The sequence below is a fragment of the Centroberyx gerrardi genome, chromosome 11, assembly GCF_048128805.1.
Source record: "Centroberyx gerrardi isolate f3 chromosome 11, fCenGer3.hap1.cur.20231027, whole genome shotgun sequence".
Taxonomy (NCBI): Eukaryota; Metazoa; Chordata; class Actinopteri; order Beryciformes; family Berycidae; genus Centroberyx; species Centroberyx gerrardi.
The window spans coordinates 18,054,452-18,198,630 of NC_136007.1; the positions used below are offsets into that span (position 1 = coordinate 18,054,452).

The 144,179-nt window shown below is 39.6% G+C and overlaps 6 protein-coding genes across 13 annotated transcripts; 3 read left to right on the forward strand and 3 right to left on the reverse strand.

The window, feature by feature from the left end:
- The first annotated feature begins 799 nt into the window (after positions 1 to 799).
- fgf11b (fibroblast growth factor 11b) lies at positions 800 to 32,049 on the forward strand. Of its 5 annotated transcripts, XM_071915223.2 has the most exons (7): positions 800 to 992; positions 12,680 to 12,698; positions 14,106 to 14,134; positions 20,222 to 20,332; positions 22,053 to 22,156; positions 31,591 to 31,789; positions 31,916 to 32,049. In XM_071915223.2, exons 1-7 carry the CDS (start codon positions 800 to 802, stop codon positions 32,047 to 32,049), a joined length of 789 nt encoding a protein of 262 aa, XP_071771324.2. The 5 variants fall into 5 exon arrangements, with proteins under 5 accessions (XP_071771324.2, XP_071771325.1, XP_071771328.1 ...); XM_071915224.1 differs by lacking the exons at positions 12,680 to 12,698; positions 14,106 to 14,134; XM_071915227.1 differs by lacking the exons at positions 800 to 992; positions 12,680 to 12,698; positions 14,106 to 14,134 and adding an exon at positions 15,611 to 15,619 and having other exon boundaries at positions 20,224 to 20,332.
- Positions 32,050 to 50,546: 18,497 nt separating this feature from the next.
- Positions 50,547 to 54,874, forward strand: cldn7b (claudin 7b). Its single transcript, XM_071915236.2, has 4 exons — positions 50,547 to 51,037; positions 53,560 to 53,724; positions 53,815 to 53,899; positions 54,495 to 54,874. Exons 1-4 carry the CDS (start codon positions 50,815 to 50,817, stop codon positions 54,646 to 54,648), a joined length of 627 nt encoding a protein of 208 aa, XP_071771337.1. The 5' UTR covers positions 50,547 to 50,814; the 3' UTR covers positions 54,649 to 54,874.
- Positions 54,875 to 75,748: 20,874 nt separating this feature from the next.
- Positions 75,749 to 80,113, forward strand: LOC139924230 (T-cell leukemia homeobox protein 3-like). Its single transcript, XM_071915216.2, has 3 exons — positions 75,749 to 76,112; positions 78,389 to 78,626; positions 79,900 to 80,113. The coding sequence occupies exons 1-3, from the start codon at positions 75,749 to 75,751 to the stop codon at positions 80,111 to 80,113; spliced, it is 816 nt and encodes a 271-aa protein (XP_071771317.2).
- A 2,184-nt stretch (positions 80,114 to 82,297) lies between these two features.
- On the reverse strand, positions 82,298 to 90,078 carry npm1a (nucleophosmin 1a). Its single transcript, XM_078286797.1, has 11 exons — positions 89,930 to 90,078; positions 88,091 to 88,170; positions 87,069 to 87,188; positions 86,347 to 86,440; positions 85,582 to 85,691; positions 85,441 to 85,490; positions 85,274 to 85,337; positions 85,104 to 85,184; positions 84,793 to 84,897; positions 84,584 to 84,658; positions 82,298 to 83,763 (listed from the first exon to the last, which is right to left on the reverse strand). Exons 1-11 carry the CDS (start codon positions 89,976 to 89,978, stop codon positions 83,713 to 83,715), a joined length of 879 nt encoding a protein of 292 aa, XP_078142923.1. The 5' UTR covers positions 89,979 to 90,078; the 3' UTR covers positions 82,298 to 83,712.
- Positions 90,079 to 93,090: 3,012 nt separating this feature from the next.
- On the reverse strand, positions 93,091 to 117,880 carry kcnip1b (Kv channel interacting protein 1 b). Of its 4 annotated transcripts, none has more exons than XM_071904143.2 (8): positions 117,793 to 117,880; positions 96,046 to 96,170; positions 95,449 to 95,518; positions 95,287 to 95,357; positions 95,024 to 95,131; positions 94,830 to 94,934; positions 94,226 to 94,288; positions 93,091 to 93,138 (listed from the first exon to the last, which is right to left on the reverse strand). In XM_071904143.2, the coding sequence occupies exons 1-8, from the start codon at positions 117,878 to 117,880 to the stop codon at positions 93,091 to 93,093; spliced, it is 678 nt and encodes a 225-aa protein (XP_071760244.1). The 4 variants fall into 4 exon arrangements, with proteins under 4 accessions (XP_071760244.1, XP_071760247.1, XP_071760245.1 ...); XM_071904146.2 differs by lacking the exon at positions 117,793 to 117,880 and adding an exon at positions 102,193 to 102,201 and having other exon boundaries at positions 96,046 to 96,165; XM_071904144.2 differs by lacking the exon at positions 117,793 to 117,880 and adding an exon at positions 101,454 to 101,511.
- A 17,808-nt stretch (positions 117,881 to 135,688) lies between these two features.
- On the reverse strand, positions 135,689 to 137,137 carry hrh2b (histamine receptor H2b). The gene is made up of 2 exons (XM_071904151.2): positions 136,517 to 137,137; positions 135,689 to 136,186 (listed from the first exon to the last, which is right to left on the reverse strand). Exons 1-2 carry the CDS (start codon positions 137,135 to 137,137, stop codon positions 135,689 to 135,691), a joined length of 1,119 nt encoding a protein of 372 aa, XP_071760252.1.
- Positions 137,138 to 144,179: the final 7,042 nt, after the last annotated feature.

Below are 144,179 nucleotides of genomic sequence, written 5' to 3' on the forward strand. Positions count from 1 at the left end.
ATGCCATCGGAGGCAGAAGAGAAATCTCTCTCTGTCCATCTCTCTGCTCTGTTCCTGGCTTCATTCTTACAAGACCGTCAGTGTCCCGCCTGCTGTGCTACCTCTGGATCTAAGTCTGCTGGATTACCGCTTGGAATCACAGCTCATTATTCCTTGCTTCCACATTTAAATGGGAGGCAAAGTTGGACCTCCATGGACTACACAGATGGTGACAGCCAGCTTGATTTCTCTTGCATTTTTAATAGCTTCCTAGCGTTCAAAATGATTTCACTTTTCTTCAGTAAAAGTGTTTTTATATGTAAAATAGCCTGAGTTACTTCTCTTTGGTATTGTATATTCAAAATAGGTTAGTTATTTTGCAATATTTTGAACTTGGTTACTGAGGCACATTTTGATGTGTGGGCAAGATGAGTGGGGAAGAGGGCTAGAGATGTAGGGAATGTGTCCGTCTTTGCATTTTTAAAAGTCAGTCATTCTAACCTTGGTCATTCTTTTTTAAAACTGAGAATGTGACCGTAGCACTTTTTTGTGTACTCTGTTAGTGTCGTGATAATTTTTTTTTTCTTGTCAGAGTGGAGGCTCCACATTGGACTGCAGGTGAACTCGCATCTTCCCTTTTCCAGGGAGCCCTCAAACTAAACTCCTCTTTGTAAACCCACTTAGACCCCCGAATCCCCCTGCGGGGGCGTCTTTGAGACCTCCGTCCTACTCTGGTGTTTGAGGAAAGCAAAAGCCAAAACAAGAAAGGGGGTATTGAGAAGGAAGACACCCCCCTCCCAAAGGTGAGAGGGGGGGGAAGATGGCAGCTCTCGCCAGCTCTCTCATTAGACAGAAACGGGCGGTCAAGGACGACCAAGCCAACAGACCGGTAGCCAACAAGCGCAAGCCCTGTCCTAAGAGCAACAAGTCCCTGTGCCAGAAACAGATCCTGGTCCTGATCTCCAAAGTCCGGCTATGTGGGGGTCGAAAAGGTCGGAACGACAAAAGACCGGGTGAGTCACTGCTATCATCTTCATCTTCCTGTGCTTCTTATTTGTGCCACCAGAAATTAAGGCTGAACAAATTTATGTAGAATTTTTATGTAATCACTGAAAATAGAACAAATGATTTTTACATATTATACTTTTAATTTTGTTTAATTCAATGTAAATTTAATTCATATTCTAATATTAAATAATTGAATTTGTTATCACCTTTAAATTCAAATTTTCTATATTTTTCACTCATTTTAATTCAACGCATAATCAATGTCTCAAATTAATTTCAAAATGAGTCAAGAAATACCCTACAGGTTCATTCAGTTTAAAAAGTTGCCTGATGACTTTTTCAATTTAATTTAAAATATTCACTTCTCATTTTTTATATTTTTTCTTCTGTACAAACAACTGGGCATTTGTAAAAAGCAGTTGATCACCAGTATAATCCAAATACCCTCCAGCCAGTCAGGAGCAGGGGATTGCTCAGCATGGTAGCCAGCTTAGTATGCATGAATAACCAACCTGCATACCATACAGGCTCTGTTGTGCAATGTTGTACTACTGTAGCAACATGAAGATCTCTTGCTGGACTAACTAATGGCATCCGTTTGCTTGCCAGCCGCATGAAAGAATACAAGCAAAGCAAAGCTAGAAAGCAAAGTGCTTAGTTGGTTAGTCTGGCAGAAGATATAAATAAGTGACTATTAATTGTGATGTGACCAAGTGGCCAAAACCATGGGTGAATTTTGAAACCAATACGGAAGTGGCAGCAGGTGCAATTCTACTAATGTCCGCTAGGGTCGGCTCCAAAAAGACTATGAATCCAGCCCAACTCCATGCAAGTCAATGGGACCACAGCTCAACTTCTCACTCAAAATACAAAGCCAATAAATTTTTTCGACGAGAGGTAGCTAATTTCACTTCTTCTAATGTGTGTCCTTATGGTGATTTTCAAAATAATTGTGTCATTAATGGGATATAACGGTTATAACACAGGGTTGTTTTCCTAGTGATTGACAGGTCGCCTGTCCAGTGATCGACAGGTCGCCGATTACGGACCAATAGCAGGCGGCACTGCAGCGCTGTGGTCAACCCTCGCCTTCGCTCTGGCTGCTGCCGGCTCCAAAAAATGTCAACCTGGCGGCGATCGTAAACCCAATCTTTTGGCTTCAAAACAGCCCTTCAAAACGGCCCTTCACTCCTACGTCCATCTTTTTTACAGTCTATGGGTGTGACACATTTACTGAGTTTGACAGTTGGTAGTAATCAGTTTGGTGGTAATCAATTTCAACCAAAGAAAATGACCTTTTGACCTCTTTGATAAAACTACCAGAAGCTAGAGGTCGCCACTGCACTCAAGTTTACGGGATAAATGCAAAGTTGTAGCATAAATGAAAAACTCCATGACTTTCCATGACTTGTATGGCGTATATTACCAAAAATCTATTTAATTGTTATGTTTTATCCCTGGAGTTTGATGGAAGTTTTCTCTCTTAAGATGTTGACACTCACAGCGAGTTATATTTCTGGTGACAGTTACGAGTTGCTGTATATGCACACATCTGAAAGGGCCACCATTCAGACTCCCTTGGTACATGTTCACCAACTTGCATGAAATTCTACTGACAGCCACACTGTTTTCCAACTGGGCCATATTACAGACCTTTCGTATGTCTCGTCAAGTGTCCCTGCTGGGAATCGAACACAGGTCTCTCGATTGAGAGTCTGCAGTCTAATTCCCTGCAGCACACTTTCACCCACGTGACCAAAAGTGGTGAACAGAGCGACCGACCAACACTGTGATCCATAGATCCTAACCCTAACCTTAAAAACTTGCACGGAAAATAACAGTTTTTGTAAAATTTCACAATAGCTGAATCATGGTAGTCTTATGGTCTAAGTATATGGTTCAAACAAGGTCAGTTACATGCGTGTATCTTTTAAACTTTTCAAATTTGATGTGAAATTACAGCGCCCTCTTCAGATCCAGGGCTTGAAATTACACTTGCCAACTGACCAATGTGGGCAAAAAATGGCTGTGGCGGGTAACTGTCAGTTCTACCAGGTAAAAGTTATCTGATGTAGTTTCTGTATGAAAACAGAGCTTCCATACTGAGACTTTGATTGGTGCATTCTGTGACATAGCGCCAAAATCACTGGTCCTCTCTCTTGTCAACGTGCAACTTGTCAACAGTAAGCTGTCATTGGGTTGAGTTAAGTGAAGGGACAAGCTAGATTGATAAATTGCAACTAACATTTGGAAAAAGAAAAAAACTTTGAATGTGGCACTATGTTACTGGTGCAAACTGAAACAGAAGTATTTAAGAAGGGGAAGGAGATGAAAACAACTGAAGTTATCAGTGACCATAAGGAGGGAAGAAAAGACCACATATATTTAGTGAGAAATGGCATGCAGGTCGTGAAACAATAAGACAACATATTTTGTCAAGACTGACAGATTTATTTTGCTGTCTGGACGAGCAATCCCAAATTGGAGGCTATAAAAGATCACAAGGCTGCCAAAACCCACCTTCAGATTATGGCTACATACACACACACACGCACACACACACACACACACGCGTGCACAGATTCATTACTATCCTCCTGTCCTTCCCAAACCTATTCTTAGTTTCACTGTTTCTTCCCCTTGTATTTTAACTCTATTAATCACACACTTAGGAAATGTCAAATTGTTGATTGATTGTTCTAAGTAATACATAAAAATAAAATAAAAATAAAACGTAAAATCATGCTCTGTAATCAGCATTATCATTACAAATAAAGATGATCAAATGCATACAGTTACATTCTCTGCAATGCTTTGATGATTGTTTAAGAAACAAAAAAAGTGTTTTGGCTAGTGAGAATTCTTTGTGGCTGGTAATCCCTAGCCACAGTGGCTAGTGAGCCAAAAAGTTAATTTCAGTCAGGGTAGGGTTTGGGATGCCACCAATCAGAATCAAGTATTCAACAGAGCCGTTGTATAAGAGATGGGAAATGCGTCAAATCACAATATTGCCATGGTAACAACATTCCAGCTAATTTCTCAAGCACTTATTAAGGATTGTTTTATTAAAGAATTTTCTAGGGTGTTTAGATTTGATGAGGCCTGATTAAATCCATAGGCTACTGTAGCATGACCTTGGCTATTATTTTACACCGCACATTAATATACTGTATATTAATTCATACTATTGCCGAGATGTTCTGTTTACAGGTACAGTGCATGTTGTTAATTGAGGAATGCCTTGCCATGTTGAATTTTCTGTTTTACATGGGTCATTTTCCAAATAGGCTAGTAGTCTCATACAGTTATTTGTAGAAAACAGGCCCTTTAATATATATATTTAATGGTGAAGGCTTTTGTTTGATCTCTTGATATCTAAAACCTACATGTAATTTTTGCACAACTGTCCTGTGTTATCTTAAAATATTATGTTATTTTTGGAGAAAGAACAATGTCATTGCCTCATTTTTTTGCAGTATACTTTTTTCCTTTTGGTCTGAGTCACATAAGATGTTTAGACTATTGAATAATTGAACTCATAGCTGAGAAATGTTTTGCCTTATTCATGCACAATTAGTATGTTTAGTAGTCTTAATTTAAATTATGCATATGACAGAAATGTCACTGAACAAACATTCTTCATAAAGAGGCTACGCTTTTACGGCTGATTGGGGAAAAAACAGTGAATTTAGAGTGTTTCTCCCTCGGAGCGAAGGACTGCATCTGAGCAGATTGAACGTGAGAATGATGAGCGATGAGCGAGCGTGAGCAAAGCCTTGTGCTTGATGAGGAGTTTAATTTCATTCTGCACCACTGTGCTCACATACTGTAGGTCTACTGTGTTTCAAACAGCATTGTCATCCAAGAACTTCGAAGTCAACCCCGTGGCCGAAAGATTGATGTAGATATGCACTCTGAAAATTAAGGGTGTGCAGGGTGGGAAGCTTCAAATTTACAAACTTGATCATCCAAAAATTGTCTAATGGGTGGCAAGGCTTTTAAAGTTTTTTTTTAGCTCGTAAGTGCAGAGTTTCTGGAGCCGTTTGTGCACTTGTTCTGGGACCTCTAGTGCACTTGGACAGACAGACAGGCTGACGTCCAGATATCAGCACTGAAAGGAGGACAGACAGATAGATGGTGGGTTTCTGGGATGTGTTATAGCGAAGCAAACCACATTTAAACTTCAATACACTGCTCCCAATCTCTAATGAAATAATTTTAAGCTTTTGCCATATCCTTAGGTATCTGAAAAAAGTGTAGGACTGCATTTATTGTTACAGATGTTAAATCATTGATGCTCTTAGAATGTCAGTCAATAGTTTACTAAATCTCTTCATGCATTTTTTATTTAGTTTTTTAACATTTTATTCTTTTTTATCATTCATTATGAGCACCTCCATGTTAAGACAATACACCCACTTTTGCTACCAGAAGATTCACTAAGGACATTCAAAGTGTTCTCTGTCACAGTCGAGCTGTCACGACTACTCACTTTGAGATTTGAATTATAATCCAAGTAATTTTGCTACTGGAGCAAATACAATCGTGTTAGAGTATTTCTGTTGTAAAAGTAGGAGAATAGCATCCTACGTTGGTGGCCAAGAAAATGACTTTCTTTTTTATGTCTGTGGTCAATCCATTTCCATGGTGCAGAGGCCTCCCTGTCTAGCTAATACAACAAAATGCCCCAACTTTCAAACTTAGGAAATGTGTCATAACAGTCATAACATATTTAGCTTAATTTCTTAATTTCAGAAAGTGTAACTCAGTTACTGTGTGTCTGTCCTGAGACAATCTCTGTTCCGGCTGTAGGTTGTTTACATAACAATACCAGATGTTCCTCTGGTGCAGCTGTGTCAAGGGGTTGATTGTGGACATGAAAGAAAATGTTCAGTGCTCACATTAGACAAGTGATGCTATTTTTATTATTAAGATTTCATGAGAACATTATCAGTCTTTGCTTTTGCTTTGATATTTCATTTGCTGCTTGAGCTGTAAACCTCTGTGTGATGATGCGTTAGCTGTTTGGGTTTGTAGTGATGATCCACACATGTACTGAGGATCACTTGGGTTCCACTGTGTGTGTGTGTGTGTGTGTGTGTGTGTGTGTACACATGTGCATTCACCCATGTGTGTCCATACTTGGAGAGAGAAAGAAACTACATGTGCGTTCTTGTGGTTCTTTATTGATTTGTATACTGTGTGTCTGTATGTTTGTGTAGTATGTTTTACTAAACCAAAAGAATAGAAACCCAGGAAAAAGGGGTCACATGTGAGTTCCATTCATTGGGCATTGCTAGGGAAAGGATTATTTTGAGAGTTAGGGTTGGGGCTAATGTTACTGTTAGTCATGTAGTGGTTACATTTAAGGCTGGGGTTAGGATTAAGGGAATGGTTTGTAGTGAATGTGTTTGTAGGGCTGAGAGTCTGCAGGTTTTCATTTCAACCAAAGACCACAGCAGGTGATTTCACTGATTAGACTCACCTGGTGTAGCCTTTGGTTGGAATGAAACCTGCATACTCTCAGCCCTTCATGGCACATCGTTGCCCATCATTGCTCTTATTTCATCACAATCACTACTTGTGTCAAGTAAAGTCACAAGACTAATGACATTACTTGTCCTACTCAACTATAACATTAGTCTTATTCAGTTGCCAACTAGCTGAAAGTGCAGCTAATTTTACAGTAATTTACCATAAATTACCACTCACTGCAAGATGCTCCTTAGTCTATTCATTTTCAGCAAGTAAACTGCAAGTAGGCCTATTTGCCTTAAGCTGAAGACTCAACTCTCTCAGCTCAAGAGGGAGACACCGACCCAGCTGCTGGGGTTACATATTACCGACAAGCAAAACGTTAAATTACCCAGCGAACAAACCCAAACAACCCACAATTTTGACCTAACGTGTTTGTGCCCTTGTTTTCGTTAAGCTGATCCAACAAGACACATACCTTTCTTATTTTGGTTGATTTGTACCCTCATTTTACTTATTTTGTGCGCAAAGTATCATAATTTGCATGAACAATAATATGTTCACAATTTGCTTACTTTTGCCTAGTTTTAAACTGATTTCACTCACTTCCATTTTGCATGCTTTTTATGCAACGCAGGCGCACATTTTATAACTTGATTACCTCAAAATACATTTTTCCCTACAGGACGGCCATCCATAGGTTTTCTAAGAGCTGAGTTTCTGAGAGGAGGGGAGTTTTTGTCAGCTGTCATATTAACATCACACCAACATACACAAGCTATATTTACTACCATAAAGCAATGGGCTACTGAAATATTAGGGATGGACATAAACCCTGCCGCTTACCTGTGGTTGACACAAAGCTTCTAACACTGAATGAGAACCATGTCAAACTACAGCATCAGCCTGATTTTACCAGCCTTCCCCCTCTTCGTCATCATCCGCCTCTTCCTCACGCTCTTCCTGTCCTGCACGCTCTCTTTTAAGATGGCTGCTGGCCCGGCCAGTGAAAGAGCTCTCCCACTGTCAATGATCTGCAGTGCTGCCCCCTTTTCAGATCAATCCAGCTCATTAATGTATAGTGATTAATCAATAATCACCCTCTTAGTTTGTTCAAGGTGGAATCTGACTTGAAAAGAGAGGGATATTGAACCGCCTCTGTATCACCTTCAGTACCTTCCTCTAACTTAGACCAAATGTGCACACAATGTTGGTACATATGCACATTCTGACAGACATCCATATCCAAAGTCCAGCCAGTTCCAGATCTATGATCCAAAATAGATTAATCTATCTATGAATCCAAAAAGTAAGGATCATGTTAAGAACTATAAGACTGTTACTATTAACAGTAACGATAATAATAATCATCATCATCATCATCATCATCATACCTTCATTGTACTCGTCATACTCATAATAATCATAATCACAATCATAATCCTAATCATATTACTTTATAGCACTTTTGTTAGCAAAGTTATATATCACCAGCTATTATTAAGGCAAAACTGGTACAGCAGGCTCCATGAAGGCCTGCTGAGCAGAGGAGAAATACTGTGAAACTTTATACCAGTAATATCATCATAACAATACAACTTTGCATTAAAAATAGTAACACTACAGGCTAAGTAATTAGAATCTAATATATGCAAATATGGCATTTTGAATGCAAATATAGTGCAGACCTAGACATCTTGTGGCGTTGTGTGGGCTGTTGTGGGTGGTGTGGGAGTAAAAGCATCAAAGGGGCCAGTCGACAGTCGGGCCACAAATCTGGGCCCCGGTTGGCAAGCAGCAGACCAGGTTACAAGGAGAGATCCAGCAGAGGATAGCATTAAGCTGACCGCAAGAGATCAGGGCCCCAAACTCGCTTACTCGACAACACCTGATCAGACAATGCAGTGTTAGGTAGCTTCTCATCAGAACTTTACTGACTGTGACAGGGGTCAGAGAGAGAGACAGAGAGAGAGAGAGACAGGGAGGGAGGGGGAGTCTGCAGAAGTAAACAGAGGCATGAAGAGGTGGCAGTAAAGATATTAATGATGTAAGAGCAACTTGTGTCAAAAGGAGGAGGCGGATGGCGATGATGGGGGTGGACATAGATAAAGAGGTAATCAAAAATGGAGGAATGGAAGAAGATAGAGATAGCTTTGGAGATAAAAGGGAAGGTGGGTGGGACTGGAAAGAGCTGTGAATCAGCCTGTCAAAGAGGCAGCATGTGGCGAAGAAGATGAGAGGGGAAGCCATGGGGTGGGATATCTAGAGACAACTGTCACTGCAAAACAACTTCCTTCATAACTTAAGTTCCTTTCCATTTAATAGTCTGTCTTGAAAGTAAGCTGTCTTTAATGGAAAGTTGAGCATTTGTGTTGTTTTAGGTGGTTAAAGCAAAGCGGGTAGGTATATAATCAAAGATTGGTGTTCTACTAGCAGGATGCATGAGCAATTTCCTTTCACTCACCTCTACACTTTGATGAAGCATATCCCGCTTTACCACTAGGCAAGCGTGATGAGTAATAACAGTAAATGTTGGAAGGTTGACAGAAAAACAGAAAACTGTCTCCCAGTACCCCTGTAAGGTTCTAGATATGTGAGATATGTGATATATGTGATACATCCCTAAATATAACTCATTAATTCACGTAAAATCATTAAAATAATCAAAATTATAGTTTTTTTTCACACAACAGTAGCATTATGTCTGACTGCCTCTGGACAAAACAAACAGCGGAGTTAGTTTGTTGGTGAGTTTGTTCCACCAATTTCCGGGGATTTTCAGCTTTGCCCATGAACAACCCTACTTTCATCAGAGGGATCTAAAATATCTGATAGCAAATAGTGTCAGAGGATGAGGGTGCAGCTGCTCATGCGTAGGAGCATAAGGTGACTCAGTTCCTCCCTTAAACCGTTCGATAATGAAAATTTCCAAGATTTACACATCAGATTACACCACAATGCAACCACAAAATTTTGGGCTGTAATCTTTTAGGTTTGTTTTTTTTTTAATATAAAGTAAAAACCCATTACAGATTAAGGGATTTATTTATTTTTTCTTTTAATTTTGAAGGTTTATCTAACTCTATGTTTCTAGGCTGGAGAAGCTCCTTAGTCACTCAGAGGATAAAGTAAATGGAGATGAAGAGATCAATGTTTTTTTGAGAATTATTCCAAAAAAAGACTTTAGTTTCGTTGCAGTTGCAGAATTTGGAGTTAGCTTGTGAATGGGAGAGAGGATATTGGAGAGAGGATGTTGACAATGGCCTTAAGTCTTATTTACAGTCAAGCAGTGGAGGGATGTGCGTACTAAGAGCACCCTTTTATTTTCTATCGTCCTAAAGATGCCACCTTAACCTCCCACACATACCTGCTAAATTGAATCTGTGGATACTTTGATTAAACCTGACAAGGACAGATTGAATTTAACCTCTAACAAGAGAAAGACAGTGAGGATGGAGGACACCCATAGAGATAATGATGAGAAGAAGGGGAGTGAGAGATAGAGAGGGTGAGAGAGACTCAGGTAGATGGTGTGAGAAAAAGAGATAGAGAGAGAGAGAGAGAGAGAGAGAGAGAGAGAGAGAGAGAGAGAGAGAGAGAGAGAGAGAGAGAGAGAGAGAGAGAGAGAGAGAGAGAGAGCATGAATGGGAAGCATACTGCAAGAGAACGAGGAAGCATTCTGATAATGCAGCTATATATCAACACACCTATTCTTACCACCGTATCATCACAGTAATTTATAGGATATATGGTTTGAAAATTTAGGGAAAGCAATGAGCTTTTTAATGTTTGTAGTAAATGTGTGCTGTATTGTGTGTGCGTGTGTGTCTGCGCACATATGTACAGTGTGTTCATGCATGTACCATGTAAGGAGGGTAACTATCAATCTATCACTATACATTTTACAATAATGGAATTGTTCGGATAAATCACACTCATTAATGTGCTATGACATAATAATGTGATATGATTACTTTGGATTACTTTACTCCACAGTCCATAGAATATGAAGTTAAATTGACAAATTACTCCAATTGACAGACTATTTGAATGGTTATTATCATCCATAAGTGCTGAAAACTGGTCCGTAAAGATCTACAAAGCTGTTTGTGTCCATAATTTCACATTTTAAATGCTTCTGCCCATTCAAATGGGTTCCTGAGTAATGAGCAAGGAATCACCTAGTTTTAACTATTTGTGGTCTCATTACCGCAATATTTCCTGTAAATGAGATGGATTACTGTTTTGTATTACGTTTGATCCTTCATTCCAATACAATACGTAGTTTGTGCTTTTCACATCTGTATGCATGTATGCATACATGTATATGCATCTGTGTGTGTGTGTGTGTGTGTGTGTGTTGTTTGTGTGTGTATCTGTGTGTGTGTGTGTGTGTGTGTGTGTGTTGGTATTCATATGCAGCTGTGTGCAAACTGAACAAGTGTGTGGTTAGTATTGTGTCATCTATGCTTTATCTCAATGTTTGGCTGAAATCTACAACAGATTCCCACCACCACTATCAAACTGCTCTCCTGCGTCTCCACTGATGGGCTGCTGCTTCTGTGTGGCAAAACCAGCCTTATGGCTAGTGTGCAAGGACTCTTCTAATGTGCTTCAGCAAGCAATCAGTTCAAGTTCAAATTTTGAACCTTTGTTGTCCATCACTCTGCTGCTCGACTTAGTTGTTTGTTCATGGGGCGATCATCAGACGATCAGGCTGAGGTCTGGACCCGTGTGGGAGTGCAGAAGAACGTTCGTGTTTGTTTTTGTGCACGTATCGACATGCTTAGTGGTGTCCTTGCTGGAGGGTTCATGGGAAAGAGGAGAGGTGAGGGGTGTTGAGGAGCTGTTTGATCATGCACAGGGGAATACTGCATAGCACTCCCGCTGAACTCTAATAGTCTCCGTCACGTGCCTCTATTCCTTATTTTTCTATAGCCACATGAACAACACAAAGTCAAGTAAGCATAAAATTTCATGAAGAAAGAAAATTTGGTGCATTGATAATATGATATTGATAATGCAGCATGCTGCACCACGTCATATTGAATCTCCTGCACTCTTGTGAGGATGGCTCTATTGCTAATTGCCACTGACATGTATCTGTCATAATGCCAATGAAGCACATATTAAATGTGTGAATATTTAATGCGTGTCAGGGAAGCAGTGTGAGTCCTATTTGCTTCTGCGCATGTTTGACATGCTCCTGTCAGCGTCATTAATAAGCAGCAATAACTCCGTCTCAGTTACGCGAGCTGCTGTGGGCGTCACACGAAATGATTTCGGACGCCTTAAATTTAAATTAAGAGGGTAGAGTTGCAGTTGCAGATGAAGTCATACACCATCTCATTCGTACCCATACTGCTTCGTTAACCCAGTCCTCTTCATTTTACCCATACTTACTGATACTCCATCCTCCTTTTCAACCTATCTTCCCCTATCTCCTCTCCCTCCCTCTCACTCTGTCACTCTCTGTATCTTTGTATCTCTCTATCGCTCTATCATTGCCCTTTTCTCTTACTCCTGTCTGTGCTGTTGCTATCCTTTCCCCCCCTCATTTCTGGACAAATTTATGCCATTCCTCAGCCTTGCCTCTATGTTGTTAACTGGCTTTCATCATCTCTCTTGCTTCTTTGCTTGCTCCTCTCCCTCTCTCCCCCTCTGTCTTCCCATAAGGTTGATAATTACTAGCAGCACTCCAGAGCTTATGGCCCAGTTTAGAAAGGGAAAAAAGAGAAAGAACCTTGTTCTCCTTTTATTAGACGCAGAATCACACACTACACAAGAGACAGACTCCCTCTCTCTCACACACATGTACACATGAACATACGTGCATTCAAACACATTCACACACACACACACACACACACACACACACACACACAGACTGATTGAAATAGGTGGATGGGGAGAGAAGAGTTGAAAGTGAAAGAGAGCATGATGAGAGGGGAGGGGAGAGACAGGGAGTCCTTAAAATAAAAGCCAAGGAAAACCCCTGTAGTTTGGTTCAGTCGGTGCAGAATGAGAAATGCCCTTGGCTGCTCAGTCAAGCAGGCCCCCAGTAATTACCTCCAACCTTATCAAGAGGAGCTCAGCTAGAGAGAGAACAGCAAGCCACAGAACAACTCATACTGAGCTAAAGACTAACAAATCATGCCAGATAAATACATTAGCATAACGATAACCAACACTGAGCCATACACTACACTGATTACAGATAAACCAACTCAACCACTGTTTATTTTTTGCAGCAATTACATCACAGCAAGGGTTTTACATGTCCTTGACGCCAATTGTGATGCATGGAGTGTTTACCTTGGTTTTTAGTATCTGTTGACCTCATTCACACACATAATAGATAGTTGCGTGTGTGGTTGTATGACTAAGCCCCAGTCTCCCCCAGGTGATTTTCACAATGATTATCACAGCCGAATGTAATTGATGAAGGGCATCCCTGTGCAGACCATGGAGTGGTGAGTGCTGGGACTAGAGGCAAACCTAATTAAAAAAAAAAAAAAAGACTATTTCTAGCACTAGAGTTGAAGCCAGGCACTGGACTCTGGTCTATGATACTGTAGATCTCTCCCTTGCTATGCACAAGTCTAAGTGCCAACATAATAGAACCAGGGGAAAATTTCCCTCTCACTTCGGATGCATGTGGGAGCTTCAACCCTAGTGATGAGTAAAACTACTTTTTACTTCTTTTTTTTTTTATAATTTTTGGGGCATTTTCGCCTTTATTAGACAGTTATACATGGAGAGAGACAGAAAATATTGTGAGAGAGAGAGAGAGGAATGACAAAGGTTCTGGGCCGGATTTGAACACAGAACGTCACATTTATGGTATGCGCCTTAGACCACTGAGCCACCAGGACGCCCCTTTAAAGATGTACTTGTTGGAATTTGAATCTGGGCATTGTCAAAAAACAAACAAACCAAAAAAAAAAACCCTAAACATACATATGCAATCCCTACAGCAATAATTTAGCTTTAAAGTATAACACAAGCATTATTGAGCTTTTTCCCATCTTCAATGACTAGCAATAACATTCTATTTACCCCTGATGCCTTTAGTTTTATCCATTGCCTCAACAGAAACTTTGAATTGAATTTAGCTTACTTGGTACAGTATCTTCTAAGGCCCCCTACACTCTCTAGACACTTGCTTTATCATTTGACAACTGTAAGTTATGTTGTCGTTCATGTGTAGAGAGGTCACTTGGAAATGGGCCTGTTGATGAGTCGACATATTGTAGGGTGCTCTGACAACACCTGTGTGCTGATGTACATAAACAGACAGGGAGCTCTCTTTGACCCACACTCTACTGACCTGGATCAGCAAACGTTTTCTGTCACTCAAGGCCACACGTGTCCCAGGAGTGATGAATGTAGGCACGGACCTTCTCTCCAGGGGAAACACCCAGCACAGTCGAGGCTGCAGCTGCGGTTGGGCCCCCGTATTTGGGGAAAGTTCAGCAAGGCAGATGTAGATCTGTTCACCCTGAAAGACAACATGCACTGTTCACTGTTCCTCTACAGGACAAGGATGCACCACTATCTGCAGACACTCCACAATGGACCCACACTAGACAGGGTATATATGGTGGGATTAACCCTGTTCGTCACATGAAAAGGATAGCTAGGCAAGTAAAACAACTTTGGTTAAGGTTAGGTTTAAGGTTACAGTTAAGTTTATACGAATAAAACTTTGGTTGAGATTAGGCAGCTAAAATTATTTGGTTACGGTTAGGGTAAGGTTTTGGTCATAGTTAGGGTTAGGGTTTGATAAGTTAAATAAAAACTGCACTCGCAGTAGAAAACTTCTGGCATGAGATTGGAACTTAACTCTGATCATCCGAGTTGAAGGTAAACATATTCGCCCATCCACCACCCCGACCGTAACTGCCTGTTTCCAGTCATGTTTACTTCACATAGTTCTTTCATTGTGGGAAAACATATTTTTCTCACTTTTTGTACATGGAGCACATATTTGCATTTCAGGACATCATGCTCATTTCACAAAATTTTGGGGGACCAGGATAATTCAAATGGAAATAATTGGTATGAAACGAAAAATTTACTGTGCCTCCAAGCTTCCACTGTGGACATTCTCACTTTCATGCAGGGGCTCTTGGATCAAGGCCTCTTCTTTTCAACCCCCAAAGTGTACTTGTCTGTCATATCGGCATGTCACATGGATGATGATGGCAAATCACCAGGGGCTGACTACATGGTTATGCATTTTATATAAGGTGCACACTGCTTGAGACCAGTGCATACGCCAACTGTTCCTCTGTTCCTTTGTGGGACCCTGTGTTGGTACATTATAAGATGCCTCACATGAAACATTTGATTCAGTGTTAGATATGTTGTGCTATGAAATTGCCTTTGCTTTTGGCACTGACCCCTGCCAAAGTGAAGGTGAACTTCATGTACTGTTGATTCACTCCACGTCCCATCATGTGATTTTCTGCAGATGGTTCTACGGTCCTTTATGCCTTCATGTATGTATCAAGTATACCCTAATATATACCCAAGGCACTAAACATGGCCTTTGAGTCTCTAGCATTCCACCCTACCAAGTTATCAACTTCTCTGTTTACCCCTGAGGAGCAGTACAGGCTATATGTGCACACTATGCACCCTCATGACACGAACACAGGCTTTTTGCTCATGTAAACAGCTCTTTGTGTGTTTGCTAATCCAGCCAGAGGTAGACTGCTGTCCAGACACTGTCTGTCACACTGAATTGTGTATTATCTCCAGGGCTTTTAGAATGAAAAAGTTGACTTGCCTGGTAACGTGTACTCACTCTGCTGCGCCTTGGACACTAACCCCGGCTGAGCTTAATTTTTTCCAAAAATTTCCCCTATAGCAGATTAAAAGGTAAGAAATAACACAAACTTTTCTTTATCCTAGGTCAATGCCGTGCACATATTCTTGGAGATTGTAACGCTTCATTTGTAGCATGTCTATGATGAAAACTAAATCCTAACCTATAAATGCCATTTTGCTACGCTAGTGTCACTACATCATGTTTAACAAGCACAGATCCTGTACAGACCCACGGCGTGTGTGTCCAATTCTATGCACTGAAGCACTGCGACACGTTAAATTGCCTAATTCCGCTAACGTTACTTAAATACCACAAGATGACGTCACCTACCGCTACATTTTGTAGGGCAGCGAAGACGAGTTGCTGTCTGCAAATCCCCGTTACTGACTGTGGAATGTCAAGTTTCACTTTTGATTTCACACCGGGAGACTCTGTGGATTGAGTTCAGTCTGCTGTCTGTACATCTCCAAATTACAGACATGACGTGATGTGCACATCAGGTGCATTGGAGATTGATTTAGATCCATTTCTATATAGACCAACTTTTGATTTTGTGCCTCTGTATGGGAAACACTGCATCTCACAGTCAAAAACGCCCTCTAGAGGCCATCTGACGAAGCGCATTATCTCACTAAGTGTGACTGACTGACTGACTGCCTGACCTGAATTCACCTTGTGATGCCCTCGGCTGCGCCGTGGGAGAAATTAGGACATTATGGGCCACTTATTATTGAAATTTCCAGCATAACATGTTCAGTATCATTGGAAACCTTGGAATGCCTTCTGTGATTTTACTGTCAAAATGAAAAAAAAAAGAACAAACCCTGTATATATTTTTTCTGAAGGAGGGCAACAATGCACATAAACTAGGTCTTGTGAGAAAAAGGTATGTGTTTCGCCACCTTTAATGCCTCCAAGAAACAGGGCTTATGTTCAGAATCCATTGGGCCATTTTGCCCTGTGTTATGATGAGCATGCCTGTTACTCAGGTGACGATGTGACATGTTTGCTGGAGTATTGACGTATCCACCCCTAATGCCACCATAACATTTGCAAGGATGACAGAACAAGTGTGTGTGTGTGTGTGTGTGTGTGTGCGTGTGTGTGTGTGTGTGTGTGTGTGTATGTATTAGGCAGAGATTAGACTGTCAAGACAGTGAGAGGAGCAGTTTCCAAAATATGCATGGGGATGTAGTGCATCAGTGCTGTGTGATGACATTGAGCCTAGGGACCAAGCGAGTCAGTGTTATGATTATGCACTGTTTTGTGCATTTTCATTTTGCCTGTTTTTTGACACTTGACATCCTTGTTGCAATACAACAAAGCCATCCTAATGGAAGTATGTGTGTTTATGTTTAACCTCCTGCATCATGAGCCCTTCTGCTTCACCATATCTAGCTTTTTATGATAATAATACTGCAGCTCATATTATTCTCCCCGGGCATATCCAGAATCAGAAGATTATGCATACATATGCAGACTTAGAACAAAGACACGGTCAGCTTCATATCACAAATGTGATCTATGTGATCAAAAATAATTGTAAATCATCTTGCCAATGCATAGCCCTTTCTGCATAGATTAAATACTGTTTTATTTCAGAGATACTGTTAGACATTAATTTTATTTAAATAAGAACACTCATGAGCTAATTGCTAGTTTTGCAACCTGAAATCCATCAGTCAATACTTCATAAAACATGAATGATTCTATCTTAACAAATTAAGTATTTTGTAAACAAACCTCTTACGATTACTCATAAATTCAACCGATAATGTGCTTTACTTTCCTGACAGCAATCGTGAGCCTTGTCTGTGACTTTGTGCCTGTTTTTTTCCTGATTAAAATAAATTACAACACTTTGAAGGTTATACAACTTAACAGTTCACTTAATGTAATTTAAACAAAGCTTAAATCAGGACTGTTAATGTTCAAACACAACTCACTGATCACAAAACACCACTATTGGCACTTGTTGGCACTAGCTTCACAATTCTAAAAGCCCTCAGCTTCTCTGTTTCATTATTCAACCTTGTATAGAGATTTGAAATAGGAATTCACCTGGGCTGCTTCTCAATTGACATATATAGCTCAATATCAAATAAGGAATACTTACTTACTAGTATACTTCTTCCATCTCAAACTTAACTCTAAAATTAAGTGAAGGCACACTGATCTCTCATATACAGCGGTCCAAACACTATGACTTTGGGCCCTAATTGTTCAAAACCGCAATATTTGCAGTAGGGTGGCAAGAGTCCACAAGAGCTGCTTTTGCCTTGATCGTCTATAAATCTCTAATGCATCAGCAGTGCAACACAACTCGCTGGGAGATTGAGAGCCACATCAACAGCACACTTTCATATACTGGATCGCAATTTATTGTGCATTGGTGTTATAGCATAAGGATTTCAAGTTAGAGCCGGCTCTGGTAAGTGAAACATCAGTTTTAGTGCCCCTGACACCAAGCATGGGAGTTTTGATTACCCCCATATTGCATGAGCTGTCTATTGAATTTCTGCCTAAATGTGCTTTTTCTTCAGCACATACAGCCGTCACTCTTAATGAAATGACAGTGTCATCTCACTCACTCTGTTCCCTTGCTGTCCCTCTGCTCACTCCTCTTCTCCCTGATCCTCCCATCTCTCTTTCTTTCTCTCTCTCTCTCTCATCTGTCGCTTGCATCTGTGGGGGCAAGAAATGAACGGCTTCCCTGCTCTGATTGGGTGATGTATGATGTTATTAGGTGGGATGAAAGCGCACATAACTCAAAGGACATGAAATGGAGAAAGAGAGGAAGAAGAAGAAGAGAGTGAGGGAGCGGAGAAGAGATACATGGGAGATGTTTGACAAGCAGCTTTGAAACAGGGAGGGCGAGAGAGAGGACGGGGAAGAAACAATAGAAATCAGAGAGATCAGAGGAGGAGAGGAGAGGAGACTGTGGGAGCGCTGTAGATGCATGCATGTAACAATGGGAGTAGGTCGCAATTTCACTGATGTCTTGACCCTGGCACTGTTCCTATGGGAAATAGTTACCGCATACTCTGTCACTCTCTCCCTGCGCTAGTCCAGAGAAGACAAGCAGATTGCGCAGTGCCCCAGGTCCCTCCCCGGGGAATGTGTGAGAGGGCATGGGTGGAGTTTAGAGGAGGGGGGAAACTCCCAGATGGCCCTCAGTCCTCCAGAGGCTCCGTCATAAACTGCTCCTTCATCCATGTTTCATCCCCCTCATTAAAGCTGCATTGGAGGAGAGCGGTCAGTCCGCTGGGCCTGACCAGGCTGTTTTCTCTAAGTGAAAATGACTGAGCTCTAAGCTAAGTCATGGGAACCCGCAGAGCTCTCCTCGTGTCTCCTGCCGCTGGAGTTCGCCTGACCCAGGGAGGAGGAGGCTGAGCTCGGGAGACAACTTGGATTTCCACAACGCGGAAAGTGCTGCGTGTAATAGAGGGGGACGCTGGCGATGTCTGAGAGCCGCTGCAAGGATTCTCTCTGTTTCTTAAATGAACGCAAAGTAGGCTGCAGGGACTGGGCTCATGAAACATTCAACCCCTCTATTCATCCTCCATCTTCTCCTCCACCACCCTGTCCCCCTGATTATATATCTTTTATTTAGTGGGAGACAGACTAGCTCTCTCACTTGACTTCATCCTCCGATGACCCAAGCTCTTGCTAAAAATACCAGCGGCAGCAAGACAATGGGCTATGATAAGGTGTTTGCTTAAGCTCTCCTTGGCGATTTTGCTTATCTTCAAAAATGATCCATTATTCACAAAAATGCACTATATTCAGCAATTAGTTAGAAGGAAATACTACAGAATTTCAGTTTTTCCCAGTAATTCCCAGTGTTGGGTAAATTGCTCCAAAAATGTACCTTGGGCAATTTACTGATTAACTAAGAAAATGGTTACTGAATTTTGAAAGCCTAAACTGTCTTTCCATGTTCTTGCTGAATATTTATGTGTTTATAGAGCTACACCCCAGAGAGAAACCTTCAGAACAGAGTATACATATTATACAACACAAAATAGCTGCACCCTTCTCTTTTGTTTTGAGGTGGATATGTGTTGCTTCAACATGGTAATGATGTCAGGAGAACTTAAAGAGGTCAATCATTATTTGTTCTGCTAGGTACGTTTGCCTCCAAGTCACACTCCCAAAAGGAGTTCCACTGATACAAAAGAGGCCTTTTGTGTGACTTTCATTTGTTCTGTTCTCTTAAGAGGAGATAAAGAGGAGAAACCTAGAGAGACAAGTTTTGCTATCCCCTTTTTCATAATTTTAACTTCTGTATAATGTATATGACGTAAACTGAATCCATCAGCCCTGAGAAAGAACTTTTTCATTTTTCAAATCGGATTTACGTAGTCCAAGGATTACAGTAATCACACTTGCTACAACTGAATGAATGAAGAAAGGAAAAGTGACAGACAGTTTCAGGCTGATTTTCTGTGGTTAATTGATTGGGTATCAGTACTAAATAATTTGTTAGCCTACTGATAGCACAAACATGATTAAGTAACTTGGATATCCAAGTTCTGACAAACACTGTATGAGTCCACAAGTCTTCCATTCAATGTTAGATCAGTTTTAGGCTGCATGAGGGCTTGATATCACAGATTACATTTCTATGGTTTCTAGTACTGAGTTACTCACATTAATCAACACTGAATTTACTGTCCTACACCATATTATAACACAAATGATTCCACTTTCAATGCCACAAACCCACTATATTCCAAATTCCAGTATTGCACTGTAGACAGTAACCCTACTCTGTGGTTAGTGTCTTTAAACCCTGACATATTTTGTTAACCCTTTTCTGTTTCTGTTTTTTTAAATCAGTGAATGCCTATCAGTGCAGTTCTAGCCCTTTGTGTCCGGCACCAGTCTAACACAGCGCTGTTTTCCCATGTTCCCCGGCAGAGCCCCAGCTGAAAGGCATCGTTACCCGGCTGTACAGTCAACATGGATACTACCTGCAGATGCAGCCAGATGGCACCATGGACGGCACAAGGGACGAAAGCAGCTCCTTCTGTGAGTCTGTGTGTGTGTGTCTGTACATAGTTGCTTGAACTCACAGTTGTGAATGCATGTGTGTTTGTGCACATGTGTGTCCATATTTTTTATGGTCTAATCACTGGCACCAGTTGACTGTTTGAGTTGGTCGGCACTGTAAACTGCAAATCAGTGTAAACCAAACTAAAGCCATGTACATAATAACACCTGCAGTTTTCATTTTCATACTGTTATAGTAAGGAACACTTCGCACCATTTTTTTTGCCCCAACTAGGAATCAAATCTTTCAACTTGGCAATGTTAATGCCATGCTCTACCAGAAGCTACACAGTACCATAGAAGGTGTCACATTATGCTATAGGGACTGGATGGCTGCGCTGGGCAAAGAGTTTGTGTTTTGTCAGCTCATCTGTCAAGTTAGTCCCAATTTGCGCCGTTATTTTTGTCTTAATGTAGGAAAGAACACCACGTCAAACTCCATGTCACAATTTGGCAGTTTGTTTCCATGCTCACATTCAAAAATACATCCTATGTCCACTGAGAAGAATCATAATGGTCCACTCCTCATTTCAGCGTACATACAATCCACCATGCTTATTCCAGTAAAAGTTAAAACTCCCACTCCCACAGTTGAAAGTTTATTGAAATATATGTTGCTTGGCTCAAGCTTGGAGCTCTCTGTGATTCATTTTTGGCCCCATCCACATGATCTGAAGCCAGGTAGTGAGAAACTAAAAGAAATAGAAATTCTCCTTCAAAGAGGAGATATAAAACATAAGTATAGATATATATTTTATGTTCTTTCAACCAATAAGGATTTCAATAAGGATTACTTGAAGGTGAATCGATATCCCAAAAGTAGGTTTTGGCAAGCCATATGTTTTGGCAAATGAGTTCACCTGCAAAAGGCAACCAAAATTGCTTTTTAAATCATTAAGGTCTGAAATACAATGTTTTTGATTTATTCTCTTAACATGTCTAATTAAATCCAGTGCTAGCACAGTGGTAAGTTATTCCTCCCAAATTGGACCAGTTAAAAATATTGCCTGTGCATTTTATGTGCAAGTAAGAGGACAGTATCACACACAAAGCAAGACTGCCTGTGTATTAAGTTCATTTAAGTGACGCACCACCACTGATTATGTGAATGTTCACCTTGAACTTTAACAATCAGCAAAGTTTGTGTTTCAGACCAGGAACTGTGGCCACAGTGCTGACTGTTCTGTTCCTAGTCATATTGCTGTGTATTATGCCTATTTGACATTCCACACCTCAGATATGCCATTTTCTTTATAATTCAGTTTGGGTGTACTTGTACTCCCTTTTTAAAAGTAGAGTTAGTTTAACAAACTGCATTATTATTTGGGGAGTGTAATTTAACTTATTTCTCTTTGAAGAAGTTAACAGTTTCAGAACAGTTTCACCAACTCAGATCTCTACCAATCCCATCCTCACTCTGTCTTTGCTCTAAGCTCTCTGTTTGGTAAGGCTGAGCACCTGCATTATCAATGTTTAGAGGTAGCGTAAAGCACAGCGTTAGTATGCATACTTCAATACTCCATTAACCACCTCTGGGGCCTCTAATACTGCAACATAAACTCTGAGAGGTCTATGATCTAATCTCTCTCTCTCTCTCTCTCTCTCTCTCTCTCTCTCTCTCTCTCTCTCTCTCTCTGACTCTTTCTTCTCTCTTTGTCTTTCTCTGTTTCTCTCCCTCACACTTTATTCCCCAATTTAGCACAGTTCAACTTGATTCCTGTGGGACTGCGTATTGTGGCAATCCAGGGGGCAAAGACAGGGCTGTACCTCGCCATGAATAGTGAAGGATACCTCTATACCTCTGTAAGTATGTTCTATACAGATCATCAGTGTTTATAGAAAAGAGAGTATTTTCCTGTTGATCATGTATTAAGATCACATCAGATATTGCAAAAAGGTGTTGCTGTGGCACTAGACCACAGTGAAAACCTGAACATGATGGCTCTGCTTTTGGCTGGCTGGAGCAATGCAATTTAGGGTTCAATTTGGGGTTTAAGCAACACGCGTTGCTGTCCATGGTCCTGAGCTCTGCACTAGAAGAAGCTATTAGCTGACCATGGTGCTGAACTGGAATGCATAGAGTAAATATGAAGAGGAGGAACGGCATTCAGGGCTTTATCAACTGCGGCCGTTTTGGATTTTAGAGGTTCAGTTTGTCTGTCAGTTGGATTTACAGGTTCAGTTTGTCTTTTGTTCCAGGATAATATGGAGGATATGGATCTGAGTATGAGGACTTCAGTATAATAGAGTAGTGAGAACAGTATTTTAACTGTTCAACAAGGGTTATGAGTAATATGTGTGTGTGTGTGTGTGTGTGTGTGTGTGTGTGTGTGTGTGTGTGTGTGTGTGTGTGTGTGTGTGTGTGTGTGCATATGTGTATGTGTATGTGTGCACAAGTGTCTGTGTGTGCATAATAAAAGTGCAGTAAATGGTTAATGTACCCTGATTCTTTACAATGTCCTACATTAAAACACTTTAATAAAACATGGGACTAGTTGCAATCATACAGTAAGGATTAAAGAGACTAATAGTAGCAGTGTGTGTAGTAATCATAGTTTTGTGTGTGTGTGTGTGTGTGTGTGTGTGTGTGTGTATGTGTAGGTGTGTGAGCACACCTGCATGTGTGTGTGCATATGTGTGATTGAGGGAGCGGCAGTGGCGAATGGAGATAGGGAAATCTTTTTGGGTGCAGAAATTCTGTGAATATATTGACCATTCAAGCACAGAAGTCGGGGGCTTTGGGAGAAGTGCTGTGGTCTCTGAGTGCCCAACCTGCTGTCAGGCTTTGGTTCCAGGCATGGAGTAGTCAGGTAGGAGTAGAGGGTGCTGGGTGAAGTGATAAAAAAAAACAAAAAAGTTCAGCAGTATTGGGGCTTAATTGGGTCAGATGTATAAGATTTCTGCAGTGTTATGGTGTTTTTTTTTTATTTGCGCATGTTGCTGTTTGAGAGCCTCGTAACCTTTTATGGATTCACTCATCTTGTCCTCAAGTTTGCTGTAAAATGCACATTCAGAGGTCTCTTCAGATTATGAATTATAATTATTATTAATACATGCCAGATGTTTTATAGGCCAACACAGCCTGCTAGCTAGCGAGCCTCATACTGAATGTGATCAGCTTCTGCAGTTACTAATTAATTGATGCTAATTCGGAATCACTGAGTCACTGACTGCCGTGAAACAGAAACATGTAATGATCAGTTGCAGAGAAAAAAGATGAGCTGATGAGATGAGATTTATTAGATTAACGTTCACTAAACATTAAAGTTCCAGATGTCAGCATCACAACTGGTTGTTAAATAACTTAGTCAACAAACCTTACCTCTACAGTACAATTCCAATTATGCCTAATGAAGTTTCAGAGAAGTATCAGCCAATTAGGCATAACACCACTGTATGAAAAAGCCAAAATATTGTTCAATTGCAAATTAGATGTATTTAATAGCTTTAACATATTTGTTGTTGAGCACTTCTGGAGAAGAGAGAGTAACTGCGACAGCTAGCAATGCTTTACATTGTTCTCTGTCAATTAATAATTAGCTAAAAAAAAGGGCAATTATGCATGAATTACAAACAGAAAATGCCAAATTTAGACTGCAATAATGGGGGGTGAGGGCATGACAGGAGAAAAATATAACACACCTATTCTACAGAATAATTAAATTGAAATTTATCTTAAGGAGTAAAATTCAAATAAAAGAAAGAAAGAAATTGTTTCATTTGGCCTAAATTGCATCATTGACAAATGTGTATGCTGCAAGCTTTAACTGCTTTTAACAGCATGCAACTACTCAAACTTCAAGAAAAACCAATATGTAATGTGCTTTGGAATAGACACATCACAGCTTGGCCTTATCAGAGTTCAGAGCTGTATCTCTGTATATTTTTGTATCTCTAGAAGAGATATTTGAATTCCCTCAATGACTGATTATAGTCTGAAATTCAAGTACAATCTAGACTGTTCAACTTTGTCATTTTATATGTTTGTTCATTTACTGATTTTCCCTAAGTAAGCTACTTCACAGATCATCTAGAATAAGCCTTTTCTTAGGATAAATAAATATAGTGATTTAAAAATGTCGTCAAAGTGGAATGTTGTACACATATTGTATTTACTACAATCTGTTAGAGCAAGCTGGCATGTTTTCTCAGTAAAATGTTTGTTTGTGGACATGACTTTGGGTCTGACTCAAGTCACAAAGTTGATCATTTATGACTTACTGGGCTCTGAGTCAAGACTTGACATAGACTTGTATTTGATGACTCGAGATTTGCTTGTTACTTGAAGTATGATACTGTAGCTCAAAATGACTTGCAAGTCTCAATATTGATTGCCACTGTCTGTAATTCAATCATTGTATTGTTTATCATCCATTGTAGTCTGCTTCATTTCACTCTCACAAGAGCTCAGTCGCTCAGACAGATACAAGCCACTGAGGAGTGTTGATGACATCACCTTGCTCATATCCAGACCTTGACGATGCCATACTTAATATATTAGTCCCTGCGTCCAGGAAAATTTTTTCTTCCATTAAAGTGTGAGCCAGCCAGCAGCTTCATTCTTCGACTCTGGATATTTTGCATGTGGGAGGCAAGATGAAGTTCTTGTCACAGAATGGCAGCAATTTTTCCATGACTCCTATCATTTGGATTATTCAGGATTACGCCACCAAAAATTAAAGAAAAAAGCAGTATGCAAAACATGCTCCCAGATTCATATTCCACTCCATTGAACAAGTCACTCAGAGTGGTAGATTATGTAAAACGTTAGCCAGATGTTAGGGAAGCCAGGTGACACTAGTGAACTGTTCAAAAATGTTGGTGACAAAAAACATAACTGTATGTCCTCCTATTCCTTATCTATACTGGACCACTCTACACTGGATTTCTATTGCCATTCTGAACACCAAGGCTTGGATTGGCAGGTCAGCTCCACTTTCATATATAGAACAAAGTATTACCACCATTGGAGGATTTTTATTTTTCCAAAATTGCATTTTTTGTTTGTCTTTGAGCAAAGGTCTCATTTTGCTTGTGTATGAAATATGCAGTACCCACATAGCTGCAAGTGTAATAAATTATTCAAAATGCATTTTTCATTTTTGAACTGATCTCTTACTGGCATTTATCTAGCTTAGACATGAACTTGATTGAACTTGATTGATTTGACTTGAGCTGATCCTACTTGTTACTTGCCTTGACTTTACTTTACTGAGACTTCAGACTTACTTGAGACATGAGTCATTTGGTCCCGCCTCTGTGTTGTCGGCTGCCTAGTTTTCCCCTATACACCTGTTAGGTTCTACCCTGATATCTCGTCATTACACCATATTTCCCCCATGCTGTAAATACCCGATATTCACCCATATGTACATGCAGCACTGTGAAAGTGTTTCGAAGATCCATGAGCTTGTTGTTAACGCGAAAGCTTTTGGATATTTATTTGTAAACAAATCTAAATGTAAGTAACAATGATTAAAAGTAAAAGTGACATTATTTACCACGAGTGTTTCATTAGTGAATGTGAGAGCATTTTATGTGCATATAAAAGTTTCTGTGTTGAATGTTGGAGCAACTTTATGTGAGGCTGTTAATAATGAATGTAAGGGCATTTATGTGCAAGAGTGTTTTCGCGGATGTGAGAGTTAAAGCAATGAATGCGAGAGTGTTTTTATGCATATGAGATGTAAAGTGAAGAGCGTGACAGCATTTTCTGCGCATGTGAGAGTTAAAGCTTGAATTATGGCAAATACCCCACCTCGTATTATTCTCTGAGCCTGTGATTAGCATGCAGAAGCAGCGGAAAGTCTTTTGTGCCTCGCCTCTGTGAACAGAGAAGAGAAGGGATTTCCTCAGCACCAGTCAATAGCTGTGCTGCAGCCCACTCTGACCTCTTTCAGAGAATTTCCTCTCCCTCTCTCTCTCTCTCTCTCTCTCTCTCTGTTTTGCACTCTCTCACACAATCACAGGCATGAGTTGGTATACTATGCGTAATATCATGCATGTTTGATTTTGTATCCACCTTCTACTCTCTGTGGTGTCTGTTTGACACTGATTTGCTGATGTAGGTGGGAGTGCAGGTGTGATTATATGACTCTTTACACATATGTACACACACATGCTCTAAGTGCATGCGCCTATTGGCTTTTGAGACTAAAAGTGTAGTTTCTGTGTGCTTTACAACAGCGGAGCATGTCGAGAACATGTGTGGCAATGCAGAGGAATGTTTCCATGATAAACAAGCTCATCACTGTCACCCTGAGACAAGCTGAGGTGACTGATAGATGGGTGGGAGCTTCCTTCCAGCTATTTTCTCCTGTCTCCTTGCATACATTGCCTCTTCTGCTGCTCACCGATGCTTATTATCGCCTTATAATCTCCTGACTCACTCATAATTTTCCCTTGTAACCTCCCCCCCCCCTCCTCCACCATGTACAGACACACACACATACACACACACAGTGGTCAGGGTGTTGTTCCAAGTACCGTAACAAGCAGGGGAAGTCCACCGCTGCCTCGTCTCAAACATAAATTTCACCCTCACTACCTGTAGGAGACACCGGGAAATGGCTGATCCTGATACAAAAATAGAGCTTGGCTCATCCCTGCCCCATTTTATAATCTATGTGTTCTGGAAACTCCTGCTACAATGACAGAGAGAGAGGGAAAGAGAGGGGGAGTGAGAGAGAGAGAGAGAGATGGGGGGGGGGGGGGGGGGCAGGATGAAGGAGGTTTGTGTTGAAGGAGACTGACATGATTGTTGAAAGGTATATTTTCACAGAAGCAGTTTTTGTTCCCATCAAGATTCTGAAATCGGCTATGCATTATTCCAAATATTTGCATTTGTTTGTGCATACATTATTATTTGTTTTCATGCAAATATTTCATGTTTTGTCCTCAGTGTGGGTGTTATTTGTGCACCAGCTGTTGATGTTTGTATGCAGTTGTTTGAGCAGGTTTTTTATGGGTGTTTGGTTGGATAATTGTTTTTATGTGCATAGTGTGTGTTTGTACTTGTGATTAATTACAGTACAGCAACACGATAATTACTATCGTGCTGGTGTTTTCTGTGATCAATGTTCGGGCCTGTGTTACTTGTGTGTGTGTGTGTGTGGGGGTGTGTGTGTGTGTGTGTGTGCGTGTGTGTGTGTGTGTGTGAGAGAGAGAGAGAGAGAGAGAGAGAGAGAGAGAGAGAGAGAGAGAGAGAGAGAGAGAGAAAGAAAGAAACGTTCATATATATGTAAAGAGAGAGACAGAGAGAGAGAGAGAGAGAGATCGACTGATAAGTGACTATGTCCTTTCCATTCTTTACCTGGGAAGATTGCATTGAGATGCAGGACAACACCAGCAGCCAGATAGCATCACCTTTATCACAGGACAGGAGAAAGGTGGACACCGGGAAAGTAGCGGAGAGAATGATTGGACAGAGCGAGAGAAAGGGGATGAAGTGGAGAAATGGAATGATAAAGAGATATTTTGTCAGGCAGCCAATTAAGTGCACTTAGGGACGGCAAAACCTCTTCTCTCTGATTCATTCATGATAACTTGCACCAGTGCTCGTCTTCCAAAAACCGTCTAAGAGTTTTGCTGGATTGCAGCTAACATCTGCCTGTAGTCTTTGTGATTTGCCAAAGTAGAAAATGCTTATGATGCTGATGATACACAAGCAACCGCTACTTTCAAACCACATTCTTGCTTTCTGTCTCTTTCTCTGTCCCGTTTCACCTACAAAATTACAAGGAGAGTGATTAATGATGGAGTAAAGGCAGCAGGCGGCGTGGAGCTGGTCACCTCCTGTCACTGAGGGTCGGGGAGGGATGTCAGCCGCGTCACATTGATAGCGGCCTTCCAGATGTCAATCAGCATAGTGGAGGCACGAGTCCCTGCACATTATCGTCCACTCTGCGCTTGTCATTCGAACATCATGCCACACCAGGCTATCATAAAGCATTAGAGACAGACCATACATATTTAGTGCCAGACGGTATTAACTCCAAGTCTCATCCCCTGTAAACCCCTCTTAATAAGTGCATCCATGCTTTATTGACTTACGTAATGTGGCATGTCATAGAGCATCTGCATCTGGCGCTACAACAACATCAACAACATGTCCTGCTGGTGGATTCCTGCACTGCACACACTCGTACCAACTCTCGCACACAAACTATGTTGTCTGTGTGTGTGTGAGAGGGAAAAGTGGCAAGAGGGGGAGATTATTAAGGAGCTTTACATTTGAAGTTATCATTTGAGTGGGTTGCTGCAGCAATAATGCAGTACTATGGAAATATGGCGGGATTACTGCAGCTAGGCGGTTGCAGCTAGGCAGATTTCACAGCTTTCCATAGATTACCCAGGGAGCTGATGGGACAGTCAATAGACACAGGAAGCCTCTATGACACTATGACCCCTGCTGTCTAAATAGGGGACTGCAAGCAATTACACATCACAGAAATCCCCAAACATGTTTTATATTCCAGAATTAGAGCCACATTTTCACGGGCATTAGTACTCGTTTGATACTGCGGCTTGCAAGATTTATTTATTTATTTATTTTTGGGTACAAGACAAATGAAAGTAAAAAAAAAAGATGTGAAACATTATTCACACGTTATCTTAGATCCGCTATTTGTTTTAGTCATACCTTTTATTCCCGTTCCTTATTTCCTAATTGTACGCAGGCAAAGACGTTAGGCAAAGTCATGGAACTCTGCCCCATGAGCGTTGGAGCGTGTACTTTTGCCAGGTACTTCATTGTCCTTGCGTGGCTGTAAGTGCAATCCCAGTGTATGGTGGCATTGAGAGTTAAGCTTCCTGAAGCAGGTAGAATAGATGTAATCGGACACAAGGGATGAAGAAGGAGGTGAGGTGGGAGGCGGGGAGAAAGGAGAGGGGGAGGGGAAGGTCGGGACACTGCTCTGCATGATAAAAAGGTTCTCCCCATCGTCAGGATTCTCAGCACGGATGCTAGATATTACCTCTCTCGTCTGCTTTCATTAGAATTCATTCTGGCTTGAGACGCACACGGAAAGGAGGCTGCCCAAGTCTTTCAATGAGTCACAAGTGAAGGATGAGGTTTTTATTTCATTTCATACTTTTAGTCCAAGCACTCACCATTTAGATGAAAATATTCCCCCTGTCGCTCTTAAAAAAAAAAAGTGTGCCTTTCACTGCGACACTCAACACATCCTCAGCAATTATTCATCTAGGCAGCCCAAATTGGTGGTTTCAGAGATATTTCTGATGATGCACTGTCTATTCAGTGGTTAGTCCCTGGGTGGTCTCTGTTGTTCTGCTGAGGTCTGGAGGTTACCTCAAGGTGAGTTCCAGAGATGGGGATAATTACCGCAACCCGTTCGTATCAATTTACAGTGGACTGGCACATCGGCATTGTGATAGGTGATCGTGAAGAGTCATTTCATAGGACTGTCTGTGAATTTCCTGGACATTTGTGTCATTGTTTGGCCTGCTCTCTCTGTGCATTTCTTTCTCTCTCTCGGAGATTCACACCGTTGGAGATTTCTCTGTAGATGAATGAAATAAAGAAGATGTGGGTTCTATCATTATAGGCTAATTTCAGGGGACTGATTATAGAGGGTAATTATAGGACGACTTGGGAGAGGGGGGTCATCAGCGGTGTCATTTCAGAGGTTGAGTTGAAGGGTGTTTTGCTGGAGTGATGGGTTCTCTTACCAGAGGGAGGTGAGTGTCAGGTCCTGGGGTGCTGGTGACTGAAGCCCTTGTCAGCCCAGCGCTCCTCTTTTGGTCCTGGGGGAGACGCAGAGGAGCAGGTCTCTCTCTCACCTTAATCTCCTTTATTGCCCAGCACCCCCGCCCGCCTGTCCCCTCCACTGATCTTCTCCTCTCTTCCTGTCTCTCTCCTCTCCTTCCACCTTTCTCCTTCTGTCTCCCCTCTCTCCCGCACTTCCCAGCCCTCTTGCTCTCTGGCCTGATTAATAATGAATGAAGAGGATCATCTATCGATCCCATCCTCTTTGTGTTAGCACAGCAGAAGATATCAAACCTGTCAGAGGATCTTTAAATAGCTCTGTGATGTGGCGGTGATGGTAGTGGGAGAGTTTGTTAAGTTGAGGCTTGTTTTGGATGGTGGGAAGAGTGCGGTTAAATGGGTATAAGCGGAGGCGGAGCAGGAAGAGAAGAGTGGACAGAGAATGGGCACAAAGTAGGCAATTCCCGTCTCGGCCAAAAGGATGATGGCTCCTTGTGAAGGAGAGAGGCGATGATCTGTGGTGAGTGGGATATTGGAGGTCTCTTATACCTTCTCAATCTACTTTTGGCTCTTTATTAAAGATCCTCTATGCCAAGTTGTCATCCTTTAGCCCTCTTCTGTCTTCCTGAGTCCCAGAGAAATTCTCCAGTCAGCCATTTCTGCCCTGCTGCTCTCACTAAATCAATCCTGCAGATTGGCTTTGCTCTCTGACAGGGGAAGGACCCTGTCAAGACCCTGACGGAGACTAAGAGAGATGTATATCTGTCGCTATTGGTTACTATCACCAGTCAACATTATGCAGGGTTCAGTAGTCCTTATGTTGAGGACAGAGAGGGAGGGGGGTTGTGGGAATGTGATAATTTGCAAAGACTTGAACTGTTGGACTTGATCCAACTTTTGCAGTGTTGATTTTGTAATGTGCGTTCAGATTTAGCCAGGCACACACAGTTTTACACAAGAGTATGCTAATTGAGGACTACATTTAATTCTAGGCTACTTCAGTTCGGTTTCTGAACTTGGGCTGCATCTGAAACAGTCACAGTTTGATGTTAAAACTATTCATGTACAGTATATGTATGTATGTGTGTGGATTTAGTGTGTTACTGGTGTGGGTGTCAGTTTCCCAATGCTTTTCATCTGCTCTGTACTTTTCCTTAGGGGAATGTGTTAAGTTTACCAGAGATGTTAATGCAATTTCTTTACGTATGCAACTGTTTCCTGCTCTTCCCCAAGGACCAGGATGTTCATGCTTTCAAAGAAACACGAGTCCAGATATAATTATAGCCATCCTTTCCTTCAGGAAAAACTCACCTAATTAATGTGTTTCACTCTTTGTCTTCATGTTTGTGTGTGTGTGTGTGCGTACATGCACTGGTGTTCATGTTCAAAGGCTCACAAAAATGTTGCAGTTCTCTCATGACATTGTGCACTTGTTTTTTTTTTTCTTTTCTTGCTTTGTTTGTTAATATGAGTGCACCCCCCTTCCCCCCTGCTCCCCATCTCTCTCTAGGAGCACTTCACTCCGGAGTGTAAGTTCAAGGAGAGTGTGTTTGAGAACTACTACGTGACATACTCCTCCATGCTCTATCGCCAGACCCAGTCAGGCCGCTCCTGGTATATCGGTATCAATCGTGATGGCCAGGTCATGAAGGGCAACCGGGTAAAGAAGACCAAAGGAGCCGCACACTTCCTGCCTAAAGTCATAGAGGGTTTGTGTCCTTTTTTTTCTGAGCCCTGATGCATCACTTAGCACAGTTCAAAGTCTTGAGATCTAATTTTTGAGTCATTGTTAATCACCTCCTTAAGCATTAACCAACAGTTTCTTTGTCACACAGTCGCCATGTATAAGGAGCCATCGCTACATGAGCTAGCCAGTGAGCAGAGTCCTCCTCGGAAGACAGTGAAGACATCAGACTCGCCGTCCTTAAAGAATGGAAGGAAAGAAGCTCCCAAGGCTGATGCCTCATAGCATAGGAGACTGAGGGTGGGGCAAGGGCAGCAGTGACACTGGGAACTCAGTCGCCCATTATGCACTGGGGCTGGCTGAAGGAACGGCTCCTCGTGGGCCGCCTCTTTCCAGAAATGCACTACAAGATGCTGAGAGATCAAGGGTCAGCAGTCCATCAGCAGCCAAGAAGGCCTGAGAGAGGAGTTCCCCCGCCACCTGTCACCAGAGAGAGGAAGACCAGGGCCCGACACAGAAAACTACCACCTCACCCCTCTACTGTCACTCCTCAATCTCTCTCTTTCTCTGCCTCCCCTCACTACCGGTGGCACAGCCTCCTTCATTTCTCTGTCATTCACAGGCTTCTTCGTCCCACCGGCATCTCCACCTTTTCCAACATGTTTACCCACAAGCTACTCTACATTCGGCACTCACGCATTTCCATTTGTTGTATTTTGATCTATCTGTGCATCTTAGACATGGGTGCGAGAATGACAGTGCTAACTAGCCATCATAATCCTGGTGACAGTGTGGCTCAGCCTGCCCCCCACCATCTGCCTACCAGCTAATCACCAAGGTCAATGTAGTCAACTGAAGCTAAATGTAAGATATGCAGTTATGTGAATACGGATATCTGCTGGAATCATGGGATAGGTCAGCAGAAGGTGGTGAGTGTATGAAAAAGTGTGTGGACAAAACAACAGCTAAATTTAAACAGTAATTTCTGCCACCAAAAGTAATTGACATCAAAATCAACGTGAATTAGTTTTAGTTTGAATCTTTGGATCAGTCCTCTAATGAGAGTGAAGGGATATGAGAATCCACCAGCAATTACTCCACATCAATATATTTATACATAGTATGGAAAGTCAGTCTGCAAAAGATGATTATGATGACAATAATGGTGAAAAAATAAGATCAAAATGATGGAACGATGGTGATGATGACCATGATGGTAATGATGGAGCTCATGATTGTGTTGATGTTAAAGATCCAGAATACTGTAGGACTTTGCAATAATTAAAAAAAAAAAAAAACAATGTGAAAAAATGATGACAAGACATTTTCAGGGGTTCAGAATCCTGAAAAACTGATAAACATTCAAAACTGTATTTGATCCCCACACTGGTATGATAAAGCTTTTGTGAGGCTCATGACAGAAGACAGATAGATGCTCCAAGTGTGTACTGTGCAGGCACTACTGCCTCCAAGAGTGTGAGAAAGTAGCCACAGGCCCTCTGAGTACAAAAAAATGATGAAGCAACTATTCTTCCCTGGAAGCTGAGCCATAAACTATAGCTTAAATTGCTTGAGTTCTTCATCCAAACTGTTATGTAAAGGGTCAAAGAGCCTGAGCAATATTTGCACCAGTTTGATTCGAGCCAGGAACTGAATCTGAACTGAGTGAGTGAGTGAGTGAGTGAGTGAGTGAGTGAGTGACTGAGTGACACCCTCGTTCCAGCCTCAGTCCTCTACCAGGTGATCATCTATTATTGCACTAACCCATTTTGGATTACAAATAAACAAAATGGGCTTGCTGAAGATCCAGGTCTATATTTTCAATGTGGAGGGGATCTTCACTCTCAGTCACCTGAAAAGGAGTGGTAGTGGCCTCTTCGTGTATTCTTTGCTCGGCAACTGCTGTCAGCATAAAGCCGAGTTTGAAGCTAACATCAAAGCCGGAGGAGGCTCTGAGCTGGAGCACTTACTTGCTATTCTAAAGATGACTCGCAGCTTATCCGCTCACCAGCCTTATAAAATCACCTTGGAGGAATCACCCCCCCCCCCAAAAAAAAAAATGTAGTTCTCTGTGTGCATGTCTTCTTGTGATTGTGTTTTACCTGTGTGTATGGATGTTTGTACTGTAAGAGTCTGTGTATGAGTGTGTGCCTGTACATACAATAGATGGAGATAGGTAACTTCTTCTGTGTCTTTGTTATGTGTCTGTCTGTGAATAGTTGATACTTGGGGGACTCCCTTTTTTGTGTAGCATTGTCACTTCATAGAGTCATAGACATTTTGGAATAATATGCAATAACCTGGTAGAGGTGGCGTCTTCCAGTCATTCAGCATGGGAGCAGTCAAATGCCTCAGGGTATCGGTTGGCCTTGAATAGCAGTGTAGCATGTTGTTGTCATGGCAATGCTGCTGTCAAGGTTGGAGAGGGTGCTAGGGGATGTGTGACCCGGATGCTGTCCGGTCTAGTAAGTCGCTGAGGGAGAGAATGTCACCACAAGTGATCTGTTCAGTCACAGTCGACATGCATGGATGCCATGCCGCCAAAGATGTACGCTTGTAGTGATCGCCTTGGTATGTCAAGAAGAGCGAACTGTAAAACTGTAAAAAGGCTCATCAAGGTCACTGAACGTAAAAAAAAATAGTCCCTTGGAAGTCCAGTGTATTAAAAAGGTATGAAATTTTAATGTTCCCGTGATGTGGAGAAGTGTCACAGAATGTCAAACGGAGGCTTTTCGAACGTATTCCACTGAGGGTGAGAGTAAGTCTGAACTTTTGTGGAGAATATTCCTAGGAGGTCAGAGCATGTAGGCAGTTATTTGGAAACAGTAAGGGATTAGCAAGTATGTTCTTGAGGAATGTTGATAAGGAAGTTCTGTAAGGTAAGCAAGATTCTTGGCAGGGTTTTTATGCAGCATGTGGATATGATAATGAATGTAAGACAAAGAAGTGTCTAAGACGCTGTGCGCTATTTGTGACAGGGGGTCTATGGAGGAAATTAGTTGGGGGATTTTACTTGTTTTTTCATTTAGGCTTCAATTCTCTGGAATTTTCCAGGGGGAGTGCCATCCAATTTTAATTGTTCATATTTGGATATTTTGTCCCCGTCACGGTTTTTGAAACTGTAGGCCTATAAATCTCTATCTTTGACATACCAATTCTCCCTGTCCCTGGTGTAAAAAAACCCATTATGATGCGGATATTGGGGCATTTCTAACTGCATTGCTAACTATGATATCAAAGCACAATGTTCTGACTGCAGGTAGTTCATGGAATAATAGAATAATAACACAGAGGAAGAATGTGCAATAAGATGATAAGTAATGTTAGAAAGGTCAATTTAAAGGCCAAAGTGATTATGATTGAGTTAAGATGTCAACAACATAGGATATTATAGGATATCATACCTGATCCTATCATAGGTTAATTTACTCTTGTGTCTCATGCATTTTTCATATCTGTGCATGTCATCTAGGAACGTTTTCATGTCAGTTCACATTTCACAGTTGATTGTGAGACCTTTCTATAAATGGAAAGCACCTGGAGGTGCAAAGCAGAGACTGAGTGACAGCAAGGGAACCTTGCATGCCAACATTGAATCAAAGTCTTGAACAAAATTTTACTTTATTTTGGTTTCATTTTTAGTAAGCATTAAAACAGACAGAAAGAAAGAAAATATATGCAATTAACCTTGATCATCAAGCCATATAGGTCACTTTCTGGAAACTCATTGTTTGCTTTACGGTCAGGGTCATGGAAATGTTTTATTTATTTATTTTTAAATCAAAGAGATCCAAATTCCTCCATAGATTTCCAAAGCACAAAAAGCGACCAGTCCTTAATAATGTAATGTTGAATGTTTCAGCAAGTTGTCCAGTTCTGATACTGCAGGTAGAAAGACAAGAACAGAGAACGTTGAGTAGTCTGATGTCGAATGTGAAGCAAAGAAAGGTTTTGGTCTGAAATTGAATGTATGACAGCAAGTTCTGATCTGAAGACAGTAAGTTTTTACATTGAATGTGAAGTAGAGGATGTCAAGTAGTTAGGAGACAGTTAGTTAAGTGAATTCATGAAGGTCATTCACGATGAGTTTGCATTTTGACCATAAGGCTGTGAATGAAAACTAGTTTTGCTCTTGAATGTAAATTATATGGTCCATAAAAAAAGCCAGTTGGAGGTTCGTACCTAGTGTAATCTAGAGAATTCATAAGACAACTAGATGAGGTCTTCAGAGGGTTTTTGTCATCATAGACTGAAGAGCTAAAGTAAGAATAATTTGTTTTCCTAATGGCAGTAAATTTATGGGAGAACAGGTCTTGCAAGGCCACATGGAGGTGGTGACATGGAAAAGACAAAGACAGATGTGGTTCACATGTGTGATTTGAAGTCATAATCCATTTCCTGCACACATCTCCTCAACCACATCCTACATTGTCTACAACCCATTAACCTTCTCTCCAACGCCCCACATGTATGTGTGCATGTGTAGGTGTATACATGTAATGAGTGTGTAAGAGTGAAGAGTGTGTGTAATGATCTAATTATCTGTTTATAAGGTGTGTGTGTGTGTGTGTGTGTGTGCGTGTGTGTTTCAGGTTAGACACAGAGAGGCAGGGAGTGAAAGAGAGGGCACGAGATTGAAATAATGATCGATAGACTCAATAAAAGCCAAACTGGAGAACAGTCGCCTGGTAATGGGTGCAAAAATTTCCCCAAGGTCCGCCAGAGATAGAGAAATCCGTTTGTTGATAATGAACTCAGAGGGCTGTTGTTTGATTTCTACCTGTAAACTGAGCAAAGAAGCCTGTAGGACAACAACAGAAAGAGGAGATTTTCTCATTTCCTCATGGGCTTCACCTTGCACCGGGCCTCACAGATCCTACTGAACCCCCCCTTGTTTGAAACAGTATGAGCATCAGCAGCCATACTGTGCTTCATATCTGTGAAAAGTAGTACAGCTGCATCCCCTAAAACACCTCAACACACCAGGTGGTCACCAAATTGGGATTCCTAAATGAGGGAAATAATTGGGAAAAAAAACTATAAGCACATTGTACCGTACAAGCAGCAGGCATTGCTTGAAACACTTATGTTAACTCACTGTCTTAGGAAGTGCTTAAAAGATTAAGTCAAACTAACAGGGAATCCCTCTCCGTTGCAGTAGGAGTAACGGGCAATAACGAATATCCCACTGTAGTCATCACTGATGTTTGAGGACAGCAGTATGAAGACGGATTTAAAGCTTTTATTGCACTGTACACGACTACCAATATCCAGGGAAACTGTTTTGAACAAACCGTGATAACTTTTGACTTGAAGTGTATTATAAGGCACCAACACGGCATTTTAAACACATTATGAGTGCAGTATAACAACACCAGGAAATGATGTTATGCTATCATGCATAGTAAATGTTTATATCTGTGCTTTGTTAGACCGTTATGAGCTATGTATTCCTAGCTTCTTTTTGGTGCAAGAAGTTTTTTGTATTCTATTTCATTTGAAGTTGGCATAAAATTTTGAAATTATCTTCTGTGAAGGTATACAATTTAAATAATAGAAATGCCTGGTTTGAGAAAATATCTACCCTATTGCTATTGTAAATTCCTTGCATATGTGGTTGTTATATAGGTAGCATTAGAGTCCAATTCCTCAAATTTCAAAGAAAAACAATATCACCAATTTCCTGCCACTGGATGAGCAGTAAACTTTCAGAGGGTTCTCTTACTTAATTTCACTTAACACCCCTTTTCCATCTATAGTACAATGATCCAGGAGGAATGCCAACCCTTGTGATTAATAAACAGCTCATAACCGTCTAAACCAAGAGTGATGTTCTCATATACTGCAGTTATTGGCAGCCTTACAATGCCTTGTCTTGGCCAGTGACAGCACATGGTCATAAATAACTGCTGTATATGCGTTATATCAAAGTGATCTTATTGTGTTCATAGAATGCATACAAAAATGTATACTGTGGGTTTTGCCAAATTATAGAGAAAATCTGTGTCTAACTGGCTCCCTCTAATGACGAATCTCATACATGAAAATGGCTGGTTGCTGAAAAGATAACACTCCTGATGAAGAGCCAAGAAGTAGCCACCTTTGGTGTTGTAGGCATCATTTCTAACCATCAGACCTTCCCAGCCAAACACACTCAAAGATGCGTCACTAAATGCTTTGAGATTGTGTAATTTTCCTATTCAAATTTCCACACGGGATTTACAAACCAGTAAATCCTGTGTGAATGCTGTGTTGTATGATTTCCCCCAGAATTGCGATGAGATTATGCTGTTTATATCATGCTGGAATGTGATTATAATGCACTCATAATGTCTCCGTAATGTGGTTATGATGCCTTGTTACGCTTTATGAGCGTCACTTGAAGTTGTGGGTGCACCTTACACTTGACTGGTGCTCTCCTGTCTAATAGTTTTATTTGTTTTAACTACAATTCCACTGATGGTTACTGATGGTACATGACAGTATTCCGTACAGGTGAGATTTAACCACAAATATAACAGTCAATCATTCAGATAAAGAAAACAACAGTTAGTATAATATGAAATATTACCTTTGTTTATAGTTTTGATTTGTTGCAAAAAGTCTAATAGCAAAGTCTATTTTATTCTCACTCTCTAGCAGAAGTGGGGTGAAAAATTGTGGAACTCATCTTTTGGAATTTTCTGTGGTAACTGAATGGTGAAAATGAGAATAATATGGCAAGCAGCCTGATCAAAATCAAATATAAATCTTCTAAGTCGTTAAATAATAAATGGACAGGTGGCATACTCTCTCTTATTTAACTAGAAAATATTTGAAAAGTGTCTTTGCGGCCAAGGAAGGCAACATTCATCCTTGGCTGCAATGTCATATTTTTTAATAATCCTTTAATGGAGAGAGTGTGGCACCCATTCATTTTGTACTTCTACAGTAACCCCTGCTCCAATTGTTCTCCTGTTTAGATCATAAATGCAAAGAACATATTCTCAAAAAGTCATATATAAAAACCTTATGTTATCAAGCTTCTTTGCCTGAAACACTGTCATCATGACATCCTGTCTAACATGCTGAAGGTGAGACGGCTTTTCTATCTTTTTTGCAAATAGTATTGGTTCAAGCCATATCAACAAATGCTAAAATATAAAGGAAAGAACATTTCCCTATATACACACAGTAGCAGTACGCTTCAATGCAAAACCTGTTTGGACGGCCTAAGTGTACGGAATGCTGTCAGTTTACATGTATGTTATGTCAATAATACAAAAAATATATCTGAAGTATGTGAGCTCTTGTATTGATATTTTTTCAAAAAACGTCTTTAATAATCAGTGATGCCGATTTTTTTTGAATGTCTTTTCTTCTTTGTTCTACTTTATCATGTTTCTATTCTAATGCATACTCCTCAGAAGGAGGCAGAGCAGTTACTTCCCTCCAAGTGTCCCCTCCTATTTGGTGTGCTTTTGTCTTTGATCTGCACTGTTGTATCCACACTAATGTGCCCCTTGCGTGAACTTCGCCCAACCCGAACCCCACTGTGTGACTGAGTGTGTGTGTGCGAGAAACAGAGACGTATTCAAGTGAAAACAGCAGGATAACCGCTCCTACAGCCAACACGTGTCCTGTAATACCCAGCAATGACCTTGGTGGTCTCCGAGCTTTGGTCACGCAAGTCTTCCAGAGAGTTCCCACAACCTCTTTTCCCTACTCTTGTGGACTCTTGGTTTATCTCAGTCCATTCTTCTTGTCTTCCAAAATGAACAGACATTTTCCAAAACAAAACAAAACAAAAAAAAAGCCATACGTATAATAAAATGGGCCTTGGCTGAATCCTCAGGCCCCACCCGAGTGTTACCAGGGACTTCGGACACATGTTGGACTCCTTATGATAACAGAGCCAAAGGAAGCGACAGGAACATACTGGCTTTGCGACCGCTCCAGTAAACAACAATGCAGGAATGAAGACCAGCAATATACAATGAGAACTACCAGCTTGCACTCAAGGAAGGGGGACTTTCAACAGGCTAACAAACCAACAAGGAGGATTTGCAGGCTACAAAGACAATCAATGGTCTGCAATATTAAGTATTTATCGTCTAGGTTGACATGGGGATTTTTTTGCAAAGCATGCATACATCATTGTTCATCGGCTCCATAAGGGATGATGACTCCCTCTCAGTATCTAGAGACACCAGAGCCCTCAGTTCACCCTCTCTCCAAGTTTGCCATCAGACCTGTGTACATTTCTACAATAACTCCCACCTGAATTGAAGGGAGATGTCTTATTCTGGAATATTATTCAATAAAATAACAGATATATTTGTATGATTGTACGCTGTGCCCCTTGGTGATTTTTCTGCTTCTTTTTTTCAATTCCTTCAAACTTCCTCATATAGTTTCCAATTTAACTGATTTACCAAGAAGACTTTTAAGATCCCAAGGTGAGAGAAAATGTTTCCTTGTCAAATCAAGTGTACCTGTGTGTGAGTGTGTGTGTGTGTGTGTGTGTGTGTGTGTGTGTGTGTGTGTAGACTATGTGTGTGTGTGTCTGCACAGGGATGTACATAAATATACATACATTTATGATTTACAAATACGCTTTTGACATAAATACTGGTTGAGAATATATGTTTAATTTTATAACACAGAAAATGCATATGACAGTGACATAAATATTCATTAGCAAATAAAATCCTGTCCCCTAATGCCAAGTCAAAAAATCAGGGGACAAGACTGAGTGTAAAATAGTGATCTATTTACATGAGATAATGCTTCTTAATCTTGATTCCCAGGTTTTTCATTCTTCTAAAACCCGAATGCAGCCAGACAGCATGGCATGTGGTGAAAAGGAACGTCATTGGGATTGGGTGTAAAGCGTCTGCTTTGATCTAGGCGTTGTGTGTCATCTGTCCTTGAGTCACAACCACATCTATATATGTCCTCCTCTATTTGTCCTGGCAGACACCTAATGATGTGCTGGTGTGGTCAGTTGGATGTTTTTGTCATTGAACAGTGTAATCCACTTCACATCACAAAAAGTAATCTGTTCAAGTAGTACATTATATCCAAGGACATTATATCCAGGTAAAAACTGCACTGCAAAAACGTCCATCTTAACAAGTCATTTAGTCTCATATTCAGCCTTCAAATCTTATTTTTGTTAAAACAAGAGAAAAATTCAGCCAGTGAGGTGAGATCACTCCGTTTGTTTCCAATGCAGCTTCACTTGTTTCAGGAATTTTCTAGAAATGAGTGTCAGTATCTTGAAACAAGTCAGAATAAGGCAGATCACTGCACTACTATCAAGAAAATGAACCTGATTGTACAAAATTCTTGAATAAAGTTGATTTGTATTGGAACAAATGAAATTATCTAACCCCATTGGCAGATTTTTTCACTTGTTTTAAGAATTTGAGGACTCAATAATAAACTAAATGACTTGTTAAGATGGAGATTTTTTGCAGTGACATTGCTACTAGAAAGTATGTCAGTGTTTTTTTTAAACTAAATTGCTAGAGCTCCCAGATGATCTGAGAGAGACAGGTGATGAGCTGAGACAGACAGGTGACAGAGGTCAGTGGCTCCTCCAGAACCAGCTGACCTGGCCCGATTCTCTCTTTCTTCCACTATTTCCTCCACTCTTAAACACACAGGCTCATTAATAGATAGCCAGGAGTTCACCACATCCTGCTCACACAACACCCACAAAAACCACAGTGACCTCCGTACCGCCATGCTTAATTATCCATGCTTTTCATTGGCAAACCTAATCAAAACTCATCACGCAGGGCATTCTTGTGGCTCACGTCACATACTTACAACAGCGGGTTCAAATTTGACTGACCTTTGCCAATAATCCCATCTTTCAAATTTTCCTCCGCAAACACAGACACATATAACAGGTCTTTGCAGATCAAACTGTGTATAGCTTGACAGAAATTGACAGCTTCAATTAAAGATTTAGAATTACAACATTTTGCAACATATACATGCAGCATAATGGAGAAAAGTGATACGATATGGTATGCGTCAATGTAAATCTGAAGTCATGAAAGAAGAAAAAACCCTTCAAAATCATCCGACCCAGTCAAGATATTCCTCTGGGCTGAGATTAAAGACAAACTCTTCTCTGTCTGATCTACTTTATAATCATCTGTCTCTTCAAAGAATCCAGATTATTTAAAATGTATCAGAGGGATGAATAGCAGCGACGGCTTCTCGTTCACCACTCAGGAGTCAATTAGACGTTATAATCTCCCAGTGATAACCATGGTAAATGGATGATGGATCGTGTCCCACAGCAAAAACGGTAATTATGCTACAAGGCATATGGTAGCACAAGTCGGGTCTGTGCAGTATCTGATCTGCTGGATTATTGTGTGTTAAGAGCTGTCACTGACTTTTACAAAGAGCCTCCCTTTGAGACGTGACCTCAGTCTGGGTCAGCCATCCGCCTTTCCTCCTCTGATCCCCCTCCTGCTTTATTGGGGCAAAATCTCATGGAAGCATGACTCTTTCCCATTTATATAAGATTATTCTCCGTAACCCAAACAGAGTGGAGCAGCCTGCGCTCAGGCTGAATGGAGCTCTATATTTCTTAATACAGCAAATATGGATTAAGGCATTAACCCCAATATAGTTCTCACGATAGCTGGAGGAACCAATTACTTTTAGCAGGCGCATGTTTTCAGTTAGAAGCATCTATCTGCATTTAGACAAATGTGGGAAAATCATCATGACCTTGGAATTTTTTCAGATGCATGTAATGACATTTTTCTAAGCACTGAATGCTAATGTTCTTCTCACTACACTTTCTACCTGTTTTTCATTGATAATAATATAAATAACTATAAGTTATTGCTCCAGTCAACAGTAATTATATTTATGCCCAGATCTACCAAGAGGGGCACAAATCATTGGCATGTGTAAAAAATACAAACAAAAAACCCCCTAATGTCTCTATTTCTGTTGCTGATTTACCAAGAGCAGTCATGCAAACGAGGTCAGATGCAATTTGCCAATTTGAATAGAACATGAGATGCTATTTTGGTCTTGGATTGCAAGTATCCATCAGCTGAAACATGGCATCAGGTGGAAGGAAAGGAAGGATGAAATGCTCAACAAATGAGCCAGAAGCACATGCAGACAAGGCTAACAGATATGAATATATGTCTCAGTTTCAAAAACAGCTTCTGTCTGGCAAAACATAGCAATGAAAATTAATATGATATAGAGCAACAAAACGTCATGGATGAAAGAAGATATGGCATTTAAGAAAATGAACAAAATTGGTATTTACTAATACATATTCAATGATAAGTGGAACCCCAGAAATTCAAAGAGTGCCTTGGAGGAGAAAATTCAAGTTAGACATGTTGCCCGATTGATCGTGGAGTTAAATATCAAACTTTAACAGCTTTGGCCTTTTCTGCATTTGGAAAAAGGAAACATTTACAAAGACTTTTTAATGTCAGTGTTAAAACACAGGGGCCATCAGAACAAGTTCTGAATTAGACTGTGTTCCCTGAACCCAGACCTGCAGGTATGTCATCTTCATCTTCCTATTCATCTAAGTGCTACAGTTAATATTGCACATAATCACTGTCACTTAAGTGCTTTCGAGTTTAGTAAATCACAGGTCTCATTTCATTAATAACTGAACATATGGTATTTAGTGGCAGAATTGAGACCAGAGCTCCTTATGTACTTAGTAAAAATCTGAATAATCACATTTCACAGCAGGTGCTATTGCCTCAGTTTTTACTCAAGCCACTATGAATATTTTCAATTTAGTTAGAGGACACCATTATATATAAGCTAACATGGATTTGATTTGAATAATGTAGATAATTTTATCATTATTGATTATTTATCTTCCATAGCTCACTAGAACTGCAGTTTGTCACAGGTGACAGTTGCCTTTTCTACCACTGCCTCCCATATCTGTAAATTGGGAATGGCTGCCAACTAAAAGAGAGCAGTATTGCACTCTTTTTATCTACAAGCTTCTCACACTAAAGTTTCAAACTAGATCTACAATATCAAGTTTACAATCAACCAAGCTGGGCAACAAGGACCCAAGGGCAAGTATTTGTTCAAAGTTACTGGTACATTTTTCAAAAAAGATGTTTATCCATCTGAGAGCAAGGCTGTTTTTTTTTTTTTTATCAAATTCTTGAAAAGTTAACTTTTTTTTTAGATTCAAAGTTTCCCCCAATGCAGTGATATGATGTCCAGCTACATTTTGAATGTTAAATATTGCTTTAAATCTAAACAAACACAAATTGTGCAGTCCTAACATAGTAAGAGTGTGTTGTGAGAATATACATTCTGCAAATACAAATACACGTCTATAAACAAACTATAGATTTTGAGTAAACACAAGAACAATTTGGTACCATGACAAATATTAAGATAATTAGTTCAGAAGGCAGCTTAATATTGGCCTCAAACATGCCGGTCTGGTCCTTTCACTCAGAACATGGAGATAGCATAAATAATGCTTTACTAACAGCTATGGAGCAGGAGCTAAGATGGCTGCCACTAAAAACCACTGCAGTGCCCAAACTATTTACACCTCTGGTTACTGCTCCATAATATCCACTAGATGGCAGCATTGAGCTACAGTGTTATGTTTGTTTCATCTGCCTGATGTAACCTTTTGTCCCTAAAGCCTATTACCGCTCCCTGACATGATGCTAGGTACATGCACAACCAGAGTCACAGGATTACTGTGAGTCATCACTTTGATATTAACAGACAAGGGTCAAATGAAAGGTTTAATTCCAAATTGCAAAACATCCATTACAGTTTTTTTTACCCTAAAATCCATGACTCAATACATCAAAAGCATTTTGTAGGGAAAGATCTTCAGGTAGCTAATAACTTATATTGTTCAGCAAGATTAACCATCATGTTCTTAGGGGAAAAGTTAAGGAAAAAGTTTTCTAATGCATATCACATTTTGGAATGAAACTAAAACTAATTAAAACTATGAAACTAATCATAAATTCACCTCATATTTTACTTTAACACTGTGATTTACTTTAAAACCGCGAAGTCGCTCAGGTCATCCAACCAGGGACTTTCAGATATGCCTCATTCCAGACTTCCGATCCCTTTGCTGTTTTGGCCCCCAGACTCTGGAACCGCCTACCTCTAACATTCAGATCAGCTGAGTCTGCTGATTCTTTAAGCAGCGCCTAAAACACATTTCTGTAGGCTGGCCTTTTTATAATAGTTAGGCTGTGCTGTTATTTTATGTATACTCTGCATGTATGTATGTGTGTATAAATGTCAAAATGTATTTATTATCTGCCTGCATGTTCTTATGGTTTTATTTTTACTGTTTCTTTTCTGTTTCTGTGAAGCACTTTAAAAAAGTGCTATATAAATTAAGTTTTACTTACTTACTTACTTACTTACTTAAGGAATAAAGTGAATTTAGGCTATAACTAGTCCTCAGTTTTCAGAGGCTCTCATAGCTCTACAGTCAAAAAAAACCCCTACAGGACAATAAACAGTACAAAATTTTCGCCCAAGTTAATCAGAGTCCATTGAATTGTATTACTGACCTGGGATCTGACTTTCAGAGAATTGTAAATAAATTGTACAAGAGGAGTGAGACAGTGAAACTAGAGCACTCTAACTATGAGAAGCAGGATACAAACAATATGTTTGTTTCATACCCTATGTCATCTGTTTAATTTGAGATGAGTCAGACTGGTCAAACTCCCCATGACAAGCGAGAAACAATTTCTGATCCCGCCCCCCTCCCCCCCTCAGCCTTATAGAATGACTCAGAGAATAACTGTGTGTGTCACTGTGAAATATTTCAATGTTGCACAAGTAACATAACCTGGCAACCTGGCAATAATATACATTGTATTTATAGCTCACACTGTACATTTATATCTCACACTGTATATCTTCACATCTTCTCATCTAGAAAAAAACTGTGTCTATGTGTACTATGCATGCATGTGCTTGTATGTACTGTATGCATGCTTGTGCACGTTAAGAGTTTGTTGCATTTTCATTCTTGGAACTGCTGAGAGATCGTGATAAAATGACAACGGGAGTTCAGTAAACCTGTTTGACTGGTGACATGGAGTAACTGCCTCAACTCCCACACTGTACCTTTGAAGCGGCAGTAAACAGCAGTTGCCAGACAAGCTATACAACATAAGAATACAGTAGACACGCTAGAGGAAAATGGATACTGATAGGGTCCACTGAACCAGGGAAAAAATACAGGTAATTTTTAGCCTTTATTCAGGTCAGATGTGACGTAAACACCTTCTTCACCATCTTACTCATTCAAATAATTAATCCAAGATTTAATTCACAAATCTAATTTACAAGAAAATCAGTCCACATCTGATAAAGCGTAGGCTACAGTAAAATCAGGTGAAGGCTATATCTCCATCTGACTGAAAACTTACATTAATTACAATGCCCATGGATTTCTTACCCTACTCCCATGCCTGAGCGAACTGTGGTCAGAGCAAACTGTCATTTGAAAACAGCGCTGCCTCAGGGCACAGCGCACCTAAAAATAAAACCTTAGTCAGTCAGAGCTGCCTGGATCTTTTCTGAGATCCCCACCTTCAGCTATGTCAGGAGATAGGAATGTATCCTGATCAAGGATTTAAAAGGAAAACTACTGGGCGGGGATTAAATACATAAAAAAACAACAAGCATAATGTTAACCTTAAAACTGTCCAAATTTTCCAAAACACTCAACATTTTGAAAGAGAGGATAAAATATAGATAGTAGGAATACATAAAAAGAAAAAGTAATAAACAGAGGAAAGAAAGAAAACAAGAAAAAGTTAATTCTTAGGTTTACAGTAACAGCCCGGGGGAGTTGTTGCAGGTGAAGGGAGGGTTACAGATAATACGCAAATTCATAACTGTGGGCTGGTCAGTACAACTGCATCATTGAACTGTTGGCCACTGAGCAGCTCCACTGGAGTACATGGGGGGAAAGTGGAGAGTGTATCTCTCACTTTCCCCAGCGAGTTTTCCCAGGCAGAAGTTCAGTTGTCTAACAGTTAGGCCAGCAAGGATCAGCTAACCCAGTCTATCCCACAGATTCATTTAAATTGTTTAATGCTCCGTTACATGTATGTGTATAAAACTGTTTAGCCCCAAAAACAATTTGGTCCAAAAAATCTTGGATTTATAGTTTTATAGTAGTGGATGAAGTTTGCTAATTTGCATGGAAAGATTTGGCAAGATTGAGGTTTTTCAATACCATGAGGACAGCATTGCTCTCAATAGCCTGCAGCAGAAATGAGTGAGTCTCTTTCTATTGCATATGCTGCTCCTTGCCTATGAGTTCTTGTCCATAGTTGAGATGTGATGCTTGCTGGGTTACATGCCGGTCAATTTGATGTATTGTTTCAACAGATGAGTTTGTGTCAGCTTACCTGTGTCTCAGAGCCAGCTAGCCACTACTGCTGCAGTATGTTGCTTTTCCTGCTTTCACAACGAATATCCTGCGTGGTACAAAGAATTCAACAGATTCTTCACGAGGAATGGCAGATGCACCTGTGGTAAAGGTATCCTGTAAAGTGAGGATATAACAGGCAGACACACAAATGTGTTATATATAAAAATCTCAAGGCCAACAAATTGATGTGTGAAAAACAATACTTCTGTACACCCTACTATTAATCCTGTGAAATAAGGCCAAGTTTCCAATTTCAAAAGGAATTTGCTTATACACGTTCAAAATTTGCATGTCATGTAAATCAAGACTTTTCTACGCAGGGTAATATCACTGATATTTAAGATATAACACTTAAGAACACGAGGCATTTGGCACATATAAACATAAGATGAGAGATGATGAGATGACACACTCCTTTAATGTTGGATTTTTAAGATATTTGCCTTTTTATGACATCAATATAATTGTGTTAGACCAAGACTTGTGTAGCCAACCATATTGTGGCATGTCTTCAGCTTAGGCACCCCCTAACAATAAGGGATATGGCTGAATTTGAGGAAGATTTAACCACAAACATATTTGACATCTCTATTGTTACTCATATTGAATATGGAACTTCATTTCCCACACAACTTCCATGTTGAAACAACTTCCCATTTTGGAGAAGCTAACTATTCAAACAGCAATCTTTCTCTTTTCCTGATCAGGAAACCAATTACACGAACAACTTGGTTTTGTATAATAATGATCACAGTCTAATAAATCACAACATTTAAAGTGGTCTCACTTGGCAATTTTGAATCTATTTTGTCTCTTACATACCTGTAGTACTTAAACCTGCAGACAATATTGACTCCAGAGTCAGCTGTCGGTTGAAACGCCGAACTCCTGTTGCTAGGCCTCCTGCTGCTAACAATGAGTCCAAATGGGGTTTGTCAAAATATCTCATAAAAAGCCAGTCTGTGAAAACGATATGGCGACCAACCGATTGATACGCACAGCAGTTTGTGCTGTGGCAGAAAAATATAGTTCTGTGATTTCCTGATTAGTGAAAGTGTGCGTAATGGAGGAACTGTGTCATGAAATCAGAGCTAATTTTAATTGATGTACTTCACAACTTTTCTGTTTACTCTCAACTCCCAAGTGGAGCCTACAAATCATTTTTTGGAAGATGTTTTGACAAACCCTGTTTGGACTCATTGTTAGCAGCAGGAGGCCTAGCAACAGAGCGACAGCTGACTCAGGAGTGAATATTGTCTGCAGGTCCAAGTACTACAGGTGTGTAAGAGACAAATGGTCCAAAATTGCCAAACTTATCCTTTAATGTGATGTATTGTACTGGGACAGGACATAATGTGGAGAGAGATCATGTGTAAACCAATGGGATTTCGGTTAGGGAAAGAAAGGCAGTTTTATTTGATGGGAAGGGTGGCGGGACGGGATTGTTCAGAAATCTGCAATGGTTTTATTGGTTGGAATTTTATACGCCTCCTGATTCACAATGAAGTCACCCCTAAAGATTTTAGTAGCCTAATGAGATTTTGATAATAAAAAACACAAGAAAATAATTTTAATTAAAAAAAAAAATTCAAATAGGTGTATGGTATGATGTTTTGAATGAGCTAAAAAGGCTCATAAAGGGAATGGCATGCTACAGCTACACAGTAGTTCTTAGCTATATTTTGGGTATCCATATTCCCAATTCTGTCCCCTTGTTTATACCCATGGCATTTGTGCAAAAAGTTGCATAATCACTCATCCTTCATTTGTCACTGATGTGGAGCAGATAGGCTCTTATGCAATAGGCCTACCCTTTGCTTAAATGACATTCATGCGCTCGGTGTCTATGTAAATTCTACTTCTGCTTTACCTGCTTATTAAAACCAGCCCATCTTGAAATCTGTGTGCAACAAATGTATAGTAAAATACTTTCAGAACTAGGGCAATCGCATGACTTCTCCGTTTTATGGGAAGCTGAAGTCAACATCATATGTAGGCTATAATTCTCATAGACTCCAATTCTAAACTATAGTGCTAGGAGTTTTGAAAAGTTCCTTGTTGTTTTGAATCTTATTATGTTTTCTGCCTATTCCAAGCCTCTCAATGTAACTACTTTGAGTATCTGCTTTAGTAGGCCTAATGCTAATATGGTTAATGAATGAGCCTTCAGATTCACTTCCCTATGTCAAATAATATAACATCTGAAAAGGTTCACCATGTTTCTTAGCTTTACTACTTTACTACTTAGCTTCATCAATTTAAACTTCAAAATTGTCAAACAGAAGGAAAGACATAAAATTCAGATTTTATTCCTTCTCCAGTTAATGTTATAAACCATCACATTTAGGATGAATAATATAAACAATCAAATAATTGAATTATATAATTATATATATATATATATATACTATATACAATATATATAGGCTATATATATATAACGAATAATACATCATGAAATGTTTGGTTATATGTGCATATCCTTTCAAGCATGTATTTAAAATATTTTGACATAATATTCTGTGGCACTGATTGAAACAATATGCTAAATGTCAAATCGACATGTAGGTCTGATCAATATACTCTACTGGCACAGAATACTAACCCAACTGTCTGAAGCATGGGCTTAATGAAAATGTTGTCTCATGCTTTTGTTACTGCTTAATGTGCCAAATGTTGATTTGCATGGGGGGCAAGGGGTCACAGTGTTTACTGTGATCATTGTATTATATGTTGATATATTAATATTTCTGGTGTCTGTTCAGGCTGCAAATATATGTATTTATTTTTTGTTATCCTTAATACCAAAAAAAAGTCCCCTATAAGGACTTATAGTGTATCTGAGGTAGTAAGTTTATAGTGACTTTATCCTACTATGGTATTTTTTATTTTATTTTTATTTTTTTATCTCTTACAGTATTGCTATGATTTTTTGTGATGTAACCTGATTTTATGACATATAGGTTTATCCAGCTTTACTGTTATATTTGTATAGTAGACCTATCCTTCTAAAATGTATTTGTAGCCTATTGCAATAGGCTACTCGTTTTTTGTAAGGATATAGCGTTTTATGTTGTGCATTGTGTCTCAAATGTGAAATCTGGGCTAAATAAAGTAGGCTATCTATCTATCTATCTATCTATCTATCTATCTATCTATCTATCTATCAGTGTAGAAATCTAGGACTGTTTCGGGGAAAAACTTGCATCATGAAACTTCAGGACTCTCATGGTGCGGCTGATGAGTCGAAACTGCGTGCGCGTCCCCGCCCACCTGTAGCCTAACAGAAACCGCCTAAAAAAGCTCGTTCCCGCTGATCCCTCCCCATTCAAGGTGCGGCCAAGGAACAGGTGCGTGAAGAATTACCTCTGAGAGACCTTAGAAACTGAAATATCACCCTTGGCTGTTAAATTATTTTCAGAACGCGAAGGAATACTCATTTCTAAGTAAATAACAAGAGAACAGCTTCGTTTGGAAGCAACAAAAAAAAGTCTTCCCCCAAACCGTCAGATTTTGAGTGAAGGATTTCTACTTTCCCAGCAGGTGGACATCGCCTTTGTTGATTTTGCGGCAGTCACATCGTTAAAGGACTTGAAATGGCCAACTCGGGTTTGCAGATTTTGGGGTTTGCCCTGTCGCTGATTGGATTGATTGGATTGATAATTGGCACCATCATGCCCCAGTGGAAGATGTCTGCTTATGTTGGGGACAACATCATCACAGCGGTGGCCATGTACCAAGGACTCTGGATGTCGTGTGCATTCCAGAGCACAGGCCAGATCCAATGCAAAGTCTACGATTCAATCCTGCAGCTTGACAGTAAGTAGCCCATTGGATCAGTACATGTAGCCGGAGACCTTGTCCAAAGGAACAAAAGGCCATTGCTAAAATAACGAAACTTCAATACAGGATATCTACAGGTTATTTAATAAGGCTTAAATGTTTTAAAATGAATTATCTAAATTCAAAGCCTTGAAGTGTCTTACATACGGCGGTTAAATGCTTAATTTGAGTCCCAGAGCAACTGTTTCAGAGGCCTTCTGTTGCTTTTTCTCAGTGTAGTAAGTAGCCTACTTAAATGTGAAATATTCAGTCTGCCGTATAGCCTACTGCTAGGCCTACTGTGTGTTTTTTTACTCTTTAGGTTTGTATTTGCGGTGAAACTGGTCTTAAACTTTATTTGAACTGGCGCTGAAAAAGTCTCAAAGTCTTAAATGTAACGTGAGGAAACTTGCAGTTGCTCTGTAACAGGAAATTATGTAACTAACCTGCACCTGTTGTCACGGAGCTTGGAGTCCGTCATTTGGTTGATTTCTACTCAACTGTTTATTCTTTTTTTCTTCTCTTTACAATTTAATGGATTTTCTAAACAGTCTCTCTGCCATATTTTGATTTTGAATTAAGCCATAGCATTTCCTACCCATGCAGAGCCTAAAGGCCTAGCTTCTTAACAGACTCCTGTATCCTGGGCCTAACTTGCTGTCCTGTCACATATTAACTCCCTTTTAGTCACTCCAAATGTACGTTTTTCCCTTTTTTAAACTGCTATCATGAGGCCTCACCTGCAGTGTATTAGGTAAATGTCAGTAGGCTGCATGGCTGACCGGATGGCAGACTGCCAGTGTTCATTGTTATAAAGTCAGTCACTGAAAACTCCAAATTCTTTTCTCTTGATGGGGGAGGATGACTGCATTGCCTTTACCCCTAGGAAATGATTATCCTGTGGCTACTCCTCCTGCATGTGTGGAAAAACCCTTGCTGCATAGTCTAGGTGTTTTGGATAGATAGTGATAGGCTAAACAACACCTTTATCACCCTCTGTTTAGCCAACATTTCTAAATACTGGGCCAGCAAGCAGTCGAGTTGTCTTGCATCAAATTAACATTAAATGCTCCTTGCTAAGCTGTAGTATTTGGACTGAGAAATGTGAGGAGAATTTATGTAAAATGCAACATTTTGTTTCATTTTCTATATAGCAGCACCCACAGAATGAATAGATCCACCACTTTACAGGCTAGGCCTCATTTCCTGGTTACCTTATGTGGCAGAGAGGTGGTTCAAGGCAGCTAGTCTATGGAAGGTGAATTGGAATGCATTGATTGTTTCACCAGTAATCACTAAACAATTAGGCTATTGATAAAATTAAAGGACCGCTGATGCTAAATAAGTTGGAGCATTTATCACGTTTCCTTTAAAATCAGAATTTAGTACTTTTGATTTAAGGTGATTTGACCAATCATGCAAAATACTGTAGTTGCCCCCATATGACTTCCATTCATTCATTAGTGGCGGCTAATTTGGCTGATGTTTGTAGACGATGTCTCCTTTCAACACATTATCTAAGATGCACTTGTAGCTGTGTATGTAACCTCTTGACTCTTGTGAGCTAAGAGTTCATGATCCAACTACTTCCTCCAGACTGTTTGTGACTGTGTTTTAGTGGCTGTAAACCGCTTTCTGTTTGACTTATCAAAACATTTGATAAGGTGTCTGTAAAACAATATACCTTATCACCTCTTTAAACATGAACACAAGCCAACTTTGATAAACATGGTGCGATTAAAGCCGTGGTCAGATATGGAGCAAATGAATAAATAATGGCTCGATATTTAATAGACAGTTGAAAATCAACCAGCGGTAACAAAACTGGGATAAGTAGGATTTTTTTTTTTTTTTTGCAACTTGATTTTGTTTATATTCTGGTGCTATGACGCCATATCGGATAACATTACCCACCTTCGGCACCAGCTGATTCGATACACAGAAGGCCTGTGTCCTTTTGAATGTTAGTTTCAACCTAAGAAATATCCACCTGCTGAAAGGCTGTGAGTAGCTGAAATGGGGAGTGTCGTCCTCACAATGAAACCTGAAACCTGGTTAGACCTGTTCCTACTGACTTAACACACACACAGAGACACACACACACACACACACTCACCCACTCCCCCGAGTTTCTCAGGTCTTCCGGTTAGAGCTAGTTTCTGTGGTGTGTTGTGAAAGGGAGTGGCAATGAGACACAGGAGACAGGAGTCATACTGTGTTTTACATGAACAATGTTTGTTTACACTCCGCTTTTTTTCAAATGTTGGTATCAAAGCACAAAAAATAGAACTCAACCAGAAATGAGCTGGGGCTTTTTATGAACCTGTGTTAAGAAAAATTACCTCAGAAATCGAATGCATTTCAAACGATAACAAGTAAAGGGATTTGTTTGTTTTCTTTACCCAGGAAAAGTCTGTTAAGTCACGCCCTTGATCCTATTTGTTGACTGTGAATAAGTGTTTGATTTTTATTTTGTCATAATAACTGATGGATTAACCCTATCCTGCCCACTCATCCAGGTGCCCTCCAGGCAACCCGCGCCCTCATGATTGTAGGTATCATCGTAACAGCGGCTGGACTGGGCGTCGCCTGCATGGGAATGAAGTGCACCAACTGTGGAGGAGATGACAAAACGCGCAAGTCTCGTATCGCCATGGCCGGTGGTGTTATCCTTCTGATTGGAGGTAAGATGCCATGTAATCTTGAATTTATTTGTGGTGTTCTCCCTGGATTCTTACAATCTTAGTTATAATTCTTCACTCGTCTTCCCACAGCCTTGTGTGCCATAATTGCCTGCTCTTGGTTTGCTCACAACATCATTCAAGCGTTCTACAACCCTTTCACCCCCGTCAATACCAAGTAAGTACAAGACAATTAGAAGTTAACCTACTCCTCCTCCCAATTCTTCATCTAAGCATTTGCATGACATGTTTTTCTATCAACTTTTCCATGTGTTGATTTATGTTTTGAATCACTAGGGATTGGATGATATGCTTATCTCACGATACGATTCGATACACAATATGGTGTTCATGAATCGATACAACCACGATACGATGTAATAAATAACAGTTCAATGACAACAAAGTCTGACTGCAGAATTATGTTTATTTCTGAGCAACAAATCTTTCTACCAATGGCATTGGCTTGCTATAATATAAACAACAATTTAAATTCATGGCAAAGTTCAAATATAATTTCGATGGAGAGCTTGTGAAGCTGTGATGGACTAGCCTTCTCACTTGTGACTACTACAGCAGAATATAATGTAGCTAATATTGCGATTAATTTTTCTGCCCCATGATGCATATTGTCATATTTTTGTATTGTGATACATTGAATTTCGATATATCGTCCCATCCCTATGAATTACACAATACAGTTGGATCTCTGTTGACCTTGGTTTGCCCTTGACCTGCCCTTGACTTATACTGTTTAACCCCTCTTTCTGAAGGTATGAGTTTGGGTCTGCCATCTTCATTGCCTGGGCTGGAGCATTCCTGGATGTAGTGGGCGGTGGCATGCTAGCAGCATCCTGCCCCAGGAGCAAATCTACGCCCAAGTACCCCATCTCCAGACCCCCCAGCAGCACCAAGGAATACGTTTGAGCAGGATGGGACCCGGCGCCTAGAGCCTGAAGGAATGCTTTCACATTTATACTAGTCAAATTCAAAATAACATATGGTTCTTGGAAAGTTTATTCTAGCAGGTCTGCAATACCTGTTTTTTGTTTTTTTTACTTCATGTTATTAATTTTTCATCAAGGGGCTACCCTGTGTTGTTAATATTTTAAGAATATTATTTTAACATAAAAGCATTAAACTTTTAAATGGCTCCATGTTTACCTCTATCTAAGGAAGAGCGGATTGGACATGTCCTGTCCGAGTTGTGTGCAGTGCCCGATGATTTGTACTGTTTTAGTATGCTGATTTTCCACTTAGTTGAGTTGACACCCATAACACACAATTCAATTCAGTTGAATGACCACACAGCCAGGCGGATGGTTGAATTTGTGGGTACAGTGGGTAGCAGCTCAGTTCCAACATTGAACAACAACATAAGACCAGCAGCATAGAGTAAACACCAAACATGTTGTACACGCCACAATAATAAATACATGACATCACATGTACATGTCAACATTATAGTGGGAAACATACTATACTAGACAAACATTATTATAAATTAACATGAAACTACCTGCAGTACCATTCTGCTTAGTATGTAGTAGATTTGCTACAGTGTACAGTACAACGCAAAAGTGTACAGTATGGTCAGTATACTGTTAGGATTCTATATGCACTAAATAGAAATCACATGGCGATGGACCGCTCTCACACCTATCCATGCATAGGCCAGCTGCATAATGCAGAGTTAATCATCTGGCACCTGCGAAGCAATTTTGTACCATTATTTCCATGTATTTGTGCCTTATTTTCTATTAACAAGACAATTCACCCCTCAGATGAGAGTACCACAGTGTAGAATGTTTTGTTTTAATGAAGTGCCTGAGCCAGATGGTAACTCTCCAGTGTGCATAACAAGATATTCTAATTAAATACTGTCCTATAACTTAGACTGCCAAAGTTTTTGCTGTCTAATACACAGCATGACAGGTGTGGTGAAACACTTGTTACCTAGTGCTCTCTAATATTTACCGTGTGCCTGAATGGGCTTGGCTTTCCTTTATGCTCCTGAGTTGTTTCTGTTGCCACACTAAGCAAAATTTTTTTTTTTTAAAACATGTTTTTTTGTGATTTGTGCATTTTGTGATGTACATAAAATAAAATCAGAAAATGCATTAATTGTTTCTGGCCCGTCAAAATGCTTAACACTGCAAAATGGAGGACACACCTATAGTCAAAAAAGGAAGTACCAGTATCAATAATTTACTATGATTTGTGATAACTGGCCATTTTCCGTCACCATTCAAGGCGTTCTTGTCATGCTTACAAACTATTTCAATAAGGGAGCATTCATATCTTGCTGATTGGGGCATTGAATAACGTACATGAGAATTTCCTTAAATTTCTCTCAAATTTGTCCTTGCTAAATGTGTGAAAGAAAACCTATGAAACATGCTTACAGCTTGGCATACGTTCCCATAACAACAGTGGCACTGGAGGTTAGCTGTAATGATTCAGGCATTTACCTGTAATCATGGGAAACTCAATTTAGAAGTACATATAGTAGTTAAAAGACTTAATGGACAGAAACCTTTTATAGACTCAGGTTAACAGATTTGCTGAAGGCAACAAAGACTTGATCTTAGGGGATGGTTTTTATACTACACATCTCATCATGTTGTGAGGCAGGAGTCCATATTGTCAGACATCATCAGGGCCATGTCATTATTTGGCTGGAGGCCATCTTGCTTTGGCTGGATGGGCACAGGGTGCTAGAGTAACTATGGCAGGTTAATGACATGGAAGATGACATGTTCCTTTGGCTTTACTGCCATCTTGTGGTGGATGTAGGTAATAATACTTTTTTGTTGGGGAAGTATACAGTATATAAGTGTATGTACAGTATGTATGTATATTATACATTGTAAAGTTTTTTGTTAAGTGTCAATAAAAAACAATATTGTGGATGCTGGCTCTGATCTGCTTCTTTGGGTATACATTTCATGTGTAGGAGATGTGTCGGTACCAGCAATATTAACTTTATTGTAACGTCACTCATTTGGCTCGCATTTTCACTGCTGCTGCTCCCCTCCCCTCCCTCACTAGCCCTCATCTACCAGAAAGTTGGTTGGAGGAGACAAAGACAGGAAAGGAAAGGAAAGGTAGAGATGATAAGAGAGGGATGAGAGCAGGGGAAATTGGTACAGCTTTTCATTTAGTCATAGACTAAACATCATTTGATGACCTCATGGGAATATGTCCTCTAAAATGAGGTTTGGTAGCACATTATTACACAGTACAGCAAATATCAGGTATGTACCAGGTAAGTAGGCAATAATTATCAGTAATAAAAATAGGTCACCTATGGTAAATACACATAAAATGTATGTACCAGATAAGTATACAGTAATTATCAGTAATAACGAGTAGTTATATGATGATAAATGTACTGAAATAGAGTATGTCCCAAGTAAGTACATAGTAATTATTACTAAAAGTAGCAACCTGGTGACAAATATAATGAAACAACATTAAAAGAGAAAGTATGTACCTCGTACTTATACAGTAATTCTCAGTAATAAGAAGTAGTTGCCTGGTTATAAATAGAATGAAATGATAGAGCTAATACATAGTAAATATAGAGCATGAACAAGGTACAGTAGACATGTAGTAATTATTAGTGATATCAGATAGTTAGTTACCTGAAAGTAGGTATAATAAAATAACATAAAAGTTAACATTGTCAGTAGGCTATTAATTACTGGGTAGCTGTTGTAAGTATTAGCAATATCAGCTCCTCTGCAGTAAATATGAAGTGAGGTTTTGATAGGTCAGATAAGTGAGAACAGGATGAAGTTTATAGAGTGCTTTGATGTTTACCCTTCTGGCATACAAATCTGGAGATGTGGCTCAGAGGGCAGCAGCCACAGTCATGATAGGCTGCTCCAACTGGATCAAACTACTAGGAATCAGTAGTTAAAAGGATGGAAGTTCAGTGGCTGAAATGGAAATATATGCAACCCAAATACACAGAAAACAACAATTAAGCTAATCAAACAGTCCAATGCCGATCATGTATCACATATGGATCAGAATGCACACTAAACAAAATATAAATGTATATCACAAAATTCAAAATACAACTGTGTGACAGTTGCACCTTAGTTAGGTACCTCCTCTCCCTATACATCCATATGCACATGTACACAGTGGGACTGGCCAAGGTGTGACATTATTAACTGCATAGTCTCAGGTTGCCATATCACCAAGTCTCCCGAGTGCTCCAACCAGCCTGGTGCAACTGTGTAATGCAAAGTGCATCTGCATGTCATGCTCCCTGAAAACCAGATGAGGGCGGTGCCAGACAATATACAGAAATGGATAGCAGGTAATTCAGTGAGGGAAAAATGCAATTTAAAGGTGCAACATGTTACATTTTTAAACATCAATAAATCATTGTCAAATTAATTGCAATACTTAGGTATGATGAATTAGTGATTGTTAGTGATTGTGTTTCACAAAAATAATACAATTTCCCATAAACCCAGTTGTTTCTTGTCACAGATGTTATATTCTCCCCTCCCTGGCGTCACTTTGCATGTGTTTGTGTTCTTTTTTACTTTAAGGCCGGTAGAGGCTGCCAGTGTTCTTGGTGATCATCTCATTTGTTCATGGTAATGTCTCAAAATGAATGTGGTAATGATTTATTGATGTTGAAATGCTCCATATAGCACCTTAAACCTCTCAAACATTCTGAACCTGACAGCCTGCTCAGTGACACAGACATTTGCAAAGGTATAGCTACACCTACTCAGTGCAGAGCCGCCTCCTGCAGATTTTGAAATATGCAGGTATTCACTGGCAAAAGAGGCCTTACTGTAAAAAAAAGACAATAAAAAAAAAGGGGCATAGAAATTTTAGGAAATTTGGGACCCACATCTGAGAACAAGACAAAACTCAGAGAAATTAGCTCAGGGACTGCATTAAAACTTTTCGGTTTTAGAAATTTTCAGCTTTTGACTCAAAAATGAAGAAATCTGTGCATCTATACATCTGTACATCAAGCTTTCTTTATGAATAATACTTAAAAATTTAGGCAACCAATTGACAAAAATTACAATTAAAATTTTATCAGAATGTGACCATATACCAAGATAAATCAAGAAAGAAAATGGAAAATATAGTTTGTCCATTTTATTTTCGGATGGCAATATACAGAAAATATATGACAGCATATCTCCTTAGAGCTCAACGATATTGTGTGCAAAGACTGTTTTATTGCAGTTGTTGTGGTCTCATGTTTGTTCAGCAGTAAAATGTGATGAGTGGCAGTTACAGTTTTGGCTATATAATGTCTATAATTTTCTTCCTAATTAGTTCCTGGATGCTTTTCGAGTGAAGAGTGAGCGACAGCAAAGAGATAACCCAGAATGAAACCTAATGTTTTGTTTTAAGTCAAGAAACAAGGTAACTTTTTCCACACATCCAATACCATACTGCCCCCTAAACTCACCAAAAAACTACATTGTGGGCAAAAATGCTATCTCTCCTACCTACAAATATTGCTCAAAGAGTCAATTTATTAATCTTCTTGACTATAAGTTGATCGGTTATCTTTTGGTAACGCTTTATTTTCCAGCCCGCCAATTACAGTGTAACTAGTTTGTAATTATGGGGTACTAATAAAATAACAATACTGTAATTACAGGGTAACAAAACAAGAAGTCCAGGAATTAAGGGGTAACAAGTTTGTAATAAGGTAGTTATGGTGTAATTGTTTTCGTAATTACTGCATACTTAAAAAATAATTACAGGGTACAATAACATAATTAGGGGGGACTAAACAAATCGTATCGGTGTTTAAATGTTAATGCACTGGAAAAAGGCCATTGTAAAGTGCTACCCATGTTTCTATTAACTACATGGGTTGATGCACAGGTTGTGAAAAAGAAATTCTACACCTGAAAAGCTGAATTGAAGATGAATAACTTTTATTTTTATTTTCCTAAAATATCCCCTCAGATATGATAGTAGGTAGTAGTAATAGATAATAGTAATAGTAGTAGGTAGTAGTAAGATTAGAGTGAGCTGACTTGTGGCTTTAAAATACAGTATCTTAATACAAATTCCAAATATTCAGTTTTTTGTTTTTTAATCATGTGTAGTTTATAAACCATGGATGAAGCTAGACATCTCTGTCATCAAAGTTTACCGGGCCTGAGCTTCATCTGATGAATCATAATGCAGCTGGACAGAATGCAGCAGAGTTCATAGAATTTAGAATGTCAGTGTCACAAAGGAGCGATTGATCTGAACACACATACAGACTCACAGTTTCATCTCTGATCGCTGTTCACCTGCAAGTTGAGACAGAAAACTCACGTTGCATTCATTTGGAGAAACATCAACAACAATATCTACCTTTTAGAAAGGAAAACATGGAGAGTGATTTCCATGTTGGTAAGCCACATGTATTTAGAATTGCATTATTTAACAGAAAAAGATTAGTACAGAGGAGACAGTCAGGACAGACTAGTCAGGATAGACTAGTTGTTTGTGTTGAAGGATTTACATTTGTGTCCAGTTCTTCCTTAGTTTGATTTACATTGTAAATTCACAGTTAGATTTGTTGTTGAAACAAAACTATGATGAAAGGCATAAGATGAAGCTATGATGAAGCATGTTGACCTTGAATGAAGCTACATCAGGTGGCCTTATGGTTATTTGATTATTAAGATGTTGCCATTGCATTTCTTTCAGCATCCATGCAAATGGTTGCTCAACTCAATGCCCTTAAAGACGATCGCCATGAAAACATCAACTACATGTTTGCGAAAGTCCTGAATAAGGAGCAATACCTTTATGCTGAAGCCTCTAGTTTCTCTGGAGTGACTGCTGAGCTCGACTGTGACCTTTCACCTCAGTCTGCTGTTGGTCTCGGCTCCAAACCTGCTTGTGGATCTGAGAGCCTCAATATATGGGAACCAATAACCAGTGCAGCTTCATCAGCATGTAAACTTCCCTTGGATATAGACAAAGGAGACCTTCCTCCCACAGAGAAAGAGTCTCCTCTCATGACCGAGGACACAGTGTTAGGTAATGCTGGAGCATCCATCCACCCAGCTCAGCATGTTGAGGCTCAGTCCAACCTGCTCCGCCTTGTTGAGGCTCCAGTGACTGATGACTTCAAAATCATTGAGAGATTAAGGCTGCTTCAGCACTCCCCCTTTGGTTTTGATGATGACTACCACCTGGAGGCAGTTGGAAAGAGATACCTCTATGCTCCCCCATGTGACACATCTGGATTTGTGGCTGACTGCTGCTCACCCTGTGGATCCACTCTGGGCTGCCTGGATGAGTGGGAGCCACTGGTCAAATCCCACTTTTACTTGGAGAAGGAGGGATTTGGTGAGGAGCTCCTCTACGCTTCATCACATCTCTCTAGATTTGTAGTTGACTGCTCCCCACAGCATGGGCCGACTCTGGACCAGCTTGACAAATGGGAACCTGTTGTCAGCAGCACTGATTCTCACCTGATGCAGTTCCTCTCAGTCCTCCTGGAGGAGGAGGAACTTGGTGAAAAGCACATGATTGCTTCCTCAACAGTGAGTTCTACATTTATGGCTGCCTGCGCTGCACACCATGCCCCTACTCAAGATCATCTTGATGAATGGGAGCCAATCGTCAGAGCTGATTCTAAACTGATGCTGTTCCTCCAGGACTTGGAGAAGGAGGGCGAACAATGTCCTTTTATCATCAAGAGGGAAATGGTCAACTCTTGTGCACAGACTGAGGCCGCTGCTGAAAGCTCTGTCACCGTCCTGCATCAACCTGAATGTTGTGAGGGAACAAAACTCACTGTCCTCTCTGCTGGACCTGACAATATCTCCACCTCAGAGGAGATTCTCCCCGTCTCTCCTGCTGAATACACCCTGATCCACCTGCTTAAGGAAGGATCAACCAACCTGCATCAGGAGTCCCAGACTCCAGCCATCCAGGTTGAGGTCAAAGCTCCACCAAGCCTTGTGGTTGAAACTGTAAAGGACACCAAGGATCTGTCCTGTCTGACACTGGAAAAGACACTTCCACCTGTCCAACTGGTCAAACCTACAGGACCTCAGAGTTCCAGTGCCAAAGACAGCCTGTTGACAAAACCAAAGAAGAAGAAGCGTGGCTTCTTTTCTTGGCTATCCCGCATATTCCGGAGGAAGAACAAGAAATCTGCTGACAACATGGCTGCAACAGCAGAGACGCCGCTCCAACAGACCTGCCAAACAGAAGGAGATGAGCCAAAGTCCTGCTTGAACACCCTCTCATCTGCAGTCCACTTCTGAACTCCTGTCATCCTCCTATCCACTTTACAGAATTGAACAACTGAATCATTTTATTTGAATACATTTATTTGCACACTACTGTTATAGTGTCTTTGCACATTTCTTCAACACCTTTATTCCTGCAGTTATGGGTAACCTGTAGCCTAAAGCAGTGAAAGTGTAATGGAATTAGCAAACATATGTTGGCCATTAACATTTTCTATACCTGTATTACTAACAATATAATCAATATTTATTCTAAATGTGGCTGTTTTTTCACTGAGAGTCAATTTTGCTTCTAATATACCACTTATTTTCTGTAAAAAAAAACAAACAAACAAATTATTATTACTATGGTAACGCTTTATTTTACAGACCGCCAATTACGGTGTAACTAGTTTGTAATTACAGTACACCTTGTACTTACTCCATAACTACAGGGAACAAGCACCGATGACATTTGTTTTGTCCGCCCGAATTAAGTTATTGCACCCTGTAATTATTTTTTAAGTATGCAGTAATTACAAAAATAGTTACACCATAACTACCTTATAATTACAATTACAAAATTGTTACCCGTTAAGTCCCGGACTTATTGTTTTCTTACCCTGTAACTACAGCATTGTTATTTTATTAGTATACTAGTTACACTGTAATTAGCGGGCTGTAAAATAAAGCGTTACTGAGCTTTTTTGCAAAAAAAAATGGTATTTCTTCAAGATGGGCCATAAAATGTGTTGCCATGTCCTCTACTATTTTGCTTTACAATGTAGGAGACTATTTGCCTCTATTATCTTTCTTTGCAGTCACTCCACTGCTCCTGTGCTTCTGTTTCCTTTCAGTGTTTGCAATCCTTCTCTGTCCTCTGGATTCTCCTCTCTTTTTGCACTGTCTCTCATCTCCCCTCACTTTGTCATGATGTGTCCCGAGGTTATGATTGTTATGATTTATAAGACCCACCAGTGTCTTGCTCTAATTCTCCTCCTCCTCTTTTCTCATTCTCCCTGCCATTCTCTAATCGGTTATTCTTTCTCCCCCTCAGGCCAAATCTTAGAAGTAATAATGAAAATGATTTAACTCCTAAGTGGCCAACCCTTCTGACCCAAGTCTCACACACACACAAACACACCTACACACACACACACACACATGCACACGCACGCATACGCACATGCCAACTATTTTCTTCATATTAGTAGGAATTCAAGGTTTTATAAATCTAGATTCTCCTAATTAGGAACCGTTCATTACACATTTTCACCAATGCAGTTAGTTGTAAGAACATTGTTTGCTTTGGGAAAACCAATAAGCAATATGGTTTAATTGCATTCTTTTACAAATATGTTAATTAAATGAACACATTAACATTTTACTGATGAATTTGAGTACAATTTGTGCTCATCCCCTGAAATTGTGACGTGACACTTCAGCGTGTGTGTGTGTGTGTGTGTTTGTGTTGTCAGAGTCTAGAAGTGCTTCTGTATGTGACAGAAAAAGCAATGTGCTCTCTCTCTCTCTCTCTCTCTCTCCCTCTCTCTCAGGGATGCAGATGGAAGGACTGCTCCCCTCCTGTTCTGTGTTGGAATTTAATATGCAACTTTTTATTGGAAAACAATCGCATGCCTGCGTAAATCCTGACCGCAATATATCTGTTAGCTCCCCTAATCTAATCAGGACAGGGAGGGCTATTTATCACTGTAAATCCAGGGCATTTCAGCCTTCTTTTTATTATTTTAATACATTTCTGGGCTATTAAATCACCAAAATGATGAATTATAACTGTCCACCACCCTTTTACCAGGCTGACAGGAAATGATGCACTACCCTATTTGAGTGGTCATTTTGACTATTAAAGACAAAAAATGAGCAAAAAAGGCCAATATTTTTCAATTCTTATTCTTCTCTCTGCATCCTTGCCTTTCAACACTGTTTTTTAATAATGCTTTCTAAGTGGCCTTTATTGCTACGTTAGTAAAACCAGCACCCAAACTGTTCTTCATTACTTAGACATATACACACTTACACACACATGTATACACACATACAAGTTCTTGAGTGACTGGAGTCCTATGCGAGATGCTTGTGTTTTCCTATGTGTTAACGCTGCACTTGGCAAGGTTTTTGCGTAAAAATACACCCATACCAGCCAAAACCACAAAGTTGGGCTGCAATAGAGAAGAGCATCACATCCCCCCTCACTGAGAGGCCTTAGATTCACCATATTTGCCCAGATTATATTCTGGTCTCAGGTATCTACACTTCTCTGTGATGAATTGAAACTCAAATGCAAAATAGAAACTGTCTCCCAAACAGCAGTGAGTGAGCGTTATGTCCAGAGAAAGTTGGACTCATCTTTCGTCCCTTTGGAATCCATTGATATAAAGCGATCACAGACTGGTAATTAAGCCCATATTCATTTATGGGCTCACACACAGAGAGCAGTTGTCACCAAACTGTAAGAATTGAAAATTATTCTTATTTGTTTGAATTTTGATAACTTGTTGAGCTCATTTTGGGCTAACTCAGTTTAGGATGAGCTGCTCAGCACAAGCCCCTATCATTTTGGTGATAGGTAAGTGGTGTGGCACATTATAAGGGTCCTTTTATTACAGTGGTCAATGTGTGTCTGCCTTTCCAGTGACATTCAGTGGGATTACAGTAATTGAATTACAAAAAAGATAATTGCAATCAATGGTTACATCAAATCATTATACTTTTGACAAAACAAGTGATTACTGAATAACTCAAAACACATTTGAAGAATGCATTTACATTGTGAGATTTTTTCGCCTGATTTTACACTTTGAAATAATAAATTATAATAGATGATGATGAAATTACAGTCTATAAATTGGAATAAATTGTCTACCTGCATAATCTATGGATTTATGAAGTATCTGAAAGTAACCAGATAACCTTATCATGTTGTAGTATTACAAAATGTAAAGCTGATAATCTGCAAAGGATACCATTCTGAAAGTGAGCTTCCCAAACTTGTCTAAACTGCAGCGCTGATGTTGATCAACAGGTGTCAATTATTTTGGAGTAGTCAGTGTGTTCAACCTCTTCTCTTTCTTACTTCCAAGGCAAGATTATAGAGACAGATATTGATGGACCTGAGACAAAAAAGGGCAGAGGGAGAAAGTCTCTTCACCATTGTACCCATTGATGATACTCACACAAAGCATTTTCAACTTGAGTTTAATAATTTGTATTTGTTAACTGTTACAGAAAGCGAACAGGACGTAGTTTTGCAGCAGAGAGGGTGACGGATTTTGAGATAGTGCTTTCTCATTCTTCACTCACTAATTACATTTTCCAGCAGCAGAATTGAGTTCCAGGGAAAGAGCGAAAGGCCACAGGCTTTTCATGTATTGACAGGAAAATGAATGATGAATGGCATTCATTCAATGCGTCCTGGATTTCTGTTTATTTTTCCTCCAGGCATTAATCATGGCAAAAAGAGAGTATGGGGTGAGGGTGGGAAGAGAGAGACTGACACATATGGGATCAGCAGAGTTTATAACACATGACTGTCTGAGCTTATGTCTACCAATATTAACACAAATTTCATAAACAGCCCAAAATGGTAATTAGAAACTGGGGCAAGCTTTGTTTCCTCAAGGTTAGCTCGCCTCATACCTGAGAACTAAGCAAACCTCACATGGTACAAATACATTACTGAGGTCAATTTAACAATCCCACAACAGCTATTTGAATTTTGAGATTAAGTATTTAGCAGGTTCCTAACTTCAGGTGGTTAGATGCTGTCAGTCTGTACATTTACTGAGGTTATTTTGGGGAAACTGTAACTTTGGAGCAGCAACCTGATATTCATGTTATAAAATTGTTTGTTTGTCAGTTTTCAAAAGTGCTGTTTGACTGTCTTTAGAAATCCCTTTGTCCATTTATAGTTCAGCATGAGGCAGAGAAATTACAATCCTTTTTTGACCTTATACAGTGTCAGCTATGCCAATTGAAACTTAAGTTGCGTGCAGATGAAACAAAGTTAATGACTCTTGCCAGTGCTAAGAGGAATTGGTTGGTAAGCAAATCCAAAGCAAACCAAAAGTCCAATACTTACAGCGTTATCTCCGATATATTCCTCTGACACCTGACAATGCTTTGTCCTAAAATCTGCCAACAGTCACACACCTGGTCAAGAGCAAGAGCCTTGTAGGGTGTGCACATGACCAGAGCATTTATTTGAAGGGATTTGAAGGAAAATATAAGACACAATCGGATACAATTTTGGACCCACAGTGCAATCGTTTGACTACAAAACACTTGCTGCACAAGCTGTTTGGACAGATTTGATGGACATTTCATGCTTTTTTTGGAACTGTAAAAAGATGGTCCTGTTAATATCAATAGTTTGGGAGAAGGGGACTAACTTGCTGTGTGTTTGGTGGTCCGACAAACTTCAATGGAGTTTTGAATAACATGGGAGTGAGTAGATAATGACTGAATTTTCATTTTGGGGTGAACTATTCCTTTAAGGCCAGATGTAAACCTTCTAAAAAAGTTGAATGAAGGACTTTATTTTAGATTAAAAAAAAAAAAAAAAAAAGTATATATATATATACTGTATATTTTGACTTTAGACTATTTTTAGATTGGTTGCAGCAATATTTTTATCCACACTTGATTATGGAGATTTGTTGTATATGAAATCAACTGAGTATCTGCACATGTTGGAGCTGGCTGGCCATATTTGTCCATGTTTAGGCTGAGTCACAGGTATAGTTTTTAAATATTTATTTATATGGCCATAGTGGGCATTTTTCAATAATATGTATTTATATGACAGAAATATGATCAGTATTGTATAGTCTGTATGGGCAGTATTATGTATTAAAAAAAACTGTCACGGTCTCTGCCCCCTCTGCCAGAATAAACAGCAGAAAGACTGAAACTACTTTTGGTGAGTTTGGAAGTAGCTGACTGTGCCACTGTTTCTCCTCTCTCTCTGTCCTCTTTTCTCCCCTTCTTCTGAGATTGTCTGTTACTTATTATGGAATGCTTTTTATAGTTGTTCTGTCTGTTACTAAATGTGATGGTGCTGTCTGAGCCAGGTGTCCCTTGTAAAATAAGAGATCATTGTTCTCAATAAAATTAACCTTGATAAATAAAGGTTAAAGAAAAAAAACAAGTACAGATCCTGTACACTGTTAGAAGAGGAGTACGGAGACAGCAGTTATCAGGTCCTGAAACACCATAAGCAGTGCTATGTAGCCATTGAAACACTGAGATTGGTGTTTGGGGGGTGTTCAAGTTGAAACACTAATATCAGTGTTTGGGAGCACTTTAAACACAATATTTTGGTTTTGAAACACAAAACATGGTAAATCAATACTAAAGTGAGGGTTTCGGAGCTATACCCTGTTTTAAGTGTTTCAATACACATACATGAGTCTGCAGACACACAAAGAGTGTTTTGAAAGTTTGGAAGTCAGTTTATAAGAGAGCTTCTTTAATTAGCACCCTTTTATTTTACATAAGATAGGTTTGACCACTGATCCAAATATTTCAGTTTCAATTACCAATGAAATGCCCAATCTGGATTCTTTGGCCACATAAATATGGAAAATATTCGCTTATGTTCTTGAAGAGTTTGATTTGTAGATGGAGAACAAGGCCTTCAGAGCATTCTAACCCATTGGATATCACACTGGCCTGTTTTACTATATTGTTTTCAAATATTACTAATGACAACAAAACTGTTATAGACACAAAATACAGGAAATGCAATTTGCCAAATCAATATTTCTGTCAATAGCTGTCAGTCAATTAAAGAGGGACCAGTATACGCCCATTCCTATTTTTTCATTTTTGGCGCTGGGGCTATCCATTTGTTTAGGATTTAGGTTTGTATTAGGATTCTGCCTTTTACTATAGATAGCTCGACCATTATAAATAGTTTCCCTTTTCAACTAAGCAAGCATTTACTGTTTGTTGCTGGTCTGTGTGCCTAGTGGCCAATCATTTTTTATTTTCAACTGTTATTCAAATGAATAACAGTTGTATAGCTTTTCTGTTGTCTTTCAGAGCATCACCAATGAATATTGCAGCTCTGACACTCATTTTTCAAGTTTTTGACATTTTTACCTTTATTGGACAGATCAAAGTAGAGAGAGACAGGAAAGACTGGGAGGACATGCAACAAAGGTACTGGACCAGATTTAAACCCAGGACATCGCGTTTACACGGCATGCGCTTTAGACCACTGAGCCACTAGGACACCCCTCATTCGTCTTTTTTGTCTGTGTGAATTGGAAAATGGAAGATCTCAGGTGGGACGGAGCTAGCTTGAGGTGTGTTTGTTTTTCTGTCACTGTTCTCTGCTTCCTGCTGTGCTGCTACAGAGGCTAAGTTTACCCACAGCTAACATTGGATTGGACAAACATGTTGCAATGGTACAGTATGTTGCTGGAGACTGTTTTATTACATTTTGTATGTGACTAGTATCTAAGATATCCACCTTAGTTTGCTAGTTAGCTGTTTATAGCTAGCCTAAAGCTAGCTAGCTGATATTTGCTAGCTAAGCTTGTAAACTGCTGCTGACATCTTAAAACAGTTATCTATTTAACCTTAGCTTTGTTCTATCACATTAGTGCTTTGCTAATAGTTTGCCAAATGAAGCATCTGCTGAGTCTGTGCAGTAACCTACTACAGACAGTGGCTAGTGTCAGTAGCTAAATACAAAGGCTACTGTTGGAAGTTGGTGTTTCTGCTTCTACTGTAATAGTTGTCATGTATGTGCCTTTTGCAGATTCAAGAAGAAGTGGAATCATAACTAACTCTGGTGTGAGAGTGAGTGCGTCCATCATGTGTCCTCCCTCAGCCGAGGTCAGAGCGGCATGATGCTCCACCAGGAGGAAACATCAACACCACAAGATGCTTCAGTCGGCCCTGTAATACCCTATATTTCATTTTCAACCATTGTCCCATTCTTACAGCGCAAAGATTTTACATATAGCCACAAATAAAACTGTATTGGCTGTGCACAACTTCTCTGAGGGCAGCCCTCACTGCCCTTGCTTTCTCGTGCTTCATTTTGTGGTAGCAGTATCCCAAAATGTATACAAAATAATCCTAACCCTAACATATAATATATGGATACTATGGATCAGTCCCTGTCTGTTCATCCGTCTGTCCGTCCATCTGTGTGTCCATCACACACAACATTTTGGATGCCACTGAACCAATGTTTATTCATTATTATGTAATTGTCTATACAGTATACAATATAATTGTCACACAATATCTTTGACTTGATTTTACTTGTGAATTTTTACGAAACTTAGGGACATATGATGTATCTCATTGCTTCATATGGGCATTGATGGCCTTACAATACAATATCTTGTATGCTGCTTATTGTTAATTGATAAAACTAAGATTTGTTTGTGACTTCATAGATAGATTCCTGAATCAAGCCTAAATAAAAATGCCTGAAAAAGTTATCTTTTTCAATAGTTGGCTGATACACCATATGAGGGTGTATCGATATGAAACCATATGAAACGATGATAAACACTATAGTGGTGTTTGGAGTACAGGAGAAAAGGGATTAAATACCATAGTGGTGTCTGGAGTGCCGTAAAGTAAGGTATCAAAACACCATAGTGTTTGGATTCCCTGACAGTCAGCTATTGAAACACCAGGAAAATAAGCTCTCGAAACACCTTACTAGGTTTTAGAGTTCCAGGTTTTACAGACCTCGAAACACCGTTAAGTTTTTTGAATCTCATCTTCAGGGGTGTCTCCAATCCTTGAAAAAAAGAGTTTGAATCTCTGAAATGTGTTTCTCATTGGTGTATCCATGCTCCATATCAGGTTTGAAAACTAACTTGGAGTAAAAAATTACTCCATAAAGCTTGTGTAGTATAATCAAAGTCTTCTGATGCCTGACGATTGCTCTATGAGTCGAAAAAAATGAAATTTGATCCATTATTTCATGAAAATCTGAGTCGATCGGCATGGCATTTACTTCCGCATTACCAAACCTCACGAGATGGAGGTTGCGCACTTTTTGGGTGAACTATTCTTTTAAGGTAAAAGCATCTGACAACACAACATACACACTCCTAAACAAAGAACACATGCCTGTGAGTTAACACAACATCTAACTGCAAATATCGTTTAATGGGCTAACAAGCACAGATCCTGTACAGACCCACGGCGTGTGTTCACTTCTATGCACTAAAGCACTGCAACACAGTTAAATTACCTAATTCCACTAATGTTACTTAAATACCACAAGGTAACGTTAAAGGCACCTACCGTTAAAATCTGTATGGCAGTGAGGACGAGTTACTGTCCACAAATCCCCATTACTGACTGTGGAATGTTAAGTTTCACTTTTGTTTTCACATCGGGAGACTGTGGATTCAGTGCTGAGACTGTGGGTTCAGTGCTGCTGGTCTGCTGTCTGTACATCTCCAAATTACAGACATGACGTGATGTGACATCAGGCGAGAGATCAATTTAGATCCATTTCACTGAACTTTTGATTTTGTGCCTCTGTATGGGAAACACTGCATCTCACAGTCAAAAACGCCCTCTAGAGGCCATCTGACGAAGCGCATCATCTCACTAAGTGTTACCTGACTGACTGACTGCCTGACTGACTGACTGCCTGACCTGAATTTGCCTAGCGATGCCCTCGGCTGTGCCGTGGGAAAAATACAAAAATCTCACAAAATTTCCATCACCTCTTGTCCCTCCCTCCCCCTGTTGTAGTGCTGTGACTGACTTCAAATAAATCCAGAACTCATAATGTCTGTGTTTGAGACCCATCCATCACGTTTATGTGAGAGGGAGGGAAAGAGACTCAGTATGTGTGTGTGTGTGTGTGTGTGTGTGTGTGTGTGTGTGTGTGTGTGTGTGTGTGTGTGTGTGTGCATACTGGCTTTATACAGTGTTGCGGGTCTCACTTTGTAGTCTCCACAGGAACAGAAAACCCAGAAAATAGATTATTTTACATTTACATGTTACATTTATGAGGACCATTATCTGCACATCATGGCTAAGGTTAGGAATAGTTATTCTGGATGTACAGTGGAAAGGTTTAAGTTTAGGATTAAGAGTGAGGGAATGGATGTGAGTCACTAGAATGTCATGACAAGTATAAAAGCACAGTGGTGTGTGCATGGGCGTATGTGTTTAATGTTTATTTATTATGCATTATCGCAATAAAATAATAATCTTTCAAATACTAAGAAAGGTAACAGTAAACCAATATTTAATAGAATAACACTAACTAATAGTCTGTTTCCCACCATTGTGAGCTCTTCCCAGCTGAATCAAAATCCTCTCTGTTCTTTTAAGTGACAATATGCACAGTATAAACTATTCTAAATGTTGTGTTTGGTAGGAAAGATAATACTCCCTTCTATCTGTATATCTCTATTAATCATTTTTCAAAAAGTGCATTTTAAGCAGAAACAAATGATAGAGGGCAAGTGAAACGAGAGAAAGAGATGGATGGGTGCTATCGCAGATTAACAAAGTTCCAAAAAGAATTGAATAAAAGCGAACATTATGAGTTGGAATAAGAGGGATGAGAGCTGAGAGCGAGGAGAGCGAGGCAGGCGTGGAAAGAGGGATGGAAACAGGGGGGTTGATGAGTGGAGTAGAGTGCCAGTGAACAGGGCAGGAACGCTGACTGGGCTGCTGCTGCCCTAAGGCAAGGCAGGTGGGACAAAAGAGGAGGCTGGTGGCTCAATGGCTCGCCCCACCCTGAGGCTCCAGCAGGCACAGGAGTAATGCAGGGGACTGGAGTAGTGCTACTATCAAGGAGAGGGAGACTGCGGGTGCTGGCAGCTGATGCTACGTACCCCTCTACCCCCCCCCCCCCCCCCCGACCCCGCTACTATAGCCGGGTGAGGAGGTCAAAAGGCAGCCGTTAGTGAGACAAAGAAGGGTAGGGAGGGGGTGGCAGGGACAGAGTGCATAATTGGCTTTTATTGAGTGTTGTTGAGGCTCACTAACACCACACTTGCACCACTTGGCCATGGGTGAGTGAGCACATAGTCCCGCTCACACCAGTACCCTTTCTACACATGTAACCTACAACAATGCATTGACATATGAAGGCACAAAACACACACATTTTTAAGCAAAACCCCCCTATACCACCGCCCCTAACTCGCTGTTGTCTTTTGATCCCTGTTCTCTTTCCACTTTGTTTTTCATTAGTGTGGCAAGCAGCCATGCATTCAACCATCAGAGGCATGGCTATGTACTCTTAAGTACTCTCTACTATGAGCCATTATCTCTATTTTTACAACAAGCTACAATCAAACTCTACAAACTGTCCTTTATTCCATGAAAGCCTACCTCCACTAAAGATTAGTTTCATGTTTTTATTTTGTTTTTTTGGCAACATCTTTGGGCTCTAAGCACCATTGCTGTGGTGTTTTTACACTCCACTTCCAAGAGATCACTTGTCAATCAAACAGTGTGTCTGTATGATGTTTGTGTGTGATGTCTTTTTCCTTAACTGGATTTTCTGTTGATGAAGTTTAAGTTTCTGTACACGGCAACCTTTTCTTTGTCTGTTCAGCCATGAACCTTCCGAGTTCAGTTAATTTCTACATGGATTTAACTTTAACATACTTGAAGCTTACTTGAAGGCACAATGTATCACATGGTTGGTTAAATCTGAGTCTGAGTTACCAAAATCTTCCTCAACTCATCATGATACTGGTATAGAACTTAAAGATAGACTTAGAATTTTGCATTTTTCTGCTACTAATTCTCTACTAGTTCCCCACTAATTCATGGAGCAGCAGCAAGTAACAGAGTTCAACAGAAAAATTAGCAGGGCGAAACAAGTGCTGAAATTATGCATGTCTTTCTTCAAGTTCCATAGAAGGAGCATAATGTTCTTGTTATTTTACCTGTTATTAGAGCATGACATGTTAAGCTCTCTCACACGACTGCAGCCATTATTTGAATCTCCAGACACAAGAACCGATGAGATAAATGCTTCCGATTGTGGCTCCCTTCCACATATTTGTGGTGTGTTAACCTGGGTTGAATAAAACGGAGCACGGCTCTTCTTCCAAGAGGAACGCAGGGGTTTGTTCTGGTAATGTGATACAAACACATACTCAGTCCTGTGAACATGATTATCCTCTTCCTGTCTGTCTCTCCTCTGCTGTCTTACCTATATATAGGCCTACAATTATCAGAAACGGTGGGGAGGATGAAGGGAAAACAGAAAAAAAATAGAGAGCGCGGAAAGTGAGTGAGTTTTGCAAGAGAGATAAGAGAAAGGGGAAATGTGTTTGAGAGGAAGGCAGAAAAGGAAAACATAGTGTATATGTGATGGAAGGATTAATGAGAGAGTGAGCGAGAGAAAAAGAGGGGTATAGAAAAAGATGGGTCAGGCACAAGAGGACACCCAGTAGAGGATGCTGGGTAGACAGAGTATCCATTCCCTCCCTCAGGCAGATCCGCTTTCTGCTCTTCTTTCATAAATATTCTCAATGAGTAGGTTACCTTGATGCATACTCCCTTGTCTTGAATTCCTGTTAGTGGCACAACCATTATATTTCTGCCTGGCACAACATTTAACTGTTGCTTTTTTCTGTCTGATCACATAATCAAGTGCAGCAGGTAAGTCTGCAACATCAGCCTGGCTGCGCTCTGATGGGGACCTAAATGCTGAGATATATTAACACTTCTTCTTCTTCTTTGAGAAAAAATAAACCCCTAGTGACATAAAGTTTAAGACACAAGGCTTAAATCTTTAGAGGGACATTACACCAATATTTAATTGTTACTGATTAGCCTACTTCAAGATGCTGTGGCGGTAAGTTCATTCATTTGAACTTTAATATATTTGTATTTAGTGTTAATACTTTGTTTCAATGTATTATTCTAAGTATGTAGGAAAACTTTACAACTTGGCACCATGTTTTTCCTACTAAGACTTTTGGCCATGTTGATTTTTGACATAATTAATCTACATCATTTCATTCAACTTTGATTCAAGAAGGGTTCAGGATCCCCCAAATTATGATTTCACACTAAAGTGCTATCAACTTGTGCTGTTTACAGCTTTGCTCAAACCAAGATTTTAATTTGCAATGGTATTGATGATGCATTGTTCTCATGCATAAAGTGAAGATAGTCCTTTAAATTAGATGAGGACTTGATTTCACATCAGTGTACTATACAGTTTAACCTTAACTGCATAAACAGACCAACCTTTTCCTACATGACAGCAACTTTTAGAGCCCAACAAGAAAATCGCATGATTGCTTCAAATAAGTACAAAAGATGAAATCACCCTAGCTTTCAATGACAAAATAAATTGAGGATGGGGGTGTCCACTGTGTTGGAGTCTGCTTATCTGCATATGAAAAAGCACATCGTAGCCCTTGGCGCTGTTTTTATTGCGTGCGTCTGCCTTTATCAATTTCATAGATCATGTAGAAAAGAATAGTCTGGCAGCCAGCACAGCACAATACAATATACAAAAATAAAACACACTGGTTTTCAATAATAAATGATGCTCTTTTATAGTGGATCTGAAACGCCTATGATGCCTCAGTATGAAAAGGCTTTTATAAGTAATAGTTCACTTAAAATCATTCTAGTATGGTTTTATTACTTTATATCTAAAAACAGCTCAGAATGCAGGAGTGAGAGAGAGGGAGGGATATGTGTGATTGCCAAAATAGAAGAAGTATCCTAAGAAAATAACCTGCTCTTTCACTCTTTTATGATTTCTCTTGTCTCCTGTTTTGAGATATTAAATTGAAAAATGACATCCAAGCTTACTGCATTTGAATAGTTTTCCATTGTTTTTCTTGTCCTCATTATTTTCTGAACTTTAATAAAAGTTAAGTTGAAGGGGCAGAACTACAGAGCTACTTTTTGCCTTTGCATCACAATCCAGATGATGTAGAGCATGTAGAGTCTGATCTGTAATTGCTTCAACATCTGCTAAATTAGCTTTCTCGCAGGCTGATCGTATGGAACCCATCACTACACATGATATGTGAGGATGAGATCCATAGTGTGATCCCTCTTGGGGTGAACTGAAACTATCGGTATAGCTTTACACCATACGCACTTATAGAGTTATAGTGATCTGCTTGATCAGTGATCACTTTATAGTCTATTCATGCCTTTATCTTTGTGAAAAATACACCAACTTTTTATGCAGGCCATAACTAGTGCCTTATTTTGCTTGAAAAAAAAATAGCTGGGCATAAATCATTAAAATCATTAAATATGATTTTGCAGCAACAGATTACAAATGTAATTTTGTAATTTTAGTATCATGAATAAAACACAGTTTGGTAAAACAAACAAACAAACAAACCAAAAAAGCAATCATAGAAACAACCACACACACACACACACACACAACACACGTGTGTGTGTGTGTGTGGGGGGGTGTGTGTGTGTGTGTGTGTGTGTGTGTGTGTGTGTGTGAGAGAGCGAGAGAGAGACAGAGAGAGAGAGAGAGAGAGTCTCATCTTTGCATTTCCAGATACAGATTTCAATCTAATATTTCAGCCTGCACTGTGCATCATAGCAGCATCAAGCATGGAGAGATCGTCAGAGCAAGCAGGGCGGAAGATGAAGAGGCAGAAGACAGAGGAAGAGGCAGAGAGAGCTGAACAAACTCGACCTTAAACTTTATATAAGACAACCATATTTTATACATCAATGCCTGCTTTTTCTGTGGTCTATAAGCCCACTGTCGGCTGAAGGAGAGGACAGAGGAGAGGTCAGTAGATGAGATGAAGGCCAGCAGCAGAAGCCCCGGGGGCCTCAGCCTCCAGCAGCCAGCTTCAATCCGCTTCGGCATTGACCAGATCCTCGGCGGCACAGACCGAGAGGTTTCCCAAAACAGCAGCATCAGGTGTCGCCCGGACATGGGGAATACCTCAGACCGACTGAGTTACCATCTGGCTTTACACGGCATCACAACTCCACCGTACGAGGGATCGAGACCGTACGGGGCGGACTTGACCCTGTGTCCGGCGGGACCGGTACGCGTCCCGGCGCAGAGGCCGCTGGCTGCAGCTGTAACTCCGGCCGGACTGAGCAGCATCCTCCCCTGGATGGACGGCAGCCAGCGATTTGCAAAGGACAAATTCGCAGGTATTCGCATATTATACATTATCAGCAGGGATCTTCACGAGATCTTGATCCTTAGATGTTTATTGTGGCAAAAAAGTGCAAAGTGCAGACGTTTCAGCAGACTGTCAGGCCATCATCAATGCTTCTGTACAAAGCAGGAAAAGCAGTTAGAAAAACAAGAATAGAGTAGCTACCCACCTCTTTAGCCTGTCACATGTCTTTATAAATTCATAGCATACACTATAGTAAGAAGAGTCAAACTGAAGTACTGAATGAAGACGGTTTTTAAATGGGAAAAAAGCAAAACCCTAACTTTATTTTTATTTTTTTTCTGTTTCTGTTCATATTGGTGCTTTTGATGCCTTATGTTGATCACCTATAGGCTACTGGAGGTCATAGTTTTTATAGTTTTTATTCTTTTTTTTTTTAATACTAAAAATAAATTTTGTATAGGCTACACTATTGACAAATTAAGTCTACGCTATATCTTCTTTTTTAATTTCAATGCAGCTTGTCGGATAAGACAAAAGTTTCAGGTTAGGACAATCCTGCCTTTGGAAACCCTAACGAAAAATTATATTATTCCTATAGGGACTTATAATGTATCTGTGGTATTGAATAGTGAGCTTCATCTGCCATGGTGACACGATGATATTCCTGTAATATATGAGTTTATAGTTGTAGTGTGACATTTTTATAGTAAGCTATTCTAAAATGTAAGAAGGCTGGCCTAGTTGTTTTTGTATTGGAACTGACAGAGAAAGTTGATCACAGTCCTAATTTGAGTTGAATTGCCTTTTATTTTCTAAAAGCGTTTTCATAAGTTCATGTGAGTTTTGGCAAAGCGGATTCAGGCTTCGTTTTTACACCAGTTGCAATCAATTAAGCTTTATCCACATTCAGATTAAATTAAGGCTGAGACTCGCTTTCTATGTCTGACGGTTAAATAGCAAAAAGTGAAGCAAATCTATGGAGTCTGTTATGCTTTAGCTGGACTGAGGAAATACGCCTATCCAAAGTCGAGTTGGTTTATCTTCGGCTTATTACAGTCTCGTAATTATATATTTTTCGTTTGTTATTATTCATCAGTTTCCGTTTTCTTTATTTGCATTCAATCTAATTTTTATCATTTTCATGTGAATTGGTCTTGGATAAGAACGTGTTTTTTTCCGTCTGATATCTCAGATGATGTGAAGTGCCTTAGGTTGCCTGAGTGTTTTAAGTAGGATTTATAAAAGTCGTAGTGCTTCAAGATGCCTCAATAAAGCAGACTGGACTTCGTTCACATATAAGGGATAAAGCCAGAAAGAACGATATAGTCAGTGTAGGACAGAATAAAGGCCAGAACGGACAATAGGCCTATATTTAAACGATAGACTGTTATTTATTCATGTAGGCTATAGCTGTGGAAACCCACTCAAAACAGTTCAAAGTTCAATAGTCTCAATATTACTGCATTACTACAAATGGAAGTTTTAAACTAATTTAAAGTCCAAAATCAAAAAGTATTATCAAAAATTTAGACTAAAATATTATTCTTGTTACTGGCTAAATTTTCTCCTTTTTCATATTTATATTTTTTCATATTTATATTGTTTCACTTATATTCACATATATTTTGTGCATAGCTAATAAAATACCCTATCTGTAGCCTACATTTTTGACATCAGTTAGGTGCTATGACCTATAATGTTTAGTCACTTACCTTAGGGGTAAGCAAAGTGAAATCAGTGTGTATTTGTGTGTGATTTGTTATGCTGCAAACTAAATATAGACAATGAAACACTAAAAACAATAATCAAAAAATGCATTTTACAAATATGATCAGTAAAACAATTTTCAGCTTGTAGAACAGACACAAGCAATACATTTGCTTGGGACAAATCCATTGTAGGCCTATTTCTTTAAATGGAAAGAGTATCTGCTGGAATATGATAGGCCTCAGTCAACTATTCAGTTATTTGAATGATTGGTCCATAATTGTGGCCTATTTTCATGTGAGGTGAGTTGTACTTATCATGGTTTACTCATTTTATTGGGTATTCCTAGTTTTACTATTGTCCACAGAAATAAGGCAGTGAATAAAAGATATATTCATAATTAGATACACAAATGGAAAGGAGCAGAATAAAATAAAAAATAATGTCTACAAAAGGTTGATTCTTTTGAGGATTTTCCATCCTTTGGTTTTTGATATAGGAATTGTTTACTACAAAGTAAACTATAAATAATCACCAGTGAAATTCCTCTTAACTCCTCTCTCTCTCTCTCTCTCTCTCTTTTTTTTTTTACTTCAGCAACTTTGACACCATTCACTGTGGCTCGGCGGATTGGTCATCCCTACCAGAACCGCACACCACCAAAGAGGAAGAAGCCACGCACTTCCTTTTCCAGGATACAGATCTGTGAACTAGAGAAGCGCTTCTATCGGCAGAAGTACCTGGCCAGTGCTGAGAGGGCTGCGCTCGCCAAAACCCTAAAGATGACCGATGCCCAGGTTAAAACCTGGTTTCAGAACCGCAGGACCAAGTGGAGGTACAGTCTTGAGTGGGACAGAAGGAGAGTAAGGAGGAAATATGAAGAGTTCTCTTCAAAATGTGATATCTACCATTTGAAAAGTAACAAAAAAACAGTGACACCCACTCCTGTTAAGGCATTAATGGAACCAAAATAAAAATAATTAATTTGGTTGGTAATTTAAGTCCATGGTGGGCAAAATGATAACACTATTGACTGGTTCCTCTATATTTTATTACTCTATATATAGAGATTTTGAATGATGAACATCAATCAGTGTTTTTCTTTCCAAAATGGATTTATAGCACTTTGGAAAACAGCTCTTATATTATCTCTGTTATATTTAATCATTTGTCTATCCTTTAATGGTTCAGTAATATAGATAATATAAAAAGATCATCAGTGTTTACTGTTGCAAATAGGAGAATGGGAAAAAAAAATGTCACTGCAAAATTTAGACTGATAGTAGACTAGTAGCAAAATAAAACAAGAACAAAGAATGGGATAGCTGGCAAAAAATGTAATTCTGTTATTATATAGTGATTGTGACTGATCCCAATCAAAACCACCCCTCCTCATCTACTCCATGCACCCTGTGTCCCCCTAAACCACAGCCTATGCCCCCAACAACCCTCCCAGCCCTGTCCTTCACACCCGTTCATCTTGCCAATACCCCACACTCTCCTCCCATCTGATCCTTTGCAGAACCCCACAAAAGTCAATTTTTTAACATATCTCTTCCAGCACATTTTTTAGGGGGAAATTTCAAAGGAAATCTAAGAATTAAAGTCACCACTCACACATGTGTAGACAGTGGATGGGGTGACTTCAATCAATAAGTTCACCTCTTTTCAATAAATTCACCTCTTTTCTGTAAAGCCATCTAAGCATACATGCTTTTTTGATATGGATGTATTGATAAAAAATAAATAAGACCTGTCATTTGTTTTTAACGCTAACAGTTGCCAGGTCTCTCACCCAAAGTTATTTAGGGAATATGTTCCTTTGGATGATATTTTCTTAAGGATCTTAGATTTGGGATATGCAATAAAATGTATATAAAACAAAGAGTCTTATAAAATAATTTCTTATAAAACAAAGTGGAAATTATACAGTAAGTTGCAAGGGTTTAGACATACACATACAGGAAATTGTTGGCCTGGTACTGATGGCAGAGGTTCAGATGAGGCCTAAGTGTCTATCACCCTGCACACAATTTTAGTGTTAACCGAAAAAATAATGTTGTTTTTTTTGTCATGTTCTTTCTCCCATCCATTCCGTTTGACGTTAGGCGTCAAACGGCAGAAGAGAGAGAAGCAGAGCGCCAGCAGGCCAACAGGTTCATGATCCAGCTGCAGCACGATGCCTTCCAGAAAACGCTGAGCGACTCGGTTCCTGCCGACCCGCTCTACATCCACAGCTCCTCGCTCTTCGCCCTGCAGAACCTGCAGCCGTGGACCTCAGAGGAGGAGGGCAAGCTGGCCAGTGCTGCAGCTCTTGTGTGATGAGGTGGACAAATATTTAATCATAGGCTGATTGGACAGCAACAGGACCTGAGCTGACTTGTGATCACACCATAAGTGATACCTGACTGAGTATCAGAGGGAGTTGAGATATAAAATACAATTCACAGTTCAAAGACTTGAACAGGCAGAGAAACTGATGCTTGACTCTTAGATTAGACACACTCAGGGAGACAAAATGTGGTGTGGTAATGCTTGTGACACTTAGAGCTAAGCCCATTATTACAAGCTGGCATATTGACTGGATTAATGTAATAATAGTAACAAGCATGTAACAGAAACACCGTCACCATCAGTATCCCCAAACACAAAAACACTATGGGCTTGAAAATTCCATTCAACAGTGCAGTGACTGCTGATCACTTCATCAGTTGAAGACAAACACAAAACAAAGGTCAATTTACGGACAGGCATGGAGAGAGCACAGGCCAATGGGCGTGTGCATATGCAGGAATATTCTTTGATAAAGATGGTTTACCTGCTCTATTCATTCAGAGACCTCTAATAAATTTGTTTCCTACATATCAAAACACTTATCAACTTTGCAAAAAATATCATCATTTAATAAGAGGAGAGTGACAAAGGTCACAAACTGTCTCAGCCCATTGAGCCACTGCAATAGTACAATTAATGTTATTTGAAATGTAGTTTCGACCTCTCAATTGCTGGATTTATCTGGAGTTATATCTAGTATTCTAGCATGTTTATTTTGGATATTTGTTCCATATTTGCTAATTGTTACCTGGTTAGGAGAAGCTAACCTTGAGGAGGATGGGGAGTGTGGTGCGATATCATTAAAATCCTGGAGCTTAAATACAATAAATGGGATATTAATACAATGAATAAGACCTTAAATTTGTGGATGGACAGAATGATTGTCCTTTTATGCTGGGATGATTGATTCTATATTGCTAATCAGTTCAGAACCAGACAATGTATCCTTAAGCCTCGACAATTCCCCTGGGTGCTTTCACAGTCATTTTTTTTTTACTATAGAAGCAAGGCTCGAGTCTGTGATGTTATCAAGATGTAAAATCTGGGGCTGCTGCGTAGAGACCGAATTGAAAATATGTCAGTTCACTCTCCATGGAGCAGCTCCAGATACATCTTGATGCCATCTTAAGTTCTGGTTTGTGGCTTTGGGAGAGAGTTGTTCATGTTCTATAGTTACATGGCTACTGTAGCAACAGTACTGTCTGTCTTAGGGCTAATCGCGCTTTGAACAGACAACCAGACAATGTTCATATCAGTGAAGTTTTACAAAATGTGTGCAATAAGACACCAGTTTTCAAATGTATTTAGGGGTATGTAAACTGTCAATCATCAAGGTCGACGACAGTATTCGGTTGTTCAGTATACGCTTATGAACAGCAATGATCAGTATACAGGTTGCGTACTGAGTCGGGAGGCTGACCTCCAACCAGAAGACCCGGGTCCAAGCCGTGTTTTGACAACCATCTGGCCAGCTGAAGTGTCTTTGAGCAAAACTATCACATAATGATTAATCGCTCACACTAATTTCAGATGAGTCTTATCAAAGACTGCGTTGTCAATGTGTGACTGAAAAAATAAAGCCAACAGATTGTTCAGCTTTCCTTGAATGCATTGCCTCTGCCAAGCCATGACTCATCTTTCCCATGATCATTATTGCGATCTCTTTCTGCAGGCGGAGGTGAGGACACCATTTTAAAATATAGTGCCACTGTCAAAAGAGTGATGTTCCCCATCTCTGTTTCATGGTCTTGGTTTGTTTTTCTATTGTGTTTTCTGGAGGTTAAACCTAAATCCTTAATTGCTTTGTAACCACATTTCACAACTTTAATATGGATTTAACACCCTTTAAGTTAATGCCATTTTTCAAAATGGTCTGTCAAGTTCAACAATGATCAACTTTGTAAGTAGCTAAACTGCATTTTTCCTACATCCTTCTGCCATTTATCATTTCACATATCAGAGAAGAATGAGGTAAATGAGAAAATAAATGTAAAACATGAATATGGGGCATCTCAAGCCATTTATGGCAACATATGGGAACGGATGGGCTGAGTACAATTCTGTATTTGTTATTTATAATGAATCTCTGCAAAGTTTAACATAGCCTATCTATCCTCAGGTCCCCACTAGCTGCCCCCTACATGTCAAATGAAATATTACATCAGGCAGTGAGACAATTTATCCTAGAACCTTTATTGAAATAACTAAGTGGACATTTGCACATACAGTGGGAAAAAAAAAAAAAAAATCAAATTTACAGGAAAAAAAAAAGATCAAATATTTGCATTTAAGATTAAAATGGGTACAATTACCAGTCTCAAACTCACTGTAAAGCAATATAACGGGAACTGATCCACATATGTATTCATTTAATCAACCTTGGTGTTGCCCACCCAAACCCACAGCATATTTAAATGGACAGCTTCTTGAGAACATGGAATGGTCTTCTCTATCAACAGGCCTCACGCATTAAAAGTTTCTTCAATCTATTTAACTGTTGTTCAATGAGGAAAACTGAAACTTGAGTGCAGGTTAGAATTTTGAGAACATAACTCCTGAATTCCCCAGAACTGCAAGGCCCGTTTTGAAAATAGTGCCTTTAAACAAACAAAAAATAATTATACAGCTTGTTGCTTTACACTGTTTGATGGATTACTTCTGGACGGCAAAATGCATGCAAAATGACAGGAAAATATTGAATTTACTGATACACTGGTTCAGGTAGAAACAAAGATTGACAGTTTAGTACTATAGACAGAAGTAATGTTTTTCTCCAAATGGGAAGTTACCATTTCATAACATTCAACATTCTAAAACTTTGATGAACAACCCACCTTGCAATTACCTCGCTGTGCTACTGTCAGATTGAACTTGAACTTAGCTGTAGCACCAAAGGTGTGGAGAGATAAACAAACACTGGATGTGATGATGATGGGTGATGTCACCCAAAAATTCAGCTACAGCATAACTTTTCCAAACTGACAAATGATGCGACTATTGATGCGACTATGGTCAACATCTTTCCTTTTGTTTCACTGCTGAAAACCGACTTTAAGTGACAGTTTCTTGAACTGTTTGGGGTATGAATGCATGGTTACCTGTCTTAGATTTGCTCTAAAGCTCATTTAATGATCCGATCTTTGCATGTACATGTTCCTGCGTGAGGCCACATCAACTCATCAACTAAAATAAAAAAGCATGGGAAGATATCCTCCAAATTTTCTCAGGTGCCATACAACAATCTAGCAAAGATTTTATTTACACATTTACAAAAAATGCAAATTTGCAAGTTGGTTCTCCCAGGTCTATCCATCAAACCTGGAAGTATCTATGCCTTGCATCCACCTTAAGAGGGTGATGGTGGTGCGAAGACAGGGCAAGGCCACAGTGCGCTGTCCCCATACACACACATCACTTCCTCTCTAATCTCTTGATACAGCAGGGCAGTTGGAGCTGGACTAGACTTTAATGAATTAATGGGAAGTGTGAGGCACCGAGTTAAGACTCCAGAAGGTTTGTGAGGAGGGATGTGGCTGAACAGGTAATTAAAAAAAGAAAAAGAAAAAAAAAATGCTGGGATTGTTGTGTTATTTAGGATCTGTCACCGTCTGTCTCCACTTCCACAGCTCCGTAACGACCTAAAGAAAAAAACATGACAAACATTCCGACAATCAATATGGTGTCCCAAGCATACTGTAGCAGCCGCTATGGGTTAGTTAATGACAACACTTAAAATGTCTCTCAAATCATAAGGGGAAAAAAACATAACACTACCAAAAGTTAATATAATATAATTTGGCTCCAACATACGCTCACAGTCCTTTCCTCTGTAAATTATTTTTCTTCCTCCCTGCTCCTCTACATTGACAAAGAATGCAGTGCCATTTACTTCAATGCCATTAGCCTTTGACAGAAGGCATCGTTTTAAAAAAGGGGTATCTCAATGCCAAGATGCATCATTCATCTAATGCCACCGGTTGCACTTGTCTTTTCCAATCGAAATGTTTGAGTTGGGCAGGCTCATCAGTTCACAATGTGAGTAAAATCTAATTTGGAAAACTTCAGACATGCACAGTAACGACATCCTGGCATGTAGTGTAAATGCTAAAAGTTGCATTGAAAAGACAAATGTAGCTGTGACCTAATCTGTGCAGTAGTTTTCCACTAAAACCATCACTGAAACTTTAAATAGTCCTTCACTTAGGATTGAGAGGGAGCGTCAAATATTTGATGAGAGCACCAAATTCCTCATAGGTATTAACATGTCTAAAACAAGTTTATTAAACTTTGTAAGCACTGAGCTCACAAGCTTACTGATAAAAATAACATTTTCCTAGTAAATATTCCAAGATAACTTAATACATTAAAATGGTAGCTTGCAGTTTGCCAACAACACAATGAATGCCTCCTTAAAAACATGACAGACATCTAAAAAGCTCCATAAACTAGGGACTGTACCTTGGCGTCTGAGACTTTATAACCATGTTTCACAAAGTTCTCAAACTTGGGCTGGGCTTTAGGCAGTGACACTCCCTGTAACAATGGAAAAACGCAAAATGAATATGCATATCCAAATTTTCATTAAATCAATACCAAAACATTTTCTTTTTCAGTTGGAGAAAAGAACATGCAAAAATACAATCAATCCATGTTAAAGGGACACCAACCTTCGTCACCGCCTCCATGATCTTAGCTTTAATCTCAGGAATTGTTAAGGCTATCTTGGGAGTTTGTGGGGTTTTGGGCGTCTTACCACCCTTAGGGGTCTTGGCCTGTAAGGAACAGAAAGTGTGAGAGTACTAGGAAAGACAGTAACTATTTTGTTTGGGTATTGTGTCTTTGAAAGAATTCGGACAAGCTCAAAAAATTCAAAAACATACAAATATTACAGGTTTATGATTTATGACAATACTGGCCAATACTGGCCTACACATGCCATTTAGAGCGTGACAAAAAGCCAAATCAAACAGATTCTTACCTCCTTTGGATGTGGTGTACCAGGTTTAGCATTCTTGCCATTTTGAGCCGGGACTCGGGGTTTGGACGGTGTTGCCTTGGCCTGTAACAGAGAGGCAATTGGTATTGAGAAAGGGTTTGAGCTAAATTAATTTAGCTGGAACTGTCATATTGCGTGTAATAATGGCTTGCCTTAACAGGTGATTCCTCTTCCTCACTCTCCTCCTCGTCATCATCCTCATCATCTTCATCATCCCTAAAAAAAAACATCCAGAATTTTTTTTTCAAAAATTACACATTTATCAGGTTTGAGTAGTGAGTAAACAGTTAAGTTTTAAACAGTTAGGTTTTACACTCACTCATCATCGTCATCTTCATCATCCTCCTCGATGTCCGTTTTCATTTTTTTCTACAAGGAAGAACAAAAGGCGATTATGGTCATTTAGATACTGATGACTTTGAAACTCAGAAATTCAACCTGCAAAGTATGTGCAACAAACCTGGGACTTGAGGGCAGGTGAGGAAGCGGGTCTTTTCTTGGAAGTTTTGAGGACTTCCTCTTCTTCATCTTCATCATCATCTTCGTCAAAAGACTGATCAGCTTCCATCACTAGTAAAAAAAAAATTGAGATATGTTAGGCAAGGTGAAAGGTGAAACTAAATGAAATGTAGGTATCCCACAAATGGCAGGTTACCATCATGTCTTGAAACTAACGGACACCACCAGATTAATCGTTACATCGACCTGACATCTTATTTGTGCATTTCCTTCTCTCATTCTGCATGTTAATGTTCACGCTTTAAATGGAACTTACTTTTGGGATTTCTTCATGTCAGTCGTGGCTCAAAATGGAGTTTTAGCACTTCTACATTAATGGAGCGAAACTATCTGGTTGATTAAGTTTCAGTGCTACTCCTGTCTAAATGGCACTCACTCTGATTGGGCAATGCAAATTAGAACAAAATGAAGTAGTGTAGAATAAATTAGTAGCCTCTGATGATTTTATGTCTGATTTGACACCTGTTCTTCATAATCCTGAAAATGAATCTGCACATCTGTTTCTTAATCTGGATTTTAATGTCAGATTTCAAATTTGATTAAAACTGCTAATCCCTAACCTTGCAATAATTAATCTGACATTGAACATATAGCCTCTGAACTAACCATGGTAAATAGCCCTAGTATTAGGGTAATCCATGTTCCTTTCTGACCACTGTTGAGGCAGTTACAGATACTTATAGTCCTGGGAACAGTAAATACTCACTGACAAGGTGTTGCCCACTGAGATGGATCGGACCAGAACCAGCCTTTAGACGGAACACAGCTGGAGGAGTGATTGTGAAACCACCGAGACACACCTGCAGCAAACAACAAGCAATATAGTAGCATGCAATCACCATAATGTACAATGATGAATAGTGTGCTCTGTGCAAATTAGGAGTCTTTTGGTTTGGGTCCAACAACCTCGGGGTGCCTGTAAAAATGTGATGTGTGGCATTTCTGAAACATCAATATACCACTGTCCAATTAATTATGATACTTTGGTATAATTATTGTAAACAAATGAGCCCATGGTGGTGATGACTGATGGCCTCTGTTTCATGCCAGTGGTATTGTTACTGCTAGTGTTTCTCAAAATTAAGAGCACATTTACCACAAACCCCATTGCTTCCAGTCGCAACGAGGATGTCGCTATGTGTACAGTGATAGTGTCATTTGCTTATGGGCTCAGAGTGAATGTGGTAGTGCTTTATCAATGTTAAAATGCTATGCATAGCAGCACTAAGAAGTAAAAGGTGCCTATATGAATTTTGTGATACAGTTGTGATATGGTGCAATTAGAGTTTCCACATGATTTGGCATGACTGAACCAATATGGCTTTGGCAGTGTGTGTGTGCAAGCTAATGGGAAAAATTAGGAGACATTTTCGTGTTAATGTATCTGTCCTTTAGAAAACACTTTAAAAAGAGGTTGTGTTTACTCACACTAGGCAGGGTAGACGGCTTAAGTGAAACCAGTGCTGCCTTGACTTTCTGACCCTCTGTGTCTTGTCCTTCCACCTCTACCATGTGAAGTTCATCTTTGGTGCTAGGGTCCACACACGCCTGGAGGAGGCAAGAAACGATTTGACACCTTTATGAGACAGCTGACTATTATTCCAGTTTAAACACAATTATGTCACTTTAGCTTGACAAACACTTTGACTTTTTGCAGCACTTTGCAACAGAAGCAGTCTGGTCACAAGCCTGCTTTGATCACTTCTAGTCTACCCGTGCATACTGTTATATTGTTGTTGCCAATACAGCAATGTTGAGCTTGGAGGAAATATTGGTGAAACAGCAGTTCAATACTGACCCATTCAGCAAAATTAGTGTGGGGAACATTTGCAAGAAAGTAAGTAACAGGCCGAAAAAAATGGACACGCTATTGTGATAAACAGTGTGTTAATGTGATCGGTTAAATGTTTAGGTATGGCCTGCAACGTGAAAAAACATGGTATGTCATGTCAGCTTAAAAGAGATCTGACAATCATATGGAAAGAGATTAGTGCCGGCAGAGACTATTTGAACTGCATAGATTTGAATTTGTAATGCTCATATTGTAATTGTGTTAATGCTGACTTAATGCTGTCAAGCACTGAAGGCGTGTTTGTGAACTACAATGTCCATAATTCATTGTATCTATGGCACTGCACATGCAGGATGGACAGGCAAAGCATAACAGTCTAATGCTGCAGTAGTAAGTTAGCTGATGCTAGTCTCTTTGGCTTGTAATAGAGTAAGACAATTAAGTCTCAACTGAGGCTAGTGTCCGAGCAAAGATCACATACTGAGCTCGCTGAATGAAATGTCAACAAAAATGCAGCCCAAATAGTCTAGTTAGATATACAAACACACAGTTAATTGTTAAACAACTGATGGGCAGAGGAATAAAAAATATTTCCCCATTACTAAAAAACAGCATGTTTTCATAAGCTCCTTGATACCTTTGATCTCAGGGAACTTACCATCCTTAGATCTAGCTGGTGCTCAAAGTCATCTTCTTCAGGGTTGAATACGACCTCCTTTCCGGACTCCAGCACGCACCCTGGTGGAAGAGGTTTCAATTAATGATTCACTTGAACAAGTACCACTGCAGTGTGTCCTGCCTGTGGTAGGCAATACTTTGGGGGGGTGAAGTGCTATATTTGAACTGCACACAAGAGGGAGCCACACAGATTACTGCTGGGAACATTTCCACATGGCCCTGGCAGAGGAAACCCCCTCTCTGAGGAAAGGTGAAACAAGCAAGGCACACAGTTCTGTGTGGGAGTATTTCACTGAAAAGACATGAGGTGAACTGGCAATATGTTTAAGTGGTGTGCAAATACGACGACACTATGAGTTCTACGGCGTATTGTAAGAAACAAATTGTTAAAACAACAGCAGTTGGAAATATTGATTTTAGAGTGCAAATTGTATAAAAACTTGAATTTCCTTGCACATTGTATAAGAGTACAATCTACTGTGCTGGTTGCTTAATAATTGAGATCAAGTTTATAAGCCTGTAATTCTGGGTAGTGGTTAGTGTGTGCTTTGGAGTGGACAAGGTTCCAGCTGTGGTCCTGACTTAAACTGCATAACTTTTACATGACTTTCAATAGTATCACATTACATGTAGCCTATATTCCTGTAAAGTGACTCATTAGTAAAATTCTATGATAATCCATGACTTCCACATCTGGTATACCCCTCTTCAATATGCCATGACATTTCAGAAGCGTATTGACCAATGGGAACCATGAGTGGATCTACAATTAACTGTGCAATCTTTTAAGCTGAAAACAGCTTGCCTTGCAGCAAAGAGACATTAAGAAAAATATTAGACACACTCGAATATAATTTTCCCATCATATTGAGTCCAAGTCATTTCTCTATATTCTAAATCAAATCGCATCTCATAAAATGTTGCTTGATTCTACATGTGACTCAAAAAGAAAGCCAAGAAAAAATGCACCCATGTGTGTAGATGAGGGTATTATACCATGTGTGATGTCCCTGTGCTTTATAAAATTATCTCAGTTATTTCCAAATGTAAGGATTCCATCCATTCCAAATCAGCAAAAGGGAGAGAAACTTAGATGGGTGATGTGTCAGAGAAAGACACAGGTGATCAAGGAAACTTAACAGATTTTGTATTCATGTGCACAAATTGGACATGGAGATAAAAACTGCAAAATACAATGTGTTAAGTATTGCAACCACAATGACATGATGTAATGGTCAAAGGACCCCCAGCGAGGTGTTTTCTGGAATAGCCTGAAACTAACAGATGAAAATGATCCAAATACAAAGTGGGTCTGCATTAACCCAGTGAAGCGGCGAGGTCAGCTGAGGTCCGCGTGTGGATGAACCCACGTTGAGATGGCGTTTCCCAGCAACTGACCAAACTAAAACTGTTAGTTCAGAAATTTGCTTTAAATTAGCAAATCATCAAACTGAGGTACGGAATTGTAAAGCGGTGTGAAATTCTCGCTGAAAAGAAAACGCGAAATTTCCCACATATATTTCAGAAAACATGGGCGCCGCCATACTGATTCTCAAACACGTGTTTGGCAATTCAAGACTGAGCTAAACCCATGCTGTCCGCCGGGGCTGCTCGAATCCGGAGTGATTTCAATAATCTAACTCATTACACTTTATTTTCAGCGCCTTTCTAGATAAGTAGGAATGTTAATTTCCATCCCATGTCCAGGACAAGCAGCAGACATTATATTGTTAACTCGGTGATACTATTGGAGTCAAACACGAGGACACGTTACGTTAAGGAGCTTGAGGTGACGCACGAAATGCAGAAAATATCTTACCATACAGAAAGGTCTGTGGTGCCATTTGTTCCTCGTCTAACCCGTTCATGATTACGATTAAACCGTTGACAGCTTGCTGCTTGCCTCCTGCTGAAGAATAACTACCAAGTACCAACTACTACTAACCACTACTGACGTGATTCCTACTTCCTTTCCTTCTTCTGTGTTTAATGGCGGGTCGCAAACCAACGCAAGAATTCACACCGCCACCTACTGTCTAGACTGTGTAGGGTCTTCACTCTGTAGGCTACAACAGTAGGCTATAACACAACTTCAACTACACTGCAAAATATCAATTTTAACAAACCATTTACTGGTACTGAGTCTTAAAATCTCGTTTTCCATTAAGTTAAGTTGCTCGTTTATAAAATGACTAAATGACTTATTAATATGGATATTTATTGCGGTGTGGTAAAAATTTCCAGGAGAAAATGTGAGGCTGTGACCTACCTGAAAGCAGCATGTGTGCTTGTTTCAGCTGGAAAGGTTAACAAGTTGGCCTCAATAGAAAGAGTTAGTCATTTCAAAGTGTTTACAATTTGACAACTAGATGTCACAATGTTACATATCTTTAAAAAAATCTAGTATCAAAATGTTGAATAGACCCACACATCTCTTTAGAGTACCTGAACATTAAAGTTACAAAGTGTGCTTGGATCTCTCAATTGTATGTAGCCAGATTTTGGACGTCACAACTCAACTCCACACCATTTATTTTTCAGTTGGCTCAACCCCTTATCTGTACATACAGCTATTCCTAAGTAGCATGAACCTTAATTACATTGTTCTTTATCATTCATTCGCTGTTAATTGTATTGTTCTTGCACAAAACTAGACTATTAGAAAAGAAGAAAAAATATAAGCAATGTGTAAATAAAGATTGTCATAGACAAGATACATACACTTAGCTGCTTGTGGATATCATTTCAGGACCATTCTACTAAAAAAAAAAAAATGTGTATAGCTTTTCATAGGCATTGCAGAAACACAACAACAAGAACAAATTGTACAAGTACACAGATGCATTGTTTTTGTGTATTTTGTCATTTGCATTCCGAGAACAGTGTATTTATATTTTTGGGTAGAGATCAGACTTTGCAATTGGAAAAAAATATATTTTAGAAGAGAGTAAAAGCCTGAATTCTTAAAGCTTAATTCATACACTTTTGTATTGGCAACATTTTGATCCAACTTGGATCTCTGTCTGTAGGCCAAGTTGATGTGGTTTGGTTATGCTTGTGGTGTTTGTCTTTTTAAGAACTGATTGAAGGCCTAGAGATTTTCATCCAAGTAACTTGCACCTGCATGAGATGTAATGGAGAAAAAATAAGGATATTTGGTTAAAATATAGCATGCCCTAAAAGCACACACATGCATGCACACACACAGCCACAGACAGACACACACACACACACACACACACACACACACAAGGGAAAACATAGGTAGAACACTACTCAGTTTAAGAATTAACATAACTATTCTTATGGCTTAGAATAGTTTAATTTGTATTTGTGAGATTTAACAACTCCAGTTCCAAAACAAGATATCAGACAACCGAGACTCTGTGATGTCATACCAGTGTACCATACAGCTAAGAGCTGCTTTATTGACAGCCAATCAAAGGGTGAATGACTTTGTAGTGTCTCAACTATGACATCCAAGTGAGTTTGGCAGTATGGTCGTGCTATCTGTCCCAAACGACAGAAATTCATCCTGGATACTTTAGTAGTCACCCTTTCCACTGTATTCTGACTGTATGTGTACATTACATCAGAGTGACATCACAGATTCGGTTTGGATAGAAGAGGCAGTACCACATGTTCACTAGTACAGACAGAGCTGCAATCGACGGCATCAGCATAGCACATTCCAAAGCTGACATTCAGTGGTATTATTCCCCTTTGAAACCATTTTATTATCTGGAACTCTTGGTGGTACGAACGTCCGCTGCACATGGACTGAAATGTTTTTTTGATTTCTCCCACTACTGTTTTTTCCTCTTTCTCAGGTGAAAACACAACTGGATTTATCAGAATGCTTGGCCCAGCAAATATCATCTGACTTAGTAATATTATATGCATGTGAGTTAAATCCATATACCTGTAACATACACAAATGTTACTGTATCTCCGAGTCACACCAAGATCACCTGTCGCCTGTGCAAAAAAAGTTGATGCTTATATGATAACTAGCCGATTCCTGACCAATTCATATGACAACATCTTTGTTTCACGGGCACTTCAACTTGAAATTTAAAATTTATGCTTGCTTTTCACAATGCATTTTTCGATTTTAGACAACACACCTATTTGACCACAACAAGCAAAGCAGCAGGTGAAAATATAAAATAATCAATACTTTTTTTTTTCTTTGTTTTCGCTAAAACCTAGGTACAGACAGACTGACGGACACACAGACACACAGAAAGAAGTGATGCACACACACACACACACACACGCGCACACACCACCTCATACGTAAGACCCATAACATGTACTGTTTTTGAATTTCTAATGCATCATCAGACAGACTCGACAAGCAAGGGCCAACACAAAAGGACAGGGGTTATTGCAACAGTGAAAACAAAACATGACACTTCAGCATAGGCCATATCTGTCAACCACTGGATGCATGAGATACATATAGAGATTCTTAGGGCCAAAATCCGCTGACAAATGTTTGGAGATAATTCAAAATCTCTGGCTAAAGCATGCAATTTGTATTTTGGCAAAAAAAGAACATCTTTTGGCAGAAAAAGAAATGGTACTGCTGGTTGAACTATAGCTTTTCGCTGGTAGGGATCAGCCTTCTAAAGCAGCAGCGTCTGTATGTTAAACAGGCCTATCTCCAAGACAGGACTGAGAGCAACGTTCTTATAGGTCCAAGTCTGTTACATGAGTCATGTTGTATCGTGTGGCGAAACTCCACGAGAAGGCTAAAAGCATAATCCAAGTTCAAAAGAGTGATCAGTCGTTCTCCCGGTCCAGTCCCTTCATTCGAGTCGTTGTGGGGGGGTTCTGGCTGTATCCAGACCAACGCTGGATACAATGGGACGAGGAGGAGAGATTGGATGTATTGCACATATGCACCCACACACACGCACACGCACCGAGCTCTCTCATTTTCCATTTCTTTCTCTCCGTCACCTCCTCCTTGCCCTACATCACATTTTCAAATAGCTGCATGGATCTCATCATGATTTCATCCTGTGGGGGGGGGGGGGGGGGAAGAAAAAATAATTATGGCAGGATGATACAAAGAAGCAGCGTCTGCACAAGATGTGAGTGTACAGCAGCAACCCCTGCCTTCTGCACCAGGTGCATAAAGAGGGCAGCCAGATATCACATTCATTTGTCCTTGTCCCCAGAGCCAGTGAGCACACTGTGTTTCCAAACTTCTGTACAAATCTTTGAGCAGATGTCAACTTTTGGATGCTTTGTGTATAGTTTTTTAAAACGCATGTCTATAGGCTACACCCCACTTTCTGTTTGGTCTCCTGGAGATTTGTTAATGTGAATAGGATGCACAGCTGTAAATTCACATATCTGCTTCCTCATACATATACAGCAAATGTGTTTGTACATACTTCCATTTATATACATGCATACATACCTATATATTTACTTATATCCACCTATACCTGCACATACACCAAATGTTTCATATTTAGTACTCCATATTCAAGTGAGCAATTGAGACTGTTAGTAACATCTCTCTAACTGTAAGTGAATCCATAAATGTTAGTAATCCATTTCTTTCCCATGCTACTGCTATTCCTTTTACCATATCTACATACATATTCAGCAACATAATTATGTTTACATAACCCCACAATTGTTTATATATATTTTATTGTTTAATTTTTTAAAAACATTTTTACTATTTCTATTGCTTATTTTTATAGTTAAGTTATGTGCATATATTCCATTTCCCTTCCCTGCTGAATCCTATTAATTTTGCTGCTGCAATGACCTAATTTCCCTAGAAGAATCAATAAAGTCTCATCTTATCTGATCTGATCTGATCTTATCTTATCTTATCTTATCTTATATGATCTTATCTTATCTTGCATACGATGGTAGACAATGAAATCAAACCAGCAGGCCAACATGTGTCAGTCCTTTTTCTTTTAGCCTTAGGGGGCAGTACAAGGTTGTGTAAACAAAGCTGGCAACAAAGGTTTTTGAGTCTCCCCCATTTGTACATGTGCATACACATACACATACACATGGGCACGCTCATTTGTCCAGCAAGTCAGAATTAAGAGAACCTCAGATGCAGAACAATACATACCTCCTGGCACGCTATAATAAACTCCTCTAAAGTCACGACTCCGTCTTTGTTTTTATCCATTTTCTATGGGAAAGCAAAATGTAACAGAACATAATCTACATTAATTTCAGGAGAAATGTAATCACACTGGGGCTGTGGGAATATGATTATTGTGACCTCAAATGTTGCAATGATCTTCACATAGACAAAGTGTTTTCATTAGAGTGTGTTGCAGTAAATGTGAGAGAGAAACAAAATGTGAGAGATTTTCTGCGGTAACAGTTTGGCAGTAGGTAAATAGCACACTCTTGTAATATTTACTGAATAATATTATAATGTCATTGTTGATTTTGCAAAAAATACTGAGACTGCAAAATTGCAATAGCCTGTAGGGACTGGGATCTCTAGTGATTTATAAAGTCACAAGACCTATCTAAAAACGTACATGGCGATAGTACAAAGCTTCAGTAAAAGCAGAAACATTCACTGAGGAAGTTACTGGGGTGTGATATTATGATATACAGTATTATGACATTATGAAGAATTTGGGTTCAAACCATCAGTTAATGTTTTAATGTTGACTTTTGACTCTTATGTTACATGTGGGTGTTATGTGTGGGTTAACCTGAAAAAATGCGTCCACATGCTGCTGTGGGACATCTCCCTTAAGTGCAGGGTAGGTGTACTTGCCCATCATGTCATAAATGGCTCTCACAATCTCAGTCATCTCCTGAAAAGGCAGACGATTCACATTGTGGTGAGAAGTACACTTTAGATGTCACACAAAGCATCTGGTAAATGGAGATAGCACATTCTGACCTCTCTGTTTATGTAGCCGTCTCTGTTAATGTCGTAAAGGTGAAATGTCCACTCCAGCTTTTCCCTCAGCGTTCCCCGCAGCAGTGTAGACAGGCCCATTACAAAGTCCTGTCAGCAACACAGGGGACAGAGGGAGAGGACAACAGGCATAGAGAACTTTGAGGAAAGTATCAAAGTTATGATAACAGAACTAAAAAGTAAAGAAATTAGTAATCTTTGACATAGCCTACAATTTACCAGGGAGAATGATTTTTTTTTTGTACCTCAAACTTAATAGATCCATTGTTTGTAGTGTCAAACGCATTGAACAGATAATGCGCGTACATGCTCGCATCTGCAACAAAAGGGAAAAAAAATACAAATGTACAACTTCTCATGAGCTTGTTTAACGGCAGTGGAAGAGATACAAGGGGATTGAATTTTACCTCCATGAGGGAAGAACTGTGCGTAGATGTGTTTAAATGTCTCCTCATTCACCACTCCGCTTGGACACTCCTGTGGAAACCAACATGCTTACTCAACAGTTTTTTTATTAGAGATGAATTAAGGTTACTCTTCTCAATAACCATCACTAAAATCAGCGATCAGCATTTTCTGTTTCCCGGAAGAATTAACACAATTTTAACAGAGTTAAAGATTTTCTTTTTTTCAAAATACAAACATAGAAACCTTGTAATAAGACAACCTCTGAGCATTTTGAAGACATTGAGTATTCTTTGTAGTTAATTATATATTTGCATATCTCTGGTATTCCCACAGTATCAAAAGTGGTCAACCACGAAACGTTGGCAGTGTGAATGTAACATGAGTAAGTAACTTTCTGGATCCATGAGGTGCTTCAGAAAAGGAAAGTGTTGATTTATATACTGTGTGTCTATGCTTTATGAACCGTGCCATGCAACAGTGAGTGAATGAAAGAATGAATGAATGAATGAATGAATGAATGTATATGTATGTGGGTGAGTTACTTTCTGGATCCATGAGGTGCTTTGCATCTAAACAAGGCAGGAGACTGTGCTTACATTCTTGAAACCACGGTAGAGGATCTGTAGCTCCTGCTTGCTGAAGTTAGTCTGGGCCTCTAATTGCTCGAGACCCTCCGGCCTGTGGCACACCATGGTCATCTCCAGCTCATCATCTGTCTTATCTGCAGGGGTGAGAAAAAACAATCGAGAGGGAGGGAGACAGAGAGAGAGAGAGAGAGAGAGAGAGAGAGAGAGAGAGAGAGACTTGGTTATAACTATACAGAATTATTTGAATCCTAACAACTGTAACACATAGTGAAGAGACAACTGAGAACATTTTGAGAAAGTTGGAAAGTTAAGTCTGCAGGAAGGACTGCTCACCTATTGTCAAACAGACAATAGGAGAGCAGAAAGTAGGGCTCAGAGGTAGCAAGTAAGGCAGCAGGAAGATAAGGGGGGGGTGGGGGGGGGTGGAAGGCATTCAGGAGATCTCGAAGGAGGTAGAAAGAGAGAAAAAGATGGATTTGGCAAGAACAAGTTGACAAATTGGATTTCCCTTTAGGAGCTGAGGGACTTTATTGATGGCAACAGTAGGGGGAGATAAGCGGGAGGAAGAGAGGGAGGCATTTGGGGGATCACAAATGAGAGAGAGAGAGGGGAAAAGATGGATTTGGGAAGGACAGGATGACAAATTGGATTGCCCCTTAGGAGTTGAGGGACTTAACTGATGGCAACATTGTGCTGTGTATTTGGTGCCATAGAGATAGATGGTGGTTAATGATGTGATGAGCTGGCTCGGCTGTGGGCGAGTGTTTATCACTAAGACTGTCTGTAGCTACAGGGGGATACGAGGATCCAGAAACCAGGCTGTGGACACAATCCATGGACAAGTACGCAAACATGAACAAGCATCCAAGTAAACACACCCACACACAGTGTAAACTCTCTGGCAGTCTTTATCAAGTTAATTGCCACTCTCTGCTCCTTGGTAAAAACGCCAAATGTAGGGTGCTGATCACACACACATTAACACACGCACACTTACATGTTTCCATACTTAAACATGTATAAGAACATTCACACAAACAGAGGGTCGGTCTCTGCTATAAGCTATCAATGATCTTTCATTCTTCTTCAAGCTTAAATGATATTACATGACACGGCATTGAATAAATTAATTAAATGATGAATGATGCGCAGACACAAAGTTCAAAACCCATAAATCGCATAAAACCCCGGCCAACTCCGCACTGAAAGCTGATTAGCAATACCGTGATGACTTGACAATGAACCCTAGGTGGATTAAAGTGAAAATCTTATTTAGTGCTGATTTACGTCCCCACCACACACACACACACACACACACACACACACACACAGTCCTAGCAGGTGCTACTATAGCTGTGTCAGCACCACTGTGGCTTGGGGAGAAAGAAGGAGATCAAAATGAGGAAGAGAGTGCTGCTTTTGGATAGCGCTGACTCATTCAACAAGCCTAAATTTGAATCATTGTCCTCATATCCAAGATCCTGCTGGCCGTCCATTTTGTAGCAGATCCCAGATCCATATACATGATGGTAAGACCTAAAAGTAAGTCCTAATCTAAAACACATAGCTGTATTTATTTCTGTCTACAAGACTAATTCCCTCCAGTTTGAACATCTGTTGAATCATCTTCATTTGGATCCTCGCTATAACTTATTACATTTCACATTCAATCCATATAAAAAGGTCCTTACTATCAGAGAACATGAGTTCAGTCAGTAGTACTCTCATTCAGAGCTGTAAATGTCTGTCTATTGAGATCAAACATGAGTAGTTCCGTAAGAAGCTAGCCTCCAGGTTTATGCTAATTTGGAAAAGATGATGACATAACAAGTATGAATTTGAAAGAGGTCTTACACATGCATGTGGATCTGAAACGCATATTTTGCCCCTTTCCATAGTCTGTCTCCTTTTTAGCCTATTGTACTTATATTTCAAGGTTTTTGCTGATTCTACTGAAGTCTGGAATATTGTTAATCAAGGAAATCAGCCAATACAAATTCACTGACAGTTATCATCCAAACCATATTGTGCTTGGGTGTCATGAATTGCTTTCTCTCAATCTCCCCGCCATCTTCCTCTGAGCTCCTGCTGCGATCTCACTGACTCTTGTTGTCATGGAGATAGACAGCCATGATGTGCGTGTGCACTGGCGAGTATACTGGATGAATTGGTTGAATAAGAAAAGGTGTCAAACACAATCTGTAAATTTTTTCCTCTTACTGAGACCCTGCTGTAAAGGTGTTGTTTTACTATGAATGTTGATGCCAAGATGCTTTGTTCACTCACTCAGTATAAAATATTTACATCTAAAGACTTTTTACACATGCCTTGCAAATGCAATAATGTAATCATAAATGGAGAGATGTAATGAAATGAAAGTGAGAAAATAAAACAGGCAGAGGTGTTGATTAGAGGAGGGGGAGGTGAGAGAGTGAGAGAAAGAAGGAGGGGGCAGAGTGTGAGGAAAAGGTGAGGACAACAACACATGGCAGAGGCATCGAGATTACAGAATGGGTTTAGAGGATATAAAAGGGGCAAAATGGGATGTTTTAGACAGTTCAAGGGGAAAAAAACATCACTCTGGGAAGCAGGATGGGGGCACTCATTCTGAATTTAGGGTATGTTCATCTGCATAATACTCAGCCTCAATAACTATGGGGTCAAATTTGTCTAAAAAATAAATAAATGCACAAAACAAATGTATATCACAACTCGTAAATACACATGGATGATCACAAATGTATTTTCCTGTCCACAAACAAATGCCGCCGAAATTGAATAAATGTGAAACAATTCCACATATATATTTCCAAGCTGGAAGTTTATTTTTCCCCAAAAAAAATTTCCGTCAAAAAACATATGGGAATTGTTTTTGCATTTTCTTTTGCTAATGTTTGCTATAACTTTAAAACACATACAGTAACTCTTCATACAAAATCCTACTATAAATACTATAACAGAAACACCATAGGCTTGAGATCAATTTATGACAAAATTATCAGATTACCAGATCTGAATTATGAGATTTTCTCTCATGGGATTCAGCCATGGAGACGTTTCAGACACCATACCAACATTATCAAGGCTGACTGTCATATCCCATGGCAGGAATGTCATAAAATAGATCTGATGGTGATGGGTATTGACTTCTATCAGACTACTATCAGTGTCTGCTGTGAGTCTGGTCCAGGTGGATCATCTCAGTTGCTACTGGCACATAATTATAATAAAAATCATCTTGGGATCTGAATGTAAATGATGCAACAGCTGCTGGGCACATAAACACTCATCAGCATCTATTGGGAGAGAAGTGTTGTGTGGTGAAGTGATGGAGATAATTAGAAGTCTGTGTCAGGTGGCGATTTCAGAGCCGACAAGCCACAACTCTGTCACGCTTATGACAACGACTTGTGTGATGAAACAAGACATATTGAGATTTGGATATTGTGGCAGCTTCAAGCCAGCAGTGTTGATACAGATTATGAGAATAATTGATTGTTACAGTTTGGTGCTGTAGGTCCAAGTGTGGATAAGTGTAACTTCAATCAGACACCTATTTAACAACCCAATATCACACGCCATGACTCAACCCTTTCCTCTAACATTTAAGCATTAAGCTTTTCTATGTGAGCATGTGATTATGGCATTTCCATTTGGTCATGGCATGGAGGACACTCATATCAGATCCTGTGTATTGGTAATGTTTTGAGATACCTTTTATAATCAGAGTAGTTTAATTATCCACAAATCATAAACACACTATTCAAACCAAAGCCAATTTTAATTACTGGTCGCGAAAAACACATAGAGGATCAATCCTTGTGATTAATGACCAATACACAAGGGACTTCCATCCTCTTTCCATGGCCAGCTGATACTTTGAATGTTCAAAATGTGCACTTGTAGCATCGTCATCATAGTGCAAAATTGTGCAGTATATATTGTAAATATAAGCTGCACTGTTTGAATATTTAAAGTATTTAACTCTTAGCCATTCACTTAATTGTATGGATCATGCAAGGGCAAATTTCTGCAAAAGATCACAACTATTCAGTACAAGAACTAGATATCACCATATAATTATGTATCGCTGTTGTTGAGTGAGAACCTTGTATCTCCAAAATGTCAACTTTTCAGGAATGCTGTGTTTCAAGAAGAAGAGCTTTGTTTTTAGCTTGATCACCATATATTTAGCTTATCCAATGGTTTTCATCAGATAAAGGGTTGTAGAATTTTCTCAACCCATAGAGAGGACCATGTAATCCTTCAATTTAAGTTAAAACATGAGAAATCACCAGAATGGCTATGAGGTTTTCACCTGAGAACAGCGATATGTTCCAGCTTGTCTTAGCAAAAACAAAAGTGAAACATCACTCTTGTCTGGTGGGGTGCTACATCTAATATCAGACAGCGAGCCGTTGCTCTGTTTTCTGGTGTGTCTACTTTATCCATATATCAAGCTGCTACAACTTCATCATTCATCCAACAGGCACAGCTGAGTATTGTTCTCATTCTCCACTTATGCCCCCACAACCCAGTCTCCATGACAACGGGCTTCTCAAGCATAAGGCCAGGGAGAGGTATGATATGTGAGCTGCGTGTTAATGCACATGCTCTTGCAGGAAAAACACATTCGCTCCCCCTTTCTCTTTCACTCACCCATTCACACACACACGCACACACACACACACAGGCACACACACACATACGGACACACACACACACACACACACACACATAATCATGGAGTCAAGGGTAGTGATTTTGATCTCTCCTCTTTCTCAAGGGCATCCTAATTTATGGCATACTGTAACCTCCCCATCGTGATCATGGTACATGTGTTCTGCCTCACACCTCAGATTCAGTAGAGGGCTTTTCTCGCCAGATCCCTCACACTTTTGTTGCCACTTCTTTGAGTGAATGTCTATTTTTGCCTCACAATCTATCTATTCACATGCTCACTTTGTTTACTGTTATTTCCTATCTTTCCATTTCTTGTTTATTGTTAAACAGTTCATCAATAATGCTTTGGGCTAATGAACTTCACATGAATAAACCATTTATGTAAGGCTATTACAATGCATTAGTTTGTCTATCTTTGCTTGTCTCTGACTGAGCGACTTTCTATTTCAATAATTCATAGTCATTCCATAGAAACATCACTAACATAAACATGTTATAACACTAATTTAACAGCACTAATGGTAAATGCGCAGGTGTTGCGCACGTGCCCCCATAGAAACAAGCATGAATCGTGGTAAACAGTCTTTGCCACTGGCCCAAATTATTATCTAAAGGTTCCTCGACAGTCATCTCTCTCTTTCTGCCGATTCAGTTGATCTCTCTCTCTGACAGTTTTGTCTATCTTACTCTCCTTTCGTCTTCTCTCCGTCTCTTTCTGGCTAATGTTGACGTACCTCTGGATGGTCTCCTCTGCTTGGTTTGCATGGTCAAAGTGCCCACCACTGCACCCATGTTGTCACCGTGGAAACCAGCCTGTTCAAACAACCCAGAGAGTAATCCCCTGTTTATTTCACGATTCTGTCAGCCTGCCGTTCTTTCTTTATCTCCCTCAACAAGCTTGTATCTTAAAGGGGCTTTGCCCCTGTTATCTCTCCTCACTGGTTAAAGATCTGCCACTGATGGAAGACCCTCTTCTTTCTGCCGTTTCTCTTGGTTTTCTGATCTCTTTCTCCAAACACACACTAGCTGCTCCTGCCTTTCCACGCCACTCCCTCCCCTTTATGCCTCACTCCGTATTCATCTCTCTGCCTTTCCCTCTCTTTCTTCCTCCCTGCCTCCTCATGCCCTCTTTTCATAAAGTGTCAGTTGATGCAGTACACACACTCCAGACCAGCAAATGGTAGCAGGTGAAAAGCAGGTGAAAATCTCTTTCTTTACATTCATTACACTGAATATTCCACTCTCTCTATTTCACTCTCTCTTTACCACCACCACCACCACCACCACCACCACCACCCCCCCTCCCCCCCACACACACATACGTTCAACCACATACAGAATAAAAAGAATGTCTAATGTCAAATTAGTCCTCTGCTCCCTGAAGCACAGTTAGTGCCATAATGAACATGTAGAAACATGTTAGCAGTGAAGGCAGCCTAGCTGTGTGTGTGTGTGTGTACAACAACAAATTACTGATTCACCACGGTCTCATTGAGGTAATTGAGATAACCCTATAGAGATAGAGGTGAGTGAGAGACAAATAGACATGGAGAGAAAGAAAGAAATGAAGAGATGAAGAGAGATGGAAGAGCTGACTTCAGAAACATCTTTTTTTAATCCAAATAAGGTCGAGCTGAGAAGATATCTGGCCACCTGTTATAGACTGAGAACATGGCTTGACTTTTCTCTCTATGGGAAACCAACAACAGAGAATGTGTGTGATTTTTTTTTTTTTTACTATTGCAGGTTAGCACAAACAAGAACATTACAGTGCTTAATGGCGTCAATTAGTATTCATGGAGCAGCTACAATTAAAGAAAATTAGACTGTGTGCATTGGGGGAGGAAGGCAGTGGGAGTGAGAGCTATGCTTATTTCCGACGACTGCTGTGCATTAGAAATAAGTGAGGCTTGTTTTTGTGGCAGCAGAAGTAACATATAGCCATATAGCCTTTTCATACAGAATAGCGTTCAGCTTTTTCTACTTTAACGACAATGTTCGCTGTGGTAATGTGGCAGCTGATGTATAAAAGCACCCCCACACATGGACAGGATATTAGTCTATCACAGGATTTCATCTGTAATCCGTCTTAATGTGTCAAGTGGCAAGCAAAGGGGAACCGGGGCTCTGCATGACTCAGCTGGGGATCAAAACACACAATCATCTAATCTAAGGAAAGATGTTCAAACCATAAAGTGGCTGCTTTGGTCTGTGTGAGGTGCAATGTGAAGGGGGGCAGGGTGCAGTGGGAGTGGAAGACAGGGAATGAATGTCTTTTTTAAAATTCCACTGGCTCCAGACCCAAAATGTAAATTCTCTCTCTCTCTCTCTCTCTCTCTCTCTCTCTCTCTCTGATTGCTTTAGAAAAACCTCTCTCGGCTTAAAAAATTCATGGACTCCCTTTTTTCTACGCCGTTTCAGCTCCCTCTTTTCTTGAAAGTTGTGTTCCACCTCTTCTTCTGAATGAACGGTAATAAGAGTGGAAGGCTCGTAAAAGACGTGAGGCGGAACAGGCGGAAGGAAGTACAGCAGATCAGGCAAGCCGCCGACATATTACATCATGACTCCTTATCCTCTTAAGTCATTCACAAATGGAATATTTATTTTCTCATAGTTACGTCAGCCTTTCATACTTTCCTTATCATCGCTACGTGTTTGTCCATGGTAATTATTATTGCTGTTTGAACAACAGCAAGAAGTAGATTCCCAGGTGAGGGTCAAAACATTATATCCTGTAATAGATAGGTTAGCAGTTGACTTAGTGAGTGTGTTTATGTGTGTGTGTGTGTGTGTGTGTGTGTGTGTGTGTGTGTGTGTACATGTAGTTTGAAGGGGGGAGCCCTGTGATTGCCCGTGCAGGTGGAGCTAAAATGAAAACTTAGCATACAGTGATTAATTAAACATCCAGTCATGAATAATTCTGATAACTATCCACCTCTCTCACAGCAGTTCTCCCCACATTTAGTGTTCATAGTCCTTTTCCTTTTTCTATTGCCTCTCGATTTCTTCATTTAAAAAGACTGCTCACTGTCAACTTTAAGAAAGAAAAGATCATGGTTCTAGAGTTTGTAGAAAAAGAAAAAACCTTGATACCCACCTCTGAAACAAAAAGTGACGCATGTCATGAAGGAAAGCCATCTTCAAATAACGCCCACGGGTTTGTATATAAGTATAGAGATATGCGTGTGTACCCACAGACACACATACACACACACAAACACACATGGACACTCACAGATGGAGAATTAATTATTGAGATCACTATAAGAAACCTGCTCCCAACCCCTTGACAGATGGGACCATCTGGAACTGTCTTTTTGCAGCACATCAACCTGTACAGAGGCAACTGCCAAGCACCAAGGACACTGCAGCCACTCCTAAATTGATAACTTCTTTCTCTCGCCGGATCATAAGCCAGACAAGCATGGTCATCATTCAGTAAATATCAAACAATCAACTTATAGGCACTGTGTCACTGACAGAGCGCCATAATAAGTCAAAAGAGTGAAACATCAACAAAATAAGCATCAAGACATCATGATCAATCTTTAAACACATTTGGAACAGAGATTTACAGTGACATTTCCCCTAACACACACCAAATAAATGCATGATATTGCAAAAACTTCTACTTCTATTTCTACTTCTAAACATTACTTCTCTTTCTTCTGTAGTTTGCCTGTTTGGTGTGCATGAAGAGAACACACAGTGCCGCCCCCGCACCCCAATGCCCACTACTTTTTCCTCAAGATTCTCTTGTGTAACTCTATATAATACAGAGTTACACAACAATACACATAATATCTGTATATTATATGTATCTCTAACCCAGAGAGATACATAGATTCTCTCCCCATTTTTCTATTCTTCCCACCTGTTGTTCCAGATTTCACTCCATTCACAAAGAGAACATTTTCCTTGTTTTGTAGACGTCTGATCCTCCCATTCACTGACTTGTTTTTCTTTTTTTCTAAGTGTCCCTTTCTCTCGCTCTCCCTCTGCATTTATCTAGTGCCTTTTATGTGGTTTTGAAAAATGCATAACAAAAACATTAAAGGGCTGGCAGTGAAAGAAGTCACGTCATTCATTCATCACTTAATTTCAGGTGAGCCAATAACATCTGAGACTGTGTCTTCAGCTCCTTTTTCCCTTATCTGTCTCAGTTGTCCTTGAAATTTGCAAAGCTATGAAAATAAGATAATAGACTCAGCAAATGAAAGACAGGAAGAGGTAAATAAAAGTGATGGTATGATGAGAGAATGAGCTCAAAAAAGTGGAGATAAGGGAAAAAAAAAATCAGTTTTCCTTCTCCTCTTGCACTGAGTGCTAGCAGTGGTTCTCTAGTTTGATTACATAAGAGCTCCCATCCTTGAATACTTTCATCTCTCATGCCCTCGCATCTTCACCTTAACATTCCTCTCTCTGCACACTCCATATTAGATCTACTAGTCCTGTCAGAGATGGCAGACAACAACTAGCATGGGTTAGACCGGGGGAAAACAGGGCTACATGATGAATGAATGTATCAAGTTATAGATAGCCTTCTTGAGTATATGAATTATGGATATACAGCTGCTCAAAATAATGTGCCTCCCCACAACTTTTTACCCACTGATATGTGCTAAAAGTGAACATTTCAAAATGCACTCATTTGTTGTTTTTTGTCTGACTACTCTATCAAATAATCATAATGGAGCGCAAATTACTATCCATAACAGCTATAAAGGAGTTGAGCTCTAAATAACGATGGAAGTGTGAACGAAAAAGGAACTCAGAACTTGAAAAGGTTTCTGAGCTGTCTTTCATAACAGAGGGAACTGTGAGCGTAAAAAGAAGTGAGACCCCTTTCCATTGATCTTCTTTTTGGCCTGGTAAAGGAGGACTGATTTATCTTTTTTAAAGTACAATAAAAACAACCTAAGACTACAAAGGTAAAGCATGAACACCTCTAAGAGGCTTTGATTCATCTGGGCCTGTATTATTTTATTATTTTTATTTTTTATTTATTTATTTTTGTATTCAATAGACCCTAATGTATGCCTGATAAGTATGCCTGCATCTGCAACATACAGCATTGTTTTAACAAACAGCACAGTTTAAAGTAATAATAAAATAAAACAATATAATAATATATAAAAAAATATAGCAATACAACGTGCTAATGATGTGTGATTGATCAATAATATGTTCACTTTGAACTAATTTTTTTGAAGTTTTATTTGCCACATTCACTGAACAAACTGCATAAGATAGAAATATTAATTCTCTACTGAACAAGTTTGAGAGAGTCAAGTCCCCCCAAAAAAGTTAAGCGAACCAACCATTACTACAAACTGCACAACAAGAACAATCACTATTTACAGGCTACTAGTTGACACCTTTGGCCAGGTCACACCATGCCTTGGCATTACTAATTAGTTTGCCAGCACAGTTCCTGATTAATTACTGATTTGTTTACTTGTAATGAAACTTAAATGACACAATAAGAATTGGATACATTGTTTGTGGAAGGCAAGATAATAAAGGCAAGAAAATAATGGTTTCATGATTATTTTGTGGATTCAACTATGTTATTTTCAAGGGGTTAAACTTTGAAATAGTGAAGTTTTGATCATTTTACTGCTAATCTTTTGTAACTTTTGTAAATTAGCAACCCTCAGCCCGTGACCTGGGATGGTTCAGCTGCCATGGTCTCATTTGGTTCAAATAATTATACCTTACTATCACAATTAAGCCTTTTTATCGACCAAACTACCAGCTAACTTTTGTAACGGAGTTGGTTTCACCAGAAGAGACACAGCCTCAGTGTACTGTAGTGACTCCACTTCCCAATGTAGAGAGCAAAAGAGAACGGAATAAAGTTGTCACCTGGTTATGGTCCGAGTAAAAATGCTTACTGCAGTGATGACATGCTCCAAAGGGTTGAAATAAACCATTTCCACACCATTAAAGATGAGCTGTTGCACAAGAGTATGGCAGTGATGTGAGTCAGCTGACACACAGACTGCTGTAAACAGGCCTAATACTCATAATTACGATGCAGACACTAGCTCTATGATGCAGGCACTACTTTCTACACCTTTCCCTTGCTGAAAACTCACTGCTGTCTTTCACTATTTGAGATGGGAGAACATTGAGGTGGGCAGAGAGTTTGCAGTTTAAGCCTGGCACTGTAACATAAGCTTGTGGTGCTACTTGTTGAACAACAGGTGGCAGCATAGTACAGTCGTCCTTGATACAGTCAGAGACCTGTGCCACTGAATAGGACAGGAGCAATCAGATTAACAGGGGACGTGTATAAATGTAGGTATAACCCATCACTCTACCACACACACCATACTATACACATCTATGTAACAACAGGGGATTCTGGGTATGAAATATGAGAGCAGAACAATGAGACTGGAGAGAATTAATGCAGAGAATGAAACAGAATGAGAGGAGGCAAGAGATAAAAATAAACCTAGAGGAAGGCGGTTACATAAAAGTGTGTGGTGGGGTGATTTAAAAATTAAAAGCAGAGACACACACTGTCAGCTCCAATCCACTGCTTTTACAGCTACAGAAAGAGAGAGAGAGTCAGAGAGGGAGAGACAGAGAGAGAGAGAGAGAGAGAGAGAGAGAGAGAGAGAGAGAGGGGACGGAAAGAGAGAGTTTTTGGGAAGGGCAGCTTATGAAAAAGGAGATTCAGGACTGAAATTCTGTGTTACAGTTGTGGTTGTAGTATGGTAGAGCTGCATGAGCCATAGATCTGAATCTCGAGGCTGCCGTGTAAGGTGGTGCGACTATTGCTGCAAGGTTATTTAGTTAGAGGACACATGCGGCTAAGTGAATGTGATGGGCATGTAATAACTAAAGACAGGAATGGCATGAGGCTGGGCGGCGGTGACAGCTTCTGTCCTCACCCCTGCACTCCTGTTGTGTCCGATGGGACCTGAGTCTGCAGGCAAGATGGTGCATATGCACAGAAAGATGTTTACACTTTACAGCACAAAGTTTAGGCAGAAAAAAACAAACCTCACATGAAAATGCTAACCCTCTTGGTTGAAACATCTGATTTTTTAAGACAAGATGGTTGTTAAGATGGGCAGAAAATATGACAAAATGAATTCATAATATTAACAAATTATTGTTATTACTATGCTATAAAATGCTTTGGCACTGTTGGGAAGCAATGATTGCCTTTGGTGAGAACATGTTAACTCTGTTAGTATGATTGCTTCTAATGATTTTCTGGGCCTAATGATGCTCAAAACGTTCCTTGACTACTGACGCCATCATTTCTTACCATTTCACCATTTATGGCTTTAACTCTAATGCTTCAAATTAGTAACCTCTTCGCTCTGTGAACCTCGCTCATAGTGACCGACTTCACTGTTGGCAAAGTTTAAAGTAATGGGGTGTGCTGGTGGCTTGGCTGAAAAAAGTGACCATGCAACCGCAACGACCTTGGAGTTTGATTCCGACCTTGGACCCTTGTCACATGCCATCCCACCTTTTCTCCCAATCTTTCCTGTCTCTCTCTACTGTGTCCTATCCAATAAAGGAAAAAATGTCCAAAAAATGCTGGAAAACAAGTTGAAATGAGTGTTGTGAGGTGTGGACATTAAGCTTTTTCACGTGTGCACAATTTCATGTTTGCAATTTAACAAGAAGCATGGACATCATATCCTCAAAGTCTGAGGATAAATATGTTTACATGTTTCCACATTTGTAAGTATGTAAAGCATTTTAGAGGTGAATATATGCAAAGTTTTATAGTTCATGTAAGTGTGTGTAAATGTGAAACCAAATAAGAAACCAAAATCAACCTCACCATTATTTGGAGATGATTGTGTGTAGGGGACTCAACGCAAGTTTTCATGTGACATTTTTCAGTCTACCTAACGTGCCTGCCTGTGTGAAGGTGAATATGTGTGTGTGCGTGTTTGCGTGCCTGTATCCATGCATATGATAGCATGCGTCTTCCTCTACTGAACTCTCCGGAGATGCATACTTAGCCAGTGCTTCTCTGAGACACGATCATGAGATTGGGCAGAATCAGAAGCTTCAAGCAACCGCAGACTAAATCAAATAGAGTGAAGACTTATCTCATTTATCTCACCTGCAGTAAACCTGCTTAGTCATAAAGGATAAACTCTTTAAATTCTTCTGCTTGAATATGCCTTGCATGTCTCTATATTTTGTTTAGTGTGATCATGTACAGTGCTATATGTCATGATGTAAGCCAAATTTTCCCATTAAGGACGACAAAGTCTTTAACTTGAACTTGAACTCCCAACTGAACTCGCATCCACAAGCATACCTTCAGTATAGTAACCCATAATGCAAAGTCAGTATTTCTCAATGGAAACCAGCACTCAAGATGTAAGGATAATAAAAAAATAGGGCCAATAAAAGTTCATATATTAGCATACGAAAACGTTATATAATATTTCCCATGGACTATAACATAAGGTTTTACATGCACAAACTCGTGAAAATGCATGAAATGTTCTTGATTGCATCGTGTTTGATGTAACGTTTGAAAGGAAAAACATTTTTTTTTAAATAAATTGTTGTGACTCATTTGGTTCATTTACTTCCATAAGAGTCAATTTGATCCAGAGCTGTAAAGGTGTATTGACTACATGTAAGATAAAAATATTAAAAAGTATATAAAAATGGGATTAGAATGACAAAATATTTGTTGAACGATTATGTGAAGAAATAAACATTTATAACATTTTTGCAATGAAACAAGAGCACCATAATGTGAGTTTAAATATTGAATATATTTGTATAAATAATTGAAAGGAAAAACTTATTTAACTACTTTTGGAGTTTTTACATTACACTGTGTTACCGTGACCCTTTCCACTTTTGCGAAATAAAAAAGTCAAAATATGGCTTCAGAGATATTTTCTCATTCCATATAACTTTTGATATATTTGTAAGGGCAGCAGACTATTTTGACAGCTCAACATTCATACATTTGAGAGTAGCAAAGTCTGTTTCGCACAGGAATAAAAAATGATGATGATGTATCTTGAAAGTTGTGAAAGGCTGTTTTCATGTCCAAGTCCTACGCTCTGTCCTTATATCCCCTGTGGCAGCGGGGCGTGGCTGGTCTGGTGCGTCAGCTGGACGCAGAGAGTCAGGTGTGGCTCTGCCGCCTCAGCAGACACAGCTGCAATGATTTAGTGATTACTGGCTATATATAATCTCTCTCTTGTAGTGAGGCCGGGTCTGGAGGCACACACACGCACAGTCACCTTGCAGAGCGGACCGGAAGGTTTGGCTGGACACTGAAGAGACTGAAATGCTGTTATGAAGTCTGAGAGGCTGTAGTGATTGTAAAGAGGAAACACTGAATAAACTGTGTGTGTGGCAGTTGTTGTGCTGTCATAAATGCTGTGTTACAATCCTTCACTGGCATACTCCAAAAATACTAGATTGGGGTTTGGAGTTAAAATTCAAAGTGGTCCACTTTGTGGTTTGATGTGTTTGGAGAACAGAAACCATTCCCATGGTAAAAACAAGACTAAGAGTCTAACAGCCCTGCGACATTGAATTTTGTGGAAGCGTCCCTGCTGGGAATCAAACTCCGGTCTCCCGATTGAGAGTCTGCAGTCTAACTCCCTGCAGTACACCTGACCGTAAAGTGGTGAACAGAGCGACCGACCGACCATGCGATCCGTTGTCGCGGGCCTAAAAATCCAATGTAGTCAAGTGCTACTCGAAAGATAAAAAATCTTCTCCAGTTCAAATTTACTACCCTGACATTACACATGTGCATGGCCTAAAGAGCAGCACAAAGCCAGTTTGGACATGGTGCCAACCTGCAGACTCAAGCAAGATTTTCAGCCCATCTCCAAGTTTCTGTGCCATTCCTACTATTTATCCTGAGACACTGTATGACTTCGGACACTAGAAGAAGTTTTGAAAGCTTGTATTGTGTTACAGACTTAGTGGACACGCATCGTTCATTAATATACATTACCCATATATGTACCATACATATATGGGTCTTGTTGCTGAGACATTGGAAAATGGACCATTTCCCATCTGTTGAGGTTTTCTTCAATGTGACTGCCTGCCACCTTCGAAAAACACAGTAGCTTAGATTGTATTTCAGTTTCAGTGTATTTGGAACTTGTTCTTTTTGTAGCCATACACTAATCTATCATATCCTAATTTATACTTGATGTGTATGTATGAACATTGTTTATAGTGCAACTGTGTGTGCAGGTTTGTTTACATAAATATTTGAGTTTCTATTTGGTTACACATTGAGATTTTGCCTCTATACCCATTACTATGCCATTTTTATACATGGCTCATCCATTGTAGGGTTCCAAATGTATTTGGACAGATTAACATTACATTTTATTATATTCTACATCTATTTAAGTTATCATTTTAGCTTGTAGTTAATCATTCTTAATGAGAAGTGACTTTTACAAGTCTGTAACCCATGGACATCACAACACTCTTGATGTTTATTTTTACTGATATATCTTACAGTCTATATCTTGGGCTCATGCTGAGATATCACAGGAGCTGATATTGTATAACTCACACCGTGAAACACGCATGCATTACACCATATCCCTCCCTCTCCCATGCTGAGAGGAACACCCCGCCACCCCCACACACACACCCCACACACACCTCCCCCACACACACACACAGTGCTGAAGGGTAAAACGCTCTTAGTTATATACAAAGCAATCCCACTGAGTATTAGTGGGAAGTGGTTTCACACCTTTATGTTAGATAAAAATAGCAGATGAACTGCATTAGCACATACTCAAAATCCCAAACAGAATTTCATTAGCTTCCAGAGATTGAATTCATGTAAAAACAAAGAAAATAACCAGTGTATTAAATTAGAAAGCCTGCCATCTCTTCTCACATTAGCTTACACCACAAACACTTAATATGAAGTTAAATTTAACATGGCCCTTGTTGTTGTTGTAAGCCCTTTCCTTGCATGCTCTTTGTTAATTTACAAATTACAGTCGGTGTGTATTATCACTATGTATTGACTAGGTCAAGGAATTAATGTGAGAGTGTACAATGTGTGCAGACTGCGGACACACACATCCATGTGCTGATGTTAAAGTAATATGAAACTCAACAGTGAATGTTTGAATGAACTAAACACGTCTCTTTTCAGATCATGAAAAAAAACACGACATTTCCTAATTGAAAATTTAGGATTGCGGGACAACATCGACATCAACATCGTAATCAAAAGGCACCATTTTAGACAATTTACTACTTGTAGAGTGTTTTGATTTAAGACACTTGAAAAACCCCATGACATTCAACTTGAATGATTCAAATACAAGGAAACAAAGAAATGACTCCTGTGCTGCACCGAGCACCTGAACCTCAACTTCAAAGTCATGCTAGAAATGTGTTTACATCATGTGTTGCAATCAGCAAAGACAAAAGAGCGCTCAAAGAGGATGAACAGGTTGTTTCCACACACACACACACACACACACACACACACACACGCACACAGATTGTCAAGGGAACTGAGGCTCTTTGGAATTCACGCTTCAAAACAGACGGGACAGATTATTGTCTTCCAGAAGAGCGAACGCTCTTATATCAAATATCAAAAGAAAACCTGTTTTCTTTTGATATTATCATACACTTCTTTCAACATCTGCATCATCATCCTATTCTCTTAAACAAGTGAGTCCCAAGTTTCAGCATTGCCAACTTTGTTATCATTAATCCATGCATTGCGTTTGAAAATCAGCAGTTTTGGGATAGTGTTCACATATTTGTTTGCTTTATAACACAGTGGATAGTCCACAGCTAACAGTTTTTAATTCAGTTTTCAGACATTACAGTGAAGGAAGGTGAGGAGGTGGGGAGAAAGAAATGTGACCGCCATGACCTAGATTGTCAACCCATGCAGGCAGGAGCTGTATTATTCCTAGCACAATACAACAGCTGGTTAAGCCATCAGTTTAGCACACATAGTGTCGGCTTAGGTACGGCCATTGATTCATGGTTCATGATATTTCATACAGTTGCAAAAGATCATTTGGTGAAAAAGACTTAAAGTATAACTCCGTCCATTTTTGAGCTGGACCCTATTTCCCATCTTTTTCCATCATACCGTTTGATTTTGACTGGAATCTCGTCAATTGTTTCACTATTGGGCCAATGGACACTCCAATAATCAACCCCAAAAGCACCCAAAGCATGTCTTTTTCAACACATCGGTTGCTCCTTCCATGATGAGACGTAGGTAAAAAATGATCTAAAGTCACCTTTCTCGTACAGTTTTGATGCTACATTCCGTTGCTTTAGCACTGCCTTGTTTACTCTTTGCCGGCTGGTGGCGGCTGCTTGTTTACATGTGTGTAAAGTAGTGCAAAATAAAAAGTGAAAGTTGTCAGGTCATGGATCAACTGAAAACTACATAAATACATGTCTCATGAGTCTCAATTTGTTGAAAAAGACAAGCTGTTGGTGCTTTTGGAGTTTATTTTTGGAGTTTATTGGACAGTGTTATAGTGAAACAACTGGTGAGATTCAGTCAGTCGGTATGATGGAAAAGGGTGTGAAAGTAGGGTCCATGTCAAAAATGGATGGACTTATGCTTTTAAGTGAATGCAGTGATATTGCTGCTCTCACACTGTCAATCATGAAGTCACAGCCTTCAAGCTGTACAGGATGGCAGAAAGTAGACAATAAAATCTAGGACCAGAAATGCCCTCAAAGAAATCAATGCATGGCGATGGATGTGCTCATAAATGGCTTATAGTGGGTAACATTATCCGAAAACTGCTGGCTGGCAAGCCCATATGCCAGAAAAGCAAAATAATTCATAAGTTGTCAAGGCAGACAGGTCCGAGCAGCTCAGTTTTGTTCAAATCCTGATGAATTAGAGTATGGTGTCATCGCGCATGTTTGATAAGAGGGGGAGCTGGTTTGGTTTAGCTAAATAGTTTAACCTATGACGAGTGTGTGCATCACATTTTTCTGTTTAATATAAAGCTGTGTGGTGGTGGTGTGTGTGTGTGTGTGCGTGTGTGTGTGTGTGTGTGTGTGTGTGCGCATGTTTATGATGAGAGAGATAGATGAGAGACACACAGCACGGCAGAGAGTTAGAAAATGAAGGAGAGGGGCTGAGTGTTTTCTTGCTGATGCCATTCTGTTTTTCTGAAATACTGAATAATGAATGAATGAACGTTAATTTTAAATAAAAAAGTAAAACATGACAGTTAAAAGTATTCTCAGTATATTCATTGAGAATGTTTGTTGAATAATCTCCACATTATTAGATCAACAACAAAAAATGACTGTCAGCTTTTCTCCATTTCATAAAAAAACAGGTATGCATTACTGTCTGCATTGTGTGCATATTTCATTTTATGTAAACAGCTGTGAAATTGCAAACTTTGAGAAAAGGGAGAAGGCATAATGAGAACATTTCTTGCTGTATTACTAAGTTCATACTTACCAGTGGGTAAGTAGGAAAGTAGTTAGGAGCAGGTAGACGGGCTATAGTTATTATCTCTGTATCTGTAGGTAACAGTACAAAGTTAAATGCTTTAACATTACTCTGTATTGATTGATTTGAAAAGTACAACAGCCATCTGTGCCATGTGCTCCCTTACCAGAAAACCGTTCCTGCCTACAGAAAATGTGACATGTTAGTGTAATACACTTGTACAGGTGAAATGGGAAGCCACATTCCACAAGCCTTAGGATTTAGCTTCCATATAGCAGAGAATAAAGCCATCAGGATGTACCAGAGGCCAACAAATTGACCTCTCATGGCAAAATAAATTCTCCAGGACTCAATTACAGTTACAAAAGTAAGTCATTCATTACTTCCACCCTTGCAAGTGACCTCTTGTCATTCTTGCAGTGTAGATCAAATCCTTACAGTACTTGAAAACGAAATGAGGGAAACCTGCTTTTAATTTTTATGCATCTAAAAGGAGAAAATTAAATGAAAATCTCTCTACAAATCAATAATTTGTGCAAATGCACCACATTGTAACCTCATTGCCTCATCATTTTGTCTTACTGTGTTTTTGATTTATTGCTGTTTATTGCCTTGAACACAGGGTTCATGTGTACATTTGAGCTTTGGTCTTATTGTGTACATAGCATAAACCCAGTATAATAAGGAAAAACGCAGACTCTACAGATAGTTGTTTAAATTTAGCTTGTTTTGCTTTTATCTACTGCTATTTGCTTTGTCCGTGTTGTTATCAAGAATGAGACTTAAAAATAAATATATATAAATTATGATTTTTTTTTAATATGATAAATATGGAACTACATTTCAACAGTCATGTACAGATAATAGTGGGAGTTTAAATGAGTTTAAACTGAGCATTGGATGGAGGCTGTGGAGATAATGAGATTTTGATTGTGATTTATAATGAGAAACATATATATATGTATGGTATTCAAAGTGTTAAATCTATATGTAAGTTCTCACATTTGTGTGTTTGCAGGTTTTGAGTTTTCTCTACACAAAGTTTTATACATCGGTCCCATAGTTTTTCATTTTTTGTGTGAGTGAGAGCAGAGCTGAAGGACATCAACTACAACATGTTTTATCTATTGTGACTGAATTGCAACTGTATTGTGACATGATGACTCAGCATGTAAAGCGCTGCCAAGGTGGGAGAAAGTAATGTCTGGATACTGACAAAACAAGGTGGTGGAGGGGAGGGGGGAGGGGGTAGGAGGAAGAGAAGCAGAGTCAGATAGTTGTAACACCAGGATGATGGACAAGACAGGAGCTAGGCGGTTGAGAGTATATTGTTGCTGTTGCCTAAGGGGAGTGTACAGAGGATGCAGCAATGAGTGTCTCACTACTTGAGCTCATCATTCAGCTCCTGAAGGTGATAGAGTGACCCAGATCATGATCCCTACAGGAAGCCCGAGGCTTTTCCCCCCTGAACTGGCTCCTGTAACGCTCAGCAACTTGATATGACTACTTCAGCAGGCACGCTTACATCAAAGGGGTTAAAAAAGCTTCTTTACACTGTTCAAAAAGGGACTGACAACCGAGAAAAGCCTTATCTGGAGCTTGACAAGAGGTATCATTTAGAATTCTACTGCGTCTTTTTTCTCAACCAAGAGGGTCTTGTGAATCAAAGATAGGGTGAAGTCAGCTATATTGGGACACTTTTTGGTCAATGAGTCAGTGAAAGAGCTTTGCATGAGATCAAATGATGTTCTTATGAGTTTTAATGGGCCCTTTAGTATTTCTGTTTTTAGTAAAATGGTAGGCTACATAACACAGTTATTTCAGTTGAAATAGTTTTATTCAATGTAATTTTAACAACAATAAAGGCAACTATTGTGATTAATGTGAAGCATATCATATTGAGAATATGATGGACATTGGGCATACATATGCCTGCATATATGCCTGTTTGTGTGCACATATGATAGTTAATGTGTCTGAAGTTAACCTTATTGTTAAACATATTTTTGAAATAGGTGGGAGGGGGTGGTATGTTTAGAAAATATGACTGATGATATCCAGATTTGCATCTTTAATAGGAAGTCAATAAATATAAGTATTCATGAAATATGATTATTCATCAAAAATCTGTATTTGCTTTGAAAGAGCTCATCAAAACATTGGTCATAAATCACATCTTTTGCTTCTAGGCTTATTTCTCACTGATTTGAACCTTATTATTGACAGGTGAAGTTTGACGCAGGTTTCTCCTCCTTTGAAGCATAGTTCTTCCTATAATAGCAGACTAATTAAATCTATTCCAATGCCCAAAATTGAACTCATTAGTGTCTGCCCTGAGAGACACCAGAAAACTGTCTTAAGGCAAGATGCTGTAACTGGTGTTCAGTGTAGTGTATTGTACCACTATATCAAACTGCATCACAAATGGGCATCATTGCATTAACAAATACAAGGTAATCTGCATTTACATGTTAGACTTTACACTGGAACTCTTATCCAGAGCGACTTACAATTACTAAGCAAGGGTTCAGCGTTTTGCTCAAGGACATTTTGACTGGACACATGGCTGTGGATGGATACACTTTGGCTGTTGTAACAGTTGAATCCTGACCTTTCAGCAAGAGGACAGGCTTTCAAACCACTAGACAGCCCTGCTGCACCTGCCACTCAAACATTGTGTTTAAACTCAGACCAGAACTCACTAGTGCCATGCAGTTTGTAGCCTATACATTTGGGAAAGAAAAATAAGTACACTTTTATAGATAGAGGTTCTGAGTCTCAAAGTAAAGGTGTTGAGCACATCAGTGTAACAGTTTTGTATCTAAAAACACTAAAATGGTGTTTTGGCACACTCTTGCAACACCAGCTTTTTAGGTGTTTCAACTTGCATACTAGCACAGGTGTCACAAGTTTTCAGATTTCAAGACACATTGGCTTCCTTTACACCTGGTATTAACATGCTGGGTCCAGGGTGATTGAATTGTTATCGTTGGACGCAAAAAACATATAAAATCCAGGTGTAAATGCACTCAAGACGCATTGAAGATCCGATTATCCAAACCACCTCCAGAGATGGTCAAAGATGCATTTGACCACAGTACAAAAGTGTGAATGTAATTTGTCTTCAATCCACATATAGGAGCTACTTTAACGGAAATAAAGTTTCACGTACAGATCAAACCAGGGAGCACAAGCAAAAGAAACTTGGACAGTAACATACTACCAAAAATGGATTGTCGGGACAGTCGAGGCTGGGGAACAAGCGAGACAAGGCATTTACTGTCAATTTTAAAGGATGTAAGTTACAAGATTAAGTGATGTATGACAGTCTGGTGAGGGAAAGAGAAATACGATCCCAATGTGGATGCATGAGATGAATTTTAACGCCCGTTGTAAATGTAATTCAACAAAAAGATATCTGGACACAATACGGATACGAGACACATGTTAATGCTAGATGTAACCATCAAATGAGGGGTGTAGCCTTCTTGCAGATTCACACACAGAATCTTATCGACTACACACAAAGATAGTCATGAACTGTGGTAATGAACATTTAAGCGAAAGATGAAAGTAGTAACTGTATTTAAGTTAAAAAGTCACAGTACCTTTTGCGAGGGTTCCTGAGACCAGTCTCTGCAGCGACTGGATTAATTTGAGCACCCCCTGTCTGCAGCGGCTGGTACAGCCAGCCATCCTGAGGTAGGGGCAGGGGCAAACGGGGCCGAGGCTTCACTGGAGAAACACTGTAAGTCCAATATGTCTCCAAATAGGTCTGACCTTGCAAGGTTCCCCAGAGAAAGTAACGTCACTTCAGAAAATGTGGCTTTGCTGTGGATGAATTTTTCCCTTTCCAGAAAAGCAAAATATGCACAGGGACTGATCCTTATTGCAAACAAAAATATGCCTCAGTAGTATCTGTGATTAGACATCTTACGGTCCTTTTAAGGGAATCCTCATTGGAAAAAACTGAGATAATTAAGTCACTTGCAAGATTTTTTTAACCCTGTTGCAATGAGTTTGTATATGTATTCACTCACACAAACAAACTTCCACACAATTACACCGGAGTACCTGTTAACTCAGTCACTGGTTCACTCTCAGGCGCATTTCACTCACTCAATCAAACACAGATGCTCACACACCCAAATAAACACACATGCTCTGTTAAAGTTCAGAGGCTGCTATGTTGAACCGGCACTATTATAGCCAAGAGTGCCAGACAGGCAGAAAGGTTGGTAGGAAAGAAAAACCCAGACCTGTGTCTCAAACTTTTAAAAGGCAAAGTTGTGCTCCACAGACAAAGATGAGGCAGAAGATCAATTATTAAAGGACTCCAGGAGGAGAACGTGAAGAGCCTCGTGCACTGAAAGTTCTACGTGTCCAACGAAATGCAGAGTAGCTCGTCCAATTCTTCTCACCTCCTCTCTGTGTTTGTCTGATCACTCCTTTCTTCTCCTCCTCTTTTTGTCTTGTCGCCTGGGTGTTTCTCTGATGGTCTCTCTGAAAGTGAGGTAGCAGTTTCTCTCTTAGTATATTTGTGTGTGTGGGTTTTCTCTGAACTGCAGTGGGAGCCCTGCGGCTGTGGTGTGTAGAGGAGCTCTGCTCTTCAGCAGATCTGTACTGCGGAGAGCGCCAGCCGCTACCGCCGCTGCACCTTCCCTCCCTCCTTTGCACTCCCTCCTCCCCTCTTGCATATGTGCTTTCACGCTCAGTTTTGCTGATGCTCTCTGTCTACCCTTTTCTAGTGCATATGATCCACCATGATCTACTACATACCCCCTTGTGAAAAAAAAAAACTGGAACTCAGATCCCAGAGGTTAAAAATCCAGTCAAATTTTCAAATATTTTATCAAAAATTAGATTAGATTAGATTGTTGTTATAATAATGGAGAATTAAGTTTACTGAAATTTGGAAATAAATGTGAATGCTTTACATTAACTGGACACTTATGAAACATTCGTAACGCATACAGTGTATAAGCTACGGAGCCCCTCTGGGGTCACATGGTAGAAAAAAAAACTCGATGTGTAAATCAGTGCGAACGGATTTGTAAACTGTGCGAACGGATTTGTAAGCTGTGCGGACGGAAACGGTTTACAAATCCGTTCGCACAGTTTACAAATCCGTTCGCACGGATTGTGAATCCGAGGACACAGTTTTGAAATCCGTTCGCACAGTTTACAAATCCGTTCGCACGGATTTACACATCAAGTTTTTTTTTCTACCATGTGACCCCAGAGGGGCTCCGTACTAAGCAATTACACATGCACATTTTGTCCACTGGCATCTTCAAGCTATTATGATGGATTCTTAACACATCACTAATATTTATATCAATATCAAATTAAGTATAATCAGTATATCTCTATGGCCCTGTCATATGAATTTTAAATGAATTACAAAAAAAAAAAAATCTATTCCAAAAGCTACATAATACAGGAAATACAATGAATCACCCCAAACGTCATCTATTTAGATCTAAGGATTTTCAGCAATTACCTTTTTTGGAATCTGACTACCATAGCAGCAATGGTAGTTTACTGTATTTAAATATTATTTACTCACCACTTAATATAATATTTCATTTTTCTTTGAACAAACCTTAGGGTCCTTATGAGGTGCTGCATTTCACCTCCATGCACCCAACCAGGAAAACTTCTCACTTATCACGTTTGCGGAGGATGCAGCTCTATTCAGCCTGATCAGGAATAACAAGCAGTACACTTACAGAAATGACACTCAGTCCTTCAGACAATGATGTATTGTTCATCACCTCATACTTACAGGAAAAATCCAACCTCAGATACCTTTACACAATTAAATATCACCAGTCTGTGATGTTCAATGCATTCCAGGAGTTATGTTGTGGTTAAGTGTTTTAATTTACTATTTTGGTGTACCCACTTTCCCTCAACCTGTCTCATCTACATCTAATTCCTTTAGTGATTTCCTACGTTTCCCAGAATTACTTTCAACAATCTCCATAGGGGCGTAAACATGATGCATTCAGCTGTGGGTAATATGTGTTGGTGGAGAGAGCAATAGCAATAGCACAGTAAGAGTGAGAGAGAGAGTTTTTGCAGTCGAGAAAAAGTGAGTCTTGCCCCTTACTCAAAACGCAGCATGTCTTGTGGCTGCATTGCATTCTGGTCTATTGAGGCTACTGTCAGTGGAGAAATTGGTATCTCTGCCTCTCTTCTACAATGGATTTCTCCCTTAGTGATTGTGGAACGTTGGTGTAAACTCCATTGCAACTGCACTGGAAATGTCTCGACATGATGTCACATTGTCTACATTTGGCCATTTACCCACAGTAATAAGAAGTTGTTGAAGTGTTTTGGGGTGGATTTTTCCTTTAAAACCAAAAAGTCACAAAAACCTCATTATTCATTAACAAAATATACCAATGTCCCATGGGAATCATTAAAGCGTCATCTGGTCTAATCTAATTCACTTAAAACCTGGTAAACTACAGTTCCCCCAGTGACAATAAGTGATCAATAACATGGCGTGGAGTCCAAATGTGTACCATTGTCAAGAATGCAAAAATAGGATGTGTACAATGAGTCAGTGGAATGTGATATATTACCACCCACTCTCACGCAAGCATCGATCTCTCTGCTACTTAAAAAGGAAAAGGACCCCACTTCTTGTGGATCCTATAGACCCTTGTCCCTTCTAAATGTGGATGTCAAGGTGTTAGCAAAGGTGTTGGCAGGTCGTCTGGAGGCGGTTCTCCCTGACATTGTCTTGGAGGAACAGACAGGATTTATTAGAGGTCGCTACTCTTTCTTTAACATACGCACCCTTATGAATATCCTTTACCCCGGGCAAAACTCAACACACCCTGAGGTTGTTATATCATTAGACGCAGAAAAGGCGTTCGATAGAATAGAGTGGGAATATCTGTTTGCTGCTCTTAAAAAATTTGGCTTTGGTGACCGTTTCACCTCATGGATCTGTCTTCTATATACTAACCCCCAGGCAAGTGTCCGCACTAATGATATGCGATCTGATTATTTTGCACTGTCACGTGGGACTCGTCAAGGTTGCCCTTTAAGTCCCCTTTTATTTGCTTTAGCAATAGAGCCCCTTTCAGTAGCCCTGCGTTCCTCCCCCCTATTCCATGGAGTTCGCTGGGAGGGTATAGAACATCGGGTATCTTTACATGCAGACGATCTGTTACTTTATGTTACGAACCCTGCAACTGCTATGCCCACAATAGTTTCAATTTTAGACGAATTTGGCTCTTTTTCTGGTTACAAGTTGAATCTTCAGAAAAGCGAATGTTTTCCCATTAATATAACTGCTTCACAGCTCCAGCAGTCACACTTGCCTTTCCACATAAGCCAATCAGGGTTCAAATATCTTGGGGTTAATATTACTCGCTCTCAGGCAGCTCTCTTTTCTGCAAACTTTACTCCCCAACTTTCTCAAACAAAATCTGACTTTCAGAGATGGAATAGCCTCCCTTTGACTTTAGCTGGCAGAATTAATGTTGTAAAGATGACTATTTTACCAAAATTTCTAAACCAAAAGTCTTTTTTTCATTCTTTAAACAAATTGATCACATCATTTATTTGGGCGGGGAAACATCCTAGAATTAGTATAAGTGTACTACAGGAAAGTAAATTCGGGGGAGGCCTTGCCCTACCAAATTTCTTGCACTATTACTGGGCAGCTAATATCCAAAAGTTATTATTCTGGTTCCATGCAGCTGACACCCCCTGGTGTTCAATCGAGGCCAAGTCATGCGTGTCAACATCTGTCCCTGCTCTAGTATGTTCCTCATACCCAATTTCTGTATCCCAGTACACAAGAAATCCAGTTGTGTTGGCTTCCCTAAAATCTGGTATCAGTTCCGGCGTCACTTCAAATTCACTTCTGCTTCAACTTTAGGTCCCATCACTAATAATCACTTATTCCCCCCTTCTGTTTTGGCGTCCTCTTTTTCCTCGTGGAAAAGAAAGGGAATTACCTGCTTTCGAGACCTTTATCATAATAATATTTTCTCTAGCTTTGTGTCCCTGTCGAGCAAACATGACTTGCCACGCTCTCATCTCTTCCATTATTTTCAGGTATGACATTATGTATCCAATCAGTTTCCTTCATTTCCTTCACCACCAACTCTGTTGCCTTGGGAGGAACTACTCAAATTCAGGCCCAGTCAGAAATCACTCATCTCTTGGATTTATCTTTGCCTTATGTCATTTAACAATAAATCTGTTGTCAAAGCCAAAGCTACTTGGGAGAAAGAAATGAATATTGAGCTTTCAGACGACTGGTGGGGTGAGGCAATTGAAAGGGTAAGCTCTACTACTTCATGTGCACGACTGGGTCTCATACAGTTTAAGGTCCTTCATAGGATCCACTATTCCAAAGCCAAATTAGCAGAAATATACCCAAATGTGAATAGCAGATGTGACCCTGCCGACCTTAGCCACATGTTTTATTTTTGTCCAAAATTGCAAACATTTTGGGGCATCATTTTTAAAACCTTATCTGACGTTCTAAAAATGCAGCCATGTCCCTTGATTGCCATCTTTGGGGTCCCTGTAGACATGCCAAACGTACGTACCAAACAGGCAGATGTAATTGCATTTTCTTCCCTCCTGGCCCGAAGGAGGATTCTACTTTCGTGGAAATCATCTAGCCCTCCATTAGCGTCTTCCTGGTTGGGGGACATAATGTTTTTTCTCAAACTTGAGAAAATCAAGTTTACACTTAGAGGTTCGGTTAAGAAATTTAATGTCAGGTGGCAACCCTTAATATCACATTTCAGCAACCTAAAAAGGCTTCCAATTGATCAGCCGTAACTATCTTACTTATCTTACTTCTCCTATTAGTATAATGTCCTAAGGATTACTTTTCATCCCAAGTAATTTATTTATTTTTATTATTATTATTGTTAATTTATTTTATTTACTTATTTATTTATTAGTACTATTTTATTTTAATTTATTTGTTTATTCATTTTTTTTGTTTTGTTTTGTCCCTTTAGTCTTTGTCATTTTGTTTACTTACCGCTAGTTTGTTGTTCCCATATTGGCTTTTTTGCACATCTATTAAGTCATATAAGATCTGTGGCATATGTATGTGTGTTAAATGTTGATGTGTCCTACATGTATGCAACTTAAGAAGTAGCCTGTGTATGAGCTTTGACTTATCTCTTTATTTTCACATCTCTATCTATCATTCTGTAATTGTTATATTAATAGTAGTCCATTTTACCAAAGGCTGTTTGGTCCTATGTATGCCCTGTAGGCTACTTGAATTTAGTTTGGTTTATCATTATTATTATTAACATTATTTCAATGTAGACCCAAGGATTGTTTGGGGTCAGTGGGGGGTGTTGTTCTGTATGCTTGGGGGGAGGGAGGGAGGGAGTGGGGGAAAGGGCGATGGAGATTCTACTGTCAATGTAATTGTATTAAAATTCAATAAAATTGTATTGGGGAAAAAAAAAAAAAAGAATGCAAAAATATGGAATAGGTGAGGTGTTTCAACAGCAACAAAGCTGTCCTCCAATTTCATCCAAAGCATGCTAAAATGTAACATTTAAACATTGGAGAATTGACTACTACTACTAATCAATCATCATCATCTGTTCTTTGCACATTCAACTTAGGACCTGAGTTTTCTTGTGATTTTGTTTGCACATGCAATATAATATGTAGTTACTACTGAAGTCTAAGGACCTACTGTACCTATTGTATTGTGTGGGGAGTGCATAACGTTAATTATCATGTAACTGCTATTGCCATCACTCACAAAATTATAATTGAGCAAATGTGTAGGCCCATATTATATACCGTAAATCCTCTAATATTGGCCCGGGCCTTTACTTACCTCAACTGCAGAGGGTACCAGGCCTTTATTGGAAGCAGGCTTATATTAGAGACAGGCCTTTATTTCTAATTCCCTCTGTTTGATAAGTATATTTGCTCATTTGCCTCCTTGTTTTCTGATCTGCTTCTGTTGGGGTACGTTAGGTAGCCATTTTTTTGTTACTGCAATGCATTACGATAATTACGGTAATCGACGACGGCATGCTCCAGAGACTTCCACCGGCCGAGCCATCTTGAGTAACTACAGTTACAAACAGGCACCAGGAGTTTACCAGTATCCACCGTTGTTCGCATGTAAGCTGAAGCTAACTGAAGCTAACTGAACCTGGGTGCCGATGCGTTCCCGGTGATCCGGCCGAGATTTCGGCGGGGGTCCCGATGCCGATGCGTCACCTGGCGTCCGGGGCTGGATCGGGAGGATCAATGCGGGCCGTGGGCGCGGTGGAGAGGACAGCGGCGGAGAGAGGAGATGGACACGGTCCAGCCATATACTAGGTTTTGACCTAGTCTTGTTTCCTTTGTTTTTTTCCCCGGCCTGTATTTGAGGCCGGCCTTTATTTGTTCGTGTCGACCACGCCCCCAGCCAATATCGGAGATCCGGCTTTTAATTGACTACAGGCCACTACCAGAGGATTTACGGTATGTGTAATTTACCCTCTGGTTAAAAGCTGTCGTAACTTTTCTCCAATAAGTCTGCATGATTGAGAGTGTGTGCTGCTGACAAGTCCACAGACAGAAAATGTCAGTAACAGCAAGATGAAGCACCGAATAAAAACATTGAGCCGTTGACCGCTTACGTTTAGACAATGAAAGCATTCATATATACAAAGAATCTGTCATAATGGAGGCTGTAGCAGGAGACTGCATCTCTCATCCCGAATGTGCATTTCTGTCTCTATAGTGATCAGACAGCTAGTGGAACTGACAAGACATCATTGCTGGAAGAGAACCAGGGAATCTGTGCCAGATCCACACACATGCACACAAACACAGGGGCACACACACACACACACACACACACGCACACGCACACATGCCCACATGCCCACAGAAATGTCCTTCACAACATGAATACAGACACACTAAAACAGGTTATGTAAGCTTGCAGCTTGGAGACGGAGCTTTTAGAACATATTTTGTTTCTCACTCCACTGAACTGGGGAAATGCTCAGGGAGAGCATGACGCAGTGCTTTCTCCTTCTATTTTTCTCTCTACTGGAGTCTGTCTAGTCCATAGTCAATACTTATAGATTCTATTCATCTCACAGTCTTACAGTCGTTGTCACCCCAAAATAACAACATCAAAGTATTTTCAAAGGTCTCTATTCTATAAATGCCACACACAGACACACCAAAAGGGAGGCAAAGGCTTTCGTGACTTGAGGTGGTTGTTCGCACAATCCAGTTTATATCCCAGGAGAGGAGCACTTTACTCACAGAGTGGCAGAGTAAAAATAGCAGCACAGAGGTAGCCACACTGTGAAAAAGAGTATAAGCATGTGTAGCATATTAGTAATTCCTTCTAAGCTGTAATTAGAGAACACACAAAAAAACCCCAGAAAAAATGGTTAAATAGAAACCTTTATGTATCAGCACACTGACAACAAACTCTATTTTTGAAGAATGTAGGAAACACAAGTGCAGTAACATTTGATGATTAAGCTTATTCCATTTAAAAGGTCTATAAAAGATGAAGTCTGATTTTTCTAATACTGTATTAAAATGGGATTTGGTAATCTGTTGCTCTATTGTGTAGGTGTAAGAGGAGGCAGTGCAGTATTTCTGTAACAACACTTGATAGAGAGATCATGTACAATGTTGCATTCGCCCTAAAGCAAGAGAGAACCATTTTAGATGCTTCTTACAGTTTATAGCGATGTACAGAGAAACTGCCACCAGATTTAATTAGATCTGTGGGTATTGGCATTCAGGTTGAATGAATGAACTAAGTCTTCTCTGCCTGTTTCCTGCTAAACATTTTCCCTACAGTTGCTGTTTTTAACTGAAAACATGCCTTGGGTTTTGTGCCTTGGGTGTTGGGCAGGTTTAATAATAATTTCCATGTAGATGAGATGTTTGCTACCATTCAGAACTGCAATTAGCCCATGATTAGAAACAATCAATTTAAAATATTAAATATTTTGGAAAAACATTAACCTGATATTGCATAATGAGGGTAATTTCCCCGTCCTTGTTACTGCATCACACCCCACCAGTCCACAGATATTTTGCATGCACGACCCACTGCTGCATTTGCGATCAGGGTCTTTTTTTATTTTTTTTTATTTCTCAGCATAATTTAATAATGAGATGGGGATGCATAGGTCAGCACAGTAAATAAGACACTCTGTCCTCTCCCTCACCAGCTGCTGCTGAGGTGGTTGAGCAAGGCACTTCATCACTAAATTGCAGTGGAGCTATAGTTGCCAACAGCAGAAGCTCCAAAGTATAAACTATAACAGCGTGAGGGAGGGCATTGTTGTGAAGGAGCATCTGTGCTCAGCAGAGCTTCCAAAAAAAAAACAATTAAGAATTTATTTTAATCATCCTGTGAGATTAGTATATAGTACTCAAGTACTCCATTATCCATTTTTCAATAAGTGAATCCCAATGTCTAAAATGTCTTGGCAGAATTGGCAGAAACCAACATTCCTGGTTAATTGTATCGTTTTGTAAATAGCTAGATGTGCAGATTCATGAAATAGCAGTTGGCAAAAGTTGATACACGTCTGGTTTTGAACCATTTGAACCGCCATTTTAGAAATCCTTATTCTGTGACAAGAGTAGAGCAAGTAAAACGAACATCTCAGTTATTCACACATGCAGCCTTCCCCCTGTCCTCCTTATGTCAAAGCTATCTTAGCTGCAGCCCTTAACAGGAGGACATAATATTTCTTGGATTAATTAACATTTTCAGCAATGATGTGCTCCAAGAAGTGTAGAAGAAAAACTACATTTACCCGATCTTCTATTTGCATGATATTGCAAATAGAAGGGTCTACAAATAAACTCTTTAAACTACAGTATGTCAAAAAGACAAACCTAAGGAGTAGAGAAAGGACAGAAGAGGAATTTAATTGGTGAGGAGTTAAAGATGAAGCTTTGATGATTGTGAGACAAATTCAACAGCCACATGACAAGATATATTTTCCAACTGGTAAGGCAAATCTGCAAATCAAATATGTCAGAATTTAAGTCACAACAAACAGTTTGTTCTGGGTCAGTAAAAAAAAAAAGGGAATTATCTTTTATTTGTATTTATTTATTTACATATTACTGGTGGGTGAAACCTCAGATTTTCAATTTCTCCTCCAGAATCAGCTGTTCATGGTTGACAGAGTAAAAAATGCTGTTGGGTGCAGACAACCACACAGCTGACCCATGCAGCAGCACTGTGTTGCTTCCTACACGCAGCTGTTAGGTCTGCCAAGCCCCCACACTGAGCATGCTCAGAAGAAAACTGCTTCTGGATCTCCAGACGCTTCCAGGAGTTTAGCAGTCATCTGTATATGGCAGGATGGGAAGTGACAAGAACAGTGGGAGGCCAAGGAGTTGAGCTATCTGGCGCTGTGAAGCAATGCCAAAAGCTGCTTTATTGCTAGACACACACACATACACACACAAACACAGCCTGCTTAATACACAAAAAAGCTCTCCTTAATCTGTTAATGTGAATATGATATATGAATATACTAGTCAGAGTCTCAAGGCGTGTGAAATCTGGAAACAGACAAATCTGCCTTTGAAAAGGTTTAAGCATTGCTGTACATAAAATAAAAGTGTAACACTGTCACACATAAGGGTCATTCATAGGGTGTGATCCTTGGAAAATGAATCATCATCTAATAGTTAACTAGTGATTATTTGTTATTACTAATGATTCAATATTTAATAAGCAGTGGCTGGCAAATTTTATATAAATGTTTATCAAACATACAACAAGTTGCAAATGCAAGAGAATTCTCTAGGCCTATTTTTCTCACACATATAGCTGTTACAACATGTTTTGTACAAAAAACAGCATCGAATACTAGAAAATAACATCAACTAAAACATGACATTAATTAGATGGAACTCAGTAGAGCGCATTCCTCTGCCAACACTATGAAATTGTCAAGATGTTCCACGTCCCAACGGGTTTTCATGACTGTACCTGAAATGGAAAATACCTGAAATTCAAACTCTAGCCACTTGTAAGCATTTTAAACGATTATCACAACACCACACGGCCAATCAGCATATTTGTTCTATATTTGTTCAGTTTCCATTAATGCTGCTCTTTTACCACTGGACCAAGTTTTGGAAAAATTGTCAGGACGCTTATGTCTAAACTGGAAATGAGTGTCTGCTGAGAGGCACACAAAGTTTAATGGTGTTATGTGAATCCATTCGGAAGTTATATGCCTTTTTATGAGAAGCTGCACCCACCGCCATGTCCCCCTTTGGCCAATTGGTATGAAAAGTTAATCAGTTCGTCTTTAAGCCCATGACCAACCTTTCCACAAAGTTTTGTGTAAATCCATTTATAACTTTTATAGGGAGGTCCTGCTAAGAGACAGAGAGACGGAATGGGACAAAAACATAACCCCTGTCCAACTCTGTAAAAGATAAAAATCATCATCATCTCAGTCAACAAGGAAAAATGTTGAAAAAAAAATGTGTGTTATAAAAACCCATTCAGCTCATTCCTCCTACAGCCCTACAGAAGGCACAGCATCTGCTGAGGCTGGCACGTATATCGTACAGGCCCAGCTGAAGAAGAGCTGGAGAGAGCAAAATCCTTGTGATGAAGTGTCCAACATGAGTGTTACAGCACAGCAGAGTTGGAGGCTGCACAGTTCAGTCTAAACTTGGAATGGGTTCATTCTAGGTTGTCATGGAGGAAGACAAAGCCTGTGACCAAAGTGCTGTTTAGACATTACTGTGTATCATGGATGTAGGAAGTGTTTCTTTGTGAGTGTTGACTTGGGGGAAGTGGAGTCCTCCTTTACCAATAGTTTGGGTCATCTGCCAAATAAGATGAGTATTCCAGGAAGGCTATACGGCCTTCTCTTAAACCATGCAGTAATAATTGCTAGTTTGCATGATGATCAATTGAATACTGGACACTCTACCGCTTCATGTGGATTTTGAGTCATATTTATTTTGGCTATAGACCAACTAAGTCTGTAGGACATTTTTTACAAAATGCCTGTGCTGAGCTTCCCTCTCAGGCCATTAATGGAGGAATTCGAGAGCTGCAAAAGCCCTACTGGCCTCTTTGTGAACACAGACAATACAGAGTGAGGTATTACTGGTGCAAATGTATGTGATGCTCTTTTTTTCTAGGTCAGAGTCACCTGTAAAAAATATCAGCATACACAGAAAAAATAATCACACAAACAGATGAAATAGCAAATCTCTAGACGAGGGACGTAACAAGATAAAATGTAGCTGGCAGTAAAAGTATATAATAGACAGACTCACAGTTCTCTGATTTGCTTGTGTTTAGTCCGACCAATTGGCAAACTACCACGTATAATTCAGTCCCAGTGCAGACCGTGGAAGAAATTTGTTTAATTATCCATGGCAAGTGCTCTTCTGTTCAGTTCCATTGGGGACAATTAGGATGTGTGATTTACCAAATACCAGCCAGCACCCCAATCAAATACACTGGCAATATTCAACAATTATAACATATGTTGTAGGCCGAAAAGGTTGTAGAGAAAACAAAATAAAGAATCAATGGTTTCCCTTTTTTCAATTTTTTTTTTGTGTGCACCCGCCTCCTACTCAGTTGTGTATGAGATTAAAAACGGTATGCTAATATCACAGTCCCTTGTCAACACAACAAATTAACATAACCAAGCAAACCAACAATGCATCAAGCAATAGTGTGCTGGCTAAACTGACAAGTATTGACTTGCCAAAAAAGATGATGCATCCTTGCCGTGACTTAATTTGTGCAATTAATCATGTAGAGATTAGCTATAGCCAAAATGCCAAAAATTACTAATGCCAAAAATCAGCAATCAGTTAATTTTGGAGCAGCACTTATGGAACAAGCACAAGATTTCCATTCAAACTGGTAATCGAGCACTTAACTACTTTTTAATAAGATTGCTTTACTTTTCTACAGTAGTTTCCTAGATAAGTGCTGTCAGTCAATTTGTTTTTCAAAAGAATAAAAATGCTTCTACTTGAGTAAATTGTTTCAGCTCTCTTTCCTGCTTCCTGCTTATATGAATTAATTGTTTACTTGATAGGAAAATTATCCCTAAATGAGAATTCACATGTGATTCCTGTTAGACCTTGCCTGTGCTATAATCTCTTCTGTGCATGATCCTTCAATCATACCAAGATTTGCTGTCCGGAAAGCATGCTTATCACGAGAAAATAGCCTGGAGAAAGAGGGGATAAGGCCTAGAGAGAAGTACTCTTATGTCAACTGGACTACAGACAGCATAATCTAGACTGCAGGGTTGAGTGAAAACTAGTTTATACTGCCATCTGGTGGTAAAACATTGCTTGGACAGAATAGGTCAAAACTTGTCCAAGTCAGTTAGGTGCCTAATGGTAAAATGGTAAAACGACCATGAATTCCTGTCTGAAAAATACCCTAATGCCAACCAGTGTTGTGTCTGTTAGTTAGTACTGTACGGACATTAAGAAAGAAAGAAAGAAAACATAAACAAATGGAGCATATACCATGTTATCTTACCTATGTACAGCCTGGAGCCACTGTATTGAAAATAATGTAGGAGAATTACTTTATGAACCTTGTGAAAGTTTGCATTAAGATTTACACCAAAAAATCTTAATATTACAGCAGTAGCATCAGTTCTGAAACAGAAATGTCCCCTTGTCCCCAGAAAATAAATTTGGGTAAAGTGATCTTTGACATATTTACCAGTACATTCTCTGTACATCAGTGTAATGTCACAAATTATGGGTTGGAACAATAACGTGTACCGAGCTGTGCTTGGGCAAAGAAACCTATTTCAAAACTGAAATTGGCCACTCAATCAGTATGCTATTGCCTTCCTGTTCAGATAATCTACCCAAGGTACAGTACAGATGTTTCTATGGTTTAGAATAGTGTTAGGCTTTAACTCCCCCATGACTGCATCATGGTGGGACACATCAATGCCAGCGGGATTACGCCCTGAAAAGAAACCTACTTTTCGGATAAGTATATTTAGGTAACACAATTTCTATCTAGGTTTTCTTAGATCTGACTAATTTCATCAAATGTAAGTAAAGTAAAGCTTCTTATGACCACAAACAGAAACACAAATTGAGAAGTAATGTTAATTTGTTATCAGCTTTTCATTATAATTGTCATGTTGCATTGACTGAAGATTGACCTTTACTGTCTATGTTCTCCTTGACAAGTGTGATGTCTCTTTTGACAGGCCTCTCAGGATGCCGTGATATAAATGGTATCACTTCAAATATAAAAAGAAATGGACCATGTGCATAAAAGCTGCCTCTTGGCCTGACATCATTCGCTCCTATTGGCCCATCCCATTTCTTGCTCAGTTGCGTTGCTCTGAACCAAATAAGCTGGGTGTGGATTCCACCTCTGGATGCAATATACTGTATGTTCAGTGATACACCTGGTTATTATTTCAAAAATTGCCTTCCTTATCAGTTGTGATTTGTATGATGTTGCGTAGCATACAGCTAGAGAAAATTTGACAGCTGAAAGACAGATTCACAATTTATTTTTTTTGGCAACCCAGTAACAACATTATTTAACAATTATTTTATTGTGTAATACTTTTGAAAAATAACATCTGTATAACATTGTTTAACATTGCAAATGTTGTGTACAAACAGATAAAGATTTGCAGAACATTAAAATAAACATAAAAGAAAAAAAATAACATAAAAATTGGCCTAATAAAACAGTGCACAGCTCACTTGTCTCTCAAGCAACACCTCACCACTGCCACTAGAAAAGGTTTATAAGTCACATTTGCTCATGTCAAAAGCTGGGAACTTTTCCACGTCATATTCAAGTTTTATATGGATTATTCAAGGTACATGACTACTGTGATGTGACTTTATACATATTATACAATTGGTACAATCAAAGATGATCATTAGACCATTCTATAAATGAGGCCCCATGTCTCTTACATTTTTTCTGCCTAGTTTCACAGCAACCAAGAGCTTGTGGTGTAATATTAGGCTGATGAGACTTGATTTGATAATTAACAGTTTACAATAGTTTTGTAAAGAAAGTTAGTTAATCAAATGGCCTACTGCACCCAGATTATAGCACTCCCAAACTCACGTCCAACCTAATTCCTCTGCTCCTATTCACTGGAGAAGACAAACCTGATTCCTCCACATTGCTCACTGTGTTTGCAACTAAGGGCCGGGTCTTTTCTGACTCTAAAATGAAAAAAATCACAATGGTACATTCACCAAAGTTGATATTGTGCCTGAATATTGAATCCTGAAGTATAGCACGTGATTAATGTGTAACAGTGTAACATCCCCCACTTTTCAATGAGTTTAACAGTCTAGTTCCAAAGTAGATCAAATCCATTCTTGATATTGACCAACAGCAATGATTTTTCCAGCATAGGACACTTAATGAATGACTTGCTGGTGATCACTCCCCCTCTACTGTCCTCCACTCTCGACTGAAGAGACCCACAGCCTCTCTACTGCTACAAATTCTCAAGGTTTCACCCTGGTTTCCTCTCTTTTCCAAGCCTTTCATGTTTTTTTCCCATACAAGTAAGCATGAATCATTCTTTGTACAAGCCCACCTGTATTTTTTGATGAAAATTCTGCCACACAGTCACCCATTTATTTGTCACCTCTTCGGTTTTGCCACTTCATGTGGGAAGCTGTCTGATCCTGTCACGCTTCACTTTTGGGTTTCACTGTCTGTGCAAACTCAGACTTCCACAGGGTTAACAAAAAAACTATTAGAAGTAACCTACTATTGGTCAGTCAAAGAAGGACAGGTTAGCTTCTTATACTTTTTTGCTAGTGAACTGTTCTATCTGTGGGCGGGAATATTCTGTTAACTGGTTCATTCATGACAGCAGGGATGCTCAATCACAGGGTATCAAAGGTGCATGTAAACAGCTCAACCTAAATAACAGTGTGGCCAATAGCTGGGTTACTCCATGCATGTAAATGTAGGAACCCCCTCTGATGGATCTAGCAGCTTTTACAGAGGTGACTGTTTTACCTCCATGTGGCTGCACAAGCAACACACAATTGCAGCAACATTGTCTGTGTTTGTGATGTGCTCACTGGTAGCTGCTGCACACATTTGGGAACACCAATATAGGAACAGAAATTAATCTTCCTCAATTCTGACCACTCAGCTGCATTTAAAATAAAAATGCCACTTCCCTCCCACCTCTCCACTCCTCTGCCACCTGACCTTGGATTGGACTTAAATTTAATTACAAGAGTCATCCATTTCACTCTAATGTAGTTGTTGGCTTCATCGTCTCCACACTTGTTTCAGACCTTATTTTCCAGTGAACCACCTCCTCACGTGGTCTAAAGCCTCCATCCTCATTGTACAAGGCTGAAAGTCATCAGTTCATCCCATGAGACTCGCTTCATTCCCTTTCCCTCCTTTGACCTATCAACCACAACCTCCTTCAATTACCGCCCACAACACCAAGACTCAAATTACACTGTAATTAGCATCATACTCGGCTTCCCTTATCTTGTCATTGACAATGCTTGAACCCATCTCCACTCTAATCCTCTGCAGCATAGAAGACATAAACACTGAGCCCCACTCCTCTTTTATCACTCGAAGAAGAAAACAAACCTGATCCTTCTCTGAACATTGCTTACATTCAATATAAGCTGCAAGATATGGAGTTTCTAGTGTGCCAACCTTATTATTATAGAATAGTTTTGTGATTAATAACCTTGGGATTTTGTTTATTTGACAATATTATGAGAGAGAATATGATTTGTTTACATTTTTTAAACAAGTGTTTGTTATATGTAAGAGCAGATTTTTATTATTTTATTGCCCATCTCTGGTGTGTGTAGTGTGTGTGTAGTAATGTTTTGTTTGGAAATGTTTTCTTTGACATTACCTATTCCTGTTAATAATTTACTCTTTTGTATACAATGAAATATCCAATATCCATCATCAGAAAGAGATCTCACTACCAGAAAATAACATTTCAGCAGAATGAGTCAAATGACTGTGTTACAGACAACGTATCCTGGCATCATGTATAAAGGTAGCAAATTTGGTTTCACGTGAGGCAGCTTGTTCTAAATGGATGGACGTTTTGTTTTATTTACTGCATGTGATGATGTGGCAGATTTTTATTCCAAAAAGGTCTTTGGAGAAACTCCACTGTAAATCATGTGAAGCCTTTACTGTTAATCATAACTCGGAGGCCAGCCTTTGTTGCAGGGATGCATAAAAAAAAAGAAAAAGTATCCCATATCTCGTCATTATCCATGGATGTCACCTGCACCTGCAGTTAGTCCGGTTCCAACATGCTGGAAGCCATCCAGGTCGGCTCTGGCTGCTGCTGTTGCTGCTGTCTTCCCATGAGCTGTTTGGATCAGTCAAATATAAACATACGCACCAAGTCAACTCACTAGTCACTCATTCACTTTCACTGGCTGAGCCGAGGGGAGAGAAAAGAACTAACTTGCAAACCTTTAACTGCCTGTGTTCCAATCCTGTTTGCTGGGGAAATTATCAGCCTGGATACTGAGCTATCTATTCACTCCACTCAGCTCTACTCGGCTCACTCTTCAATTATTTTGATTTTCATTACTCTGTGCTTTTCCACTCATGTTTCACAGGCAGATAATACAGTATAATGAATTTGTATTCCTATTTTTTTTTTTTTTTAATCTGAATTTTAATCTATTCTGGCCATCTCACTCATGTTTTTTCCTATTATTAGTCTGTCAATGTGACTGACCTTGACTCCATCTTTTTCTCTCACCATATATCTGTCTCACCTGCACCAAGTAGACGTCAGCTACAATGAATGTTGGTCAGCTAGGACAAAGATACAAATAATTATCAAGTGAGTGTCACGGTTGTGACTTTCAGTCCCTTTGTTCATTGTCTAGGTTTTGTATTTCTTTGTGTCTTGTTTCCCTGTCTGGTTCTTGTAGTTCTATGTGTACCTGTCTGCCCCAGCTGTGTCTGATTTGTAATCACCTCCCCATGTGTATATTAGTCTTGTTCCCCAGTCAGTCTTTGTCGGTTCATTATTTTCTGTCATGTGTCTGTTAAGTGCTCCCGTCTTTGTTTACCTGTTGTTTCCTGCTCCCGTTATATTAAACTCCCAGTCTTGGGGTTTGATCACTACCTGCCTCACTGTCCTGCATTTGGGTCCTCACCACACCTCACCGTGACAGTGAGGACCTATTCATTATCCACCTGGAATCTGTTCTTTTCTGGAGCATGTCCTTTACTTTTTGCTTCATGTTCCAACTGTAACCAATGAGCTAATGAAAAAGTAATATTCAAATTCATGATGTTATGCTTTGATAAGTCCACTGAATTGCATCGTCCTTGGCATTATCCCCTGAACATCTCACAGATACTGTTCACGGTTAGCAAACTTGGTATTGAGAGCTGTGGAGCATGTTTGTAATTCATGATCTTTTGTCAGTATGGTGCAGTAGATCCATCGCATTTCACCTTGGCTCATCAGTGGGGGTGTTACCATTTCTCTCCTGTAGAGTGAGGCTGTTCCCCTCTGACCAACTTTCCTTATGAGCTGTTTCTATATGTTCCTTAGGCAGTTGAGTTTCCCTTTGTCCATTAGTAAGGGGTAATCGTTTATGCACTAACACACGGGTGGATGTTAGCCGCATGTGTCTGCACGACGGCCCTCTACAGCGCAGCAGCTCTCCGTACGCTCTGCGGAAATCCCTGTTGAGGGCCGGATACAGGATGGGGTTTAGGGCGGAGTTAAAATAGCCCAGCCACAGAACCACAGAGTGAAGTGTAGTAGGGGGGTTTGTCCGCGCCTTTAGGCCCATGCAGGTGAAGAAGGTGAAGTAGGGGAACCAGCAGATGACGAAGGCCCCCAGCACAGCTGCCAGGGTCACTGTAGCTTTGTGCTCTCGCGCTGTGGCTGCCGCTGATGCTGTACGAGCAAATGATGGAGTGGCGGCGCGGATACGCCGTACCTGAGGGAGCAGATAAAGAAAGGTTAGAGGCAGAAGGCATAGAAGATGAATCACTTGCATTAGCGTAAGCAGATGGCCAGTCACTCATTGATCTAATGAATAAGGATTTAATTAATTGAGAGATTGCAAAATCATCCCATTTTAGTGAATGTAATTCAATATTTATTTCCACCAGCCTGTACCTCACCAATATGGCATTGTAATTTTTCTTATTCTCCAGAATATCAGAATAATTGTCAATCATAAAAAGTAATACGATCCTTAAGTTGTGGCCTTTTAACTACACCTCAACATGTGTCACTATATATAAAAATGATTAAAAATATTGACCTGTTCTCTTGCCACTCTGAATATGCAGAGATACATTCCACACATAAGCAGCAGAGGCAGGTAGAACGTGCCAGAAGCATCCAGAAGAATATAGTTATTATTCCATTCAAATTGGCAGTAGCGTCCCTCCTTGTCCTCATCCCCCAGGCTCCAGTCCAAGTGCTGCACCCTGAAGTCGGCCGTGTTCCAGCCCAGATGGATGGGCACAAAGGACACGGCTAGCGACAAGGCCCAGATGGCGGTTATGGCCAGTGTCACCCTGAGAGGGGTAACTCTGCGGGAGTAGCAAAGGGGAGCCGAAATGGCCAGATATCGGTCCACGCTGATTGCCAGCAGGGTCAGGATGGAGGCTGTGCAGAGCATCACATCCAGAGAGATGTAGATGTTACACAGTGCTCCTCCGAGGGGCCAGCTCCCCCTGCGCAGCTCCAGGGTGGCAGAGAAGGGCAGCACCAGCAGGCCCAGCAGGAGGTCTGTCACTGCCAGTGACACAACAAAGCAGTTAGCGATGCGGCGCAGTCGACGGCTGAGCCCCACGGCCAGACACACCAGCACGTTCCCGGCGACGGTCAGAATGATGAAGGACATCAGCACCAACCAACGAAGAGCTGTGGCGATCATGGTGGCCCACCCCCAGCACTGAGTCACATAAACAGTGCTACTGTTGATGTCTCGGCTTCAACCAGAAGGGGAAAAGTAAAAAAAGGTCTAAACATGCCTGTCCACTCCTCTCCAAACATGCATAACTCTTATTAATTCACTTTTCCATTAGAGACAATCTTTTCCAAGGCTTGTCTGTCAGAAGGTAATCAGGTTCATAAGAAGGTCATTGAGTGGAAAGCATTTCCCAGCCATCTCTTTTTTCATAGTCCCACTGCTGTTGGTTTCTGAAGTAAACACCACCCTGGTGAAGAACAACAACAATTGACATTACTTTTAAGTTCACATTTCAACACATAAATCACTAAAATAGGTGAAATAGGTAAAGATCATATTTCCAAAATTGGAGATTCAGCAAATCAAAACAATGAAAACAACAAACTGATTAATTTTGATGTATGTGGGGAAAAAAAGCATTACTACAAAGAAGGGATTATTTATTATAAACATTTACTTTTATTTTTGAGGAAACAAGCATCCACTGTTCCTCAGTTGAAAAGATTAAGTCTTAAAATGCAAAAGAAATCTTCTCTACTAGGCCTAATGACAGCTTTCTATAACCGAGTTCTACAAGCAAATGTATATAGTGATATAGGTAACACAATAAGGGTCACTAAGTTAAGGATTAGTTAATGCTTATTAAGCATTAACTAATCCTTAATTAACAGTTAACTAATGTGTCTGGTAATCATTTACTAATGGTGTTCATGTTAACTAAGGTGTTAATTTATACATTATTTAATAGTCATCTTTATAAACTATTAATGATGATTGATGATGATGATGATGATGATGATTAATAATGTATAAATTAATACCTTAGTTAACATGAACACCATTAGTAAATTACACATTAGTTAACTGTTAATTAAGGGTTAGTTAACCCTTATTAAGCATTAACTAACCCTTATTAAGCATTGACTAACCCTTATTAAGCATTAACTAACCCTTAACTTAGTGACCCTTATTGTAAAGTGTTACCGTGATATAATAATAGAAGAATAGAAGTAATATAAAAATAGAAGAAAATGAACAACATTTATTTTTCCTGTTTTGCTCCACTACTATCCAATATAGCAGAATTGCCATAATAATAAAATGGCAATTGAAATAAGGTCAGCTCTATAGGAGACGTTAAGAATGATTAATTCTATATGTAATAATTATTCTATATGTCATGGCTATATTAATGATCCTTATGTTATTCTTAGAAAGCATTTATTGATCCTCATACCCCTCTGTAAGTAAGATTATTTACAGATGTGCTATGCTTCTAAGGCCAAATACATGCTACTGAATGTGCTGTATGCTGGTGATTAGTAATTGTTACAGGTGCCACTAAGCTGAATCATACTAAATGTCACAAAGCTGAATGTACTTATCTGTTGTCTGTGGCCATAGCAACAGTAACAGTGACTGGCAATATCACCACAAAATATACAGTTCATCAGCCGTACACTCACATGAACACACTTATCAAACCACCCATATGTGTCTGGGGATGCTACTACTGGTGTTATTGCTTTCTTTCTTTCTTAATCAAAACACCTACAAACATCAATAAATAGACACACTAGTGACAAAAGGTACAACTCTCTTCCTTTTTTCTCATGCTCGCTCCAGCTACCAGACACCACACATCACATTCCACCCTCCCTACATTACACCTATTTACATAGCCTCTTCCAAACTCCATAAAAGTTGCAGTACACACACCAGTTAAACACACCAACGCCCTCGATTCAACATACACTAATGCTGCTTTATGTACTGCTTACCACACCAGCTGTTTATCATTCTATATTCTATATATAGTCCATTTACAAGTTAACAAGAGCACAGCTAATATCCATTGCACCTTGTTCAGATCCTTTAATCCCCCTAAAAGTTAAGGAATACTGGGGGCTTTGGCTTCCCTGCAAACAAAGGTAAAAGATATTTGTTTAATATAATAATAAGAAATCCATCTGATTGAAGTACAGTCTGAAAAGTTATCTGGTAGTATAAATGAACTGGCCAGACTTCTGACTGACCAGTTCATGAAAGCTTTTACATTTTGATTTTACAAGAACACAGTGTCCAATCCGTGCTACTGTCACATAATGCAATTGTTGGTATTTGCATTTGACACTGGATAGCAGACATTCTGCAGGTTAGACTTTAAATGCCTTATATTAACAATGGGGATGCATGTGAGTCAGTAGCTAGGCAGTGCCCATATCGTGACAACATGCAGTGTCTTAAAGGTGATAGGCAATGACAGAGCTCTAAATGTGATGTCAATGATTGGCCAGGAAGAACACACATTGGACAAAACAAAACATTGGACAAGTGGTAGACTGAGACGACCTAGAGAGAGAGGGAGGGAGGGAGGGAGGGAGGGAGGGAGGGAGGGAGGGAGGGAGGGAGGGAGGGAGAGAGAGAGAGAGAGAGAGAGAGAGAGAGAGAGAGAGAGAGAGAGAGAGAGAGAGAGAGAGAGAGAGAGAGAGAGAGAGAGAGAGAGAGAGAGAGAGAGAGAGAATACTTTGCGTACGTGTATGTTGAGGTTTGGGGAGTTGGTCCCTAGAGATTGAGAGAAACCATTTGCCAAGGACTGGGCCGACTGCCTATATTGTGCATCAGCGTCAGGGCCACATGGAACAGGAACTTAAAGCAATCATAAAGTATGCTGTCTCAGTCTAAATGGTAGAGTAAACAAATACTAGTCCTCTTAAGTGCAGAATTCAACAAAGCTCTTCAATATATTTACAGCGAGAGAAAACATTTCATTCTGCGTATACAAATTTCTACCATTTTTCTTTTTTGTTGTTTGTCTCAGCTTGTTGGTGTATATTACGGATATGTACACTGTCAAACAACTCAAGAAAATCATTTTCACTTCATTACCTCTTTAAGAGTACAACTCCAGCTGCTACACTGACTGGTTAGCATCCAATCGAACTTTAAGTTTTAATACAAGAATTCAGATATTAAAGGTATAGCTGTGTCTCAGACTGTATTGTCATCCGATCTTCCTGGTTGTCCCACCTGCCAGTTGTGCCACAGAAGCAAGCCACATGAAGTCTCTCTTCAGACTCAACATGCCCAAACAGCTGAGAATATATAACTATCTGCATGCAGTGAGGACTTATTGGCACCCTTAATAAAAAAAAACCTGTCAAGAAAGGCTGTAGAAAGTAAGAAGTAATAATATGTTTTAAAAGTGGCTGTGACAATTATAAGCACCCTCTGTTGCAAAGCTAGTCAAAGCATTCCATAATTTGTTCCAGAATCATTTCACATGGATTATATATAACTGCGTTAAATATGACCCATCTGGATCACTTGACTTGTGGTGTAGTTCTTTGGAATGCTGTTTAAAACCTCAGCTGTCCTGTCTTGCAATGAATCTCAGCTGATTTCTCTGGTATCAAGAGGAGGTTAAGATATTATTCTCTCTGTGCATTGATTGATAATTTACGCGAGTTAGCTTGAAGCCATCATTTTAATACTACTTTCCATCAGGATAAATAAAGTGTCTTGTTGACACACTTGTTACTGAAGAGACTGGCATCTGGAAATAACACAGGTGAAAAACAGACTGTATATGTGTACGTATGTTTAAGTCACTAGTAGGCTACTTTTCTGCCTGTGCCAACCTCTGAGCCAAATTTATACCAGTACTATCCTTTAAAGGACAACTTTATTCAAAAACAATCCAAACATACTGTATGTCCTGTGACAGCTGTTGTAATTTAATGATTTTTATGCAAGATGCATATGTGCCTTTTTACTAATTGAAGCAATGGTATTAATCTTTAAACATCAAGCCCTAAATTTCATCACTCATTCAACACATTTGAAATAAATCGCAACAGCTAACAGATATATCTAACCCTTTCGCAAGCTCTAATTGCCTGAGATTAACTCATGCTTGACAGTCTAAGCCTATGTTTGACAGTGAGTGTTGTTTCTCCTTTGCACTGCCTTCACTAAGGTGATCTGATGCGCTCCCATTAAAGATAGATGATACTTGCAGTCGGCTGATAGTTCTCAAATTCTCTAATTAAGGTTTGATGATACTAAAACAGAGGAAACTTTTACAAAAGCTGGCTGATAGTGACATTAGACGGTGCTTTTAGAGCTTAAATTATGCAAAAAAACATATAGCCGAGAAGATCACCAAATGTCAATATCATTATGCCGTGATAGACAGGGAGCAGTGTTTCTCAACTGATGGCTTTTGACCCAAAAGGTCGCAAATCATTCTCACCAAAGTATAACTTGAATAGGGGAACATGGTGTTATGTAAGATATTGGGTCACGGCTTGGACAAGGTATTATTTGGGTCCCAATACAAAACCAAATCCCTTATAATGCTGTTATATAATGACGGACTGGATGCAGAGAACGAGGGCAGCGGGGTGGAGTAGTGATTAGAGAGACTGTCCTTCATCCAGAGGGCCTGGGTTCAAGACCCCATGACAGCGAACAGCCGCGCTGCTGACGAGTCCTCGAGCAACACACTGAACCTCTACCAGCTCTGCTGCTGTTTGATAGTTGACCCTGACCTCTGACCTGCCTGTGGACGAGGAGAAGTTAAGACAAATTTCTCCTTTGGGGATTTAATGACAAAAAAAGGATATGTACACCAATTACTGTTACAGGTCCTACTGTATTTATGTTTTCAAGTCTATGAAAATAAATGTTTATAATATTATAAGACTTGTTTTTCTCTCAGTGCAGTTTTCTTTTTACCTCCTAAAAAGGTAAGTAAAAAAAAACATTGTCATGCTTCTGAGCAATGGCATTCCTCCCATCTGGACTGGATCACTTACACCTTAGCTAAACTCCATATCTAGACATGATTCTAAAAAAAAACACAGGGACACACACATGCACACATGCACGTATGCATGCACACACCCACACACAAAATACATTTTACCCCAGATCATGTAAAGAACACTAGTTGATCTAACACATTTAACTGTTATATTTGATGAAGATGTTTGACCAACTTTACTGCCATACAAAGCCAAAAAACACAAGTTTGTGACATCAGTTTTATGTTGTGACAAACTGTTCTGGCTCATTTCTGTTTAGTTTAAGAGAAAACATTGTGTCAGATTTGCAGTAACTACTGTACAAAAACAAGGTAAAAACCAAAGCAGAACACAGTAAAAGTAGTTACTGCGCTCTGGCCTTGAATCTACGGCTGTGGTTGCATATACTGCAGTCTGCTGCGGTAATGTTCCCGGCTTCGCACCCTGCCACCCCCATCACTGCACCCTCACACTCCCTCACACACATCCAGCCAGCCAGCCAGCCAGCCAGCCTGCCATCCAAAAACAGAGACATGGCACAATCCCATGAAAAAATGAAGGTGCTCGCATTAAAACAAAAATACCCAGAGAATGGTACGAAGATACTAAACTCACAGTATCAGTAGCTAACATTACAGCTAGAAGGCAGTCTAGTCGTTTAACAAATTCCATTTTACACTTAAAAAATGAAATATCTTCCATAGGTAATGACATATTGTGATTTTAATCTATAACTAGACACATACACATACACATACACATAGACATGGTTGGAGGGAAGAATTACAAGGCTCTCCCGTTGTCACTATTCATGTTGCTGTTATTATTCTGTATCAGAGCAATAATTTCTGACTAAATTGTTGACTTTTTAAAGCATCTGATATTCAGGTATCATATAATTTTTTGAATAAACAAAAAAACTGCACATCAAGCTATCTGCAGATATTTTTGTGGGTGAAGTAATGGTGACAGTGATGAGGGGGAGGATGGTGATAATGGCTGTTCCCATGACAACAAATGTGATGACAAGAGGACAATTACTATCATGATGATAAGAAAAGTGGATATGATAATGTAGTTATGGTGGAGGCAGTAATGGTATTGTTTAAATGATGATTTTTATAATGATGACTGGTCCTGACAATGGATAATGATAATTATCAGATAATCACAACAGCTATTATTATCACAATCAGTGTTAACATACTTCAAAACCAATTTAATAAGCCAACACAGTCTGTGATGGACGGATATGGAGTCAGATTACTAACAGTAAAGTTAATTCATAATAAAACAATTTCAACATACAAAACATGCAAACATCTATTAAAATGTTAAAGTTGATGCACTCAGACAGTTAAGTTCAAACAGAAAACCAATAAGAAATTTGTATGAACTAATTTTGTGTGTAGATAGCCCACTGCACTTTGTCTTTGTATTATTTTAGGTTGTCTAAAGGCAGGGTGCAGTATTTGCTTTTTTGAGGTCAAAGGTCAGGTATATGATCAAGATTGTTTGGCAAGAAAAAAATATTCTTTCATTCTTTCATTAAAAGAATGAAAGAATTGTTTCCTCTTTCATTAAATAAATACATTACAGCTCATTTATCTGCTGCACAATTGGACAGCCAGTGCAACAAACCTATTTAAACCCATTTTCCTCAGTTTCACTATGTTTTTAGTTACTGCACTTCGACTTGGTAGGGCAGAATAGTTTTCTACACGTGACGCATATCCTGTAGGATTTCCCATGAAGGCAAAAAGCCCAACAAAGGGCCAACATGATCCATTCTATAACCTTTTATTTGCCTTTTATATATTGTTTGACACAAGACATGGCTGCAGTGTAACAGACAGGGGGAAAAACAAATGAGAAAGCAAAAGAGAAAGTGTTTGGATCTATGCTGGATCTCAGCAACAGAATCTTCTACACACAAATAACCCTATATACTCTAAATACTCTACATACACACATAAATAACTCTTCTATTCTATTCTATTCTAATACATATACACATTATATACCCACTTGCTCACTATTAATAATGTTAGTAAGTTCATGTTAATAAGATAAAGATCTCGCCTTGTGTCTCTTCAAGCTCTGAGTTAAACAATTAGGGAACAGCCATTGTCTCACCTGCACCTGGCCGTTAAGACAATCCAAGTCTTCAGTGGTTTTTAATAATGTCAATAGATTCC

Bases quoted from the DNA above. Each gene is read 5' to 3' on its own strand.
- fgf11b (XM_071915223.2), top strand. From the start codon at position 800: ATGGCAGCTCTCGCCAGCTCTCTCATTAGACAGAAACGGGCGGTCAAG. The intron at 20,333-22,052 runs GTGAGTCTGTGT...TCCCCAATTTAG, and splicing joins GGACGAAAGCAGCTCCTTCT to CACAGTTCAACTTGATTCCT. The intron at 31,790-31,915 runs GTTTGTGTCCTT...TTTGTCACACAG, and splicing joins CCTGCCTAAAGTCATAGAGG to TCGCCATGTATAAGGAGCCA.
- cldn7b (XM_071915236.2), top strand. From the start codon at position 50,815: ATGGCCAACTCGGGTTTGCAGATTTTGGGGTTTGCCCTGTCGCTGATT. The intron at 53,725-53,814 runs GTAAGATGCCAT...GTCTTCCCACAG, and splicing joins TGTTATCCTTCTGATTGGAG to CCTTGTGTGCCATAATTGCC. The intron at 53,900-54,494 runs GTAAGTACAAGA...CTCTTTCTGAAG, and splicing joins TTCACCCCCGTCAATACCAA to GTATGAGTTTGGGTCTGCCA.
- LOC139924230 (XM_071915216.2), top strand. From the start codon at position 75,749: ATGAAGGCCAGCAGCAGAAGCCCCGGGGGCCTCAGCCTCCAGCAGCCA. The intron at 76,113-78,388 runs GTATTCGCATAT...TTTTTACTTCAG, and splicing joins TGCAAAGGACAAATTCGCAG to CAACTTTGACACCATTCACT. The intron at 78,627-79,899 runs GTACAGTCTTGA...GTTTGACGTTAG, and splicing joins AACCGCAGGACCAAGTGGAG to GCGTCAAACGGCAGAAGAGA.
- npm1a (XM_078286797.1), bottom strand. From the start codon at position 89,978: ATGAACGGGTTAGACGAGGAACAAATGGCACCACAGACCTTTCTGTAT. The intron at 85,692-86,346 runs GTGAGTATTTAC...TTTTTTTACTAG, and splicing joins CAGTGGGCAACACCTTGTCA to TGATGGAAGCTGATCAGTCT. The intron at 83,764-84,583 runs GTACAGTCCCTA...TTTTTTCTTTAG, and splicing joins ATAAAGTCTCAGACGCCAAG to GTCGTTACGGAGCTGTGGAA.
- kcnip1b (XM_071904143.2), bottom strand. From the start codon at position 117,880: ATGGCTGGCTGTACCAGCCGCTGCAGACAGGGGGTGCTCAAATTAATC. The intron at 95,358-95,448 runs GTAAAATTCAAT...CTTTTGTTGCAG, and splicing joins ACAGTTCTTCCCTCATGGAG to ATGCGAGCATGTACGCGCAT. The intron at 94,289-94,829 runs GTTAACCCACAC...GCTTTCCCATAG, and splicing joins ATGTGGACGCATTTTTTCAG to AAAATGGATAAAAACAAAGA.
- hrh2b (XM_071904151.2), bottom strand. From the start codon at position 137,137: ATGATCGCCACAGCTCTTCGTTGGTTGGTGCTGATGTCCTTCATCATT. The intron at 136,187-136,516 runs GTCAATATTTTT...CTGCTCCCTCAG, and splicing joins TCAGAGTGGCAAGAGAACAG to GTACGGCGTATCCGCGCCGC.